This window comes from Artemia franciscana, chromosome 12 (genome assembly GCF_032884065.1).
Source record: "Artemia franciscana chromosome 12, ASM3288406v1, whole genome shotgun sequence".
Classification (NCBI taxonomy): Eukaryota; Metazoa; Arthropoda; class Branchiopoda; order Anostraca; family Artemiidae; genus Artemia; species Artemia franciscana.
In genome coordinates, this window is record NC_088874.1 from 25,819,252 (window position 1) to 25,963,430 (window position 144,179).

A 144,179-nucleotide genomic window follows, 5' to 3' on the forward strand; every position below is an offset into this window, starting at 1 on the left:
ATTTCCTTACCGTTCTTAGTTGGTAAAAAAAATTAAAAGAAAGTTCCCATTGAAAAGAGCCCAAAAGTGAGATTGAATTTATCAAAGCTTGGAGGTTTGCCCCTTCAGTCTGTTGAAAGAAAACAGATTCATAATTGAAGCTTTGTTCATTTCAATCTTAAGAGTGACCTACATTTGTGACAATTCATTAAATGATTGTAAAGGGATACTTTTATTTATTTATTTGTCTTGTTTGAATTTTAAATTATTTTTTTTAATTCTTTAAATTGATATACATTCCTTACAAATTAATTAGTTGCACCACAGTTCCATTTGCAAGTTTTGACCTACTTTGTAACCCTTGGTCTCAAAATTGCATATAAATTTATTGAAGCTAGGGAACATAGAACTCCTGTCTGTTTGAAGAAAATGGATGGATGTAAATTGGTATAACTACTCTAAAGTCATAGGGCCATTGCAATTAAAACAAAACAATAAAGATTAACTATGAAATACTTGACATTACATAAGTATAACAGTCACAAAGAAAAACCATTCACAAAATTTTACTTTTGTGCTCAGTTGCCAACCTGAGCAATTGCCTAAATTTTTAAACCTTGAAAAACCAGCCATCTCTCATGACCCACACTCTTGTCTATACATCAACAATTCATTGAAAAGGAACAACTACCCTACTGACATTTCTTCATTTGTACTTATGTTTAATAAGTTTAAAAGAAAGCTTATATGGCTAAGTCAGAAGCTCAGTAAAGGACCAGGTGGTCCTTTAGCCAGGAAGTGCAATAGCAAGCTAGGGGCCAGCCATACTGTGCTTTTGCATGCCTTCCTGCTTAATGTCCCCAAATTTCTCTAGGTAACCTTTTAAAGTTGGGCCAATTCTAGCTGAGCTAACAGAGTTACATCACTGATCCCTGTCCCAAACCAAATAAACTGGTACTGCCAGGAACTAAACCTGTGCCCTTTGGACAAAGGATTCTCAAGCTAGAGAGCTAGCCACTTAGGAAGGAACACAAATGTGACCACAGAACAAAAATTGTTTGAAAAAAGAAAAAAAAAAAAAAAATTCAAGTCAGAGTTGCTGCCCATAAACAATATGCATTTTATTTAGACAAATTAAATTTAACACAGGTATCAACAAAACTCCATCAGGAATTGTATTTACTTAAGATACAATAAGCAATATGAAAGCTTAGTTTTGTGATATTCTAGTCTTGAAATAATACAAAATAAGAAAAATTCTGTGTTCTATTTGTTTTCCACAAGCTCATTTGAGACTGCAATATGCCCATGGTGCACTTATAATCTCTCTAAAATGCTTTAAACAGAAGGAATTTTAAAGACAATTGTTCTGATCAGCAAGAAAAATATTAACATAATTCTCTAAACTTGGAACTTTTTAAGACAACTTTTTAGCAAAGCAAATGCAAAACAAAAGAATTCAGATAAAAGGTGGTAAAATATAGGACAAATCTAATTGGTCTAAATAATCAAGGCCTATAAACAATACTGCCTTCTAATCTCAATTCTTTGTATTTCTGATTCTTAGCAGCAGCTTTGTAATGGAAAATCTCAGTTCTATTAGCCTACTAGATACGGTCTAGATGGTTCTGGGCGCATTTACATTTTATTTTTTCTAGAGATATATTTAGTGCATAAGTGGATATACACTATGTTACAAATCTAATGATCCCCCAATTTACATGACCACTAGATTTCAAAGGCCAGAGAAAATTCGATCCTTGAATCTAGTGATGACCTTTGATCTTGATTGCCATGATAAAAAAGTCATAGGCCTTACTTATCTTGGGACATAGGCCTACCAAAGACTATAGTAAATGCTAAATATACCCAGTGTCTGACCCAAGCTATCCAAAATCAAAGTCTTGACAATTATGCATGCATTATCTGTAAGAGAAAGAATTGCTCCTCCATCAGACAGAGCAAAAGAATGTCCAGTACTTTAATTTGCAGTAGTAGCAAAGTGATTAGGAGCTACATGGAAGCTGTTTTCAATCTGATGGTTGATTTCTGTTTCTTCCCCTACTACTGAGTTGCTGTTGAGTAGGGATTTGAGCTTCAAAGAACAAATGACAAAAACAGCTTTCGGACTGAGTATTCAGAACTAACCCTGCATCCGGATGCAGCATTCTTTGTGAAATAAGATTTCGGACACGGTCAAGAATTTGGATGTCAAAGAATATAAACTTAAGACCCGCAAGTAGACCCGTCTTTCTTAGAGTTTCGGTTACTATTGAGCCGGGTTGCTCCTTACTTGCAGTTTGCTTCCATGAACCGTTTCATAACCCATCAAAATTTGAACAGAGATCATTGAAACATTGATCGTGGTTTCTGCGTTACCAAAGGCATAAAACTGTACAGTTTCTTGAAATATAATTAAAGGAACAAAAAAGGTGTTTATACTAAAGTGAGGAGCAATTTTAAAACAGAAAAAAAAATAAGTTATTCTGTATATAAGGGGGACTACCCCCTTCTTATCACCTTGCTCATTAAGCAACAGTTTTTTAGCACTTTGAAATTTTTTTCTATTACAAATTTTCTTACAGAATTTGGACAAAAACCAAACTTCAGAGTAGAGAGTAAGAAGCTAGTGTTACTATTTGTATTATGGTTTCTTTCCAAGAGTGATCGTTTCGAGCCAACGGTAGTAGAATATCAAAAAAGGGCTCACCTAAACAGAAATTAAAAAAATTATAATCCCCTTTTTAAGTAACGAAAATACTGGAGGGTAACTTGGCTCCCTTCTAAGCCCATTTTCCCAAAAATTGTCCAATCAAATTTTTGTCAATTTTTGAAAGCCATTTTGTTCAGCATAGTTGAAATGCAGCCACACCTTTGGTGCGAATATGAACCCCAAAATTTCTCGGGAAAGGTTTCTAAAGTATGAAATTTGCCTGTTGTTTAAGCATAGTATTTGTCATTGGGAGGTATATATTTTTTTAAGGGGGGGGGGTTGCATTTTCTAATATAGTTTTTTCACAGGGAGAATTTTTCAAGGGGAAGGAATTTTCCGGGGCTGTACCTTCCAGGAGGAATTTTATACCGGGGGAATTTGCCTGAATTCCTATACCAAATCCTTTTTGGCTGTCTTACTTCCTCTCTGCCGGCGAACTTTACATATGGAGATGTCATGAGAAATTGTCCTGGAGAAATTTTTACCTGGTAAGAATGATCCAAAGGATCATTTTGTGTATGGAGGGGGATTTCCCACAGAAGAAATTTTCCATGGATAAGTTTTCAGCTGGTGGAGCTTTCCACTAGGGTGGGGGATTTCTGGTAAACTTTTCCTGCGGAGGGGGGGAGGTTTTATGGCACGAATTGTGCAAGAATCTGAAGTCTTTTTCTGATAAAAGTGTGCTAAGAAGAATTTTCAGCCACTCGTCTGCAAGAAATTACATGGGGAGAATTTTCCTTGGGCGTTGGCGAGGGGTATTTTACATTGAGGAAGTTTCCATGGAGGGATTTTTCTTGGGATGAGGAAATTTTCCATGTAGAAAGAGCCAAATTTTCCGACATAAGTTAAGATGCTTGTTTTGTGTTATTTATGAGTTTGGCTACATTCCCCCCACCTCCTACGAAAAACCTTCCATAGCACGTATATAATACAATCTAGTCCTTGAATCTATAAATTATTTAAAAGTTGTACTTTTGCAAAATTAAGGGTTCGCCATCTATTGAATATGCATCAAAATCTTGAAACCGAATTTAGCCTTTAACGAAATTTTTGTAAAGAATGTTTGTTTAAAGTTTGGGAATTTCAAACCGCCGAGCAAGCATAAATACGTTTATAAAAAATCTCTTTTTATAATTAAGTGCTTCGAAAAGTTATAAGCCTTACATTAGGATAACTTTTTTGCGACGATTAATCAGACCATAGCACAAAGTCTCTTTTATGAACTCTAACAATTGTTGTATCTGCTTACAAGCCTTCTTTTTGAAACTCTTTGACCGAACAATCAAACATTTCCACAATTTTAGAATGTGTTTTCAAGCATCCTCTAAGGAGAGAGGGAAGACTCCACTGGAGCATCAATTGGGAGGGGAGAGGTGGCAGATGCCTTTTTTGAAAAGATTACATCTTTTAAACTAAAAAATTCCTCAGACCTCAGTTTACCCTTCCCCCCGCTGAAATTTAGTTTTTGAAAAAAATCTTGTCAAAACTAAGTTGAGCCTGCATAATTAAAGTGTCCATAGAAATAGGTCAGTTTTTTAGTAAAATATTTGCCCTTACGGTGATACATATTAAAGATACTCTACATCACATATTCGATTTATATTTCAGAGAGAGACGTTTTCAGGGGGGATTTTATCTGGTGGAGGGGTTGGTGGGAGGGTTTACGTTGTAGAATCTCTACATAGAGGAATTTATGAGGGTAGAAGAGAATTTCCATGAAGGGGGAGGGGGACTGGATTTTCCAAGCATAATTAAAAAAGAAACAATGAAAAAAAAAGTTTTTTTCAACTGAAACTAAGGAGTAAAATCAAAACTTAAAACAACCGGGAATTATTACTTATATGAGGGGGTTCGTCTCCTCCTCAGTGCTTCGCCTGCTGAAGTATGTTTAGTAATTTCAAAGGCTAACACTCAAAATGCCCACTATCACAATGCCCATGACTCAAAATGCCCACGAAAAATGCCAGTAACTCAAAATGCTCACGACTCTAAATACCCACGGCTCAAAATGCCCACGATTGGATAAATTTTAGGTTTCAGTCCCTAATTGGGGGTGAGACAAGGGGCTGCTCACTCCCCAAACCCGTGTACACCGGGTGCCGGTTCTGGGAGGGTGCCATTTCATCCTAGACAGGGTAAAAACTGACAAAAGTAGAAGGTGCCGGGTGGGTGACGGGAGTAACTGGTGAATTTGTAATCTCCTGGTTTCGCTTTCTGCGTTGGCACAATTTTATACGACATTATTTCTTTACATGAACGCAAACAATTCTAAACTGATTAAGAAACACAGAACACAATTGTTTTTCAAACTTTTTCCTTGATTAAGCCTATCACTTATAATCTCATAGTCCGCTGTCCCAGGATGATTTTGGCCTCCCCTGTGGATGGTTTCGGCTGTCGGCATTGTAAACTAGGATGATGTTAATATCCCATGTGACCAGTTTGGACTGTCGGCATCTGGAACTGTCGGCATTTTAAGCCGCCTGAATCGCGGGCATTTCGAGTCGTGGGCATTTTCAGTTAGTGGGCATTTTGAGCCGTGGGCATTTTGAGTCGTGGGCATTCTGAGCACGGGCAGTGTGAGCGTGGGCAAAAAGATCGTGGTGATTTTGGGAACCACCCATTTCAAAAGAGCTATTTATTCTAATTGAACGGTCTCTGTGATTAAGGGGTCATTCTTAAGGAATTGAAGCGGAATACAAGCTGTAGTGTAAAAAGCGAGGCATTGTCGAGGGAACAAACCCCCTCATATAAATATACTGTGATCGTATAAAAATAAAAATATACGAATATAGATGTTTGTTATGCAAGTAATGTATATTTATTACTAAGAATAACGTCCGTAAATAAAATTAAAAATTCCAGTGGCCTTTATCAGTAACCAAGAAATTGGAGGTCAACTAGGCCCCTCTCCACCGCCTCCTTTTCTCAAAATCGACCGATCAAAACATTGAAAAAGCCATTCAGCCAAAAAAAGCGAAAATTAAGATACAAATTTCGTTTTAATGACTCATATACGATGAGCCAAAATCGAAACCTGTATTAGTTTTTTAACTGAAAGGAAGGAGCTATATTACAACTTAAAACGAACATAAATTGTTTCGTATGTGAAAGGAACCATCCCCTCCTCAATGCCCCGCTCTTTACGCTAAAGTTGGACTCTTTGTCACAGTCCTACTTTTTAAAACAATAAAAAAATTTAACGTAAAGAGCAGGGTGTTGAGGAGGGGATAGCCTCTTTCATATAAGAATTAGTTTCTGTTCGTTTTAAGTTTTATATTGCTCCTTACTTTCAGTTAAAAAAATTCTTTTTCTTTTTATTTAATTGATTGCATAAGATGATCTTGAGGGTTGAGTTATCAAATGCTCTTTTTTTCTAGCGTTCTTTACCATAATTTTTTTTAATCTATTCTAGCTTGTCGTGTAAAGATTAGGATTCTAATGTTTTAGCTTTTCATTATTCTTTCGGTAAATATTTACTTTTGTTTCAAGTGCTCTAAAGTGCGTATTACTGCATATAGCAAGATTCTAATTTTCACATTTCGTTTCTTTGTCATTGTTAGAGATGCGCATCCATTTTTTAGCTTTCTAAAACCCCCCTCCAATGAAACTATAAATCCATAAAGTGACCTTGCTTACAGGTAACATTATCTATAGAGCGAAGCGTAATAGTCCATGAGCCCCGCAGGCAGCGGAGTGAGGTCTGTATTTTACATTTATTCAGCAAAGAATGATAAAGCTTTGAAAAAAACCTCAAAAGAGGTTTATTAGATAAATATAGGATACCGACCTCGCCCTGCTGCCCGCGAGTCTCGTCGACTAATGAATACGCAAAGGGTCAAAATCGTTAATGAAGTTTTCCTCAGAATGAATTTCGAGCAGTAATTGAAATTTCGCACGGTCATCAGCACATAACTGTTTTCAATTGAACATAAATCAGAATTTGTAATGAAATAGATTGAACTTGCAAGTAAGGTCGCTTTGCTCTTCATCTACTTTTGAGATTTTTAAACATGTGATTGCCAAATTTCAGACCTTGTACCCAGAGAAAAAAAAATATTAATTATGCATCATGAATGTAAAACGCGTCTCATGTAAATAAGTATAAGAATAACTTAGAGTTTCTATAAATTAACTTGTAATATTGTTATGCTGTAGCGGCAAAACTAAAAAAAAAACTAGTTGACTTATACCCTGATGTCGTGCTCATCCAAGAGCCTTATATCAATAAATCTAGTAAACTTTAATTTGTACCGAATATGTACAATATCTTTTCAAAGACAAAATTTGAGAACAGATTTTTTAGTGCTGCTATACTTGTCCGCAAATCCCTAAAATGTGATATACACTAAGCAATCTCGACCAAAGAATGTTTTAAAGATCTGATCACTTGTATATCAACCTAGTTTAGTTCACTTAGTTTAACCTAGTTTAATAATTTCGGTTTTTATAAGTTTTAATGTCGCTCCTTACTTTCAGTTAAAAAACTTGTTTATTACTTCATCTTTAATACAGCTCGAACGCATGTGATAGCCGCTCTCGCAGGAGTGCTTCCAATAGATTTCAGAGCATTGGAATTAAGTATATTAAAATACGGAAAAATGGTCGACCTCAAAATTGGCCGAGGGTTATGAGTCCTACTTTGAATGGAATTAGCTATTTTGCACATCTTAGCTATTATACCGATTATTCGGACAAAATTATTGCAAATTTTTGGAGTCCTTCCTTTAATGACTTTAGTGCATCTCAGCCCTTTCATAAAGACCGTAAAACTATGAGTTTTTGTGTGCAAAATTGTTTGATGAGTTTAAAAATTCTGTTAGACCATCACCGGCTAACTTTTTCGAAAATAAAGATGACGTTATCTCTGCATCAAAAATCTACCCAAATAGCAGATTAAAAACCTTTTTACAGGGCACAGAAGATTGCTTCATTTTTATGGCACTTGGTATCTACCAAGTTACATATAGCGATCGCAAATTCTGTTGGTCGGTCTGTCTGTCCCGGTTTTGCTAGTTTCGGCACTTCCTGGTAAGCTAGGGCGATGAAATTTGGCAGGCATATCAGAACCCGACAAGATTAAATTAGAAATTGTCGTTTCCCCGATTCAATCCTCTGGGGGGACTGGGGGATTGGGGTGAGTTGGACGGTTAAAAAGGAAAAATTAAAAAAATAAGGTATTTTTAACTTACGAACGGGTGATCTGATCTGAATGAAATTTGGGGTTTGGAAGGATATCGGGTCTCAGAGCTCTCATTTTAAATCCCGACCAGATCCGGTGACAATGGGGGGGGGCCTAAAATCTTGGAAGACGCTTAGAGTGGGGGATTGGGATGAAACTTGGTGAGAAAAATAAGCACAAGTCCTAGATACGTGATTGACATAGCCGGAACGGATACGCTTCTCTTTGGGGGAGTTAGGGGTGAGGGTTATTTCTGAAAAATTAGAAAATGAGTTATTTTTAACTTACGAAGGAGTGATTATATATTAATGAAATTTGATGTTTGGATAGATATCGTGTCTTAGAGCTCTTGTTTTAAATCCCGACTGGATCTGGTGACTTCGGAGGGGAGCTTAAAATCTTGGAAAACGCTTAGAGAGGATGGATCGGGACGAAACTTGGTGGTTGAAATAAGCAAGTCCTAAATACATGATTGATATAGCCAGAACAGATCCGCTCTCTTTGGGGGAGTTGGAGGGGGGCTAATTATGAAAAATTGGAAAAATGAGTTGTTTTTAACTTACGAAGGAGAAATCGGAACCTAATGAAATCTCATTTTTAGAAGGACCTCGTAACAGAGATCTCTTATTTTAAATCCTAACCGGAACCAGTGTCATTGGGGGGGAGCTAAAATCTTGGATAACGCTTAAAGCGGAGAGATCAGGATGATATTTGGTCGGAAGAACAAGCAAAAGTCCTAGATACGAGATTGACATAACCGGACCATATCCACTCTCTTGGGTTGAGTTGGGAGGGGGGGTGTAATTCGGAAAAAACTAGAAAAATGAGGTATTTGTAACTTACGAACGGATGATCAGATCTTAATAAAATCTGATATTTAGAATAATCTTGTGCTTTAGAACTCCTGTTTTAAGTCCTGATCAGATCCGGTGACATTTGGGGAGTTGGAGGAAGAAACCAGTATTCTTGGAAAACGTGAAAAATCGAGGTATCTTACGAATGAGTGATCGGATCTTAGTGAAACTTGATATATAGAAGATGTCTCAAATGCTCCATTTTCGATTCGAGTCGGATCTGGGGACATAGAGGGTCGGAAATCTTGTCAAACAGAAATCTTAAAAAACACTTAGAGTGGAGAGATCGGGATGAAACTTGATGGGAAGAATAACCACAAGTTATAGATACAAGTGATTGACATAATCGGAACAGATTCGTTCTCTTTGAGGGGCCTGGGGGTTTTTAATTTGGAAAATTTAGAAAAAATGAGGTAGTTTTAACGTAATAATGGGTTATCCAATCTTAATGAAATTTGATTTTTAGAAGGATATCGTGTCTCAGAGCTGCTATTTTATATCCCGACCGGATCCAATAACATTAGAGGGAGCTGGAGGGGAAAGCCTAAAATCTTGGAAAACCCTTAGAGTGGAGGGATCGGAATATAACTTGGTGGGTAGAATAAGTAAATGTCGTAGATGCGCGATTGATGTAACCGGAATGGATCATCTCTCTTTGTGGGAGTTAGGGGGTTACAGTGCTGTAGCGAGTTCGGTGCTTCTGGACGTGCTAGGACGATGAAAATTGGTATATCAGGGACCTGCACAAATTGACTTGATAATGTTGTAGAATTTTCCCCGATTCTACAACATGGGGGGGGGCTGAAGAGAGGGGAAAAATTAGAAAAAAAGAGATATTTTTAACTTACGAGTGGGTGATTGGACCTTAATGAATTTTTGATATTTAGAAGGACCTCGTGTCTCAGAGCTCTTATTTTAAATCCCGCCGGCAGTAAGCCTCTGGTTTTCCTTTTAAATCAATCTAATGATTCTTGGAATTTTGCTAGAGCTCATACTATATGGGCTCTTGGTTCTTCCAACTTCGTCACAAGTGCCATATGAGCTCTTAGCTCTTGTTAAAATAAGATTGGGAAATCTAACTCTTCATTGTGCTTCTGCGAGTCTAATGGAAACATATAATCATCTTCTATTTGATTGTCTTGTCTATTTTAGAGCACTTAAAGTAATAGAATTTGAACTAAGTGAATTAAGAGACTTGACTTTTAGTTATAGAGCAAAATCATGGGGGGGGGGTCAATGTGACAGGGGCGCCAAGGAGCAAAATCTTAGGGAAAGCTGAATGTCAAAAAGGTGCCAATAATTGACGAGATTGACAAATTTATTAAGAAAAAGAGTGAAAAAAGAAACAAACAGAGAAAAGGGGGCACGGGAGAAATCTAGGGGGGTTAAGGGTCGCAACCCCTGGATCCACCAGTGTTCTAGTCCTTTATTATAAGTCGAAAGTGATTGGAGACCAACTTGCTAAGGGAAGGAGTATTTTCCAAGGGGAGATTCGCCGGTGATTATTTTCAACAAGGCGTATTTTGCACGGTTTTTTTTTTCGGGCGGGGGTGTATTTGTCGGAGAGGAAAGACTGTGACATATTCTTTGAAAGTGTGGTATATTCTTAGGAAGAGAGCTATTTTCTAAAGGGATGATTTTCCAATGGAAGGGGAGTTTTCGGGGGGGGGTAGACTTTTCAGCAGAAATTTTACACAGGGGCAATTTCGCTGAATTCAAATACAAATTTGCTCATTCACCTCATGAGAAATAATCCATGAAGAACTATCTATTAGAATTATATACGAGAAACTTCTCGATGGAGCGGAGGGATCTTGGAAAAGTTTTCAACATAGAAGTAATTTTCGTAATGAATTAATAAACGATCAGAAATAAAGTAAAAATTAGTATCTTTTTTTAGTAAGAATATGAAGAATAAGCTAAGAAGAATTTTCATCCGGAATAATGAACAATATGTTGTTGTTGTTTTTTTTTTTTTTTGGGGGGGGGGGGCATTTGTAGCGATGACACACTTTTACGATGGCAAATTGACACACTTTTACGATGGCAAATTTACGTGGGGAAACTTCTTTAGGGTAATTACCATGAATGAGGAGGTATTTATCGGAATATTATTCAAAAAAATCAGAAGTTAAATTTTAAGAAAAACTATTTTTTCAGCTGAAAGTGAGAAGAAGCGCTAAAACCTGAGAAGTTTATATGTGGGCTGCCTCCTCCTCGATACCCCACTCTTTACACTAAAGTTAGACCTTCATTCAAAATTCTGAAAGAGAGAATTTTTTTGAAGTGTTTAAAACTTGAGCGTGAAGAGAGATGTATTGAAAAGGAGGCGACATATGTACGGAATAATATCTGTTCTCTTAAAGTTTTAATATTACTTATTATTTTTAATAGTTAAAAATTGTAACTTTTTAAATTTGATTATCATAAAGTTTGATAACTTACAACTTCTTGAAAATACATTTCTAAACTCCTTCCGAAATCCCAAGGCTATAATCAAATTCTCCAATTAATAGTATGTGACATGTAAAAGTATGCTAAACATTCCTGATTTTCAGTGCAAGTTTATTCAAATTTCCAAATAACAACTAAAGTTTAACCCACCCTCTAAATTAAGCAAATACCGTTTGCAAGTAATTTTATGGAGATATAACCTGTTTTGATATTTTATTGATAGAAAGGACAGTAAGTGAAAAATATCCCCACCCGAATTTGCATATATTAGATCTACCGTCCATTGATTTCCACTGCGAAGGACATATATTAAAACCTGGTTATGGGGTAATCTCCAGTACCTGCAACTATTTATCAAGACCTGTTAAAGTTTTGACACATTAATATTAGACTTCAAAATAACACTTAAACATCAGAGATTCATCTCTCATACGCCATCTTCTATTCGAAGTACCTACTACCCGTATATTTGATAGATACGCCTTTATATCCATGCCAAAAGCTAAAACAAGAGACATCCAAGGCTACCACTATATTCTTATTAACAAAACAAGTCTTGTGACGTATTTTCTGATTATCCCATCACCTTCCTATTAGCTTATGAAGCAAAACAAGTTTTGTGATGTCAGGTCTTAAATGTGCCCGGATTCCATATTTGTATATTTTTTAATCAAATTGGCATGGCCGCAAGAAACCTGTTTTGTAGCAAGCCATGAACGGTTCGGCCTGTTTTTGAGTGACCCTGTCAATCATTCCCATTGCTCGATATAGTGCAGACCTACTGGGAGTTGGAAAAACCACTTAGTTGTGACATGGAACAGAATCCTATGCTTGTCAAGCTCTATGAATTTCTGAATTTTAATGAAGTCTCCAGCCCTTTTAGGGCATCTGCTAATGTAATTACAGATATCCTGACATAATTCTTTAATGTGTTCAAATAGCTTCTAACTTGCTGTACTAGCACACAAATGGATTGAATGGCATGTGCACCCAAGGACAAATAGGCACGGTAAATTAAGTGAAAGCTTTGCTTGCACACCATCTTTTCTTCCCACCATGACAGATGAATTGTTTGATGCAAAGCCGATCAGATTCTGCTTTGGCACTGCAATTTCTTTTAACAGAAGGTTCGTTAACACTGTTTGTAGATCTCCAGCTATGCAATACTGTACTTCAATCAGCTTCAAGAATAAGTCTTTCACAACTTTTTTCCATCCACCACTCTGATCTTCCTTCACTTCATCGACATGACAAACTACAACCACTAGGCTTTCGGAATTACTTATTAGTACTCTCGTCAATTATTAGAGAAAAATAATTTTTTCTCATGTGGCAGCACAGGTCATCAATTGCAACTTTCTCCATTATTGAATTGGTCACGTTTGTGGTTTTTGTGCGACCAAACTAAACTTGCTTTGCAAATTTATATCCAGGAAAAGCCCTCGACAAGGTTTCAGGTAGCTCCTTCATGATGTTGATTGGCAAATTATGATGGGCCACAAATCCACTTCAAATTCATTCTGCCCGTCTAATTTTCTGGTTACTCAAAAGTACGTCTTCATTTGCTTCCAGAACATCGCTATTAATCTGGTCTATGGAAACTGTAAAAAGAATCAAACACACTTTTTTCAAATGTGTAGATTGCTCAAATGGCACCTTATATAGAAACTACTTCCTGAGACGTCAATGTTACACAAAATGAAGCGCAGCTTCCCTGTAGGCCCTTTACTAATGTAATGTTTACCCTTGGGTTAAATATTCTAGTTAGATGTCAATGTTGTCTTGTCTAATTTCTTACTTCTGGCACTGTTCTTCGCTACTGAAGCTTTTCAACATTGAGGTTCTGCAACCGACTCTTCAGCAACTAAAGGTTTTATGTCTTGGGAATTGCTGCTATTAGCCTATTTGGAAATATGAAAAGTTGCTGATGTGGTATTAAAAATAATGTATATACTTAGGTGGTTGGGCCTTGTGGGCAGTTCAAGCCATACACAAAAACAAAAGTGGTGTAATGCATCACCAGGTATTTCAGATAATAATAAAGCACAGGTAGAAATTCCATAACAAGAAATCTTGAACAATCAAGTTATGCTTCAAGTGAACAATATCAAGGAAAAATTTAGCGGTGATTATGAGATTTCCAAGTTTCTGAAGGAAAAGACCAAGATTAAAAAATTAGAATTTGAGGTAAATCATGATAGAACAAAAATGACTATGTACCTACAAAATGATGAAGATGCCAAGGAATGTATGCAGATAGATAGAGTTGGAAATATGGCTGTTAGGACAGCAAGAATGCCAAAAAACATGCAGGGCATCATCAAAGGAATTTCTTGAATCCTGACTGATGAACAAATTAAAGAGAGCATTGACTCACCATTCCCGATTATTGAAACGTTGCGCCAAAAGAGATATAATCGGGACGATAGAAAGAAAGAAGTTTTTATATAAAATCTAAGAGTGTTGCAATACTACAAATGCCAACGTTATGGACAATTACAGAAAGACAGTAGAGCGAAAGAACCTACCTGCCTGAGATGCACAGGCAAGCATTTTTCAAAAGAATGCTCATTGAAACACAAAGGAATTAATGATCCAGCAAGGTAGTACTGTTATGCTAATTACAAGGGTGAACATTCAACTACATCCTCAGCATGTGCTATTAGAAGGGGAAACAGGGAAATATTAATGGTAGCAGAAAAGTATCAGATGGGATATAGTTGACCCAGAGTAGCATACAGAAGTTATAAACAGGTAGTGCAAAATGAAGCTTTTAGAACAATAAAACCAGAGCATAAGATTGTCAATAGAACAATGAGTCACTTAAGAGATGAAATTGTCAGGAATACTGCTAAAACAGTTGCAGTAGGACTACTATTATCTAAAGACATGTGAATATTGGATCTCTCCCACTAGATGAAAAAATCAGGAAGCTTCGCAGGTTAGTAAATCCAATGAAAATATGCAAGTTAGACATGAAACGTATTGCTGATGTGTGCCAAGTAGAGATGATGATAGGGTCAGGTGCACCAACACAACTATGAATATGAGAATGCTTTCTTGGAATGCATGTTCAGTTATAAAAGGAAAGAAAGACTTGCTTCTCATGAGTTGCCTAGAAAATGAAATTGATATATTTATTATTCAGGAAACGTTGTTGAAAACCCATATAAAATCAGAATTTCATGGGTAAAATATGATCAGAAAATATAGAATCCATACCAGTAAAGGAAGAGTGTTGATTGGAATCAAAAAGAATTTTTATTTTGCTGGAATTGAATTAGAATTGGATGAAGAAGTGGGGGAAAGGATGGTGGTTAAGGTATTTCTACCAGGATCAAAAGGATTGTATATTATTTATATATATAACCCTTCAGGATCTAATGGAATAATGGGCCAAATAATAGAGGAAGTATATAGAGAAATACCAGATTCAGATGACATTATGATTTTTGGAGATTTTAACGCCCGTAGTCATTAATGGTGCAGATGTAATTTGTTGCAATTTATTACATAAGATATAATAAAATGTATAAAAAAAAACTTAAAACTCTAGAAGAAAAAACAGAAAAACTACAATTCCTTTCGCTCCCTACGTCTTGACGTCCAGTCAAATTACTATATTGTACCACATTTTGTAAAATATACCAGGAAATTTGTGATTGTACCAGAATGTATATTTAGAGGTGAAATATACCAAAATAGTACAATTGTACTGCTGTTGGCAACACTCAGTCTTTCTTTGTGACCCAGAACTGTCTTTATTGTTTATTCAGAGTATTTATCTATTATAGCTACAACACTCCACAAGTGAAGTAGGTTAATCCTATTGAATCATACCTAAGCATGATAAAAATATAATACTTGAGAAACAAATTAGGGTTATATATTTGCACATTAGGAGAAAGGGGTGAAAAATATATTGGGTCTCCATGCAACGTGTTTTAAGTACATTTCTTCTTTATACTATTATTAAGTAGGAATGGTACTTCCTTGATATATGGTGCACACTCATGAAGAGAAGTTAGGTTAGTAAAAGTGAAATATACTAAAATATGGTGAAAATAATATACTTCCTAGTAATAAAATAATAGAAATTACAACAAAGAATTACAGGAGGGCTGGGGGTGCCCAGTCCATATATTATTAAATACAAAACCTAAACTTAACTAACCTAACCAAAATACCAGCAAAATATTTAATAAAAATATATCTACAATGTAGTTTGCAACCAATCCGAAGCTATTTGTCTGGTATACAGAATATGAAAGCCGGTTATTGTCTTATGATCGCGAATACATTCTCAAGTGTGTACTATATGACAAGGAAGTATCATGAGAACATAGTACTTCACACAGTCCAAATAGTCTACCTCAACCTCCCCAATGTACAAATATATAGCCCAAAATATATATTTTCTATCTATTCTTTCACTTGTCTCAAACTTGTTACGCTAAACTAAAAGAAACTAACGAAAGAAATTGGTTCTACAGTATGTCAATGAATGAAGTTTTCTTAAGAAATAAGCCCATATTTGCCATGCTTAGCTCTAGCTATCTAAATTCTGATCGTATTACATTGCTAATCCAGAAAATTTTTAATATTTGACCAGTGAACATCCTAAAATGTCATTTTTTGCTAAAATGTTTCAATCTTCTAACCTTAAAAACTGGAGATAGGTTTTTTGGCAGTTATAGGAAAAAGACGCCTTGTAAACCTCTTTCAAAGCGGACAGTTAAGATCGAATGCAATGAAAACAAAAAAATTCCATATAAATATTCATGCAAAATGACTTAGTTCGATAAGCACGGTACTCATATAAACATGTCATTCCCTTGCTTTGAAGAAACTTCTTTACTTACGACATGACTTTAATGAAAACTTCTTCACTAAAGCAAGACTTTAGTGAAGAACGAAATATTTTTTTTAATCCTCAGTTCGGAAATGTTTTGTTTTCTGTCTAAAATTCAAAAAATTGTTTTGTTTTGCCATCTTATATTTGAAATTTCTAATTTGTTTCACTTCTTTGCCCTTTTATGGGATTGTAACCAGGCACATGGGAATGTATTGTTTTGACTAAGAACTGTCGAGTTGGCAACCCTGCTCTTTTTAAAGGTGGATGAAGTAAGGACCAAAATGGCTGAAAGTTGATAAAGTAAGCTCTGAGATAATCTACCATCATTGTGATCAATGTATCAAGCCGTCTTCTCAAATGTTTTCTATAGAAATGAGGCATTGAGATTTTGATTTGACTTAGAGGTCGGCTGTCAAAACGAAATCGTTTAAATCACCAAATATGATATCTGATCCCTCAATCGACTTCCATCCATCAGGGAAACACAGCTGCATTGTCAAATAAATCATTGATTTCATTCTCCGATATTCTTTCGAAAAATTTCTTCATAGCTTCAAGCATCTCAATTGCATCGATGATGTTGATCTCCTCTTCTTCATGTTTTCTGTGGCTATCCTGATCTTATACACAATATTCTTCATAAACATGAGGTAGGTGATAAAGTCTAAAATACTATGCGAGTTTCAACAGATTTTTAAGGCAAACTGCTAAGCTTAAAGCCTAGTCATAGAAAACTCGGTTTAATTTAAACGACTTTTATTTAGCTAAAATAAATGACTTCACAAAAAGTAGGGGCTTGATCTGAACGACCAGAAAAAACGAAATCACAAACGAGCATAAACCGGTTTTAATGCTCTAGTTGCTACCAGTCCAGTCCTTTTGAACCTGGTTTAATTTAAACGACTCTATCTGAAAAAAAAATATATATGAAAGTAACGATTACACAATAAAAGAAAATGACTCTATTGTTTACATGTGAATTCAGTTTTTGGTATCTACAACTGAAGCTGAGTATTTTTTTACTGGGAAGTTTAAACTCGCAAGTCTGTCAAGGAGAAGGAAAATACAAACCACACTGTCTCTAATATGAGCATCTGGGACCTCAATAAGGTCAAAATAAACGACATTGGTAACTTCACGAAAATTCAGGGGGGAGGCAAATCACCCCTTACTTTAACCCCCACCCACCCTTCGGGCCACCCCTGTCTACACGATGGATTATGGTCAAGGCTTATGAATCCATACATACTATTCAGTTTTGAAAAATGTGTAGTGCTTATTTTCTCAGCAGCTTCATTTAGTTGTATAATCCAACTGAGATTTGAATGTAGCTAATCGATACGTCCATCAAAACGTCTTCAATAAAATCAGCTAGATGTACTTCTTCACCATGGATTTTATTCAGGTTAATAAGAGACGTGTATGCCTTTTTATTATGCATCTTCAAGTCCTATAAAAGAAAACAGTAAGGTATAAAGTAATATAACTGCTAAGCAACAAGAATATTTGACCATCCAACTGCATTAAATTCCTTTGAAACAAGTGCTTGTGGAGTTCAGCACTCCAATACCTTTTTCTTATAAGAATGTAGATAATAAACTAAAAGGACTTTAATATATCGGTCAGAAAGAGAAGGATGAGGTGAGGATTAAATATACAATATAAAAAATGTCACATCAGTTATCACAGAATTCGAAAAAAAGCATTATCTGATGAAGCAGTTTCTTTCTGAAAATAAATTTTCTAATATTTTCTAAGACATTCCAAATGAATTGTGAGTATTTTTCTAGTTAAAGTTGTCGGTTAACAATTTTTGTAAAAACACAAATTACCCTAAACCACACTCCTAGCGATAGGATAGCCCCATCCCTTAGAACGTAGATATGAGTTAATATCTCATATAAAATATGTAGACAATGTTCTGGTAGACCGCAAGCCTTAACCCTTGAAGAATGGGACAAAAGTGCCATGGTTGTGGCATTTACATATGGTGGAATTTACAAAAAACTAATTATATACTAGAAATAGCTTCTGGACGAGCCATCAAGCCTCTTTCTATCATATTTTGGTAAACCACTAGTCTTAGAAAAAAAGCAAAACGAAAAAGAGAGACGAATCAGTGTTACCTATGCAAAAAAGTGATTTTCCTTGGTATTCAAGGAGGGGGATTGTAATTTCCCTCTGCATGGTTTCCGAATTTGCTAATTCTGGTGGTACACTTTTCATTTCGATCCAACTCCATTTTCAAGGGGTTTCTGACTTTTCTTTCGAAATCACAATACATTTCATTTCACATTAAACTTTTACTTTTAAGACGGACCGAAATAATGGTTACTATTCCTGAATCAGTGTCAAATGATATTTTTTCTCAAAAGGCATTTTTTTAACATACCTTTAATTTTCCCTTACTATGGGCTGTGTTATTTTTTTTACTAGGATGTAGCTGCGACCACAATGCTTGGGTGGTAAGATCAAAAACTTTTTCTTAGCTATAAAGAGAATTCGAATTTTATATAATGATAATAAACCATCAGTGGACTTTTTCAACGGTCAGGAACCGGACCTCCCCCCCCTTTTCTTCCACCTCCAATACCTCTGACATCACCCAGATTATAATGCATGCTTACTTTTACATAGGAAAGGCCGTCCGTCTCTATTGAACTTCAAAGAAAAAATACGTCCAGGTAGATGCAAATAACATAACTAGATTTTGTAACTGAAAGCAAGGAACAGCATTAAAACTTAAAACGAACAGAAGTCATTCCATATATAATGGGGATCGCCCCATTCTCAATATCATGCTGTTTACGCTAAATTCTGATGTTTTGTTTAAATTACTTTGTACACTTTGAGTCACGTCTGAACACGAGTCGAAAAGAAACATGAGTTTCTTTTAAGTTCTATAAAAAAATTTAGTATATATACCGTGTTGAGCAGGGAACTGGCCCTTCATATATGTAATGATTCAGTTCAATTTAAATTTTAATGTTGTTCCTTACTATTAGTCATAAAACTTGTTTTTTTATATTTAATTTTCGATGGAAACAAAAAAAATTTGCTACATGTTTTCAATAGAAATTGCCTACAAATAGTTTTGGGGTAAACGGCTGACTGGCCATATTTAAACCAGTAAACTCTACGAAAAGTGTGGTTCAGTCCCGCTTCCTAGGGCTAAAATGAGAAAAAGGTTGATTAGGCTAGAACAGGTTCTGCGAATGAAGGATGACTCATTGTCAAAGATTGTAATCTTTGACCAGCCGGCTAGGACTAAATGAAAAATAGATCGTCCATGGTTGGGGTGTTAGGATGTCATAAAGAAATGTTTAAGGGAATAGGAGCTTCCTGGCGGGTTTAAAAGGGAAGCTTTGGAATAATTAGGGTGAAAGAGGAACGTGCATAACTGTGTTGGCCTCAGGCAGCCTGGTGCTGCAGTTAGTTGTTAGTAGTACCTGTATAAAAAATTTTAAATAACACCAGGAATTATGGCTTCCTCTCCATGGACAAACCCCTTCATTCAAGAAATATTCCTCAATGAAAAAATCCTCCCATGAATCCCCCCCCTACCCCAAAGTTGTATTTACGCTTTCCAATGGTCAATAGAAGCCTTCCCTCTGTGAATTTGGATGTAATTTTTTCATCAAAGACATATTTACAAGATCTTTCAACTATATTCAACAAACTGGCTATCTCAAACTTTTGATCAGACGATTTTGGGGGGAAAGGGGCGTGGGAGAGGGTCTAAATGTCCTCCGGTATGATTGGTCACTTAAAAGGCTCAAAATAACTTTTGATTTCTGATCAAATGAGCCCTCTTTTCATTTTTGGGATCACTGGTTTGATATGATAACCCCTGAGGAAAACAAACAAATAAACACGCATCTATTATCTTTTTTTCTGGCAAAAACTGCAAAACACCGCATTTTTCTGTAGGGCTTTTGGTATAATGAATCTGACGGTGTGATTCTGATTCGACCCACATTATATTTTGGAGGTGTTTCAGCATTTTTTCCAAACACGTGTAAATTTTCTCAGGCGCGTAATTTTTGATGGGTAACATCAATCTTTATGAATTTTAACTATTTTGCATAAGTATCAAAATTTGACCCTTTTGATGCATCTATTTTCATCAAGACTCCATTTTTTAGAATTCCGGTGACTATTGAGCCATATCAGCCCTTACATACTTTCAGTTCGTTACCACGAACTGTTTGATTTAAAGGAAGAAGTATAGTCTTTTTCACAGATATTGATTTAATTCAACTGAACCAAAAAATAACAAAGCCGTAACCAGTTTTCGTCATATTTTGTTTATCTTTTGGTAAAAAAAAAATTCTTTCTGGCAAAACTAACGAAAATCAAACATTGCTTATTTGTTTTTATTTATTTGGCACAAAATAGCTATAGAAAACTGACAATCGGCTAGATCTTGACATAACTGTCATCATTAAGCATTCTCTTTAAATTTTTATGCATAAGCTACATGGCTACATGGGGTATTGGCTTTTTGATGAATTATTTTCTTTTTCTTCCTGTCAATGTGTTCCCTTGTTGGATAGCTAAATATGGGGAAAAATAAGAATTAAAAATAAAAAAATAGGTCCATGAGGAATATAAATTGGGTTTGCTTCTGTGCCTGAGTTTGGTCAGTTCTTAAAATAACATTGCAGATTAGGAATTAACATAAATCTGAAGACAACTCCCGCTCATCTCGGTCCAAATTGCTCCAAACTATTATGAAACCATAAAAAAGTCCAAACACAATATAATAGATTTGATATTCTTATAATGTCTTGCAACTATAAATAAAGGCCATTGACAAAAAATTTTATTGGCAAAACTATTTTAATGTAGAAACAATGGCCAATATGAAAAATAAACTTGAACACAACCCCCGCTGATCTTGGTCCAACATGCTCCGGAATTGAAAAGAATTTTGTTTTCTATCCTTGCTCCTTGCAACATTAGACCTTTGTCTGTCTATTATTGGTATATAAAAAAATTAATAGCTGAACAAAATTCAACATCAGCTGAATCCATCTCGTAGAGGAATAATATTTAGAAAATCCTGCCCTCTATGTAAACCGGTCCTCTGTTAAATTGAATTAAAAAAAATTAACTGAAAGCAAGGACCGACATTAAATATTAAAACGAGCAAAAATATGCCGTATATGAAAGGCACAGTCACCTCCTCCACACCAGTGGTATCATTTAAGGAGACAAGGGAAAAGTTACCCCCCTATAATTTGGAAAAAAAGCTTTAATATACTAAGTAGCTTCAAACTGTTGCTTGTTTTAAGTGTTAAATTTGCTCTTTATTTTGAGCAGATAGTTTTCTTATCTTTTACTGACATATATTAATTAATTTATTTATTTAATTGATGCTTATTTTTAACATAAGTCAAACGAGAGAAATAGCGAGAAAAACTTCAACCTCCCCAGAGTCCTCATGGCAATTCGTTAATTGTTTGCATAGAGATAATGTTATTGAGAAAGGTATGTTTTGAGCTTTACTTTCCAAAAAGACGAAAGGCACTCACGTGCTCGTTTCAGAAAATTTTGAATAGAGTTTTGAACGAAATTAAAACACGTTATCTGTGCATGGATTGTCAAAAGGGCATAGCTCAGGAAAATTTGATCAAAATGGGCAGCCCTCCAGCGTCAGCACCTTCTGCCCAATTCTGCCTCGTTACCCAGGTCAGAGGCCTCGGTTCCCCCCACCTTACTTCAAACGACTCTGTGTAAGGGTTATTTTGCCATTTTTGGTTATTAGAGACTATGTGTATTTTGGGAAATGTGCTTAATTATTGAAAGTCTTAGCAAACAGTAGAACTAAAATTACTAAAAGAAAAAATGTGAATGTTTACTGAAACTTATGTGATGATCTCAATTTCTGGAAATTTCTATATTCTATTTACAAGATTTCCTTGTCTTATAATCTAAAGAAAAATAATCAAAAATGCTTAGTTGCCGGAATCTTGTTGGTAATACTTTATATTCGTTTAATGTCCACGCCTTTTAAAATTTATTTAGTCATCAGCATCAGTATTTTTTGTATTCAAACAAAATTTGCATATTTATTTTTTTGCTAAATGGCTTTCTCATAGTTTTGATCGAATGATTTTGGGAAAAATGGAGAGGGGGAAGAGGCCTAGTAGCCCCCCCCCCCCCCAAATTTTTTGGTTACATAAAAAGGCGACTAGAACATTTAATTTGTTACAAACGTTTTTATTAGTAAAAGATATACATAACTTACGAATTAGCTTACGTAACAAACTTTTGTAGAGGAAAAATATGATCGCATCACTTGATCCCTTTTGCATGCTACTTTCCAATAAAGGGACTAGCTTCATTTGAGTCATTGACAGGGACCACAACAGCTCCTTTTTGGCTGGTTTTCAGGGTAAATTTGTAGCCTTTTCTAGTTCAGACCATAAATTTTATTTTCCTTATTCATTATAGTTAAATGTTAGTATGAAAATAATTTTGCAGAGTTTCTAAAAAGAGCCTGAAGCCCTATGTAGTAAAAGCTTGCAAGGACAATAAAAAAACAGCCAAATTAGTGTCCCGGCTCTATTTGAACAAATATAAAGAACAAAGTAAAAGTATTTTTATTCCCTTCAGTGCCTGTGTCAATAGAGAACTACTACTACTACTAATAACTCACTGCAGCACCAAGCCGCCTGAGGCCAACACAGCTACGCACGCTCCTCCTCCAACCTAATCTATTTAAAGCCTCCCTCTTTACACCCTCCCAGGAAGTTCCCATTTCCTTTAAATCTTTATTTATGACATCCTCCTAACCCAGACAAGGACGACCTGCTTTCCGTGTAGCCCCAGACGGTTGGCCAAAAAGGACAATCTTCGGTAATCTGTCATCCTTCATCCGTAGAACGTGGCCTAGCCATCTCAACCTTTCTTTCATTATAGCCCCAGAAAGCGGGATTGAACCACACTTTTCGTACAACCTACTATTTGAAATACGGTCAGTTAGCCGGGTACCCAGAACAATCCGTAGGCAATTTCTCTGGAAAACATCTAGTAAATTTTCCTCTGCTTTTCGAAGTGCCCATGCTTCAGAGCCATATTTGACCACTGTCATCACTGTAGCTTCCAGTATTCTAATCTTGGTTTGTAGGCTTATCTTTCTATTCTTCCGAACTTTTTTTAACTGTGAAAAAACACCCTGAGGTTTAGCTATTCTACTTTTAACATCTTCACTGCTCCCACCATCTTTACTAACAATACTACCAAGGTAACTGAAGCTCCCAACCTGATCAATCTTTTCGTTACCTAATGTCACCTGATCATCTTCACTTATTCCTAGCCTTAATGACTTAGTCTTCTTAACATTAATTTTCAAGACTATTTTACCACCCAGAACTCGTAAAACCTCTAAAAATTCATTCGTTTTGCTCACACTTTCATCTAATATGCTTAAATCATCAGCATAATCTAAGTCCAGGAGCGTTCTTCCTCCCCATTTGATTCCATGGTCTCCAATTGCCTTTCCTGTGCTCCTTAAGACGAAGTCCATCAAAATGATCCATATAAAGGGGGATAGAACACAACCCTGTTTAACTCCTGATTTAATACAAAACCAGTTGCTAAACTCATTTCCTACCTTAACTGCAGCAGTATTATCCTCATACATAGCGCAGATCACTTTAATGTATTTTTCTGGTATACCATATAACGATAAGACCTTTGTTAACGCTGTTCTATCAACAGAATCGAAAGCTTGCTCATAATCGATAAAACTAAGGACCAAAGGTGTTTGACAACGAAGGGACTTCTCAATTATTAACCTAAGAGTGAAAACATGGTCGACACATCCTCTACCTTTCCTAAAACCGCATTGTTCTTCCCTTAAAACTTTGTCTACAGCATGTCTCAGTCTAAAGAGTATCATATTACTCAGTAATTTGCTATCTACAGAGACCAGACTAATTCCTCGATAATTACGACACCCACTCTTGTCACCTTTCTTATACAGTGGTTTAATTAAGGTTTTCCTAAAATCATTGGGTACTTCCCCTTTTTCAAAAATCATGTTCATAATCTTCAGTAGCTTATTCTTAACCTCAGAGCCACCATATTTAAGGAACTCATTAATCATACTATCAGCACCTGGGGCCTTATTATTTTTTAATCCTTCTAGTACTGTCGCTAATTCTTCTTCACTAAACAAATCTTCCTTCACATCCAAGGTATCACAAACTTTTTCATTTCCATCTATATCTTTTCCTGCAACTGTATCTCGGTTTAGCAAATTCTCAAAATGTTCCACCCATCTCTCTTTAACTCTTTCCTTATTACTAATTGTGGCCCCATTTCTATCTTTAACTGGGACTAGTCCGGATTGGCTATTTCACATCTCCTTAGTTCATATTTTGATGCTTTCTCCACTTTCTTTACATTCCTTTTGTTTTCATACGACCTATCACTCAGATAATTCTTATACAAACCCCTTCTACTCTCTGTTAAACCTAAAGCTTTTCCACTAATATTCCTAGTTGCTGTATTAGCACTCTTCCCTAGGACACCATCAGCAACTTCACAAATTGTTATTCTGAAATTATTCCATCCATCTTCCACATTGTCAAATTTTAAACCCTCAAGTTTAGTACTCAACTGTTCCTGGAATTTTTTCTCAAATTTTCATCCTGAAGTCTACCAACATCATAACTCTCCGGGAGGGAGTTACCCTTCCGAAATTTAAGCTTTAAATTAACCTTAGACACTACTAGATGGTGATCTTTACTTTTAACATCAATAACGGCACTCCTATACACCCTAGTATCTTGTATTGATCCTGCTAGTCTTCTGTTTAAAATAACATAATCAATAAGGTTTGCTGTCTTACCATCACGTGAATACCATGTCAACTTATGGGTCATTTTGTGACCAAACACCGTATTAGTTATAACAAGGTTGTTATACCTACAAAATTGCAAAAATCTATAGCCATTACTGTTTTCTTTTCCTACACCAAATTTACTAAGGCTAGGATACCATCTATCCCTATTTCTACCAACCTGGGCATTAAAATCTCCTTGCAAAAACACCATATTTCTACCTGGTACCCTGTCTATTTGCTCCTGTAACTGTAAGTAAAATTCATCTGAGTCACTAGTATCTCCATCAATTGATTCAATGGGGGCATATACTACTATAACTGATACCCTAAACTTTTTAGTCATAAAATGAGCAATTAGTATTCTATTAATAATACCTTCCCAGCCTAAACAAGACTTAGCAGCTTCTTTATTCATCATGAGCCCTACTCCCTGTCTATGTACCCCATCCTTCTTGCCTGAGTAAACAAATTCTATGTCACCCAATTTCATGCTTCCTACCCCTGGTATATGAGTTTCTGAAACTCCTAATAAATCCAGTTCAAACCGTCTGAATTCGTCAGTCAAAATGTCGATGTGATAGTCATTTTTTAACGTTGTAACATTCCAAGTTCCAATTTTCATGTTGTTTAAATCTTCGAAATTATTTTGGCCTCAAGAAAAGCAGTGATCCCGGATACCAGTGCAGGATGGGGACCAACATATCTTCTCAAGTCTACACCGAAGAGCTTAAGCCGGCTTAGAACCGGACAGCAAGAAGTCCCTGGGACCTCCAGGAAGTTGGAGGCTTTGTGCAATCCTGGGCCCATCTTGGTCACAACATGGTTTTCAGCACTTGGCGATGCTCTTCTATCAACAAGAGTCGAAATCCTGCACAGACAGTCCCAAGCCTATTACCTCCGACTCATTATATATTCATGCCTACAAATATTATGCTACTATGGGGAGGCAGCCCATAATAGATAAATTAGCTAGGAAGAGGTTTTTCAGCCCGAAAACGCCCATTAAAACAAACCAAGCCCAGAAAATTATCCAATAATCAGAATCCCGTACGAGTGCTGTGTTGTTTACTAGGCTATAATTTCCTCGAGGGGCGCCACTCCTCAAGTGGGAAAAATTGACCGCAAGTTTTCCAGCCTTACAGGTACCCCGAAAGGGTCGAGGCAGCCCTTTACAGAGGCCGTTGTCCATAAATCTGGATCTTACGCCCTGTCGCAGTTGTCCTCCTATAGAGGATCCTCCCACGATGGTGTTCTGCTTCACCATGCAATTTAACCCATTACTGAGAGAAGGTTTGTAACTCATCTGACGTGTGAACACGGCAGTTGGCCCTGCTGAGTGTACATTTGAGGAGCCTTCTTCCTCCTCGACCTGTAATCATGACCCCTAGGGGAGGGTTTCCCAGTTTCTATTATGGGCCCCACTGGGACAAGGTCCTACTTGGTCTAAGCCTCCTATGGAGCTACTCTACCTATCTGTAGGGCCTTCCCCTATCTGTTGTCCTCCACAAAAACCTAGCATGATTATCTAATAATTTTACTAACTAATGCAACTAATAAATAGTTGCAGTCAATTGCAACTTTACTTTAATTTAGACTATAAAGTAAAGGACAAAAATAACATATACAAGCTCTGTTGTCCTCTGCTAAAACCTAGCATGCAAACTAATAATTAACTAACTATTGCAACTAACTAATAATTGTAATAAAGTACAACTTTCCTTTTAATTTATAACCTAAAATAAAGAAAACAAAAAAAACTCTATTGTCCTCTACCAAAACCTAGCATGTTAACTAATAATTCACTAATAAATAGCCCATTTGGCCTGATTGCATCACCTCACAAGCCACACCTTACAGAAAATCAACACCTTATCTGATATATATATATTATATGAGAATTTAAATTAAGAAGGAAACTTATTAGAAACCCTGCTAGTACTGCAAAAGTAGACCTAAGTAGCCAATTAAGCCTGTTTGAAACATTTCACAAGCCAACACCCTATAGAAAACACCTTTGATAATTTAAATGAATAAGAAAACTTATTAGAAATTCTGCTGGTACTGCAAAAGTAGACCGAAGTAGCCCATTTAGCCTGCGCGAAACATCTCACAAGCCAACACCCAATAGAAAACACATTTCAGAATTTAAATGAAGAAGAAAACTTATTAAAGACTGCTAATACTGCAAAAGTAGACCTAAGTAGCCAATTTAGCCTGTTTGAAACATCTCACAAGCCAACACCCTATAGATAACACCTTTGAGAATTTAAATGAAGAAGAAAACTTATTAGAGGCTGCTAATACTGCAAAAGTAGACCTAAGTAGCCCATTTAGCCTGTTTGAAACATCTCACAAGCCAACACCCTATAGAAAACACCTTTGAGAATTTAAATGAAGAAGAAAACTTATTAGAGACTGCTAATGCTGCAAAAGTAGACCTAAGTAGCCTATTTAGCCTGTTTGAAACAACTCACAACCCAACACCCTATAGAAAACACCTTTGAGAATTTAAATGAAGAAGAAAACTTATTAAAGACTGCTAATACTGCTAAAGTAGACCTAAGTAGCCAATTTAGCCTGTTTGAAACATCTCACAAGCCAACACCCTATAGAAAACACCTTTGAGAATTTAAATGAAGAAGAAAACTTATTAGAGACTGCTAATGCTGCAAAAGTAGACCTAAGTAGCCTATTTAGCCTGTTTGAAACAACTCACAACCCAACACCCTATAGAAAACACCTTTGAGAATTTAAATGAAGAAAAAAACCTATTAGAGACTGCTAATACTGCAAAAGTAGACCTAAGTAGCCAATTTAGACAGTTTGAAACATCTCACAAGCCAACACCCTATAGAAAACACCTTTGATAATTTGAATGAATAAGAGAACTTATTAGAAATTCTGCTAATACTGCAAAAGTAGACCTAAGTAGCCCATTTAGCCTGTTTGAAGCATCTCACAAGCCAACACGCTATAGAAAACACCTATGAGAATCTAAATGAAGAAGAAAACTTATTAGAGACTGCTAATACTGCAAAAGTAGACCTAAGTAGCCAATTTAGCCTGTTTGAAACATCTCACAAGCCAACCCCCTATAGAAAACACCTTTGAGAATTTAAATGAGGAAGAAAACTTATTAGATACTGCTAATACTGCAAAAGTAGACCTAAGTAGCCTATTTAGCCTGTTTGAAACAACTCACAAGCCAACACCCTATAGAAAACACCTTTGAAAATTTAAATGAAGAAGAAAACTTATTAGAGAATGCTAATACTGCAAAAGTAGACCTAAGTAGCCAATTTAGCCAGTTTGAAACATCTCACAAGCCAACACCCTATAGGAAACACTTTTGAGAATTTAAATGAAGAAGAAAACTTATTAGAGACTGCCAATACTGCAAAAGTAGACCTAAGTAGCCCATTTTGCCTGTTTGAAACATCTCACAAGCCAACACCCTATAGAAAACACCTTTGAAAATTTAAATGAAGAAGAAAACTTATTAGAGACTGCTAATACTGCAAAAGTAGACCTAAGTAGCCAATTTAGCCTGTTTGAAACATCTCACAAGTCAACACCCTATAGAAAACACCTTTGAGAATTTAAATGAAGAAGAAAACTTATTAGAGACTGCTAATACTGCAAAAGTAGACCTAAGTAGCCAATTTAGCCTGTTTGAAACATCTCACAAGCCAATACCCTATAGAAAACACCTTTGAGAATTTAAATGAAGAAGAAAACTTATTAGAGACTGTTCATACTACAAAAGTAGACCAAAGTTGCCAATTTAGCCTGTTTGAAACATCTCACAAGCCAACGCCCTATAGAAAACACCTTTGAGAATTTAAATGAAGAAAAAAACTTATTAGAAACTGCTAATACTGCAAAAGTAAACCTAAGTAGCCCATTTAGCCTGTTTGAAACATCTCACAAGCCAACACCCTATAGAAAACACCTTTGAGAATTTAAATGAAGAAGAAAACTTATTAGGATCCCTGGTTTCCAAAATATGATTGTATTTCTTAAAACTAGAAGTTTTTTGGCGGCAAATTAAATGTTAATATTTAGATGACCTTGTTTTATAACTTAATAGTAATAAAATAAGAAAGAATGTCAAAATTTTTAGTGACCAAAATATATTTTACATATAGCTAAGTGCAGTAGAAAGGAAAGCCACTGGTAAGGACCCCCAAAGAACAATTTAAGGTTGTATTTATAGCCTTAAAATGTAGTAATTCTTATTACTTCACTTGTCCGCTTTCTCCTGGCTGCGTTATTTTCTAATAGTTTTTCTATCGTTACTTTCTTGATGGTCAAGCAATGGAGACTGCCTGAGCTGTTATCCCTGCCTTCATCTTAGTAGTTACTGCCCCCCCCCCTCTATTCGGCTTCTCTACTTAATTGATGAAATTCATAATTCTGCTCTAACAATTAAAGTAACGGGACACCGATGGTATTGATCCTATGAATACTCTGATTCTTATGATGTTCAGTTTGATTCATATAAGATCCCTTCAAATGAGGTTTCTACTGGCATATACCGCCTGCTCTATGTAGATTTCCATATACCAGTGGCTTAGATGGAGTTCGTCCGGAATGATGCAGACAATGTCTGTTGACCACGTACCTCTGGATATGGGGTTTCCCCTAACTAATCGCTCCGATCAGGGTGGCCTCAACCTCATGAGGTGGGTGGAGCCCACCCCAGGATTCTCAGTATCCAGGTAAATCCTGGCTCTAATCAGAATCCAGGCCTAGGGTCGGTTGGGCCTGCAACCCTCCACCTGAAATCGATTGCAATGAATAGCTTAGCAACTGCCTCGGATGACCGATCTTCTTTTATCCCATCACGACCCTTGCTCGCCCCTGGACTGAGAAGTGACCAGCGTTTGAATCTCCTTGACCATGGTGGCCTCCGGATTGCCACCTGGAATGTATTGACATTGAACTTTCCCGGAGCAAAGACGCTTCTGGCGATGGAACTGAAGCGATTCCGCATCTCTATTGCTGGAATAACAGAAACCCACCTAGTCGGGAATGGGACTGATCCCATAGGTGAGGGATACCACCTTCTATGGTCTGGACAGACAACGACTAGGAGAAATGGGGTCGGACTAGTACTTGATAACAAGTCCATAAAGTGTCTACTGTCATTTACTCCCGTCTCGGATAGAATAGCTAATGCTCGACTGAGTCATAAGCAAGGAAAAATGACAGTCCTTGTCTGCTATGCTCCGACAAATGAAGCCGACGACGAAGCAAAAGAAACTTTCTACTCTGCCCTGGCTAATGAACTGTCCAAGATATCCCCCCACGATATTGTCATCCTTTTGGGTGATATGAATGCAACAGTGAGCGACAACCACGACCTATGGCGGCAAGTCATCGGACCAGTTATTCCGGACCCTCTAAATGACAATGGGCTAAGGCTCCTTCAACTGTGCAGCATGCATAACCTTGTCATTACGAACACGCTGTTCGCAAGGAAGGATATCCAAAAATACACATGGTACAGCAACGACGGCCGTACCAAAAAAATGATCGACTATATCATTGTCTCACAGAGATGGAGATCCTCGATTAGTAACTGCAGGACGTACAGGTCAGCCGAGATTGGTAACACTGACCATCACCTCGTTGTAGCTAATATGCGACTGAGGCTCCAAGCCCAGCGCTCGCAACCTAGACCGACCAAGATTGATGTCTCTCGTCTCTCCGATCAAGAGATACGGTCCAAGTATGCCATTGATGTCTCGAACCGCTTCGACGCACTCCTGCCATTTGAAAGTTCTGAGGACGCATGGATCTCGTTTAAGAAGAATGTCCTGGAGTCAGCGACCGCAAATATTGGAAGGGCGAAGCGTGCTAAGAAAGCGTGGGTTCAGTTCGATACGCTTGACGTCATTGAGCAGAGACGCAAGGCAAGGCTTCTGGGCGACATGCCGACCTACAGGCACCTCAATGGTGTCCGCAACAAGCTGATACAGCGAGACAAGAAACTGTTTGTGGAAAGGAAGGCAAACGAGCTGGAGGGCGCAGCCATGAAAGGGGACGTCGGGAGCCTCTACAAGCACCTCCGTGACCTCACAAGCGACAAAGCCCCCTCAGTTGCATCTGTTGTCTCTGCGGACGGCCAGCCACTTAGTGACGAGGCCGCTCAGGTCAGTCGATGGAAAGACCACTTCTCAAGTCTCCTCAATGCCGATGCTGTAGCACAGACTGACCAGGACCACGCACGCCTAGCTGCCAGCACTCAGGAAGTGCCGTCAAACGAACCAGAGACTTCCTTCACGACAGCAGAAATCCACTCTGCTTTGAAACGTCTAAAGAATAACAAAGCGGCAGGCGTATGCGGAGTATCCGCTGAGCTCCTGAAGTATGCTGGACCGGCGATGTTACTTTGGCTGCAAATGCTGTTTTCCGTGGTGTGGCGCACAGAATGGGTCCCGAAGAACTGGCGACTTGGCATAATCCTGCCCCTTTGGAAGAGAAAGGGGAGCAAGAGCATCTGCTCTAATTACAGAGGTATAACCCTTCTCTCAGTCCCTGGAAAGCTCTTTGCCATGACCCTGCTAGACAGATGCACGAGTATCCTCCGAAGAAAAAGGAGAGTTCAGCAGGCCGGATTTATGCCAGGGAGGTCCACTGTCGAACAAATCTTCACTATGCGCCAGTTAATTGAGAAAACTAGAGAATTCAGGAGGAACGCATACGTGGCCTTCGTAGACTTCAAAGCTGCTTTTGACTCCGTCGATCGCAACTCTGTTTGGCTAATACTTAGATCGACGGGTCTACCTGATAAATACTGCAAGCTTTTTGAAAAGCTGTACGAAGAGACCGAGAGTTGCGTCCAAGTCAACGGAAAACGGAGCACGACATTCAATATCAAAATTGACGTTCGCCAAGGGTGTGCCGCCGCCCCGGAATCGTTCAATTGTGTGATAGACTATGTGATGACAAGAACTACAAATCGCCTGCCCTTTGGTCTGCAGTTTGGAGATCGCATTCTGACGGATGCGGACTTCGCAGACGATCTTGCTCTCGTTGCCGACTCAATCGACCAGCTGACCGACGCTCTGGAAGTCCTGAAGGAAGAGGCAGCAAAAGTGGGGCTGAAAATCAACTGGCTCAAAACTAAGATTATGGCAATTGAACCCCCAGGTCCAGTTTCGCACCCTGATACCATAACTGTCTGCGGAACACTTGTTGAAGTCGTTAAAAACTTCACTTACCTCGGCTCTGTGCTGTCCAATGATGGCTTCGTAGACGAAGAGGTATGCAGCCGAATATCGAAAGCCTCTTCCATCGTCGGTAGACTCAACAGTCTATGGAGAATGCCGCACATCTCAAGGCGTACGAAAATGCGAATCTATAACGCATCCGTAAGCTCCGTCCTGCTCTACGCGGCGGAAACCTGGCCCCTCAAATCAACCATCCTTAAAATGATAGACGTCTGTCAGACGAAACAGCTTCGCCGGATCGAGGGATTCCGGTGGGATGATTTTGTAAGCAACGCAAGGTTGCTTACTCTCACCTCCCAGGTGCCATTCTCCGTCCAGATAGCGCAGAGGTCTCTCAGATGGTTCGGACACCTCCTACGAATGCCGACATCAACGCCAGCCCGAATAGTGTACGACTTCGACCCAAAAGCCCATGGCTGGTCTCGCCCGAGGGGCAGACCTCGGACAAGGTGGAAAGACAGCCTCGACAAATTCTTGGTGATGGCCAACATTGCTGTCGACTAGGCTCCTCATTTAGCAGCAGACCGGTCCGCCTGGAGAAGTCAAGTTGCGAAGCTCTCTACGCCGCACCCCATGCGGCAGGAGCCTTAAGTCAAGTAAGTCAAGTTAGAATCAAGCTATCAGTCTAACGATTACTTCAGACGACATTCTACACTCATGGGTTATCCCATCTCTAGGTATCAAGATGGATGCAGTCCCAAGTCGACTTAATTAATCTAGACTTCTAGTAAATATACCCAAAGTATTTTACGGTCAATGTCCAGAAATTCGTGGCTCTGTACATAGTATTATACCTATTGTAATGGAAGCTTTTGCGAAAAGAGACTTTTTAAGGTGACTTGAGTGACAGATCTCACCGGGTGGCTGAAGGTCAAACGGTGGCCTCTTCAGCTCTCTTACGGTAACTACTCCCTATGAAATAGAGACTTAGTTTAATAATAAACATAGGGTTGTCAACTTTAAGAAGCCGAAGAGAGTCTCTTATTCCTCAAATAATACCGGTCCCTTGAGTTGTAATCTTCCTTGTCTCTATAATTCTTCTATGAGCTCTTATGACAACAGTTTTATTCCTTTATCAGCCTCATTCGGCTCCTTCTTCTAAGGGCTCCTCCAGTCAGACTAAGTTGAAAGACTCAGTTTCGATTTAAGTTGAAAATGGTAACAAATCTCTTCTGAGTATTTGATCCGACTTCCTCTTTTTATCCAATTGTTTAAGAATATTAGCTCCGCTAATATTTGTGATCATGTCTTTTTGATTGATCTCCTCGCGGCCTCAGTTTTAGCTAAGAGGATTCTAATAGGGATAAAGCAGGAGATGTCTCTCCTTGTAGGGCCAGCTAGATTTGGTGCTTATATCCTAGTTATCGGCCTTTTCTTATTTATTTCATTTAATTTTCTTATTGGGCTATTTCCCTATTTTTACTGCCACCAGACATTTAGAAGTCACTCTAAGACTTGCAGCCCCTCTCTGGATCTCTTTTATTATGTACGGTTGAGTAAAGGAAACTCTAGGTGCTCTAGTCCATCTTGCGCGGTTAGGGACACTAGTAATTGAAATTATCAGAAATATAATTGGAACTATTACATTCACTGTACGACTTACAGCTAATATGATTGCTGGCCACCTTCTTTTAACTCTTCTAAGAGCCCAGGGTACTCTAGCAAATATTTATATTACTACGGTTGTAATTTTTCACAAATTATTTCATCAATATTATAATTTTCGGTGGCTATTATTGAATCTTACGTCTTTTGTTATTTTAATGACTCTCTAGGCAAGAAAATAATGAAACAATTAATCACCCCTATGACTTGGCTAACTTTAGACCTTGGTCCTTAGCTACTGGTATAGAGGCCTTTGTAATAACTTAAGGACTTGTAAAATCTTTCCACTCTTTTCATTGCATACTGATTGATCACGGGATTGATTACAAACATCTTTATCTCATATCAATAACTACGAGATGTTTCATGAGAAGCTACTTTTCAAGGAATACACTCGACAAAGGTTGGATTTAGATTAAAATGTGGAATTATTCTTTTTATCATTTCTGAAGTTTTCTTCTTTGTCTGTTTCTTTTGAGAATTTTTTCATGAAAGTCTATCGCCGAGTATCGAAGTTGGAGCATTATGACCCCCAATTGGAATAAAGAGATTTAATCCATTCCAGGTCCCCCTACTTAATACAAGTATCCTTCTAGACTCGAAAGTTACAGTAACTTGAGCAGCTCACCATGCATTAATGGAGAATAACTTCAAGCAGTGTATCCAGGGGCTCTTAATTACTGTACTACTCGGCGTGTACTTCTCATTCCTCCAAGGATTGGAATACACAAAAGCTGCTTTTAATATTGCAGATAGAATCTATGGATCTACATCCTTTTTAGTTACAGGTTTTCATGGTTTACATATGCATATAGGCACTATTTTTTATGATCTGTATCTTACGCCATGCTAAGTGTTATTTTTCACCTCAACATCATTTCAGATTTGAAGCTGCAGCTTGGTATTGACACTTTGTTGATGTTGTATGATGATTTCTTTATATCTCTATCTATTGGTGAGGGGAGTAAGATCTTTCTAGTATAAAAATTATTCTTGACTTCCAATCAAAAGATCCTATTAGGGAAAGATAATTATTTTAATTTGATTGACAATTTATATACTTGTTTTTGTAATGCTGGCTCTGGGAGTGCTTGTTAATAAGAAAATATGATCGTGAAAAAGGCTCCTCATTTGAATGCGGGTTGGATCCTTTAAATTTCTCCAGCACCCTCTTTTCCATGCGATTTTTTGTTATCGCTCTAATCTTCCTTATTTTCGAAGTAGAGATCACCCTTCCCCTGCCCATAGTATTTTTAAATATATCCCACCTAAGAACCTGCCTAATTATTTTCTTTTCTTTCATTCTTGTTACAAAGAGAAATATCCTAAGAATATGTAATTCCAGCTCTTAGAATAGAATATTCGTCCCAACGACCATTGAATTAATACGTCCCCCATCTGGTTTCTTAAAATAGTAATTATTCCTCTAAAGGAAGAAATTTAATTTTTGTAAAATATGATTAACAAATAGAAGGCAATTCCGAATCTGTCCCAACCTAGCATTAGTCTTAACTCTTTTGATGATATGATCAACAAAACCATAGATGAGATAAATCCCAATATTATACGTATGAAACGACTTAAAAAATTTTCGTCACTTATATAGTAAGAAGAATAGATTATCAATTGAGAAGAGATGAGAAGAACTAAAACATGAATGACAATCCTAACTAATAGTCATTAACATTAACATAATATTCATTAACATTTATAGGCTTACGGTACAACGAAGACGTGTTTGCAGGAGTTAAGATGAAAATTATCGCTTTGTTCACTATTTTAATAAGGACATTTGCAGTCACGTCGCCAAGGGCTCTTCGAGAGATTTAAATTCCGGATGTGAGAATGAGTCTAAGGAAGAACTTAAAAATACGGAGACGAGTCAGATAGTGGAGCAGAAAACGAGTCCCGAAGACATTAGAACATCACCTGCATTGGATTTTGCGTTTTATAAAGAGTCATGAGACTTGGAATAAAATTCTGAAGATGAATTTGCTGAAAAAGATAACGATGAAGATAATCTTGATGAAAAAAGGACCTGTTGTATATTTGTTTGCTCTTATTATTTATTTAACTTCTATTCGATAAAAAAAGTTCGTGGTAACAAAGAGCGACCCGGCTCAATAGTAACCAAAACTTAAAAAAAAGGAATTTCGATAAAACAAAAAGAGCGAAATTCAGTTAAAACAAAGTACTTCGCCATTTATAGCTGAAAATGAGAATCAGAACGCGCCAAAAACAATTGAATAACAGAGAATTTTGCTGTTAAAGACATGCGACAGTGAGAATCTGAACGAGTCAAAAATGAATGTAAAGAAGAAAGAAAAATTACGGTTCAACAACGCCGTCGCGATCTTTGACACCAACAAACTATGGCACAAAGAGCAAAATCATTGGGACCTTTCAACGTTGTATGTATTCACTGTGAAGTCCTCCGTTTTCTCGAAAAAAGAGTAGCCAACAAAGATAATTCACTAGGAAATTGCAACATTGTTCATATCGAAAAATCGTACAAGAAAACAATAACAAATATTATTTAAACCAAAGAGCTTTCCTGTATCAGAGGAAACCCCGTAATCAGAGATTGCTAAAACATATCATATTCAGGACCAGGTAAGCAAAGGTGTAATCCAAATGAAGAACTTGGTTACATTTTGAAGCAAGTTATAATAATAATTAATCAGGAAAAAAAAAACAAACATAAAAAAAACAGTAGGGAATTTAAAGAATAATTTTACAATTGTTAAATTTTTACCCAGATGAAATAAATCAAAGATGGAGGTAAAGAAGAATATTTTATCAACTTTACCTCAGCGGGGGCAATCCGCCTTTAAACAGCAATAAAATCCAATAACCCTAACGTCATAAGGGAATTGTTAATATTTGGGGCCACCCAAACCTACAGAGAATTATTTAATAATTGTAATAATCAGACCTCTAGCATTTACCAAATTGTTAGCTATTTAATAGAAAAGTATTCTTGTAATCACCACCACAACACTATAATGAGTGGTAGACTAAAAATTCTTCAAAATATTACTGATTATGTATATCAGTAATAATAGGAGCCTTTGTATATCAGTAATAATAGGAGCCTCAGACTTAAACGGAGCGTTGAAAGAATTACCTTTACCTTAAAGCCTCAAAAAATACTTGGCATATTTAAAAACAAATATTTATGAATTTCCAGGAGCCAAAGTCAAAATCCAATTGGAAACAAACATATAATTATATGCATCAAATATTAAGATATAATTTAGATCCAAGATTTTTAATTTCAAAAAATCGTAAAAAAACAATAACAAATAATATTTAAAACCAATGAGCTTTCCTACATCAGAAGAAACCTCAATAAAGAAATCGTTAAAACACATAATATTTAGGACCAGGCACGAAAAAGTTTAATCCGATTGTATCAAACATAACAATCGTGGGAAGGTTATAAAAACGTAGTAAACAAGATCAAAAAACTATAATTCAATAACTTTGACATAAATCAAATATGGCACAATCAATACCCCAGCAGTTTCTTTATAGGAGAATCCCCTCTAAACCTGGCTATAAAAAGAAACAACCCTCATGCGATAAGAGAAATCTTAAGATTTGGAGCCAAATCAGAGCAAGATCTTTTTACAAACTGCTAAATCTTGATTAATTTTTATCACAAAGTATTAAAAATGATTTTACAGCACCCAAGAGTAAAAACATTTTTACAAGATAATCCGGAATGGTTCTAACAATATGAAGAATTTTTTTTGAACAAAATAGTAAGATTACGTACTGGAAAAAAATAAGAATATTAGATAAAAAAAAATCAAAATCAAGAAAGGGATAAAAAATGTAAACACTAAGAAAATCAATGCCTCAAGACACCTACCTAAACTCAGCCCATTTTATAATTCGGAAATTCAATATATATAAACTTAAACCATGAGAAATATATTTTACATGGCATTTGGACCTCTTCAGAATCCTAATGAATCGAAGGGGTGCAACTAAACCGAAACTCAAGATTTGGCAACAACGCGTTAAATGTTATCTTTGGCAAACTTCTATCGAAAAATAATTTCAACAAAACTTATCAATTAAAACTCCACCATTACAATATCCTCAAAGAAATAATAACAAACATGTTCAAATCAAACTATTTTCTCTGCAACATAAATGAGGATTATATCTTAACCTTTGAAGAACTGAGGAACTATTTAATAGCTACCCTAATTCTAACTATAAGACCAGTACCCCTCCAAAACACCAAGAAAAACTAAGCAGAATTGTTCCCAAGCTGAGAATAGGAAATCAATAGGAGCCTCAGACCTAAACAGAACGTTCAAAGAATTAATTTGACTAAGGGATGGCGCTGTGAGCGCTATAAATAGCTGACCCTTTTCATCCTAGTTTTTAGCTTTTTTGTGCTGTTTTTCTCAAGTTTCCTGCAGTGAGGGTGTAAGTGACGAAGACTTATTATTCCTGGCTTTGTTTAGTGATATTTCATACAAATTAAATACTAGATCTATTTATTTGAGCCTGATTCACCTTGCTATGTGGTAACGCCATCTATATACAACATCCGTACATTAACCTAGATGGCGCTCGCGCCGTAGACCATCTGGCCAGTTTAGTTCTATTTTATGTGTGAGATCAAATTAAACACCCTAAGAAATTCATATACTGCTGAATGCAGTTGCTCACAGACTAATAATCGGTGTGATGACCAACCAAGCAGGTATCAGCAGTTTGATGAAAACGCTCATTAAAATTAGACCCTATCCATTTTCACCATTAGCGCCATCCACGTTCATCCGTTTAAACGAACTTAGACTGCTGAAGGCTCCACCAGGACCCGTTACTCTGTACGGACAGAAAAGAAGAAGGCGGCGCGGGAAAAGAGCTGGAATACGAATTAAAACTAGACAAAGAGAGCACAGACTTACCCGTCTAACAGACTTACCCGTAATTGAACGCTTCGACAGTTTGCCCGTTAACGACTATGCCAATGAGCCGCCTCCTATCCTAAGACCTGTTACTTTCAACGCTCGTCGCGGCCTTCCTAACTTCCTCGTTTGCAACACTAGATCGCTGTGCAACAAAACAGAAGATTTTGAAGCTGTTATTCGCCAGAACAACATTGCCATAGCAGCCGTTACTGAAACATGGAACCTCGATGAAAATACAGGTCGTGTGGCTTGATACTCTGTGTTCTTGAAAACTCGCTCTAATCGTGGTCTATCGAGACTTGGGGGCGGTGTTGGTCTGTTTGTAAGAGAAGATATACCCTGTAAACTCCTTTCTGATCTCGCTAATCCGGACCATGAAGTAATCTGGGCTATGTGCAGACCGACTTACTTGCCCCGCTTATACTCGTGCATAATTGTGGCATCAGTATATTACCCAGAAAGTGCAAAGAATCGCCGAGACCTTGTCTCTTACTTGCAAAAGACTGTTGATGTGCTTCAGATCCACTATAGTAATCCTGCTCTTATCATAGCAGGCGACTTCAACCAGACGAAAAAAGGCTGGCTTTCATCCAGTCTATCCCTTAAACAAGTGGTTCACATGCCTACTCACGTCTCAGGCAGCATTCTGGATCTCATTCTTACGAACTGTGAGTCCCACTACTGTAATCCTGTTTCTCTCGGACCAGTGGCCGAGTCCGACCATTTTGCTATTCTGTGGAAAGCCCACAGTTCATTGCCCAAGCCTAAACTAAGCCGCGTGGTTACCCGCCCGCTGACGGACTCTGCCATTCGAGCCTATGGTCAGTGGATAGGCAATTATGATTTCCCAGAAGTTGACGGAGATTCAAGCATCCAGGAAAAGACTAAAAGATTCAGTGACATTCTCTACTCCAAATAGTTATCATTAGTGAGTTTGATAAGCCATGGATTACTCCTGCCATAAAGAAACTCATCCGTGAGAGATGCCGCCTACATTCTATCGGTGATGTAGTAAACGCAAAGAAACTACGAAATTACACCGTCACTGTAATACGGAAGGCCAAACTTCAATATGGCCGTTTATCAGTGTCACCTATGCGCGTCAGTAATCCAAAGAAATGGCATCAGTCTGTTCGAAAAATGTCGGGAAAATCCACTACCTCTAGTGTGAGAATATTGGACGATAGTGGCAATTTTCTCACTGCGACAGATGTGAACTCCTTCTTCACTGAAATCTGCAAAACCCTGACCCCACCCACCGAGTCTCAAAAAGCTGATCTCTTGTACGGCTGCTCAGAAGAAGAAGTTATTGAAGTCACTGAAGAAGACGTCTTCAAAGAATTAATGAAAATTAAGCCCAACAGTGCATCCTATCCTTCGGAACTTCCTGTAAAACTTGTTCGTGAATACGCCCCCTTCATTGCCAAGCCATTATCCGTGTTGATTAACCTGTGTTTCATGCTTGGTACTTTCCCAGATATCTGGAAAAAGGCATATATCCGGGTTATTCCGAAATCAAGCCCCCCTAAAGCATGTGATGAATTGCGTCCTATCTCGATAACCCCCTGCCTGGCTAAAGTTACGGAAGCATTTGTACTCCGTCGATTGGTCAACCAAATCGTTTCTTATATCGATAAGTACCCATATGGTGGACTCCAGGAGTGCAGTACTACAATTTATCTAGTGCGTATGTACGATTGTATACTTACATGGCTGGATAAAGGTAATCGGTTCCTTGATCTAGGTGCAATAGACTTCCGAAAAGCTTTTGATTTCATTAACCACCTGATTGCTGGCCAAAATTTGAAGGTAATGGGTGCGAAAAAGCGCGTGTTATCCGTGATTATGGATTTCTTATCTAATAGGAAACAGCGTGTTTATGCCCTGTTTGAGGGGGATTCTGACTCCGATTGGACAGGTATAACATGTGGAGCTCCGCGGGGCACAAAGTTGGCTGCCATTGTATTTATAGCCGTGATTAACTACCTACCAGTCGAATATGAGGATCATTACAAGTTTATCGACGATATCTCTTTTCTATTGAAATACTTAGTTGAAAACGGGATTGTTAAGAAAGAGTTCAGTGACGATTTCTTCAATACGTTTATTGCCGAGTGCAATGTCTCTAAATTGATCATTAACACGAATAAGTCAAAGGTCTTACGCTTTAATCCGTTGAAGCGCACATTCAGCCAACCGTATGTTCCGTTTCCGATTGTCGACTCAATAAAGATTTTGGGAGTTACTTTTTCAAGTGATTGTTCTTTCGGCTTGCACGTTGAAAATGTTGTTAAAAACGCAAATGCATGTCTGCAGTCTTTGAGTACAATGTGTAGATTTGGCTGTGATGTCCAGTGCCTATTGCTAACTTATCTAACATACGTCCGTCCAGTTCTGGAATATGCAAGCCCACTATGGGGGCTGCAGCACTGCGCACTGTATACCTCATCCAAGAACTTGAGTCGGCGCAAAAGCGAGTCGTTTTCATTATTATTGGCGATCGACAGCTATCTTATGGTGAAGCGCTTGTTAAACTCTACCTCCCCACGTTGGCCTAAAGATACGAGCAGATTATCCTGAGGTTTGGGAAGTTTCTTCTCTCTAAACCCCAGCATCGAGACATCTTACCACCTACTGCACCGCCCCACAACCGTACGCTTCACCAAAATAAACTGGTTCCAGTAGCTTCAAGCACGAACCGCCACGCAAATTCGTGTATACCTTTTTTTTATGGATTTGCTAAACAAAGCCGAGTGATATTTTCTTCTTTTTTTTGTGTTAGTTTGTTATTTAGCATAGTGAAGCAACGCAAATTAGCTGTTAGCTACGATGTTGTTTAAATAAACCTATCTCTCTCTCTTTCTCATTAACTTTATATTCCAATCTCAAAAAATACTCAGCAAATTAAAAAGCAAATATTTATAATTTTCCAAAAGAAATAGTCGAAATCAAATTTGAAACAATCTTAAAAAGCCAATACACCCGTACCCACAATACATACTATTATACGCGTCATCTCACACTTACACGGAAAGTCTCATAAGCCAGACGATATTTGCCGTCCAGAAGGGAACCCATGTATATTTTCAGAATATAGAGCAAGGAATGGAGAATAAATAACGCTAACATCCCCGTAAATGTCAAAAAAGATAGAATTCAGATAGCAATAATCACCATGGGTGCCGCAAGGTATGGTTTAGCACCGGCAGCTGAAAAATTATCAAATGTGATCTATGTGAAGTGGGTGGATTTTAGCAAAAGAGATTCAGGACAGGTGAAAATGAAGAACATTTTAAATTCACATCACCAAGGCCAAATCATCAAGGTGGAATTGGGTAACAAGTATGATAAAATAGTGGAAAAGGCAGTAAAGTGTTTTAAAACTGGTACGCTGACTAAGGCAAATGTATGAATTATGCCAGTTACCCGTTATGTCTACTCCTTCTAAAAAAGTCTTAAGCCCCAGGACATGGTTGTCGATCTATTAAGAACCATCCGGAATTAAGACGACAAGAGAGTAGTCCTCCCAAAGTTTGTAATATATGAGCATGACAAGATACCCATACTCTCAGGGGAGGTTACAGCCACATTGATTCGTCAGGTCAATGAGCTTCATTCAACTGTTGGCGATCTTATTCACCACCTAAACTTTTTCAGATCAGCAAAAAATAAGGCCAGTGTAACGTTGCGTCCAAAACCACAAAATCTCAGAATAAAGCAAAAGCGTCATACTTAAATATTAGGTTTTATTGGGTAAGACCTCCTGATAAGAAATCGACAGTTGCTTCATTTGCCAGATTTATGGGTCAGATTTATGTGCTGAACTAATCGATTAGTCTAGTAGTCTGTATTAACTCGAATAACAAGGTCAAAATGGGAAAAACTCAGCTTCTATGTATTCAAGGGCTTTTACTCTCCCCCTCCGACCACTCGTCTAACTATTGTTGAATACGATCCTTTGTTTGTAATTTATTCCTTTAATATCTTCGTAAGAGCTTTTTTCTTCATTTTGAATATATGGGACATTTACAAAAATTGACAAAGTACGACATGAATTTGTAGGCGAATTAGATAGTGCACAATTAGAAATAATGCAGAAAGGCTCTTTCTGGAAGCTATTCCTTGGTTTGCTATGCACGAGCAATCCCAGACAATCCAGAGAAATCCAGATATTCTTGATAGAAACACTTATATCCGTATTTCTAGCCAAAGTAGAATATATATTTATGGAAACACAGAGGGATAAGGTAAGACATCTAAAACTTATATTTTTTATTAAGTTTTAGGTTTTATTGGGTAAAAACTTCTGATACGAATTTGAAAGTTGCTTCATTTGCTGGATTTATGGGTTATCTTTATTTGCTGAACGAATCGTTTTGTCTAATAGTCTGTATTAAATCGAATAACAAGGTCAAAATGGGAAAAACTCAGTTTCGATTTTTCAGGGGTTCTTACTCCCCCCCCCTCCATCCACTCGTCTAAATATTGTTGAATACGATCCTTTGTTTTTATTTTATTCCTTTAATATCTTCTTAAGAACTTTCTTCTTTATTTTTAAGAAAAGAAACGAGAAAAAACATTACCACTGCGATAACCTATGCGAATTTCCATATGTGAAAACAATCTCTATGTGGGATTTTAGATGGGAACGCTTATTATCAAACAATTACAATTACAAGCAATAATTAAATCACAAAGACAATTTTATATAAAAAAATGGATTTAGCTATGCTACGATAGCTTATAAATGTACGGGTCCCTCTCTCTCTCTCTCTCTCTCTCTATTTCTCTCTCTCTCTCTCTCTCTCTCTCTCTCTCTCTTTCTCTCTCTAGTCAGAACAAGCTTTTTAAATTGCAAAACAAGAATGGTTTAAGGATTTCATCAAGAAATTAAAAAAAGACCTTGAGAGCCTCGATTTTATAGGAAATGATCCTACAGTTCCAGCTTGCCACAAGTCGACAGTTGTTTATCTTAAAGAGCACTTTGTGGATTGGGATGAGGAAAATACGGATTGGAATTATGACGAGCTGTGGTTTGAAATTATACAATATACCGAGGTTTTGATTCGTTATTGGCTGGATCATAGGAGCGATAATGTCGCTCCTTACTTTCAGTTAAAAAAAAACTTGTTTTTTTTTATTTAATTAGCTAATACAATGATGGTCAATTATTGTTAGTTTCTACTACTCGTGTCAGAAAAAATTTATTTATTAAAAAACCCTACCAATTACACACTAGAATAGAATAAAGAGTCTTTCCCCTTAGTAGCAAAGTCACTCCTCTTTGTAGGCACAGAGTCTGAAAGCGATGAACATCGGACGAACAACAGAGAGTATAGGATCAAACTGCTCATGGATTTCTTTGAGGAATTAAGAAACATCAGTCCCAAAATTGTCGAAAATTATCCTTGCACGACGGAGATGGTAGATTTCATTAAAGTTGACAAAATGTCCTTTTGGACATTTTGTCCTTTTGGACAAAATGTACCCATCTTTTCTGCATGTGGATAATGAAAGCCTCTGGTTTTTTATGGTAGACCATACCATGCTTTTCATCCGTAGCTACCTGGATTATTATCATAATAAGATGGTGTGGTTGGCTCGGAAGCCTCGGACGGGAGTGGTAAGACATCTAGACCTTGTACTTTTATGAAATATCGGGTTTCATGGGTAAGACATCCTGATACGAATTTGAAAGTTCCTTCATTTGCCCTTTTAGGCAGTTTTGTGTTATGTTAAGTCCTCTCTGAACTTCACTGAAGTAAGGATACTGGGACTGTTCGAAAAATTTCCATTTTAGTTTTATTGGTCATTTCCTATTGTAAGTTTCTCTTCTTTTATATGTTTATGTTTTTCTTTGGACAACCCTGGGACATAGGGCCACGATATTCATTAAAATTAGATGTCCACTGTCTTACGAAAAGAATTCCCTGTTGTTCTTCTTGTTTTTTATGTTTGTGCTGGAATACTAGCATCGTAGTTTATCTATTGAGAAAAAGCTAATTATTTCTCAGACTCTGGACTCTGGCGGTGGCCAAGTGTGAAATAGTGTCGCTAGCACCAAAAGTGATCTCCACTGGATTATGTTATCGTAGTCCTGCAGTTTCAAGGGGTTTTTTACTCTTTCGCATTGATATTTAAACCAGGAGATATACAAAGTATACTAATTGGGGAGGGAAAATTCCTGCAAAACGATACTGGAGAGAGGTCGAAGAAATCGGCCTCTGTAACTCACGAACACGGTAACATCCTACCGAGTCATAAAAAAGCTATTTACCGTTGAAAGCCCCATTTCCCGAAATTCCTAAATCCCATAGTTCTTCATCACCTGCTTCAAATCTTTAATTTGCCCGACCTCCTTCACCAACGATCACTAACCAAACCACAGGAGTCAAAATAAAGCCCCGGTTAGAGCTACTGGTTCTGTCAGACCATGAAATTGAGTGTATGGGGGGGGTTGGTATAAGAGATATAAGAACCTAGGACTTTTTATGTTACCTATGCGTGGAACTTGAATTTGACTTTGGTTGTTAAGCATATTTCATTTATTTCAGAGCAGAAATATGGGAACATCCTCTAGTTTTCACTGGCTGATATTTTTTAGTTTGTTCCCACCTAGTGATAAACGATATACTCTGAACGCTATGAACCTTTACACTGCCACAGCTATGCTGGCTCTCTCTGTCCATTGAAAATAACATTAAAGTAGGCTCAATTATTATAGCAGTCAAAGAAATTGATCCAGAAAATGAGAAAACTTTGGATAGTGGATCATCTACTTTTCATCAAGAAATTAAAAAAAGACCTTGAGAGCCTCGATTTTATAGGAAATGATCCTACAGTTCCAGCTTGCCACAAGTCGACAGTTGTTTATCTTAAAGAGCACTTTGTGGATTGGGATGAGGAAAATGCGGATTGGAATTATGACGAGCTGTGGTTTGAAATTATACAATATACCGAGGTTTTGATTCGTTATTTGCTAGATCATAGGAGCGATAATGTCGCTCCTTACTTTCAGTTAAAAAAAAACTTGTTTTTTTATTTAATTAGCAAATACAATGATGGTCAATTATTGTTATTTTCTACTAATCGTGTCAGAAAAAATTTATTTATTAAAAAACCCTACCAATTACACACTAGAATAGAATAAAGAGTCTTTCCCCTTAGTAGCAAAGTCACTCCTCTTTGTAGGCACAGAGTCTGAAAGCGATGAACATTGGACGAACAACAGAGAGTATAGGATCGAACTGCTCATGGATTTCTTTGAGGAATTAAGAAACATCAGTCCCAAAATTGTCAAAAATTATCCTTGCACACTGAGATGGTAGATTTCATTAAAGTTGACAAAATGTCCTTTTGGACATTTTGTCCTTTTGGACAAAATGTACCCTTCTTTTCTGCATGTGGATAATGAAAGCCTCTGGTTTTTTATGGTAGACCATACCATGCTTTTCATCCGTAGCTACCTGGATTATTATCATAATAAGATGGTGTGGTTGGCTCGGAAGCCTCGGACGGGAGTGGTAAGACATCTAGACCTTGTACTTTTATGAAATATCGGGTTTCATGGGTAAGACATCCTGATACGAATTTGAAAGTTCCTTCATTTGCCCTTTTAGGCAGTTTTGTGTTATGTTAAGTCCTCGCTGAACTTCACTGAAGTAAGGATACTGGGACTGTTCGAAAAATTTCCATTTTAGTTTTATTGGTCATTTCCTATTGTAAGTTTCTCTTCTTTTATATGTTTATGTTTTTCTTTGGACAACCCTGGGACATAGGGCCACGATATTCATTAAAATTAGATGTCCACTATCTTACGAAAAGAATTCCCTGTTGTTCTTCTTGTTTTTTATGTTTGTGCTGGAATACTAGCATCGTAGTTTATCTATTGAGAAAAAGCTAATTATTTCTCAGACTCTGGGCTCTGGACTCTGGCGGTGGCCAAGTGTGAAATAGTGTCGCTGGCACCAAAAGTGATTTCCACTGGATTATGTTATCGTAGTCCTGCAGTCTCAAGGGGTTTTTTGCTCTTTCGCATTGATATTTAAACCAGGAGATATACAAAGTATGCTAATTGGGGAGGGAAAATTCCTGCAAAACGATACTGGAGAGAGATCGAAGAAATCGGCCTCTGTAACTCACGAACACGGTAACATCCTACCGAGTCATAAAAAAGCTATTTACCGTTGAAAGCCCCATTTCCCGAAACTCCTAAATCGCCAAGTTCTTCATCACCTGCTTCAAATCTTTAATTTGCCCGACCTCCTTCACCAACGATCACTAACCAAACCACAGGAGTCAAAATAGAGCCCCGGTTAGAGCTACTGGTTCTGTCAGACCATGAAATTGAGTGTATGGGGGGGTTGGTATAAGAGATAAGTACCTAGGACTTTTTATGTTACCTATGCGTGGAACTTGAATTTGACTTTGGTTGTTAAGCATATTTCATTTATTTCAGAGCACCAATATGGGAACATCCTCTAGTTTTCACTGGCTGATATTTTTTAGTTTGTTCCCACCTAGTGATAAACGATATACTCTGAACGCTATAAACCTTTACATTGCCAAAGCTATGCTGGCTCTCTCTGTCCATTGAAAATAACATTAAAGTAGGCTCAATTATTATAGCAGTCAAAGAAATTGACCCAGAAAATGAGATAACTTTGGATAGTGGATCATCTACTTTTAAAATTGAAAGACCCGCACATTGTCTTTCAACAAAAACTGAGGCCGGGAAGTACATACAGCCAAGCAATCAAGGCTTCTGGACCGGTAAGTTCTGATATTAAATTATAAGAATATACATAAAATTTTCAATTTATAAAAAGTCTTATAAGATTGTTATTAAGGAGAAGATATCATATTAATCTAGAAACTTTAGATGTAAACAAATAGAGGATATTAATTCACCTAGAATTTTAAATCCGTTGGATGTGAAACATACCCTTCCTAGTAATATGAATTATAAGAATAATCCAATCATAGCATATAAGTTTTGAAGACGATTGGGCAAATGCTTTTAATCGTGAACAATTTTTATCATTTGTAAATCAAACTCCTGGACACATCATAACAGGATATTTGGTAATAATAAAGCAAATCCATAATAACTACCTTAATTCTAAATATAAGGCCAAGACTAACTTAGCGGAATTATGCCGTGCAGACATTAGATCAAACAAGATCAAACAACAATAGTCCAATAGCTTTGACATAAATCAAATAAGGCACAATCAATACCCCAGCGGTTTCTTTATTGAAGAATCCCCTCTAAACCTGGCTATAAAAAGGAACAACCCTCATGCGATAAGAGAACTCTTAAGATTTGGAGCCAAATCAGAGCAAGATCTTTTTACAAACTGCAAAATCTTGATTAATTTTCATCACAAAGTATTAAAAATGATTGTAAAGCTCCTAAGAGTAAAAATTTTTTTACAAGATAATCCGGAATGGTTCAAACAATATGAAGAATTTTTTTGAACAAAATAGTAAGATTACGTACTGAAAAAAAAAACAAGAAAATTAGATAAAAAATCAAAATCAAGAAAGGGATAAAAAATGTAAACACTAAGAAAATCAATGCCTCAAGACACCTACCTAAACTCAGGCCATTTTATAATACAGAAATTCAATATATATAAACTTGAACCATAAGAAATATATTTTTCCATGGCATTTGGACCTCTTAAGAATCCTAATGGATCGAGGGGTGCAACTAAACCGAAACTCAAGATTTGGCGACAACACATCAAATGTTATCTTTGGCAAACTTCAATAGATAAATAATTTCCACAAAACCTGTCAATTAAAACTCCACCATTACAATATCCTTAAAGAAATAATAACAAACATGTTCAAATCAAACTATTTTCTCTGCAACATAAATGACGATTATGCTTTAACTTTTGAGGAACTATTTAATAGCTACGCTAATTCTAACTATAAGACCAGTACCCCTCCAAAACACTAAGAACAACTAAGCAGATTTGCTCCCAAGCTGAGAATAGGGAATCAATACGAACCTCAGACCTAAAGAGAACGTTCAAAGAATTACCTTTACCTTCCAACCTAAAAAAATACTCAGCAAATTAAAAAACAAATATTTATAAATTTCCAGAAGAAATAGTCGAGATAAAATTTGAAACAATCTGAAAAAGCCAATACTACCCCCGCACCCACAATGCATATTATTATACGCGTCATCTCACACTTGCACGGAAAGTCTCGTAAGCCAGACCATATCTGCCGTCCAGAAGGGAACCCATGTATATTTTCAGAATATAGAGCAAGGAATGGAGAAAAAATAACGCCAACATCCCCGTAAATGTGAAAAAGGATAGATTTCAGATAGCATTAATCACCATGGGCGTGGCAAGGTATGGTTTAGCATCGGCAGCTGAAAAATTCAAGAGGTACAATTTTCTACCCCAAAATTTTGAACACTAAGTGAAGCGGGTGGCTTTTAGCGAAAAAAGATTCAGGACAGGTGAAAATGAAGAATATTTTAAATTAACATCAACAAGGCCATGTCATGAAGGCGGATTTTTTGTCAAAACTCATGCTGGAATCTTTCTAATTTTGGAATTTTATATCATTATTATATCTTTTTTTGTGCCAAAGAAAAGAAAAGGAATTGGTAACAAGTATGATAAAATAGTGAAAAAGGCAGTAAGGTATTTTAAAAGTGGTACGAGTAGTCTGTATTAAATCGAATAGTAAGGTCAAAACGGGAAACACTCAGCTTCTATATGTTCAAGAGTTTTCACTCTCCCCCTCCATCCACACGTCTAACAATTGTCCATCTAACTAAAGCAATCCAGAGATTCTGGACAGAAACACTTATATCCGTTATTCAAGCCAAAATGGAATATATATTTATTCATTAATATATTGTATATTAGTATTATTAGTATATTGTATTGGAATATATATTTATATATTGTAAGTTTCTCTTCTTTTATATGTTTATGTTTTTCTTTGGACAACCCTGGGACATAGGGCCACGATATTCATTAAAATTAGATGTCCACTGTCTTACGAAAAGAATTCCCTGTTGTTCTTCTTGTTTTTTATGTTTGTGCTGGAATACTAGCATCGTAGTTCATCTATTGAGAAAAAGCTAATTATTTCTCAGACTCTGGACTCTGGCGGTGGCCAAGTGTGAAATAGTGTCGCTAGCACCAAAAGTGATCTCCACTGGATTATGTTATCGTAGTCCTGAGGTTTCAAGGGGTTTTTTGCTCTTTCGCATTGATATTTAAACCAGGAGATATTCAAAGTATGCTAATTGGGGAGGGAAAATTCCTGCAAAACGATACTGGAGAGAGGTCGAAGAAATCGGCCTCTGTAACTCACGAACACGGTAACATCCTACCGAGTCATAAAAAAGCTATTTACCGTTGAAAGCCCCATTTCCCGAAATTCCTAAATCCCATAGTTCTTCATCACCTGCTTCAAATCTTTAATTTGCCCGACCTCCTTCACCAACGATCACTAACCAAACCACAGGAGTCAAAATAGAGCCCCGGTTAGAGCTAATGGTTCTGTCAGACCATGAAATTGAGTGTATGGGGGGGTTGGTATAAGAGATAAGTACCTAGGACTTTTTATGTTACCTATGCGTGGAACTTGAATTTGACTTTGGTTGTTAAGCATATTTCATTTATTTCAGAGCACCAATATGGGAACATCCTCTAGTTTTCACTGGCTGATATTTTTTAGTTTGTTCCCACCTAGTGATAAACGATATACTCTGAACGCTATGAACCTTTACACTGCCACAGCTATGCTGGCTCTCTCTGTCCATTGAAAATAACATTAAAGTAGGCTCAATTATTATAGCAGTCAAAGAAATTGACCCAGAAAATGAGATAACTTTGGATAGTGGATCATCTACTTTTCATCAAGAAATTAAAAAAAGACCTTGAGAGCCTCGATTTTATAGGAAATGATCCTACAGTTCCAGCTTGCCATAAGTCGACAGTTGTTTATCTTAAAGAGCACTTTGTGGATTGGGATGAGGAAAATGCGGATTGGAATTATGACGAGCTGTGGTTTGAAATTATACAATATACCGAGGTTTTGATTCGTTATTGGCTGGATCATAGGAGCGATAATGTCGCTCCTTACTTTCAGTTTAAAAAAAACTTGTTTTTTTTATTTAATTAGCTAATACAATGATGGTCAATTATTGTTATTTTCTACTAATCGTGTCAGAAAAAATTTATTTATTAAAAAACCCTACCAATTACACACTAGAATAGAATAAAGAGTCTTTCCCCTTAGTAGCAAAGTCACTCCTCTTTGTAGGCACAGAGTCTGAAAGCAATGAACATCGGACGAACAACAGAGAGTATAGAATCAAACTGCTCATGGATTTCTTTGAGGAATTAAGAAACATCAGTCCCAAAATTGTCAAAAATTATCCTTGCACGACTGAGATGGTAGATTTCATTAAAGTTGACAAAATGTCCTTTTGGACATTTTGTCCTTTTGGACAAAATGTACCCTTCTTTTCTGCATGTGGATAATGAAAGCCTCTGGTTTTTTATGGTAGACCATACCATGCTTTTCATCCGTAGCTACCTGGATTATTATCATAATAAGATGGTGTGGTTGGCTCGGAAGCCTCGGACGGGAGTGGTATGACATCTAGACCTTGTACTTTTATGAAATATCGGGTTTCATGGGTAAGACATCCTGATACGAATTTGAAAGTTCCTTCATTTGCCCTTTTAGGCAGTTTTGTGTTATGTTAAGTCCTCGCTGAACTTCACTGAAGTAAGGATACTGGGACTATTCGAAAAATTTCCATTTTAGTTTTATTGGTCGTTTCCTATTGTAAGTTTCTCTTCTTTTATATGTTTATGTTTTTCTTTGGACAACCCTGGGACATAGGGCCACGATATTCATTAAAATTAGATGTCCACTGTCTTACGAAAAGAATTCCCTGTTGTTCTTCTTGTTTTTTATGTTTGTGCTGGAATACTAGCATCGTAGTTTATCTATTGAGAAAAAGCTAATTATTTCTCAGACTCTGGACTCTGGACTCTGGCGGTGGCCAAGTGTGAAATAGTGTCGCTAGCACCACAAGTGATCTCCACTGGATTATGTTATCGTAGTCCTGCAGTTTCAAGGGGTTTTTTGCTCTTTCGCATTGATATTTAAACCAGGAGATATACAAAGTATGCTAATTTGGGAGGGAAAATTCCTGCAAAACGATACTGGAGAGAGGTCGAAGAAATCGGCCTCTGTAACTCACGAACATGGTAACATCCTACCGAGTCATAAAAAAGCTATTTACCGTTGAAAGCCCCATTTCCCGAAACTCCTAAATCCCCAAGTTCTTCATCACCTGCTTCAAATCTTTAATTTGCCCGACCTCCTTCACCAACGATCACTAACCAAACCACAGGAGTCAAAATAGAGCCCCGGTTAGAGCTAATGGTTCTGTCAGACCATGAAATTGAGTGTATGGGGGGGTTGGTATAAGAGATAAGTACCTAGGACTTTTTATGTTACCTATGCGTGGAACTTGAATTTGACTTTGGTTGTTAAGCATATTTCATTTATTTCAGAGCACCAATATGGGAACATCCTCTAGTTTTCACTGGCTGATATTTTTTAGTTTGTTCCCACCTAGTGATAAACGATATACTCTGAACGCTATAAACCTTTACACTGCCAAAGCTATGCTGGCTCTCTCTGTCCATTGAAAATAACATTAAAGTAGGCTCAATTATTATAGCAGTCAAAGAAATTGACCCAGAAAATGAGATAACTTTGGATAGTGGATCATCTACTTTTAAAATTGAAAGACCCGCATATTGTCTTTCAACAAAAACTGAGGCCGGGAAGTACATACAGCCAAGCAATCAAGGCTTCTGGACCGGTAAGTTCTGATATTAAATTATAAGAATATACATAGAATTTTCAATTTATAAAAAGTCTTATAAAATTGTTATTAACGAGAAGATATCATATTAATCTAGAAACTTTAGATGTAAACAAATAGAGGATATTAATTCACCTAGAATTTTAAATCCGTTGGATGTGAAACATACCCTTCCTAGTAATATGAATTATAAGAATAATCCAATCATAGCATATAAGTTTTGAAGACGATTGGGCTAATGCTTTTAATTGTGAACAATTTTTATCATTTGTAAATCAAACTCCTGGACACATCATAACAGGATATTTGGTAATAATAAAGCAAATCCATAATAACTACCTTAATTCTAAATATAAGACCAAGACTAACTTAGCGGAATTATGCCGTGCAGACATTAGATCAAACAAGATCAAACAACAATAGACCAATAGCTTTGACATAAATCAAATAAGGCACAATCAATACCCCAGCGGTTTCTTTATTGAAGAATCCCCTCTAAACCTGGCTATAAAAAGGAACAACCCTCATGCGATAAGAGAACTCTTAAGATTTGGAGCCAAATCAGAGCAAGATCTTTTTACAAACTGCAAAATCTTGATTAATTTTCATCACAAAGTATTAAAAATAATTGTAAAGCTCCTAAGAGTAAAAATTTTTTTACAAGATAATCCGGAATGGTTCAAACAATATGAAGAATTTTTTTGAACAAAATAGTAAGATTACGTAGTGAAAAAAAAACAAGAAAATTAGATAAAAAATCAAAATCAAGAAAGGGATAAAAAATGTAAACACTAAGAAAATAAATGCCTCAAGACACCTACCTAAACTCAGGCCATTTTATAATACAGAAATTTAATATATATAAACTTGAACCATAAGAAATATATTTTTCCATGGCATTTGGACCTCTTAAGAATCCTAATGGATCGAGGGGTGCAACTAAACCGAAACTCAAGATTTGGCGACAACACATCAAATGTTATCTTTGGCAAACTTCAATAGATAAATAATTTCCACAAAACCTGTCAATTAAAACTCCACCATTACAATATCCTTAAAGAAATAATAACAAACATGTTCAAATCAAACTATTTTCTCTGCAACATAAATGACGATTATGCTTTAACTTTTGAGGAAATATTTAATAGCTACGCTAATTCTAACTATAAGACCAGTACCCCTCCAAAACACTAAGAACAACTAAGCAGAGTTGCTCCCAAGCTGAGAATAGGGAATCAATAGGAACCTCAGACCTAAAGAGAACGTTCAAAGAATTACCTTTACCTTCCAACCTAAAAAAATACTCAGCAAATTAAAAAACAAATATTTATAAATTTCCAGAAGAAATAGTCGAGATAAAATTTGAAACAATCTGAAAAAGCCAATACTACCCCCGCACCCACAATGCATATTATTATACGCGTCATCTCACACTTGCACGGAAAGTCTCGTAAGCCAGACCATATCTGCCGTCCAGAAGGGAACCCATGTATATTTTCAGAATATAGAGCAAGGAATGGAGAAAAAATAACGCCAACATCCCCGTAAATGTGAAAAAGGATAGATTTCAGATAGCATTAATCACCATGGGCGTGGCAAGGTATGGTTTAGCATCGGCAGCTGAAAAATTCAAGAGGTACAATTTTCTACCCAAAAATTTTGAACACTAAGTGAAGCGGGTGGCTTTTAGCGAAAAAAGATTCAGGACAGGTGAAAATGAAGAATATTTTAAAATAACATCAACAAGGCCATGTCATGAAGGCGGATTTTTTGTCAAAACTCATGCTGGAATCTTTCTAATTTTGAAATTTTATATCATTATTATATCTTTTTTTGTGCCAAAGAAAAGAAAAGGAATTGGTAACAAGTATGATAAAATAGTGGAAAAGGCAGTAAGGTATTTTAAAAGTGGTACGAGTAGTCTGTATTAAATCGAATAGTAAGGTCAAAACGGGAAAAACTCAGCTTCTATATGTTCAAGAGTTTTCACTCTCCCCCTCCATCCACACGTCTAACTATTGTCCGTGTAACTAGAGCAATCCAGAGATTCTGGACAGAAACACTTATATCCGTTATTCAAGCCAAAATGGAATATATATTTACGGAAACACAGAGGGATAAGGTAAGACATCGAAAACTTGTACTTTTGTTAAATATTAGGTTTTATTGGGTAAGATCTCGTGATACGAATTTGAAAGTTGCTTCATTTGCCAGATTTACGTCTCTAGATGAGAACAAAAAAGTCGGTTTGAGTGAATAGTCCGTGCTACTCACGAGCTGAAGAGATTATTATGACGAGCTGTGGTTTAAATTTATACAACATACCGAGGTTTTGATTCGTTATTGGCTGGATCATAGACGGCAATGGTATACTCCGACACAAATAGTAAGACATCTAGACGTTGTACTTTTATTAAATATAGGGTTTTATGCGTAAGAGTTCCTATTACGAATTTGAAAGTTGCTTCATTTGCCAGATTTACGTCTCCGAATGAGAACAAAAAGTCGATTTGAGTGAATGGTCTATGCGACTCAATCATAGATGATAGTTAGAAAACACAGCCCAATCTGTCTACACATTTTTGGAGAAATTGAAGACTTTAGTAAGAAGTCGGTATTATGCAGAAAAAACTAATTATTATATATATTTTATTGTTAAGTATGCCTCTGATCAAGGGGCTTTAGCCAGGGCTAAGAGGTATGGAAAACATACTTCAGAACGTGAAAGTTAATCATCAGCGCTGCTTTCTATTTACTGTGTATAATAGAAAGCTAATTAAAGACAATATATGATGAAATTAGCAAATCAATTATGAATGTTCTGTCATCAAAATGTTGTGAGCCCATCCTTTAATCAAGGAACTTTGGATTGTGACTTTAAGCATATATTAGTTGACTTATAGCCCTCTTAAAGTTAAAAAATTTGTACATACCGTTTCAAAGTTCAAGAATTTTAGAATTCGAAAATTTATGACTCTGACATCTGAAATACCATCGTATAATTGTTTAGTTGCTCTAACAGATAACAGGAGGCGAACCAAAGAGCAGAGGTCTTTTCATAAAATCTTCTTGAAACTTGAATTAATTGAAATAAATTGCAAACAGCTGATGAATTGATGCTAGAAAATCACTAGTCTGCTTGAAATTGCAACAAACTGATATAAAATCCCAATTCTAAGGAATTAAGGAAAAACGAATTCAGGATATTAATTCTAAGGAAGAACTTCGGAGGAAAATGTCTCGTTAACACTAAACTTTAATGATACCAAAACACATGCTTACAATTAGACTGAAGTCCACTTAAAGTCCAGCTTGAACCAGAACCAGCCCCTCCCAATAGTCAAACTCAGTTACAAAATAAGCTTCTACCCCCAAATGTATGAACTAATCGTTGCGTCAACTCATTTGTGCCTTTCTTCCCATCAATTTTCAATGCTGAGTCGTATTGTGTGATTTTTTTTAATTTATTATTTTATAGAAAAAAATGGATTTAGCTATGATACGATAGCTTTTAAATGTACGGATCCCTCTCTTTCTCTCTCTCTCTCAAGTCAGAATGAGCTTTTTAAATTGCAAAAAAAGAATGGAACTAAAATGTTTAAGGATTTCATCAAGAAATTAAAAAAAGACATTGAGAGCCCCGATTTTATAGGAAATGATCCTACAGTTCCAGCTCGCCACAAGTCGACAATAGTTTTTCTTAAAGAGCACTTTGTGGATTGGGATGAGGAAAATGCGGATTGGAATTATGACGAGCTGTGGTTTGAAATTATACAATATACCGAGGTTTTGATTCGTTATTGGCCGGATCATAGGAGCGATAATGTCACTCCTTACTTTGAGCAAAAAAAACTTGTTTTTCATTTAATTAGCTAAAACAATGATGGTCATTTATTGTTAGTTTCTACTATTCGTGTCAGAAAAATTTTATTTATTAAAAAAAACCTACCGATTACACACTACAATAGAATAAAGAGTCTTTCCCCTTAGTAGCAAAGTCACTCCTTTTTGTAGGAACCGAGTCTCAAAGCGATGAACATCGGACAAACGACAGAGAGTATAGAATCAAACTGCTCATGGATTTCTTTGAGGAATTAAAAAATATCAGTCGCAAAATTGTTGAAAATTATCCTTGAACGAAGGAGATGATAGATTTCATTAAGGTTGATCTTTTGGACAAGATGTACCCATCTCATCTGCATGGTAGACCATACCATGCTTTTCATCCGTGGTTACCTGGATTATTATCATAATAAGATGGTGTGGTTGGCCCGGAAGCCTTGGACGGAAGTGGTAAGACATCTAGACCTGATACTTTTATTAAATATTGGGTTTCATGGGTAAGACTTCCTGATACGTATTAGAAAGTTCCTTTCATTTATATGTTTGTATTTTTTTAGGACATCCCTGGGACGTAGGGCCACAATATTCATAAAAATTAGATGTCCACTGTCATACGAAAAGAATTTTCTGTTGTTCTTCTTGTTTTTGATGTTTGTGGTGGAATACTAGCATCGCAGTTTATTTATTGAGACAAAACTAATTATTTCTCAGACGGTTAACCAGTTTTTCTCAAACAGAGAAAACTTCTTGAGTGTTGCTGGGCTAGCCGGAAAACACCAATAATTCTCAAACGTTGGCTTTCCATGACTGCTTTGGCTTTCCATGCCTTTGAATACCTAAATCATTTTGTTTTGATTGACAACCCGACTTCAATTCCTATGATAAATTTCTTAAAACAACCTTTAAAGGAGGCAACTGAAATTTAAAAATAAATATATGAACACTCAGGTATAAAGGAAATAACGAGAAATTTTTTATCAGCCCTATGTGTTTTTAATATGTTTGAATATATCAATATGTTTCAATATGTTTGAAGACAAACGTTGTGAGATAACCAAGGACTGTTCTTCTGAGAAGGCATGCAAGAATCAAATTTGTATCAGTCCCTGCTCATTTGAGAAATGTGGCCTCAATACCGTCTGTACCACTGTTGACCATGTTACAACCTGTAGCTGCAAATACAGGTATGATGGAAACCCATGTTACTGGTTTAGTAAGTACATACTGTCTCTTTTGCGTTATTGATGGGTAAATTCGCGTATTTTTCCGGCTTACGCAGGAGTAGGCCCATTTTATGATTTGACAAAAATCTTATGTGACAACTAGAAACGACGAGAAGTAAGGTAAAGCTTCTGGAAGGAAAATTGTTATTTTGCATTTTAATAGATTATTAAAATATTCTTTAAAATAGAATTGAAACAAAAAAAAAATTAAAAAATAAGATTTAAACAATAATAGTATTTAAATATTACAAAAATTTTAAAATAATTATTTATTTTACAAATTAGAATAACATAGCAGTGAAACAGTCAATTAATCAAATAATTGCTCAATTGCAAGCAGTAGCATCTTTTCAGTTAAATTATATTTAATTTAGGTTCATTATTAGTCTCCCCCTGAGTAGGTACATGGCACATACAAAAAGATCACGGCTTTATCTCTATCTATGTTGCAAATCTTTTCCCTGTCATTATTAGTATCTCCCCAGACATTTCGAATCAAATTTTGTTTTGAATTCTAAACCGTACAATGTAAAAGATTCAGTAATACTTAGTTCAATAGTCAGTAACATTTATAGGCTTACGGTGCAACGGAAGACGTGTTTACAGGAGTTAAGATGAGAATCATCGCTTTGTTCACTATTCTGATAAGGACACTTGCACTCACGTCGACAAGGGCTCTTTGAGAGATTTAAATTCCGGATGTGAGAGTGAGTCTAAGGAAGAACTTAAGAATACAGAGACAAGTCAGATAGTGGAAAGGAAGACGAGTTTCCCGAAGACATTAGAGCATCACCTGCATTGGATTTTGCGTTTGATAAAGAGTTATATGACTTGGAATAAAATCTGAAGATGAATTTGTTGAAAAAGATAATGTTGATGAAAAAAGGACCTATTGTATATTTGTTTGCTCTCATTATTTATTTAATTTCTGTTCGATAAAAAATAAGTTCGTGGTAACAAGGAGCGACCCGGCTGAATAGTAACCAAAACTTAAAAATTGAATTTTGATAAAACAAAAAAAAGAGCGGAATTCAATTAAAACAGAGTACTTCACAATTTATGTAACATATAACTTAAAACGAGAATCAGAACGCGCCAAAAAATTGAAGAACAAAGAATTTTGTTGTTAAAGACATGCGACAGTGAGAATCTGAACGAGTCAAAAATGAAAGTAAAGAAGAAAGAAAAATTACGGTTCAAGAACGCCGTCGCAATCTTTGACACCAACAAACTATGGCACAAAGAGCAAATATCATTGGGACCTTTCAACTTAGTATGTATTCACTGTGAAGCCCTCCGTTTTCTCGAAAAAAGAGTAGCCAACAAAGATAATTCACTAGGAAATTGCTGCTTGATTGTTCAGATTACATTGCCATCTCCAAAATATTTAGATGAATTGGTTTGGTCTTTTATTGGATGGCACTCCTTGTCTGAAGAGATCAAACAAATCCAGGACTTAAATTCGCATTTTACTTGATCTTCATTCAACGCAAGCGACAATGAAATCATCAATAATCTTCATATCTTAGGACTCAAAGCCGCTTAAAACGTTTATCAGAAAATTAAATTTAGAGGGAAGTCAATCGTAAATCATTGAATATGATTTTTAACCACCTTGACATGGCTAAATGGGCGTTTTACATCCTGGTAAAGCTGCTAAAGACAACATTACTCAATTATTAATTTATTAAATATCTCGTAACCTATGGACCTCTTTGAAGAAAAATTAGAAGACAAAAAACAACTATGCCAAAAGTAGCATGGAAATGTGACAAGTGGGGGATGATGTCAACCAGCCTGCTGTTTCAGTAGCCCAATCTTATGCATAAGACAACCGACAATACGGTTCAATTTCAGCAAGAGCCTAAGGGGCTTAGGCATATCTTTCTTTTTTTGTATATCTTTTTAATAAATTTACTCTATATAATAAATAAAAGCCTGCCATGTTGCTGTGGTAAAGACCACCAGGAAAATAGCTACCCAACCATAAATAGAATCAAAAAGAAATATTCTCAAAACAATTTGGCGCGAAGAATAAATTCCCACAAAAATACAAAACCAATGTAGCTAAACCTGTAAATTAGTTTAGAGGTCAATATTGCTGCGAAATAGTAAATAGCACATCTTCATGGATATGAATTTTCAGTGAAGCCCAAAAAGACGACAAGCATATAAGTAAAAATTTAAACAAGTTATTGTAAGGGACTCTGGTTGTGGCCGTGTGTGGCATAGTGTCACTAGCACGCTATGCCACACACCTAACGAGTGTTTTGTTATGACATCCTAATGAGTCATAACAAAGTTATTTACCGTTGAAAGCCCCATTTCCAGAAACTCCTAAATCCCCAAGTGGGCCCTTCATCACCTGCTTCAAATCTTTATTTTGCCCAACCTCCTTCAGCAACGATCACTAATCAAAACACAGGAGTCAAAATAGAGCCCCGGTTAGAGCTACCGGTTCTGTCAGACCATGAAATTGAGTGTATGGGGGGGGGGGTTAGTAAAAAGAGATAAGTACCTATGACTTTTTATGTTACCTATGAGTGGAACTTGAATTTGACTTTGGTTATTAAGCGTGTCTCATTTATTTCAGAGCACCAATATGGAAACATCCTCTAGTTTTCACTGGCTGATATTTTTAGTTTGTTTCCACCTAGTGATAAACGATATACTCTTAACGGTATACCCCTTTACACTGCCAAAGCTATGCTCGCTCCTTCTGTCCATTGAAAATAACATCAAAGTGGGCTCAATTATTAAAGAACCCAAAGAAATTGACCCAGAAAATGAGATAACTGTGGATATTGGATCATATGCTTTTAAAAGGTCGGGAAGTACATACAGCCTAGCAATCACGGCTTCTTGACCGGTAAGTTCTGATATTAAATTACAAGAATATACATAAAATTTTCAGTTTATAAAAAGTCTTCTAAGATTGTTATTAAGGAGAAGATATCATATTAATCTAGAAACTTTAGATGTAAACAAATAGAGGATATTAATTTACCTGGAATTTTAAACCCGTTGGATGTGAAACATACCCTTCCTAGTAATATCAATTATAAGAATAATCCAATCATAGCATATAAGTTTAAAAGACGATTGGGCTAATGATTTTTAGCAATGATTTAACAAGGATACTAACTGGAGCACCGCTCTTCAAGGTTCTTATAATATAACCAGTATATACAAGATATTAGGTAACTCAAGGCTGAGAGTATAGCTCGAATGCAATTGAGCTACCTTTAAGCAACACTAAATATGCACAAAAATTAAAAATAAATAGTTCTCTTCTTAACCAATCTTGGCAGAAATAAATAAAAAACAAATCTCGTGCCGTGCGATACCATTTCCATCCTCCGCGGACCATTTTGAGACACAATTAAATTTACAACTTAAAACTAAGTGAGTCATAAGATATCTAGAGGCCTCATGGGCGAACCCCATTAAAAAACCCTTAAAAAAACAAAAACATTTTTTCGTATTATTTAGATTTATAACTTTCAATCAGCACTCTTTTCAACTTCCGTCTTATAGCATCTATGCTTACATTAAAATCAATCTCCTTTTTCAATCTTTCTCAATGTAGAGGAATCAAATACCTCAGGCAAAAACGCGACCTCTCTGTAACTACCTTAGGAGTCCGCAGATTATATTTACCACAGGTTTCAACTTGTGAAGATGAAGGAGAACAAAATTAGACCCATCGATGCAAAATATCTGGGGAGCTTTTCTCTTTCAAGCTTAATCTTAAACATAACACTTAAAAATTGGATACTTTGCCGAACAGTAAGAATATTATGAAGTGAAAAAAGGGTCTCTGTTGTGGATTTTAAGGGGAAGTTTGATGGTGATGGCAAAAAGGTTTAAGGATACGAACTGCTTTATTTTGGATAATCTGTAAAGGGTTAACATTACTTTTAAAAGTGTTCAAAAAAATAATAGATGCATAATCAAAATGGGATTGCACAAGGGAAAAGTAAAGGAATTTAAGAGCGCAATATGGAAGAAGGTTTTTCAGTCTGCACATTATACCAACTCCACGGGCAGACTTTGCTCTAGCCTGATTAATTTGCTCTTTCCATGACAAATTCTCATCAAACACAACTCCCAAATATCTTATCGATACAACCTTTTCAATAACAGACTCAGGTTCATTCGCAGAAAGGGAAACTGATTCTATATCTGGAAACCTGTGACCCGTTCTGCTGTAAACAATAAACTTCGTCTCCTTTCTGTTCAGAAGTAGTCTATTATCAGAGAGCCAAGTAGACAATCTATCATATGTGGATGTTAAATTGACCACTAGCTCTTCACGAGATTTACCAGAAACGGTTGCTGCAGTGTCGTCAGCCAACTGAGTGTCTAAAAAAGAAACTCCAGTAGCTGAGCACAAATCATTAATGTAAACTAGGAAAAGCGGAGGTCCTAATACGGATCCCTGGGGACATTAACGTTATCTGACTGCTGTAAAGAATCAGTTCTAACATCATTATATATAAGTATCTGCTGCCTCCCATGAAGATACGATTCAAGTAACCTAAGGCAATTACCACGAATACCAGCATTCGAAAGCCTATACAACAGAATTTGATGAGAAATGGAATCAAAAGCTTTCTGTATTTCTAAAAATATAGCTGCAGACGTTTCGCCACGGTCAAGACAATCACTAATATGTTGGACAATAATAGCCATAGGATGATCAGTGCCGTGCTCTTTTCTAAATCCAAACTGCAGTTTAGAAACGTAATCAAATTTCTCAAAAAAAGAATAAATTCTGTTATACAGTGCTCGCTCTACAGCCTTCGAAAAAGCAGAGAGCATCGATATAGGAAGATAATTAGCAGGAAGCCTCGGGTCATCACCTTTATGTAGGACCACAATTCTTGCTGATTTAAATGTTGAAGGATAGACAACAGTTACAAATATAAGATTAATAATGTGGCATAACACCGGTGATATAACTGGGAATATTTCTTTAACCAAATTAGTCAAAGATCCATCAAGGGCTTCAGATGAACCGCTCTTCATTTTAGATATGCTTTTATCGGAGGGAGGGGGCATGTGATCTTTAAATAAATCATTATTATTATTATTTAGAGAAATATGGGATGCATTAGCTGTTTTTTCACCGATGCTTACAAAATGAGCATTGAGCAAGTTCACTATTTCCGGCTCATCGGAAGAAAAAGTACCATCACCACGTAACATTTCATTCGGAAATGAAGATTTCTGAGACTTCCCAACAGAGAGTTAATACGTCTCCAAGTGTGTTCTTGATCCCGACGAGTTTCTACAAATAATTTTTCAAAATATCTAGCTTTTGCTTTCCGAATTAACTGTGTCAGGACATTTCTATACTTTTTAAACTCTTCTTTATTTTTAGTAGATGGGAATGACATAGATATTTTAAATAGCTTATTGTTTATTGAAATAGAGTGTAGAAGCCCGCGTGAGATCCATAGTTTTTAGGGGGTGTATATTTTTTTATTTTAATGGGCCTCAATGGACATGCTTCATCCAAGCACTCACGGAAATATTATAAAAACAGAGCCGTAGAAATCTCAGGGCATTCACATTCTAGAATTGCAGTCCATTCATTTAAATACAAAAGGTTCCTCGGTTTATCCATTCCTTCTTTATCAATTTTTCGAGTTTGTTTAAATTCCGAAAATTTTGGTCTGTGATTAATTCCAACATCGGCAACTACCACACAATGGTCAGAAACATCTGTAAATATAACATGCGAAAGAGTAACAGGGGTAATAAAAAAAAACATTATCAATGAGAGTAGCCGTATCTTTCGTAACCCGGGTCGCAGACCTGCATGATGGTAAAAGTGATTTTGATAGGTTCATGCACAGAAACTCAAGCGATTTTTCATGCAAATAATTAGAAATTCCCGGTCTATTTGTCTGAGCTAACAATAAATTAATATTAAAATCACCCATTACCAGAACTTGCTCAGAATTCAAATTTGTCACATCTTCAATGAAGCATTCATAAATTCGCAAAAACTCTTGTAACGAAGCCGATGGTCATCCATAAACAACACAGACAAGAACTTTCCTATTATCAATCACACACTCAATGCAAAGACTCTCAAAAGTCATCTATTGGTCATGCTTAGATAGTTGCTCCTTCACAACAAATGGAATATTATCCGGAACAAAAAGTCCAACTCCGCCAACCTGTCTATTTTCACAATTATTAGATATAAATTTAAATCCATCACAATTCATGAATTCTGCATTTTCATTACTTGAAAACGTTTCACATAGGCCTAAGATACTTACCCTTTGGTTACAAAGTAACTGCGAAAGAAACTCGTGGCTACTAGCCAAACCTCTGCAGTTAAAAGTGCTGATCTTAAGTTCCCATCATTTACAGGTGTTCCTAAATCCCCGTCAAATGAAAAATCAGTAGCAGGAAGGCTAGCTAAATGATCTTCGTAAACACCTTTAGCAAAAGGGGGAAAATCATAAAAAATATTTTTTAGATCAAGCTGATCACCGAGGCGGCTCCCCAATCTTCCCACCACTCACGTGTAATATATAAATTTTATCTTTACCTTGTGTCCCAGGCAGGCATGACGGAAAAATGGAAATGGCATCGCACCACTAATCAAACAAATCGGGTAAAAAAGTGGCAGAGACCAAACATGACCTCGAAACCAGATTTTTTTCACTAGACCTACTAAAACTAGAAAACTAAAAAAACATTATACGCAAAAAAAGAGGTTGTAGAACCCAACATGTACACAACACTGTGACAGAAGTGGCAAGAAAATCAATCAAAATACTAATAATAATCACAAAAGGACAGCAAAAACTAGCCCATCACTCTTTCCCAGGGTGACGAGGCCGTGGATTTGGATTCAAGCCAAAGCTTCAAGCCCTTCTGTTTAACACACATAACATTTGCGGAATCTGATTCACATCAATCCTTTGATTTCGCAAGAAGTTCATTTCGAGCGGCGTTTAGCTTAGGGGAAAGATCCCTGCACACACGAATGCCGCTCCCCTTCAATTTACGAACTGAGTTGAGAATCCTCTGAATGTTCTGTTCGTTTACAACCAAGATAAATACAGGTGACGGACGAGGCCTTCGATTAGTAACGTTGACGTGGCCTGACAGACGAGACGGAGCATTGGAACCACCGAGCATGCGGTAGCACTTCGTAATCTGAATGGGATCGCTTATCTCCATTGTCAGATAAAAAAATTTCACATTTTCTTCAACTGTTTGAGACGGTCGCTCAGTAGGCATGCCATGAATTAATAAATTCAATTTGCGGTCCTTGACATCACTTTCCTGTACCTGATTCTCCAGTTGATCACACCTTAATTTTTGATCCTCCAACTCCTTTTCCAGTTGCCCAATTTTTATATCTCGATCGGAGGCATCCTTTTTTAGCGTAGCTTTTTCCCTCGTGAGGGACTGAATGGACCTGTTGATGTCTATTGAGAACGTATTACAGGATCAAGTTTTTCCGTTAAAATCTTCACTGCTTCATCAAAGTTCTTTGTTATACTGACATAATGATTGCAATAAAGCCACTTCCTTATTGATTTAATGCAGCATGTAATCATGCACAGGTAAACCGTAAATCTCCGGGCGAGCCAAAACCAGTTAGCTATTTTACTTTGCAATGCAAACTTGATTGAATAAAATCCAGTCAAACCAGTCCAATTAGTTTTATCCTTTTTAGACTAAATGGTCTTCACACCACGAACACGAATGAAAGACTGATCAATTTTGCATTGTGTACAATTTTTATCATTTGTAAATCAAACTCATGGATACATTACAACAGGATATTTGGTATTAATAAAGCATCTCCATAATAACTACCTTAATTCTAAATATAAGACCAAGACTAACTAAGCGGAATTATGTCGTGCAGACATTAGGAAATCAATAGGAGATTCAGACCTAAACAGAGCGTTGAATATTTATGAATTCTCAGCAAATAGTCAAGATGGAGGTAAACAAGTATATTTTATCAACTTTACCTCAGTGGGGGCAACCTGCCTTTAGACAGCAATAAAAGCCAATAACCCCAACGTCATAAGGGAATTGTTAATTTATGGGGCAACCCAAACCTACAGAGAATTATTTAATAATTGTAATAATCAGACCTCTAACATTTACCAAATTGTTAGCTATTTAATAGAAAAGTGTTCCTGTTATCACCAACACAACACTATAATGAGTGGTAGACTGAAAATTCTTAAAATATTACTGATTATGTATATCAGTAATAATAGGAGTTTCAGACCTAAACGGAACGTTGAAAGAATTACCTTTACCTTAAAGCCTCAAAAAATACTTAGCATATTTAAAAACAAATATTTATGAATTTCCAGGAGACAAAGTCGAAATACAATTAGAAACAAATATAGAAAGCAAAAGCTACCCCCGTAACCGTAATCCATAGAATTATATGCATCAAATATTAAGACATAATTTAGATCCAACATTTTTAATTCCGAAAAATCGTACAAAAAAAACAATAACAAATAATATTTAAAACCGTTGAGCTTTCCTACATCAGAAGAAACCCCGTAAAAAGAAATCATTAAAACACACAATATTTAGGACCAGGCACAAAAAAGTTTAATCCGATTGTATCAAACATAACAATCGTGGGAAGGTTATAAAAACGTAGTAAACAAGATCAAACAACAATAATTCAATAACTTTGACATAAATCAAATAAGGCACAATTAATACCCCAGCGGTTTCTTTATTAGAGAATCCTCTATAAACCTGGCTATCAAAAAGGAACAACCCTCATGCGATAAGAGAACTCTTGAGATTTGGAGCCAAATCAGAGCAAGATCTTTTTACAAACTGCGAAATCTTGATTAATTTTCATCACAAAATATTAGAAATGATTGTACAACACCCACGAGTAAAAACATTTTTACAAGATAATCCAGAATGGTTCAAACAATATGAAGAGTTTTTTTTTAACAAAATAGTAAGATTACGTACTGGAAAAAAAAATAAGAAAATTAGAAAAAAAATAAAATCAAGAAAGGGATAAAAAATCTAAACAAATCAAAACAATGCCTCAAGATACCTATCTAAACGCAGCCAATTCTATAATACGGAAATTCAATATATATAAACTTGAACCATAAGAAATATATTTTCCATGGCATTTGGACCTCTTCAGAATCTTAATGGATCAAGGGGTGCAAATAAACCAAAACTCAAGATTTGGTGACAATGCATTAAATGTTATCTTTTAAATGTTAACTTCTATCGATAAATAATTTCAACAAAACCTATCAATTAAAACTCCACCATTACAATTTCCTTAAGGAAATAATAACAAACATGTTCAAATCAAACTATTTTCTCTGCAACATAAATGACGATTATGTCTTAACTTTTGGGGAACTATTTAATAGCTAAGCTAATTTTAACTATAAGACCAGTACCCCTAAAAAACACCTAGAACAACTCAGCAGATTTGTTCCAAAGCAAAGAATTGGGAATCAATAGGAACCTCAGACCTAAACAGACCGTTCAAAGAACGGTCTGTTCTTTGAATCTAACAAAATATTAAGATTACATACTGAAAAAAAATAAGAATATTACATAAAAAAATCAAAATCAAGAAAGGGATAAAAAATGTAAACACTAAGAAAATTAATGCCTCAAGACACCTACCTAAACTCAGCCCATTTTATAATACGGAAATTCAATATATATAAACTTGAACCATGAGAAATATATTTTCCATGGCATTTGGACCTCTTTAGAATCCTAACGGATCAAGGGGTGCAACTAAACCGAAACTCAAGATTTGGCAACAACGCATTAAATGTTATCTTTGGCAAACTTCTATCGATAAATAATTTCCACAAAACCTATCAATTAAAACTCCACCATTACAATATCATTAAAGAAATAATAACAAACATGTTCAAATCAAACTATTTTCTCAGCAACATAAATGACGATTATGTCTTAACTTTTGAGGAACTGAGGAACTATTTAATAGCTACGCTAATTCTAACTATAAGACCAGTACCCCTCCAAAACACCAAGAACAACAAAGCAGAATTGTTCCCAAGCTGAGAGTAGGAAATCAATAGGAGCCTCAGACCAAAAGAGAACGTTCAAAGAATTACCTTTACCTTCCAACCTAAAAAATACTCAGCAAATTAAAAAACAAATATTTATAATTTTCCAGAAGAAATAGTCGAGATCAAATTTGAAACAATCTTAAAAAGCCAATGCTACCCCCGTACCCAAAATGCATACTATTATAGGCGTCATCTCACACTTGCACAGAAAGTCTCATTAGCCAGACCATATCTGCCGTCCAGAAGGGACCCCATGTATATTTTCAGAATATAGAGCAAGGAATGGAGAATAAATAACGCTAACATCCCCGTAAATGTGAAAAAGGATAGATTTCAGATAGCAATAATCACCATAGGTGCGGCAAGGTATTGTTTAGCACCGGCAGCTGAAAAATTCAAGAGGTACAATTTTCTATCCCAAAATTGTGAACACTATGTGAAGTGGGTGGCTTTTTGCAAAAACAGATTCAGGACAGGAGGAAATGAAAAACACTTTAAATTCACATCACCAAGGCCATGTCATCAAGGCGGATTTTTTTTTGAAAACTCATGCTGGAATCTTTCTAATTTTGAAAATTTATATCATTAATATAATTTTTTTGTGCCAAAGAAAAGAAAAGGAATTGGGTAACAAGTATGATAAAATAGTGGTTAAGGCAGTAAAGTATTTAAAAACTGGTACGCTGACTAAGGCAAATGTATGAATAATGGCAGCTATCCGTTATGTCTACTCGTTCTAAAAAAAAGTCTTAAGCCCCAGGACATGGTTGTCGATCTATTAAGAACCATCCGGAAGTGAGACGAGAAGAGAGTAGTCCTCCCCAAGTTTGTAATCTATGACCATGACGAGATACCCATACTCTCAGGGGAGGTAATAGCCACATTGATTCGTCAGGTCAATAAGCTTCATTCTACTGTTGGCGATCTTATTGACCACCTAAACTTTTTCAGATAAGCAAAAAATAAGGCCAGTGTGACGTTGGGTCCAAAACCAACAAAATCTCAGAATAGAGCAAAACCGCCATACTCTAAATATTAGGTTTTATTGGGTAAGACCTCCTGATAAGAAATTGAAAGTTACTTCATTTGCCCGATTTATGGGTCAGATTTATGTGCTGAAGTAATTGTTTAGTCTAATAGTCTGTATTAAATCGAATAACAAGGTCAAAATGGGAAAATTCAGGTTCTATTTTTTCCAAGGTTCTTACTCTCCCCCTCCATCCACTCGTCTAACTATTGTTGAATACGATCCTTTGTTTTTATTTTATTCCTTTAATATATTCTTAAGAACTTTCTTCTTTATTTTTAAGAAATGAAATGGGAAAAAACACTACCACTGCGATAACATATGCGAATTTCCTATGTGAGAGCAATCTCTGTGTGAGATTTTGGATGGGAACACTTATTATCAAACAATTACAATTACAAGCAATGATAAAATCACAAAGACAAGAGCTTAAATTTCAAGCCAATATAGAAGATGTAACAATGGAAACACAGAGGACAAAGGTAATATATGTAAAACTTGTACTTTTGTTAAACATTGGGTTTTATTGGGTAAAACCTCATGATATGAATTTGAAAGTTGCTTCATTTGCCGGATTTATGGGTCAGATTTACGTGCTGAACTAATCGTTTAGTCTAATAGTCTGTATTAAATCGAATAACAAGGTCAAAATGGGAAAACCTTAGCTTCTATGTATTCAAGGGTTTTGACTCTTCCCCTCCATCCACTCGTCTAACTATTGTCCATCTAACTGGAGCAATCCAGAGATTCTGGATAGAAACACTTATATCCGTTATTCAAGCCAAAATGGAATATATATTTATGGAAACACAGAGGGATCAGGTAAGACATCTAAAACTTGTACTTTTACTAAATATTAGGTTTTATTGGGTAAGACCTCCTGATACGAATTTGAAAGTTGCTTCATTTGCCAGATTTATGTCTCCAGATGAGAACAAAAAAGTCGATTTGAGTGAATAGTCTCTGCGACTCTGTCATAGATGATAGTTAGAAAATACTAGCTGAAGAGAGAATTATGACGAGCTGTGGTTTAAAATTATACAATATACCGAGGTTTTGATTCGTTATTGGCTGGATCGTAGACGGCAATGGTATACTCCGACACAAATAGTAAGACATCTAGACCATGTACTTTTATTAAATATTGGGTTTTATGTGTAAGAGTTCCTAATACGAATTTGAAGTTGCTTCATTTGCCAGATTTCCGTCTCCGAATGAGAACAAAAAGTCGACTTGAGTGAATAGTCTATGCGACTCAATCACAGATGGTAGTTAGAAGACACAGCCCAATTTGTCTGCACATTTCTGGAGAAATTGAAGACTTTAGTAAGAAGTCGGTATTATGCAAAAAACCAAATTATTATATCGTTAGGTATGCCTCTGATCAAGGGGCTTTAGCCAGGGCTAAGAATTATGGAAAACATACTACAGAATGTGAAACTTAATCATCAGCGCTGCTTTCTATTTACTGTACATAATAGAAAGCTATTTAAAGACAGTATATGATGAAATTAGCCAGTCAATTATGAATGTTCTGTCATCAAAATGTTGCGAACCCATCCTTTAATCAAGAAACTTTGGATTCCGACTTTAAGCTTATATTAGTTGACTTATAGCCCTCTTAAAGTTAAAAAATTTGTACATACCGTTTCAAAGTTCAAGCATTTTAGAATTCAAAAATTTATGACTCTGACATCTGAAATGCCATCGTATAATTGTTTAGATGCTCTAACAGATAACAGGAGGCGAACCAAAGAGCAGAGGTCTTTTCATAAAATCTTCTTGAAACTTGAATTAATTGAAATAAATTGCAAAGAGCTAATGAATTGATACTAATACTAGAGAACCACTAGTCTGCTTGAAATTACAACAAACTGATATAAAATCCTAATTCTAAGGAATTGAGGAATTAAGGAAAAAATAATTAAGGATATTAATTCTAAGGAAGAACTTCGGAAGAAAATGCCTCGTTAACACTAAATTTTAATGATACCAAAACACATGCTGACAATTAGACTGAAGTCCACTTAAAGTCAAACTTGAATACCTGATTCTGTAATTCAGAAAATCTGTCCTAGCCAATACGACCCACCGATCACTACTACCCGAACCAGCCCCTCCCAATTGTCAAACTCGGTTACAAAATAAACTTCTACCCCCAAGTGTATGAACTAATCGTTGCGTCAACTCATTTGTGTCTTTCTTCCGATCAATTTTCAATGCTGAGTCGTATTGTGTGATTTTTTTTTTTAAAGTATGATTTTATATAAAATAAAATGGATTTAGCTATGCTACGATAGCCTTTAAATGTACGGATCCCTCTCTCTCTCTCTCTCTTTCTCTCTCTAGTCAGAACGAGCTTTTTAAATTGCAACAGAAGAATGGAATTAAAATGTTGAAGGATTTCATCAACAAATTAAAAAAACAGCTTAAGAGCCCCAATTTTATACGAAATGATCCTATAGTTCCAGCTCGCCACAAGTCGACAATAGTTTTTCTTAAAAAGCACTTTGTGGATATGGATGAAGACAATGTGAATTGGAATTCTGACCAGCTGTGGTTCGAAATTATACAATGTACCGAGGTTTTGATTCGTTATTGGCTGGATCATGGGAGCGATAATGTCACTCCTTACTTTCAGAAAAAAAACTTGTTTTTTTATTTAATTAGCTAACACAATGATGGTAATTTATTGTTAGTTTCTATTATTCGTGTCAGAAAAAATTTATTTATTAAAAAACCCTACTGATTACACACTAGAATAGAATAAAGAGTATTTCCCCTTAGTAGCAAAGTCACTCCTTTTTGTAGAAACCGAGTCTCAAAGCGATGAACATCGGACGAACGACAGAGAGTATAGAATCAAACTGCTCATGGATTTCTTTGAGGAATTAAAAAACATCAGTCCCAAAATTGTTGAAATTGTCCTTACATGACGGAGATAGTAGATTTCATTAAAGTTGAACTTTTGGACAAAATGTACCCATCTCTTCTGCATGTGGATAATGAAAGCCTCTGGTTTTTATGGTAGACCATACCATACTTTTCATCCATGGTTACCTGGATTATTATCATAATAAGATGGTGTGGTTGGCTCGGAAGCCTCGGACGGAAGTGGTAAGACATCTAGACCTTGTACTTTTATTAAATATTGGGTTTCAAGGGTAAGACTTCCTGATACGTATTAGAAAGTTCCTTCATTTGCCCTTTCAGGCAGTTTTGTTTTAGGTTAAGTCCTGGTTGAACTTCACTGAAGTCTCTGACTGTTGGAAAAATTTCCATTTTAGTTTTATTGGTCGTTTCCTATTGTAAGTTACTCTTCTTTTATATGTCTGTATTTTTCTTAGGACATCCCTAGGACGTAGGGCCTCGATTTTCATTGAAATCAGATGTCCACTGTCATACGAAAAGAATTCCCTGTTGTTCTTCTTGTTTTTGATGTTTGTGGTGGAATAATAGCATCGTAGTTTATTTATTGAGACAAAGCTAATTATTTCTCAGACGGTTGACCGGTTTTTCTCAAACAGAGCAAACATCTTGAGTGATGCTGGGCTAGCACAAAAACACCAATAATTCTCTAACGTCTAGAAATAAAAATGAAGATTTTGACTGCTTTGGCTTTCTATGCCTTTGAATACCAATATCATTTTGTTTTGATTGACAAACACGACTTCAATTTCCATGATAAATGGCTTAAAACAACCTTTAAAGGAGGCAACTGAAATTTAAAAATAAGTATATGAACACTCAGGTATAAAGGAGATAACGAGAAATTTTATCAGTCCTGTGTTTTTAATATGTTTGAATATATCAATCTGTTTCAATATGTTTGAAGACAAACGTTGCGAGACAAACAAGGATTGTTCTTCTGAGAAGGCATGCAAAAATCAAATTTGTATCAATCCCTGCTAATTTGAGAAATGTGGCCTCAATATCATCTGTTCAACTGTTGACCATGTTACAACCTGTAGCTGCAAATTTGGGTATGATGGAAACCCATATTATTGGTGTAGTAAGTACATACTGTCTCTTATGCCTTATCGATTGGTAAATTCGTGTGCTTTTCCGGCTTACGCAGGAGAAGGCCCATTTTATGATTTGACAAATCTTATGTGACAACTAGAAACGACGAGAAGTAAGCTAAAGACTCTGGAAGGAAAATTATTATTTTGCATTTTAATAGATTATTAAAACATTCTTTAAAATAGTATTTAAATAAAAAAAAATTAAAAACTAAGATTTAAACAAAACTACTATTTAAATATTACAAATATTCAAAAATAATTATTTATTTTACAAGTTAGAATAACATAGCAGCGAGACAGTCAATTAATCGAATAATTGCTCCATTGCAAGCAGTAGCATCTTTTCAGTTAAGTTATATTTAATTTGTGTTTATTATTAGTCTCCCACTGAGTAGGTACATGGCACGTACAAAAAGATCACGGCTTGATCTCTTTGCGGACAACTAACCCTTCCAAATATTACAGCTTGTTACTATGTTGCAAATCTTTTCCCTGTCATTATTAGTATCTCCCAAGACTGATCATTAGTAGTATAGGCCGTAACATCTCACACGACAAGGATAGGCTTTTCAAGCCCCACCCGCTCCCAACCCCAATCCACCAATCAACTGTCTTCCAGATGCAAGTGACGCAACATTGCGATGTCACAACGGTAGGTATTTACGAACCTGGTGGTTATTACACAATATAGTCTAGAATAGTAAATTTATGAATTTTAATTCTTTTTAAGCTAGAAAAAAAAATATTTCTAAGAGTAGGTCTAGGTTTTTCCTAGCTTCCAATATGGCATAAGTATCTAGGAGGTATAATTCAGCCTTTACTAAATGATCCTCCCTTCTCTACCCCTTTTCCTCCATCCCGCATTACTCTTAATTTTTATTTCTTATTCTTGTATTAATAATTAAAGGCATAGAAAAATTACGTGTGACCCGACACAATATTAATTTAAACTAGATTCTACGCAGATAGTGGTCGATCCAGGCAATGCTTAATTGTTGTTCATGCGTTTGTTTCAACACAGCTAGCGGTGAAATACCGCTAAAAAATTTTATTGTTGATACGTTGGTTTTATTGTGAAATGTGGGTTTACAACACTTTTGGATTAGACTGTGAATACAAACACACACCTATGAATAGATTTTATTCAAAAGAGGTAAGTTTTTTTTTACATTATGTTTTCTAGTATAGGTAAGTTTTAGAAAATTATGCTGTACTTCAACTAGTACCTGTAGTTAAAGACTTACAAAGTCTGAATAGAGAAATCTACCTAGGCTAGATACAGCTTGGACTATATTTTCTAGATTGGAATAGCATATCCAACTCTTCATACCGGACTTGGGTTCGAGCCTCCACTAGAAAAGTACGTAAAAAGTCCAGTTTTCAACCATTTATGTTTATACTTTGTTGTCTCAAATGTCTAACTTTCTATAAATACATTTTTGAGTTTAAAAATTTTTATTGAACAAAGCTGATAGATACAAAAATTTAACAAGAAAGCGATACTTGTTCAGAATGCTCATCAATACAGAACGGAGACAATACTTTAAAATCAACATTAAAGAATTTCACAATAATATTCTCACTTAAAAAATCATTCCACAACGAATTAGGTGTAAAATTTTAACAATACTTTGAAATGAATAACGACGTGACTTTAAAGATGCAATTAGTGACTGTTTACAGAACACAGTGTTATACTATATTGATAAAAAAGAAAGACAACCTCAAGAAGTTAGAGCAATTATTCAAAAGCGGAACAATCTTTTAATCCATTGTTGTGAAGACTGCAAGAACTTTCTAAAGGACATTTACAAACAACACTTTTTTTTCTTCAGAGAACTGGATATAGATAATCTATAAGAGGAGTGGATAATCTTGAAAAGTGACAGTTTAAAGAAGAAAAGCAATCAGTCAACATGTTTAAAACTGAAACACCATTTCGGATGATTATTGCTGGCCCATGGATGTCGGGGAAAAGTGTTTTCATATCTAAATTAATTCAAGAAAACGAAAAACTATTTGAAAAGCCTCCAAGAGAAATTTACTATTGTTATCGAACATGGCAGACAATATATGATAAAATAAAAGAAGAAATGCCATATGTCCATTTTATTCAGAACTTCGAGATTCTTGAGAAACAAGTCAAATACTTTAGTGATTTTTGATGACCTTGCAACGCACATGGAAAAGCACTCTGAAAAGCTGTTGGATTTACGGACAGTCGAAACCCATCATATGAACATTTCAGTGATACTAGCATAGCATAATCTTTTTCAACAAACAAAAAGTATTCGAACGATAAGTTTAAATACAAATATATTTGTATTATTTCGACAAGCACGAGATCAATCCTCTATTACAGCTTTAGGGAAACAAATGTTCCCAGGAAACGCTCGCTATTTATTGGACAGCTATAAAATGGCAACCGATAAACCTTTGGGATACCTATTTATAAATTTGAATAGCAAGGATAGAAATCCTATGCTAAAAAGTAACATTTTCGAAAAAGGAGCAACAGTATATCTACCACACGCATTGAAAAAGTGACTCTAGTCTTGAATATGGAACGAATGAAACAACTTCATCCATTTGTAGAGATTTTAGCTAAAGCTAAACCCAAGCTAAGACGTGCTTTATTACAAAATGTGGACAAGGATATTGTGAAAGCATTTTCAGAACTTTGTTTAAATATCGCCAATTCAAACATTTCGATGCCATTGTGTCAAAAGAAACGGTGCAGTCAACATCGTAAGATTATCCGTGATTTATCAGTTAAAAAGAAGAATATTAAACAGAAGCGCCGGAAATTAGTGCAACAAGGAAGTTGCTTTTTCGGTGTATTATTACCAATTATTGGAAGTTTAATTGGATCTCTACTTACCAGAAATGGCAGCATTTCGACCGTAAAAGCTCATTCCACTGGAGACAGCTATTCAGCCAAGACAGCGTTTTGAATATGAGATAACGATTGAATAACGATTCCATATCTGATCCTGAAAAATTAGTTTTATTTCAATCTACGATGTCTCGCCTTCAAAAGTATCGAAGTGATATGACAAAACCAATTAAAGTGGATATTGTTTCAAAACCTAGCCTACCCTCAGAACCGCAACCCAACGGACCGCTAGTATCACGACTGGACTCAACCGCGGTAAATCAGAATCCGGGCCTGTGCGCTGCGCCGGTAAATCAAAATCACGGTCCGGGCGTGGCGGAACCTTTTTCACCACAGGCGAGCACACAAGAGTATGAAGGTCTTTTTGAGAAGCTCCCTGTATCCTACCGACAGTCTGCACAATTATTATATCATCACTTGCATGAACTGGATGGATTTGAAAATGAACGTGAATTTAACAATATAAAAATTCACGATAAGCTCTATAATGCAACAGATTTATTAACGGACCTGATTTCAAATAGGAAGTCACGATATGCTATTGATTCAAACATTTTAAACTTTTTGGCTGACAGCAATATCCCCCTCAGTCTAATCAGAAATAAAGGCATTTTAAAAGACGTGCAGAATTTAAGAAGAATCAGTTCAGAACAAGTCACTGAAAGTGATGGATCTTTTGCAAGTGTTAACTCTACAGTTCTCGAGTCACCAAGCCAGTCACCAATCAAATCGGGACAACGATTCAAGACTGGTACTTTTAGAAGTCATTATCGACGACCATCAAAAAGCCCAACACAGATTTCGTTACTAAGGAAATGACAAAAACGTAAAAGCAAGTTTAGGAAAATATTGGCAATTTTGGCACTCTTTCCTCTTCACGCCGTCTTGCATTGGCTGCAAATACATCTCAACAAGAAGCTCAAAAGTTTTTGGAAAAGCAAGAGTCCTATACTTTGCATAGGAGAGCTGTTAGACTGAAACATTTTAGAAAAACTATAGAACTCTACCCCTTTGAGATTGCTCAAGCAGATTTAATGAGTTTGGATGAATCTTATGCCAGGCATAATGCACCGTACAAGTTTTTACTGGTCATTATTGATGTTTTGTCACGCAAACTTTTGTAAAGCCATTGAAAAGTAAGCATGGAAGTGAAGTTGCAAAACAATTGGAGCAAGTGTTTTCTGAACAGACATTTAAAAAGATTCACATTGATAGAGGAAAGGAATTTTTGAATCCAAGTGTGAAAAAGACTCTTGAAAAGTATCAAATTGAACTCTATCATACCCATAGTCATCTGAAAGCTACAATAGTTGAAAGAAGCATGCGTGCACTTCGTTCTCAGCTAAGTGCATTTTGTACTCATTTTAATACATTTTCTTTTGTACCAAGACTTGACTTAATTGTTTGTCAGTATAATAATTCACCGCATCGTAGCCTTGGAAATTTAGCACCGAATCAAGTAAACTTGCAAAACACACCTTATATTTCAGATTTTATGTATGGAAAATATGAAAGCAAGCAGAAAAGGCTTAGGAATCAATTACAAGTTGGACAAACTGTTAGAATTTTATGTGGTAAAGGAACCTTTGAGAAAGGACAGTTTAATTTTAGCCAAGGGATTTTTCGAATTGCTAGCGTTCAATCCACAGATCCAGTCACATTTAAATTAGTGGATTTGTCAGATGAGCCTGTTCTTGGATGTTTTTATCAGAGTGAACTACAAAAAGTTCAAGAGCCCGATGAATACGTTATAAAGTACTTAGACGTCGAACATATCGTGGGGTTACACAGTTGCTTGTCCTTTGTCTAGGATACCCCACCTCTTTCAACACTTGGATAAACGCAGATCAAGCTAGAAATGTCAATTGAATCGTTCTATGTTTCATTTAGTACGGACGTCCCAGAGCCTGTTTATGATCAAACAAACAAGATTGCAGATTTCCTGACAAAGCTTAACCCCCCTATTGTGCTTCAAGGATCAGGATGGAAAATGGCCTTAGTATCCCTCCATTTAACCAACTCTTTCGATTCTTTGAGACAAGATCAAGACTATTTTTTCAAATTGTTTCGATTTGTTGGTGATACCCAAGACCCAAGCAAACATCAAGGCACTAAAATAACGCTTCCAAAGAATAAGCGGTACAATACAATTCTGGAATTTATCCAAGACATGGATAATTTGGTTTATACCGGCAAAGACTCGGTTAATTTTCACTACAATAAACTATACGATCGTATCTATATACTAGGACTAAAAGTCGGCGAATCCTGCTATCCTAGTGATGGTTTGCGAGAATTTCTTGGATATAAAGAAAACATTATTGAGCCAGAACCGGATAATAATTTTCACCAGACTTATGGCATTGGCATTGGTTTGTCAAAGCTGCAAAATTCTCTGAAACCAATTCAATACAATGTTGATCGTCTGAGTGATCAGTTTGACCAAATGAAACTCTCAAATCAGCTGGTCCTATTTGGTTTAAAAGAAGACCCTTATCCAGAAGCTTCTGAAAGCAGATTCCTTGGATTTTGCAGTACTAGATTTCCTGGTATTCCTGTGACCCAGAATGATATAGTTTCTGTTAGAAGGATTGGTAAACAAGGCTCAGGTTTGAAACCTCGTCCACTTGTTGTGGTATTTTGCAGTTCTAGAATGCAGCAGCTCATTCTTAGAGAAAAGAAATGTTTGCAAGGTAGTGGTGTCTTTTTTTCTGAGTCGCTCACAAAGTCTAGACTTCAGCTACTTAATTATACTAAATCAAAACTTTGGAAGAGGTCTACATGGTCTAGTGGAGGAGAAATACTCACAAAGCTTTCTGATGGTAAAGTGATTACTGTCAAAGAGGCATCTCAAGTTGATACTCTCTATCAGTTAACTACAGCTCATCCAAGTCCATCCAAGCCCCTCCCAGGACTGAAATAAACCATTTCTTTTTTTTCAGCTCTGTTTTGTAAATTTATTTATGATCTAATAGTTTTTCTTATGTTTGCATAATGTTGCATAATGTTTGCATTTATGTCGTTTTACATTATTCATTTAAGTGGATTTGCATTTTTTTTTTGCCTTTGTCCCTGTACTTGTTTGTTATTATTTTTATTCCCTTTGAACCTAGTGGTTTATTATTGTTCTTTGTTCTTGCAGTTGTTTTCTCCATTGTTGCCTATATGTCTTACCTTTCAATCCACCCTCTCTTACTTCAGCCTGCTTGTATGGATATTGTGTTCATTTGTAAAGTTAATGTATACATTTGTCATGTGTAGCATATATGGATGATTTCTCCTTTCTTTTGAATTCTTCTATTCTTAATTCAGTTATATTTGATCAACCTAGTAGTGCTGGTAGACAAGAGGCACACACTTTTGACCCTCTCCTTGAATCTAAGGTTAGTTCTAGCTGCAATTATCACACCACCATTGATTATTGTGATATCATTATGCCCTCACTCTGTTCAAATAGTTGCTTTAATGTATTTTGTTTGAATGTGCGTGGAATAAGAGATAAGTGGGACAGTCTTAAATCGTATTTGTGGTCTAATAATTCTTGCCCTTTTGATGTCATAGGCTTGACAGAAACATGGTTATCTGATAGTGATAATTTTACAGCTTATGATATGGATGGTTATATTGCTATTCACGTCCCTAGAATGGTAACAAAGTGTTCTGGGGGTATTTCTTTGTTTATAAAATCTAATATTGAATTTTGTAGAAGATCTGACCTTGAATCCTTGTTTACATCAGTGGTGTCTAATAGTAGGACAGTTTATTCTCTTGTCATTGATCTGAAAAGCCAGTTTGCATGTGATACTGTTTGTTTGTTTTATAAGCCCCCTCCTTTTCCAACAAATCTGTTCTGTGATTTGCTTGATCAGCTTTCCGGTGTGGGGACTTTCTCTAAAAAACGAATTTGTGTTTTGGGAGACTTTAATTGCAATATGTTAAATGTTGGATTAAATGATGAATGTGACCATCTTTTTGATGTATTTTCTTCTTCAGGGCTACTTCCTTCAATTTTTTTTCCTTCTCGCGTTGACCCTTCAAGAAATTCTGCCACTTTAATAGATAATATTTTCACTTCTCATTCTCCTAATTTGAAGTTCTCTTCTGGTCTTGTTTTCACTGATCTTTCTGATCACTTTCCTATTTATCTATCACTATCTGTGCCTAAAACTGAGATTACTGTGGATGAGAAAGGTAAGTCTTCTTTTAGAACTTTTACAGATAAAGAAATTTCTAATTTAATACTTGGTCTTCAGAGTAATGATTGGTCTAGTGTTCTTGAAGCTAATGATGCTGATTGTGCAACTAGATTATTTTTGTGTCGTATGGGAACTCTGTTGGATAAGCATTTTCCTCTTAGAAATAAGCCAAGGAATTTTACACCCAAATGCCCATGGATGTCTAGAGGTCTGATCAATGCAACCCATATGAAGGCGTCTTTGTTCAAGGCCGCATGTAAAAGTAAGACACAGGATGATCTTTTGAAGTATAAACATTACAAACATGTGCTCACTTCTTCAGTTCGTTTAGCAAAAAAGCTGTATTTTTCGCGTCGAATTAATGAATGCAAGGGGAATTTGCGCAAGGTTTGGACTGTAATTAACGAAGCTCTCTCTCGCAAGAAACTCAAACATTCCTCCCCATGTCTTTATAGAAATGCTGATGGATCTGTTGTGGACAAAAAATCCTCAGCGAGTGCCTTCAATTCGTATTTCACCACACTTCCTTCAGTTCTAATTCCACCCCCGAGTAGAGTAAGTTTTTTTCCTTTGGCAGAGAAGTCTTTTTTCCTTTCCCCATGTAGTACTACTGAGATTTCTAGTATTATTTCTCAACTTCCTAGCAGTCGTTCAGTTGATAGTTTTGGTTTGAGTAATAATGTCCTTAAAAAAATTAGCCAGTTTGTTTCTCATCCGATTTCACACATAACTAACCTCTCTCTCTCTTCTGGTATTTTCCCTCATTCATTTAAAGTTGCTACTGTTCTACCTTTGCACAAAAAAGGTGATTCGTCTCTAATTTCAAACTACAGACCTATTTCTCTTCTTCCCGTCATCTCAAAGGTTGTTGAAAAAGTAGTGTATCGTCGACTCTCTTCATTTGTATTTAGTACTAATTCGACTGATGGAAATTCTCTCATCACTAACCATCAGTATGGTTTTCGTCCCTCATTCTCTACCTTACATGCACTTACTGATGCTACAGAGTTTGTGCGTGTTAATCTGGACAAGGGCTTGTGTGTTTTGGGTCTATTTCTTGACTTTTCAAAGGCCTTTGATATGGTTGACCACAATGTTCTTCTGTCTAAACTGTCCTTATTTGGTGTGCATGGAGTCCCACTAGAATGGTTTAGGTCCTACCTCTCAGATAGATCTCAGTATATTTTGGTTAACCGTATTGAAAGGTTAGCCTGTATTGAAAGGTGTCCCACAAAGCTCTGTGCTTGGACCACTTTTATTTCTAATCTACATTAATGATCTTGTTGATGGTCTTCTCCCATGTTTACCCTGTTCTTTTTGTTGATGACAGTAACTTTTTCATTGCTGCGGTGGACCTGCCATCTGCCACTTCTATAGCTCAAGGTCTTCTTGATAAAGTAAAGGATTGGTGCTGGTCAAATGGTATGGCTCTTAACAGCCGAAAGAGTGCCATTATCAACTTTAGGACACCTTACCGTATGAGAGACGTACAGGAGCCAATCACTCTGACTTTTGGGAACGATATTATACCACAAGCTACTATGGTGAAATTTCTTGGTGGGTATCTTGACTGTTTTCTTTCTTTTAAACCGCATACAACTCACACCCGTTCCTTAATCCTCCGCCAGTCTTCAATGTTGCACCGAAATAATTCATTTCTTCCTCCTGATATTATGGTTTCTCTTTATTATGTTTTTATTCATCCTTACCTTTCTTATTGCTGCTCTGTCTGGGGCAATACTAATAAATCTCTTCTCTGCTCACTTCAAAAAGCCCAAAATAGGGCAGTGAAGGCTACTTTTCTTCTCCCTCGGCCTTACCCTTCCTCTGATCTTTATAATGATACTGGAATAGCTCCGCCGGATCATATTATAGGTAGAAGTACTCTTTATTTAGCGCATTCTGCTTTTCTAGGTAGTCTTCCGCCGACCCTGCAGCAGTTTTTCTCAAGGACAGGCTCAGGTAGGTACTTTTCTTCTTTGCGTAATTCTTCTCGACGATTTATTTTACCAAAACGATTTTCTACAGCAGCTCAGAGGTCTCCTGTATATCAGTCAATTCTATTATGGAACTCCATCCCTTCGGATGTCCCTCTTTTTCTTTCTGCAATGGCATTATTTCGTCAGGTCTTTCCAGTTCAATGATTTTTGTCTCTCTTTTTAATTCTATCCCAATTTGTATGTCACTTCTCTTCTTTTAAGATCATTTTTAGCTATATGTTAAATCTCCTTCTAAATCTTCTATCTGTTAAATGTCCTTGTCTTGTTCCAATGTTTTTTTTTTGTTTTTTTTCTTGTATATATTTTATAATAGTGTTTTATTCTTGTTCTCTGTGGCCCATTATAAGCAAAGCTTCTTGGGCCTATTAACTGATTTACTTTTGTAATAGTTTTTCTTTTAGTATTAATAAATTGATTGATTGATTGATTGAAGGACCATTAGTCCCAGGGCTTTACTATCAGTGGAATTCAATCTTTGTGTACACGGACATTGTTCAGCGTTCACGTATTGAAAATACATCTGCTCCCATCTTAAGAATTCTCCCGAGAAAAACGACGAACGAGGAAGTGATTAGCTATTCGTTCCAGCCACTTATTTATTTAGATATAAGCAGACAAAACATTGAAATTGTTCATTTTAGTTTTAGAACTGAAAAGAATAACATCATACCCATTTATAGAGGACTAATCTCGCTTACAGTCGAATTTAGAGAAGATGAATAGCCGTAGACAATTTGTTTATCCCTCTGTAGACTGTTTTGTGAAAACAATACAAAATGGAGGTGGAATGGATTACTATCAAGGAAAAGCTACACCAATGGTTGGATATGGTGCCTTTAGCCAATTTTTTGGGAAAATGATGCGATTTGCCATACCTCTTTTAAAAAGATTTGTTGTTCCTGCGGCGTCTGATGTTGTTGGCAATACAATTAATGACTTTGAAAAAGGACAAGATTTGGTTCATCCTTGAAAAAAATATACGAAATAAAGTACGTGACATTACGGAAAGTATGAAACAACGTGGAAGTGGTATAAGTAGACCACGCAAACGAAAATTGATCAGTTTGCAACGATCTAAGGTGAAAGCAAGACCTTTCCGGAAAATTAAGCGCTCAAAAGCAGATTTTTTGGCGAAAAATGAGTTTCCTTCCAACCGAAGACAGTGTGCCCTCAGTTAGTTCAGCCATCAGCTATTTTCAAAGCCCAAATGTTGATGCATCTGTCAAGTCTGCATATTTTGATCCAATCTACCCAGTAGTCCCTTTATCGGATGATTCACCTATTCACTTTCACTTTTCAAGTAACGAAAACTATTATTCTGACATGCGAAACAGTATTTTAGAGTTAAAAGTCAAAGTTTTTGAATCAGATGGAAATCCTGTAACAGATAGCGACAAAGTTTCATACGATGATGGGGGCATAATGAATACTTTATTCCAAAACATTCAAGTATTAGTCAATGATACGCTTGTATCGAGTGGTAATTCGTTAAGTGCCTACACTTCATTCGCATCGTATACATTATTAACGCCAAACAGTACAAAAAAGTCGCGTGGTTCAAACTCTGGTTTCTACACAAAAGAAGATGGTACTTTGGATGCTAAATTGACGGTACTCGCCACAAAAACTTTACACCTTGCTGCGCAACCATCGCACGATTTCTTCCAGTTAAATCAATTTATACCGCCTGCATTAAAAATTGATATAAAGCTTTTCCCATCATTGCCTAGATTCGTTTTTCAAAAACTCGAAAAAGCTGCTCCTGATGTTACACTTACAATAAGTGAAGCAGTTTTAAATATCCGAAATGTAAACATTGTATCCTCGCTAGCATTGGCAGTAGAAAAGGTTAAAGCAAGCGGAAGTAACCTGAAAATTATGATTCCAAAACTGATACCTACAGCAAGAATTATTCCAACTGGAAGTCTCTCTTTTGCTGAAAGTTCATTGACGACATATGGACATCTCCCTTCAAAAGTTATTCTTGGCCTTGTAAAAACATCGAATCAGCTGGGAAGCAACGAATCCAGCCCGTTTAAATTTAAGCTTTTTCAAGTTCGAACCTTGGCTTTAGCGTTAATACAAAAGAAGAAAAAAACTAAAAAAGGTAAGAACTACAAAAAAACTAAAAAGAAAATACAAAAAAAATAAAAATGCTAAAAAACTAAAAAAAATAAGGTAAAAAACTAAAAAGAAAAAATAAAAAAAAATAAAAAAAGGTAAAAACTACAAAAAAAACTAAAAAGATAAAAAAACTAAAAACTAAGAAAAAAACTTAAAAAAACTAAAAACTGAAAAAGAAAAAAGGAAAAAAACTGAAAAATAATGGAGAAAAAGAAAACTAAAAACCGGGACACAGGGAATATAAATGACGACCGGGACACCCAAAGAGAAATTACAGACTGGGACACTGGGACAATAATAACAACCGGGAGATATAAATGACAACCGGGACACTCAAAGATAAATTACAGACCGGGACACCGGGACACAAATGACAACCAGGACACAGGGAATATAAATGACTACCGGGATGCTCAAAGAGAAATTACATACTGGGACACTGGGACACAAATGACGACTGGAATACTGGGAATATAAATGACGACCAGGACACAGGGACACAACTACAAGGGGGCTACCGGGGGCACAATAGCATGCCGGGGGCATGTAAAAGAATAAACACTAAAATATGAATATATATATATATATATATATATATATATATATATATATATATATATATATATATATATATATATATATATATATATATATATATACTCATATACATACTCATATATATATATATATATATATATATATATATATATATATATATATATATATATATATACTCATATACATACTCATATATATATATATATATATATATGTATATATATATATATATATATATATATATATATATATATATATATATATATATATATATATATATATATATATATATATATATTGTATAATAAAATTTTGAAAAAAATCAAATTAATAAAATAATAAATTTTAAGCTTAACCAAATACTAATGAAAATTAAATGGTAAACCCTTCTCTTACTCATCCACAAAAACCAATTAGGCTATATTAAATAAATATATATTTCATAATTTTAATCAAATACCTTTAAATAAAATAATGTGAAAAGGTTACTACTTTTAACTAAATTAAGAAAATTTAAGTAGTATGCCCCTAATGGCATTTACCACTGCCTTACCTCATATTTTCTTCAATTATTTTATTAAACAATAAAATAGTTTTCTCTTAACTGATGTTGCTAATATCAGAAAATTAGACAAAAAAAAGGTAAGTGTGGCATTTTCAATTCGATGGAATAAAGTAAAGAACGCATCTTTTCTTTAGGTAGAAATACATTACATATTTACCTCTGCAGAAAGCAAAGGTTAAATTATGGCGTATAAATTTTGTAGTTAGCGCAAAGCAAAATCTATTTGGCAGAGTTTCTTAATGCAATTACCTAGCCTGTTGAAGCCGTGCCTTATAAAGACGGTATCTTCGATAATATATTCTGGGAGTGTTTGTCTTTAGATATAATATGTAAATTGTTTAAAATTATTTTAGTTTTTCTTTCGTAAATAGTAATCTTACACAATAATTCCCTTTTAACTTTTCAAATAAAATAATCTTAAGATTTATCATTAGAATATTTATTTCAATAGATAGAAGTGAACGAAAAAGTCGCTTTTTTGAACTATTTATTATACTGTTAATATTATAATGTATGGCGTTGTAAGTTAATGTCTCCTTTTTTCGTTCGAATAGTATGGCTATTCGTGAATTTAATCTTCAGGCTTGGACCTTTTTGAATTTCGGCGTATTCTTTTAAGTTCTTTTCATTCTTTGTCTGGTTGTTAAAAGGACTGCAAGTACTGTATTTTCCTTACGAGTTAAGCATTAACTTAAAACAACACATTTGATCAATTTCTCCCGAAGAATGGAGAGGAATATTTTCAGCGATTTTCAGCCTGTAATAAAGTGGACAAAACCAGCAATGAATATTAAATTTTCGTTGTAATTTTCTTATCAATAATTGATAACAAGATCTTGTTAAAATTTTTCCTTTTTTATTTTTATTTGAGATTATTACTTCACCACAAGCAAGTTGATATTTTAGGGTATTTGCTAATTTTAAGCCAAATCTATATGTATGAGGTTGCGCAAAATTTAGATTGTAAACTTAGTCGCGCACTGCTCTGTGGATACTGTTAACATGATGCAGATCTGAGCGCATATGCACATATGGAAGCAGCGAAAAAATGATCTCTTCATTACTTTGGGAGCAAAGTCAAAAGAACTTAATGAGCTCATTTATGCAAATGTCCCTGAATGACAGGCGTTATTCGGGGATCATTACTCACGGTTTTGAAAAACCCCATCATGCACAACAAAGAGCTTTCCTTCCATGTGTAGAAGGAAAAGATGTTAAATTTGAAGCCAAATCTGGCAGTGGAAGAATCACTGCAGCTTCACTTTATGCATTAAACCAAATTGAGATACTTGATGGATAATGTCAAGTTGTGGTCATGACGCCTTCTTATCAAAGAGCAAAGCAAATAAGACGCCTTATCTCAGGTTTTGTCCTCTATATTAAAGCAAAGTATCTCGTTAAACGTCCCGAAAATGAAACCAAAAAATTAAAGGCTTCCAAAGAGTCCAGCCTGCATATCTTTGTAGGAACTCCAGATAGTATTTCCTGCATGATTGGACAGGGTGCTCTGGATACCGAGAACTTTAAACTGGTTGTACTTGATAAAGCGGGTGAGATGTTGTCTCGGCCTCGGGATTTTTGCAATCCAATCAAGGAAATATTTCGTAGCCTGACTAGTAACAATAAGCAAGTTTTCCTATTGACGTCTACTATGTCCGATGACGTCGAAGAAGTCACCAACCCGTTTATGCAAAATCCCATCCATATTTCTGTGACGGAGGAGAAGTTGTTTTTTAATAGTATCCCCCCTCCCTATATCTGGGCAGTGAACGACGAAGGAAGATTGCAGACTCTTGTTGAACTCTACATGAAATCTACTAAAACCTGTTCCCGTCTTGTAATCTTCACAAGAGATACTCCCGGCGTTGAATTACTATGAAAAAGTCTTACTGCCAGGCGTTTTGCTTTTTCATCCATGGATGACAGTGTGGACAAAAAAAGCGCAAGAAAAATATGAAAAAATTTAATTCTGGAAAATGTCGTTTGCTAATCACAACGGACTGTTCGGATTGCCAACTTAAAAGGTTAAATATGACGCATTTGATCAATTTCTCCCGAAGAACGGAAAGGAATATTTTGAGCGATTTTCAGCCTATAACAAAGTGGACGAAACCAGTAGTGAATATTAAATTTTTGTTGTAATTTTCTTGTCAATAATTGAAGACTTGTTAAATTTTTTCCTTTTTTGTTTTTGTTTGAGTACTTGATTTTTACTTCACCCCTAGCGGATTGATATTTTGGGGTATTTGCTAATTCTAGGCCAAATCTATATGTATCAGGTTGGGCAAAACTTTATTGTAAACTAATTAGTAAACTTAGTTGCGAATGATCTGTGGTTACTGTTAGTAAGATGCACAAGGTGGAACAATTGATGCAAGTGTGAGCACATATGCGCATATAGAATGAGCAAAACAAATGATCTCTTCATTACTTCGGGAGCAAAATAAAAAAAACTTAATGAGCTCATTTATGCAAATATCCCTGAATGACAGGCTTTATTCGGGGATCATTACTCACGGTTTCGAAAAACCCCATTATGCACAACAAAGAGCTTTGTTTCCATGTGTAGAAGAAAAAGATGTTAAATCTGAAGCCAAGTCTGCAGTGGAAGAATCACTGCAGCTTCAATTTATGCATTAAACCATATTGAGATACAGGATGGATCATGTCAAGTTGTAGTCATGACGCCATCTTGTCAAAGAGCAAAGCAAATAAGACGCCTTATCCCAGGTTTTGGCTTCTATATGCAAGCTCTAGTTCGTCATTGTAAAGGGACACGTTTGCATGGAGAATAAATGGGAGACAGTAACAACGGCCATCAAAGGGATAAAATTAACCTGGAAAATCTGTCTTGGCTTTTTTCTACAATTGGCCATGACTTCCGTTGAAAAATCAAAGGGACACGTTTGCATGGAGCATAATGGGAGACAGTAACAACGGCCATCAAAGGGATAAAATTAACCTGGACAATCTGTCTTGGCTTTTTTCTACAATTGGCCATGACTTCCGTTGTTCCCCAGCGAGAACCTCCAACCGGTACGACTCTAGTTCGTCATTGTAAAGGGACACGTTTGCATGGAGCATAAATGGGAGACAGTAACAACGGCCATCAAAGGGGTAAAATTAACCTGGACAATCTGTCTTGGCTTTTTTCTACAATTGGCCATGACTTCCGTTGAAAAGGGACATTGTAAAGGGACACGTTTGCATGGAGCATAAATGGGAGACAGTAACAACGGCCATCAAAGGGATAAAATTAGCCTGGACAATCTGTCTTGGCTTTTTTCTACAATTGGCCATGACTTCCGTTGAAAAATCAACGGACCGAGATCCGTTGATTTTTCAACGGAAGTCATGGCCAATTGTAGAAAAAAGCCAAGACAGATTGTCCAGGTTAATTTTACCCCTTTGATGGCCGTTGTTACTGTCTCCCATTTATGCTCCATGCAAACGTGTCCCTTTACAATGACGAACTAGAGTCGTACCGGTTGGAGGTTCTCGCTGGGGAACAATCGCAGGTTGACTACAAGTTGACTTGGATGAAAATTTTCCTCTCATGCATATCACTCCACAATGCTGAACTAGAGTCCATCCTCTCATGCTAATTCACGGTGGGTTGGGTTCAAACCTGTTAAGGGTTTAACGTGTTAATTCACGGCGGGTGAGACAATATATTGTAAAATTTGACAATGAATATAAATGGAAATAAGAGTCCAATTCAAAGCCTGTAAGCGTCTCGTTACACGTCTTGAAAATGAAACCAAAAAATTAAAGACTTACAAAGAGTCCAGCCCGCATATCGTTGTAGGAACTCCAGATAGTATTTTCTGCAGAATTGGACAGGGCGCCCTGGATAACGAGAACATTAAACTGTTGTCTCGAACTCGGGATTTTCGCAATCCAATAAAACGAAGTATTTCGTAACCTGTCTAGTAACAATAACCAGGTTTTCCTATTGACGTCTACTATGTCAGATGACGTCGAAGAAGTCGCCAACGCGTTAATGCAAAATCCCATCCATATTTCCGTAACGGAAGAGAAGTTGGTTTTTAATAGTATCCCTCATCACTATATCTGGGCAGTGTACGACTAAGGAAGATTTCAGACTCTTGTTGGACTCAACATCAGATGTTAAAACCTGTTCCCGTCTTGTAACCTTCATAAAAGATACTCACGGCGTTGAATTACTAAGAAAAAGTCTTACTGTTAGGCGTTTCGCTTTTTCGTCCATGAATGATAGTATGGACCAGAAATAGTCCAAGAAAAATATGAAAAAATTTAATTCTGGAAAAAGTCGTTTGCTAATCAGCAAGGACTGTTCGGATTGCCAACTTAAAAGGTTAAATATGACGCATATGATCGATTTCTCCCGAAGAATGGAGAGGAATATTTTCAGCGATTTTCAGCCTGCAACAAAGTGGACAACTTCGGCGTCATAAACTTTGTTACAGGAGGTGACGCACCTGTAATTCTTGACATCCAGAATCGTTTCAATGCCATGGTGGAAATTACCGCTCTATACGACGCTGTGTGATGAATCTAGATTACTCTATTGTGATAAGTGTTAGGGAAAGCCTCGATAAATAATTGAAATTTAGATCATCCATTGTTTGTGTTTTATTTGTGTTGTCGACCAATTAGTGCTAATTATTTTACAATACCGTATTCTATAAAGTAATTTCTTTCATTGTCTTTATTACTGGTCTTAAATGTTAAATATGCAAAAGTGCAGATACTCGGAAGTGTCAAGCAGTGAAGGAATGTCTCTTGAACAAAGTGATTGATGTATTCAAGTTTTGTTCATAAATTGTTGTATATAACTTCATGATAGGTAGGTTAATTTTATTTATATTAAACGATTCCGTTGTTTATAAAATATTGAACTATCTCTGAAAAGAAAGAGAAAAAACGGAAGGCTAAATTACTCCTCCTTTGGCTTACGCAGTTCACAATTTTATAAGGGGGGTGGGTGTTGGCCTATATGTTACAGAAGGACAATGATGAATGAGTTAAAGAGAATAGTTCAAGATTTCGACAAAAAGACATAATTGACCAAGTAAAAAAAATTCTATGTCACAAATTCTACTTCCGGAAGAAATGGAAAAATAACTTTGGAACTGCAATCTCAAGAAGATGAACAAATGCAGTAACAGTTTTCAGTGAAAAATCAGATTTGACAAATTATATACCTAAACACTCTACCGAAAAAAAAAAAATCTAGAATGATTGTTAAAAACATCCCTAGGTCAAATGAAAAAGAACACCTACGAGAATCCCTTTTGAATCACAATTTATATGTGTCAAGACTAGCAGTTAAAGGAGAAGCATTCAAAATAGTGACGATTATTCACAAAGGAGAAAATAAAACCCATGCTGTTGTTGAAGTCTCTCCAAAGATGCGTAAATGTATAAAAGACCACCGTATCTGAAATTAGGGTTCATGTTGCACGAATGTGAAGATTATATCTACCTATTAAGGCTAATGGTCTTAATTTGTGTCCAATGCTATTTCTCCTATGATAGAAAATCATGAATAACTTCTGCGATTTTGGTGATTTTGAACTGATTTTTTTTTTGATGACTCTCGAGTTAAAAAGGAAAAAAATGTTGGTTTCACTTTTTCTGTATATGCTTTACCTATTGTGCAAAAAAAAGAAATCAAGTTATTTTAGTTTGGTGAATACAAATTTAGTGGATGGGAAATGACAGTAGATTTTTTTTTTAGTTCATCCTGCCAATATTTAAAAAAAAATGTTGGTTGCAGAATTGTTATATTTTTGTTTTAACGGTGCAAAAAATTATTTTTAATTTTCAACATTTTTCTTGCTAGAAGGTATGAAGTTGGCTCCAGAGGGTAGAATTTTGGATCATATGTAGATTTTATAATCTACAACCATTACAGAAAATTTCTGATGTCTATCATAAATAGTTTGAAAGCAAAATCAGAAAAATACAATTTCAAAATGTGCTTACTTTTTACTTATTTTACCCCTGTTTCCGGCTTAATAGCGTTGTTCATCAGCCAATAGAAAAAAAGGCGGGATTCTTATCCAATTTTAGGCATTACGCCTCCAAGGCATTGTGTCTCTGATTAGTTGACTTGTCAACTGAAGTCAATAAGACATTTGAGATATGAGGAAGAAAATTATCAACAAAAGGTGGCTGAATTTAAAATACCGGTAAGTAAAAATTACATATACAAGTTTCATTCCCTCTTGTCCATTAAATAAAAAAAAACAAGTTTTTTTTAACTGCATTTAAGGAGCGACATTAAAACGAACAAAAATTATTCCGTTTATGAAAGGGGGTAGTTCCTCAATATCCCGCTCTCTACGCTAAAGTTTGACTCTTTCTCACAACTATACTTTTTAAAACAATAAGAAACTTTAGCGTAAAGAGCGAGGCGTTGAGGAGGGGACTACCCCTTTCATATACGGAATAATTTCTGTTCGTTTTAAGTTTTAATGACGCTCCTTACTTGAAGTTAAAAAAAACTGTTTTTTTTATGTAATTTCTGAACGTTTTTAAATTAATGCATGTTTTGATTTGGCTAACCGCACAACGAAATTTGCATATCTTTTTTTGTCTAAATGGCTTTCTCATATTTTCGTTCTGACGATTTTGAAGAAAATGGGGTGGGGGAGGAGGTCTAGTTGCCCTCCAATTTTTGGTAACTTATAAAAGCACCTAGAACTTTGTATATTTGTATTACATATATGAGGGGGTTTGCCCTTTCGTCAATACCTCGCTCTTTACACTAAAGCTTAAATTTTCTCCCGGTTCTTTAAGAATGACCCTAGAATCACCAAGTCCGTAGAATATATAGTTGAAATTACTTTAACGGAAAGAGCGAGGTATTTAGGAGGAGATGAACCCCTCATATGCGTAATAATTTCTGTTCGTTTTATGTTTTAATGCTGCTCCTTACTTTCAGTTGAAAAACTTCTTCATTATTATTTTTTCAGTGTTTTTTTTAATAATGCTAGAAAATCCTATGCCCCTTCATTGAATTTCTTTTCCACCGTGACAAATTCCTCTAAGTAAAGATCCTTCAACGTAGCTCCCTCCCCTTTACCCCCCCCCTCAACCAAAACCCCTCAACCGTTGACTTTTAATTAAAAGGAATAGTTGTGGGAAAAGTCAAGTCATGGCCAATTGTAGAAAAAGCCAAGACAGATTGTCCAATTAAGTGGGCATCAGGTCAAGGTAAACACTGATCAAAGTTTATAACTTGTAGCCCCTCCCCCGGGAACTATGGGGGAGTAAGTCGTCCCCAAAGACATCTTATTATGTTTTTTGACTATGCTTAAGAAAATGGCTATCTCAAAATTTTGATCTGTTGACTTTGAGAAAAAAAATGAAAGTGGGAGGGGGCCTAGGTGCCCTCCAATTTTTGGTCGCTTAAAAAGGGCACTGGAACTTTTCATTTTCATTAAAATGAGCCCTCTTGCGACACCCTAGGACCAATGGGTCGATACAATCACCCCTGGGAAAAAGAAAACAAAAAACAAATAAACACGCACCCTTGATCAGTCTTCTGGCAAAACAATTCTATGACTTTTAGGGCGTGTTTCCCCCTTTTTTCCAAAATAAGACAAATTTTCTCAGGCTCTTATCTTTTGATGGGTAGGACTAAATTTAATTAAAATCCGATTCTTTTGACGTATTTATTAGTATCAAAATTTCGTTTTTTAGACTTTCGTTTACTATTGAGCCGGGTCGCTGTTTTGTTTTTCTATGGTTCTTTTCATTTTTTTTTAGAAAGGTGCTGCATGGAGAACAAGATAAAGATAATTTGTCAAATGGATCGAAAATTTCAGAAGAATTTTCAGCAAATCCTCTCATAGACGATTCAAATAAATTGGGAAACGGTAGTGGTTCTTACGGTGTTGATTGCCCCGATACGAATACTGAGATAGACTTATCTGGAATTCCAGATGGAAACTGCATTGTGAATCTAAGGTATTTCCTTGCTGAAGTAATTTCAGCATTCAGACACAAAATCAGTTGCGATCACGGAAAATTGATTATAAAGCAATTAGAAAAGAAAGGCCTGAAAACTGAACTGAAAGTTAAGTGTAATAAGTGTAACTGGGAAAAGAGGATTAAAGGTGAACCAGAATGTCCAGCAACAAGCGTAAAAGAATATCTTTCAAGTTTTACGGACCAGACACAGGTTGCTTTTTCCGAAAAAAAATCAAGTCTTAAAGGCTGCTTGAATTCGAAGGCTGTTTGGGGAGCCATGGGTAGTGGAGGAGGGTATTCTACACTGTGTGAATTCTTCGGGGTGCTTGGAGTGAAACCAATGTCACGAATAGTTTATTCCCGTATTGAAAGGCAGCTTGGTAATGCTTGGATGAATAGTTTATCGGAAATTTTGCTAGAAAATGGACGAGAGGCCTTAAAATCAGCCATTCATGATGATAGGTATAAGGAGGACTCATACTGGACAAAAGTGATATGTGATGGAGGCTGGAATAAGCGTAGCAAAGGACACGATTATTCGGCCAAAGGATGTGTTGCAGTTATCATAGATGCATTTACGAAAAAACTGTTATATGTTGGCATAAAAAATAAATACTGTTATATATGTTTTTCTTCTGCAAACGCCAAAGTAATTCCCAAAGATCATTTCTGCTTTCTGAATTATAACGGAAATTCAAGGAGCATGGAAACAGATATTCTAGTTGAAGGCTTTCGTTCCAGTGAGGAGATGCACGGATTACAGTTTTTAGAGTTTATCGGTGACGGTGATTCCAGTGTTTTTTATAAGCTAAAACAAAGTGTTTCCTACGGTTCCAACATACGGAAACATGAATGTGCAAATCACGTCACAAAAAACTATACAGCCCATCTATATAATTTGTGCAAAAATAAAAAAGGTTTGTACACAAAATGTCTTCCCCGAGGAATTATCCAGCAACTGACAAAAAATTTAAGGGGTGCGATAAAAATAAATTCTGAAAATAATGGAACAGCAGAAGAATTGAAAATCTTGTTAAAAAGAGGTCCGTACCATGTTTTCGGAAACCACACAAAATGTGATTCTGGATGTCCTAAGATTGCTGAATTGACCGTGAATAGTAAAATAGAAGATCGGTGGAATAATTTTCCCCTGCACGTGTTTGAAGATGTTATGACAGAGGTCGATATTGTGTGTCGAAAAGCAGAGCAGCTTCGAAATGACGCAACTACAAACTTAGCTGAAAGCTACATGTCAGTTGTTGCTAAATTCATCGGAGGAAAGCAAATAAGCCGGTCTAAACGAGGTTCATATCATGCAAGAGTTCATGGAGCAAGTCTTGCTTATAATTCAGGTCCAAAATGGCATCAATTAGCTTGGAAAAATATTTTTGGGCTTAGTCCTTCTAGCGTAACAAAAAAATATTGTAATAAAACGGCTAAACTCCGTGTAATATCTAAACGTAATTTGACCAGTTATTATAGTGCTCTTGGAGGAAAACACGTTGCTAAGTTAAAAAATAGAAACTATAACTTTGGTAATCGTGACTATGGACCAAATTGCAATAAGCCAGACATGACTTCTGATGAAATGAATTTGGCCATACAAAAATATACTGACGAGAATTTAAAATTGGATTTTGCCAGTATAAGCTGTTTGTTCAACAGTACCAAGGGCCAATCCAAAAATGACACTTGGGTTGAAGAAAGATCTAAGAGAATAACTAGTAGTTACTTCCACAGAATTGCAACCAGAAAAAACAGCACCAGAGTTGCCCCAATTGTTAAGCAAATTCGAAACTTGGGACCTAGATTCTGCTCTGCCCTAATGAAAAAGGGCTTAGATTTAGAAGTAGTGGCACTAGAAGCATATGAAAACAAATTCAACTTAAAAGTCGTAAAGGGAGATCAAATAGGACTCAGTGTGCATCCACAGTATCAGTATCTTGCTGCATCTGTAGATGGGCTGCTCCCTAATGGCACACCTATAGAGATAAAAACGGTGCATAATATACCAGAGTTCAAAACCATTTATGATGTGGCCCAGTCAAAAAATTTAGTTAAAGCATTTTTTCTTGAATTATCCAGTGAAGGTCTTCAGCTAAAAAAAAATCACAGGTATTTCGCCCAGATACAAGGCCAACTCGAGATACTGGATAAAATGGTATGCCACTTAATAGTTTATAACTCTATTGAGGATTGGGAAATAATTACAGTTCACCGATCGAAAGACTACTGGGAAAAAATATTTCCGAAGCTTGAAGCCTTCTGGAATGAATCCTTACTTCCTGAAATTTTAGACTCAAGGGTTGCAAGGAATATGGAAATCAGAGAACCTGTGTCTGTAAAATGTACAACAGCCCACCAACCGAAGGACTCAAGCTTGTCTCAAGAAATAAAAAGAGGAAAAAAAAGAAGGTTGAGTCGAGTTGAAGTGAACAGCAAGAAAAAAAACGCACAGAAGGGATCGGGGGAGAACAGTGAATTTACCAGGAACTCAATGCATGAAAACAGTGATTTTGAAGAAATAATTTGGTCTGATTTGGAATAGATAAATCTTCGTGTTTGATAAAAAAAAATGTGTTAAAAAATATTGGCAAGGAAAATTATTTTTTCCTCCATAAATTTCTGTCTCATTCTTCGTCAATGTCCAAAAATAATGAAGTTTCTTATCTGGTCTGAAGTATATTAAATACATTTAATACAAACAATTTTAGTTTTTTTCTTATAAATTTCTTGTATGTTACTTGGGCTTAGTATTTGTGATTTTTATAGTTTTTCCTACAATTATTACGTTTTCTGTACAATTCGTTCATTTTTGGTATTTAATTAAAGCGTCTTTAAGTTTCTTTCCGAAATCTTGTGCATCTCGCCCTAACACAAAATAACGTTAATGCCCTAATCTTATTACAAGGAAAATAGCTTTCATCTTATTAATTCCAAAATACTGACAAAAAAAAACCACTATAAAAATCAAGGTGACTGGAAAGATATTGAAAATGAACTGAATGTGTAATGTATAATTATTTAGTGTTTAATATACTAATTACAGGAAACATCAACAATTAAGGTTTACAGATTCTATTTAGCGACAATTTTTTATTTTGGTTTACGGTTAGAACGGAACTCTAGTCGAACTCCTATGGGCAGTAATTTGTGTCCTTTTTGGTTTAACTTTAGCACTCATTTTAATTTTTAATCGTTTAGGATTTAATTATTTGTATATAGCAGTACCCATTTCTTTTATGTTTGGTATAATTATTTATTTTTATTTCTCTTCATTTTCAGTCAATTATGCATAGACAGTAATGTTTGGCCGTTTCACATTTAGATCATTGAAGGATTTTATTTTCTGTCCGTCTGTTTCAAATGGCTCTTTAATTTTCAATTACTTAACTCACTAGCCTAATTGTATAATGTACATTCCCAGATTGCTATGAAATCACGATCTTGTATCAGACTTAGCAGACATCTGCCATGCTTGGGATACTTATGTCATGCTTGGCACAGATCATTCACTCTTAGTACTGTTCTCACAGTTCCGCTATGCTTGGCACACTTCTGCCATGCTTGGTACTAGCCACCTGAGGTATATGATTTCTGAGAGTGAAAAACCTCTCAAACATTCATCCTTTTTCTTTGGGTAGTTTACTTTTGCATGTGCGGACTGTTTGTTTTCGTTGTTGTATTTTAATGGGGGCAGATACGATGGACAAGGGTTTTTAAATTCCTTTTGGGAAATCCCAAACTTTTTACTGTTATCGCTTTTCTTCTATTTCAATAAAAATTCTTTTTTATGTGCTTGAACCCGTATGCGCCTGAGAGGCTATATTTCTTCCAAAATAAGTTCATTAGTACGGGTATGCATTGAGTGTTTCGTTTTACACAAACTTTTCCTCTTGTTATCTTCCCAATAAATTAGTTTTATTTCCATCAATTCTGTTTATGTGCTACTTTTTCATAGTAAATTTATGATGGAATGGCGGATTAGTCTTCTTAGTTATTTAGCAGGATGAGATTGAGGAGCACAAAAACACAAACGTACGCAAACACAGGAACAAGTCTACACACACACATCAAATTACCAATTACGCACTTATTGTTTGATGCAAGCTGTGCTAGAGTTTTGTTCGCAGGAATTCTTCAATTCAATTCAATCATATATATTTAAATAAAAACACTTAATTACATGTACATAATCTGCCAGGAAAGCACAAAAGTGCTTGACTAGGGCAGAAACTTAACTAAAGAATAATTAAACAATCAACTAACAGAAACAACGAATCAACTGGATTTATCAAAAAAGAAAAAAAAGAGAAAAAAGGGGAGTGACGAAGAGAAAGAAAAGAAAAAAAAGAAAAGAAAAGATCGAAAAGAGGAGGACCGCATGATATTCAAATCTAAACAGTATTTCTGGAACGACCCTTCACTGCTCGCTTGAAGGTAGTAAGGTTATTTGAGTTCCGGATTTCCAAGGGGATTGAATTCCAGATAGCTGGTGCATATCCGTAGAAAGTCCTTTGCGAAAGCCAAGTTGGGTATCGCACAGAAGATTCTACTCCTGGAGGTAATCATACATTCTTTCATGGACTACTTTCTCATAAATCTTCGAAAAAAAGGTAAAATAGAAATGGATCGGTAATTACTCGGTTCATTTTTTGACTTCCCTTTGTGAAGGGGTAGCACTCAGGCTAATTTAAGTCTTTCTGGAAAAGTTCCCTCTTCAAGTGATAAATTAATCAGATGAGTCAAAATAGAAATAACAATTGTTTTTGTTGCTTTAACGATACTTCATCTACTCCACAGGATTGTTATTTCATACACATAATTATTTCATTTATTTCATTTTCATCACAATTTGTAAAAAGGAATTCAGAAGTAACATGACGAGGTTTAAGTTTGGGGACTGGTGGACTTCGAGAACTGAAGATTAAAAGAAAATAGCCAGGTGGGTGTTTCACCCACCTGGCTAACTGCTTGCAATTCTCAATACCCAAGGGTTCTCCCAATAGCCAAACAATTTTCATTTCCAAACGGACTCGGTCTCGGTTGAGGTTTGGGAGGGTTCACGCTTTACATTTCAAAACAGACACCCATCTCGAAAATAAAAGATTTGTCTACTTTTCGTACAAGTTCTACCATTTGCATTCAATGCACATCGAATCAAAATCTCTGAGCGAAAAAATATAGGATTACCCTTTAAATTGATGTGCAAAAGAAAACACTATTTTTAGCTCAGCAGTGGGTATATTTTCTTTTACATAACCTGTTCATTTAAATTAATCTCCGTAGAATCTAACGTGCTTTTGCTAAACAAACATCTTTTGTTTTTTTCTCCCACTTGTTTATGTTTTTGTCAAGTCTCATAAACGAGTTTGCTATCGAATAGATACTAGCAGTGGCGTTATTAAGATTCTTAGAATCTGTTTCAGAAATTGGGCGGGAACAAAAAAGACCATTAGCCTTAAGATGCAACAAATGCTGTTTGTATGGACACGAAAGCAGCAATTGCAAAGGAGTTACCCTTTGTCCGTATTGCTCTGGAGAAAAAGAATATATGTCATGCTCATCTTCTCGACCCTCCTGCCGACCAAGTCAGTCAAAAGGACTTACAGGAGCCAGAAATACCTCGCACAACATAAAAAAATGCCCTACCGCAAGAAAAATAAATGATTTAATACAAAATAGTATTGAATATTCTTGTGAATAGCTTTGATTCAAAGAGTGGTTTAAAGTTCCTTCAAGTCAACTTGCCACATTCTTATAGTGCAATGGTAACATTAGAAAAGACCCTAGATGATTAGAAACCTGATTTAGTACTTCTACAAGAACCCTATGCGAGTAAATCCGGAAATATTTCGTGCATACCATCAAATCACAATAGCTTTTTTAAAATTTGATCCTGGTAAGAGGTTTAATAGTGCAGCAATATCAGTTAAGAGTGGAATGAAAGCTGATATTCATTATGAAGATTCTAAAAATGAGTTGGTTTTGTGTCTCTATACCTCAAGAGTAGAACAATTACAGTGTCCTCTTTATATTGCCCTCCATCAGTGAATTCCTAAACTTACCAGTTTAATACCCTAGACAGTGTGAAACTTATTTAAACTTATCGTTCGAATACTTTTTGTTTGTTGAAAAAGATTATGCAATACTAATATCACTGAAATGTTCATATGATGGGATTCCAGACTGTCCATAAATCCAACAGCTTTTCAGAGTGCTTTTCCATGTGCTTTGCAAGGTCATCAAAAACCACTAAAGAATTTGACTTTAGGTTGTCAAGAATCCCGAAGTTCTGAATAAAATGGACATATGGCATTTCTTCTTTTATTTTATCATATATTGTCTGCCATGTTCGATAACAAAAGTAAATTCCTCTTGGATGCTTTTCAAATAGTTTTTCGTTTTCTTGAATTAATTTAGATATGAAAACACTTTTCCCCGACATCGATGGGCCAGCAATAATCATCCGAAATGGTGTTTCAATTTTAAACATGTTGACTGATTGCTTTTCTTCTTTAAACTGTCACTTTTCAAGATTATCCCCTCCTCTTACAGATTATCTATATCCAGTTCTCTGAAGAAAAAAAAAGTGTTGTTTGTAAATGTCCTAAAGAAAGTTCTTGCAGTCTTCACAACAATGGATTAAGAGATTGTTCCGTTTTTAAATAATTGCTCTAACCTCTTGAGGTTGTCTTTCTTTTTTAGCAATATAGTATAACACTATGTTCTGTAAACAGTCACTAATTGCATCTTCAAAGTCACATATCCCACTATGGCTACTATAGCCTGCTAATTTTGCATCCAACGTTAAAACGTCCAAAATTGTTGATTTGTTGCATTTACATACTCTTCCGTTTTCTAAGAGCCTTATCTGTAGCTCAGGTAAAGAATTGCATGAAAGACACACTCGATTATTTAAAATGTTCCAATTGTTGTAGTCCATAAATGTTTTACACTTGCATTTATATCTCACTATAAGTTTCTGACATAGGATTTTAAACACTCACAAAGAAAACTAACTGTAGTATACATATTTTCACTAGCACTTTCTATACAATACTAAATTTGTTTTTGAAAATGTCAATCATATTTGATATCACTTCATTTCTTCAATTTTGTAATGTCCAAGAGGAAGGGTAGTGATCCCATCATCAAAAATATATACTTTGTCCGAAACACCAGAGATGGCAGTACGGACAACTTCCATTGTATATAATTTCAACTTGAGAGATCTTATGGCGTTTGTTGTAGTTCTAATGACCATTCCTTCAAAAACAACTTCTTTAAATCTTTCCGCCGTTAGATATTTCTTCATCGGATGTTTTGATGTTCCTTTGGCAGCCTTCTTTAATTTCTTGTTCTGCGTTATGACACAGTAGCATTTAGGCGAAGCGGCGATTAATTCTTTGAACGTATCGCTTCATAGTTCGTTTTTAAGCCTGCCAAATTTATTCTTCTTCTGGCTATTTACCAGATGGGGATATTTGATGGGGTCCCAATTGGAAGTCCATGATGGGTCAGAGGGTTGGGAATGTCGAATCGCCGATTAAATCCTTTGTAAATATCTTAACAAAGACTGAGTCAGTATCAGAATAAGCTAAATAAATTTTACCAGAAAGAGGCCCACCATAATATGGAACTAGATTGTCCCAAAATGTCTCACCCATAATTTTCTTGGAAATAGATAGGATGGCTGCACCAGCTGCAATATTTTTATTCAGGAGGGCATGTCTCTTTTTTCTGAATATCAGCCCAAGATTCTCATTAACTATTGAGAAAGAAGATATATTACAGTCTCCAACCAGACGTCTTGTAGTTTTCAGATCTGTTGTAACTATACACAACGTCCTTTTTCGTACTTGCTCTACAGATTTCAAAAAATAGTGTTATTAAATAGCTTATAGAGCTCACTCTTCGTTTTAGATTTTGTTTTTGATCTTCTTTCCATAAAATGGTCAATGTACGGTTTCATAAAAAAATTCCTGTTTGAATTGAATTACACTATGGATCTTATCTAGACGAAAATGATGATTGAGTATGAATATCAAGTATGTATGGTGTAGGGTAATTTCCTTTTTGTAGCCAAAAGATGCGAGCAATCTATTTGTTGACGTCCATGGGATCTTGTCTTCCTTTATGCGTTTTTGGTTGTATGGGGACAAATCTTCAAAGCAGATTTTCTACCTGGAAACAGGGTGTGGCATCATTTGATAATAGTCGTGGAATTTCTCCGCTAACTGTCACAAAATAGCCATACTCTCCATTCTCTTTTATAGTAGAAAAGTCGGGTTAATCATGAGATTCTAAAATTTTATAGTCACCAATGCGCATTTTATACTTTGACATGCAGTTTCCATATAGTCCATTATGATCTAAACTCAAACCGTAGCTCAGATTATCAGGATGAGTAGGGTCAAATTGAATGTACGAATAGTTATGGAATACCAGACCACCATATATAGCTTTTTCAATCTTAAGATGAATTTCTAAATCTTCAATTAAGTGGATTTTATGTGGAGCTGCAAATTTCAGCATTAGTTGGTATAGAGATGGTATTGAAAAATTTGGGTCTAAACTATAAAGATCTAGTACATCTTCAACAAAGGTCATAAAAAAATCCGCTAGAGTTAACACGTCTGATGCGAGATAAACTCCGCAATAATGCCACAAATTTTGCACTCGAAGACATCCCAAACTTCTTGCGCAAGATCGTCTTCTTCTGTACTTATATCCTTTTGGTTGAGATCATCATAAAATGATGCTTGAGATGGTAAACTTGGTTCTTCAAACCGTGTAAATTCATCCATATAACTATACGGGAAAACACCCTTTTGCGTAAGTAGATTGTATTGATGATCATTTGAAAATTTCTGTCGTAGGATTTGGAAAGACTGTGGATCTTCAGCCTTTTGTACAGCAATCAAATTTTCCAAGGATTTTGGCAGGAATGCAAAAGTGTCAAAGAAGAGAATTGAATAGCGGCGTTTTTGGTTATTTTCAAGGCTCCGGGACCAGCTAATTTTTAAGGTGAGAAATTTTTCGCTTGATTTAGCCAATGGTTCGTACTGTGGATTAAAACCTTCAATTTATGAAAGGGATTCCAAAACATGTTTTATGTCATAACTTAAATTATGGAACCCAACTGGAATATACCGCTTATGTCTTAAAACGCTGTTACATGTCGAGTGAGCCAAACATTCAAAATTCGGTCCTTTTATATAATGGCAGTGGTGTCTGACTGTTCTATCTCCTACTTTTTTCGGTTTTTCGATCAGGGGTTTTTCACATATACCAAAATTAGTCTCTTGAAATTTATGACTATCTTTTTCAGTAATTATCATCTCGTGACAAGTATCATATATTTCGTCTAAGCAGTTTTGTGCGTCTTGAATAAGTAACATCATGCCGTCAATATGGCAAGTTGGTCCATAGGTTTCTCGGTATTGCTCAAGATTTTTACCGTATTTGACGACGGTATGAGCATACGCTACTGGCCGGTGCTCTGAAATTATTCCTTTTCGAATAGGTTCGTCAACTTTTTTGATGGGGACTCGAAATCTGCGAAAATTCTATTTTGAAATGGCATTTTATTATAGAAATCCTTAAATTCAATTATTGCTTTTTCGCCCTTTGGCATAGATACTGTTTGCAAACCGTGAGGAGAGCAGGCTTCGATATGGTGTTTTAATTTATCCTCAGTCCTAGATGGTGACAGGCAGTATGGACAATAGAATCGCGCTGTTTTTCCTGAAGGTAGTAAACGGCTTAGATTTACGATAGGCCAAAAATGAGCGTAGTCTGCATCATCCGACTCTTCGTACAGTAAATAGGCATAATATTTTACATTAGAATTGGATGGAGCACGAATTGGACAAATTGCTTTCTCTAGTTCATTATAATGTAATACGCATATCCCCACTGAGGCGGAGGCGTTTTCTTGCTCCCATTTTGAGATATCGTTGATTTCGATTGGCCATTTTCCTCAAAACAGTTGAATGTAACGGTTGGAAAAATACCGGGTTCTCCATGAATTCCTTCTATCCCATTCCTATTTAACTCTAGTAAATTAGAATGACTAGAATTGTCTTAAACTTGATGTCCCGCTGCCAAGACCGACCATTTGAAACATTGTAATCCTTGGTTGAACCGTACCTGTAAAATTCCTCTTTTGCTAGCAAGGGCTTGCTGAACTGGAGGACCGTTCCGGCCGACGGGAATGGGAAAATCCCCATCAAATTTCGCAATATGAATGTCGAGCCTCTGGATTCCTGTAAGTGAATATCCATTCCCTTTTCTGCATACTTCTCCACCGATTCATTGATTTTTGTGATGCATTTGTCAATTTCTGTATCTATATCCCCACCTCTATTAAAACGTTACATGTACGAAAGCAAAGGGACAGTCATATCGTCTTCATCTTCCCGGCTAAAAATTGCATTAACTGCAAGTTGAGCTCTTACGCTAGTAAGTTCTTCTTCTTGAATTTGTCGTACTATTCCACCGATAGTTTGGCGCAAAGCATTGACTAGTTCGCCAGATCTTTGGGTCTTAAAGGCGACATTGGATTTAAAGCTATATGATCTTAAGTAATTGTTATTTAAGAATTAACGACGCTTCTTGACTACTATGGTCCCTGCGTCAGCCCTGCAGTGTATTCCTGCGGCGTGATTCGATCTCTGGGTCCCGTATTACCAAGCTAAGGTCAAATCCACTGCGCCACCACAGGACTCTTAAGTAATTGTTAAAGGCATGATCTTTCAATTCAAATTGAGCTCCTCCAAACTGATTAGAAGGACTCGGTTGATCTAAATCTACTTGTGAGAAGATATCAACAGTTATCGTTGAGCATTCATGCAGTCTGGTTATCCGCTGTGCAAAGTGAATTTGCAATAGCCACGCCCCTATGATACAGTGTTATCGTTGAGCATTCATGCAGTCTGGTTATCCGCTGTGCAAAGTGAATTTGCAATAGCCACGCCCCTATGATACAGTGTTTTTTTTCACTGAGAACAAGCTCGATTGAATAGGATTTTAGATTTGCATTTGATGAAAGCGGGCTCTAGTAATAACTGGTTTTATTACAAAACAGGGCCCTTGCGAGTAAGTTTCACTCGATGATATTTTAGTATATTAGATAGGCAAAGCGGCATTATCGTCAGAAATTAGTAATGGTAGTGACAAAAGAGCATTTTGACCGGCGGATGGACGAAATGCTACAGTTAATTCCGCAGTTACAGACTGAAAATAAACTACTCAGAGCAGAAAATAAATTGCTCAAGACTGAGCTCGTCCAAGTGAAGACTTCTACTTTACGAACAGAACTATATACAAGAAAAAATAATATCATTATAAACGGAATTGAAGCGTCGCAAGGCTCAGAAAATCTTGGGCAGACTGTATCCTCATTTTTTGAGGCTAAGCTTGGAATATCCAACGCTAACCAAATACGTATAAGTGCCATTTATCGTATTTCAAAGAAATCTAGTCGACCAGAACCAGAGAGTGTTCTGAGCCTCCGAAGTGGGACACAGCGAAAAAAGGTTGTAGAGCCTATTTTTGTAAGCCTAGGTGGCTTTGACCGGTCGATGATCATTAAGGAGTGTGGAAAACTTAAAAAGACTTTAAAAGTCTTGTCCAACGAGGCGTCAGAATGTGGTTGGATGTTAAAAAGTCTAAAAATTCACAGTGGGCGAAATATCTAGATGAATGCTTTGACCCAGTTAAAGTGCCAACTATCCAACCTGAGGAATTAGACTCAGAGTCATAATTGTGTGTGTTCCTTTCATTCATAAGTTTGTCAGTATAAGTTGATTGCCAATTGATTAGATTTCTATGTTGATTTTGCCCCATCCTTGCCAGCGGTCGGATGTTGATAAGGTTCTTGAACATCCCTTAATTTTTAGATATATTTTATATTTTTCTCCTTCATATGTAGTTTTCATTACAAGTTGATTGCCGCTTGCTTACATTTTTCTGTCTAAAATGTGTATTTCAGTGCTTTTTTTATCCATGTTATTCCATTACCTTTGTTTTGTTTTTCTCTTTCAGAGTTCAAAAAAAAGTTCCTACGGGTGTGTGTATTTCTCATGGCTTTTGCTTCACTTCAAGATATGGCCTTGTCCCCTGGAAACTATTAGGTAAGTAATGATTTCCTATTCTTAATCCCGGGGGCTAATCACTTCTTCATTACCAAAAAATTATAACCGGTTAAAACAATTAGAGAATTTTTTTTGGATTTAGAGAAAATTTTTCATGAAAAAATAAGTAATGAAGTAATGACAACATTATGTCCGGCGAAGGTATTAGTCATCACAAGTGACACATCTGATCATTTTCCTATACACACTGTCTTCAACACAACGAGGATGCCAACTCCACTCGTAAGAACTAACAAGGGTCTACAAGTAATTAATCTTAAAGAGGAGAATGTTAAACTGTTAAATGATAAGTTTAAAAAAGTTTCTTGGGACAGTGTCCTAGCAAGTGAAGATGTGAACGAAGGTTTTGAAATTTTCCACAATGCGACTGTAGCTGCATATAAAAAATGCTGTTTTAAAGAGAAACCAAGAAACCATGGAAGAAAAAATACACCAATATGTCCATGGGTTACAGAAAGCTTACTTATATGCATAAATAAGAAAAATAAGTTATGGGCAAATTACAGAAACCACCCAAACCGAGAAAACCTAGAGATATGAGACGTATAAGAAATGCCTTCATTCAGTTCTGAGGAAAGCAAAAAGAATTTATGTGAATAATAAAATATCGGAAAGTGGGAAGGATGGACGAAAAGTCTGGAAGGTCATTAATTCGATTTTGCGACCAAATGATAAGAGAGCAGAATTGCCTTCCAGACTTTTTGTCAACGGGGAGGCTGTTACGGAACCCACTCGGGTTGCAAAAGAACTCTTTTTCGCAAGGATAGGAGGAATTATATCTAATTCTAAGAAAAGTCCCCACAAACCCTACAGGCATTACCTTGGCTCAGCATACACCAAATCAATGGCAATAATTCTTTTGACATCAACTGAAGTAGAACTAATTGTGAAGACCTTGAAAGGCACATCAGCATCTGGATTTGACCGGATACACACGAAAGCCCTGAAAGCAGTCCTCCCTTCTATTCTAGAGCCATTAACTTATTTAATAAACCTGTCTCTAAGAAGTGGTGTTTTTCCCTCGATACTAAAAAAAAGCAAGAATAAACCCTTTGCATAAAGGTGGCCCTCAAGACGATCCATCAAATTTCCGACCCATATCCATATTATCTGTTTTTTCAAAAGTTTTTGAAAAACCCTTACAAAGACTACTTTACCAGTTTCTCGAAAAAAAGTATTTTTTTAATAGTCGTCAATTCGGCTTCAGACCTGATCATTCAACAGAAAACGCTCTGGCATCCTTAAGCTTATTCATCAACAGAACACTTGACTCAGGTCTTCTGCCAGCTGCTATATTGATTGACATAAAGAAAGCATTTGACAGTATGGATCATACAATCTTGTTGGGAAAGCTGCAACATATTGGAGTAAGAGGGATAGCCCTTCAATGGTTTGAATCTTACCTACAAAATAGGTGCATCTACATTGGTGACGACCCAAGCAACGACACTACTTTAAATTTGGTGTGCCCCAAGGATCAATCCTCGGTCCTCTTTTGTTTTTAGTCCATGTAAATGACCTAACTCGTATCCTTAATCCGAATCATGACGACAAAAAATGCTGTAACCTATGCTTTGATCAAACATCTGAGGACATTACTAACAAGCAGGATGAACTTATAGCATTCGCTGACGACACTAAAATGACCTACTGCCAACAAACTTGTCATCAATGTAGAAAAATCTTGCATTCTACTATTTTCTAGGGTAGGAACCATTCACCCAGAAATAACAGGAATTATGACGTCTCGTGGAAAGGTTCAACGACCAGTAAATGGATGTGCAAAATATTTAGGAGTAATAGTAGATAAAACCTTTCTTTCCTTCCTCACATCCATGCTGTAGAATTAAAGCTTTCAAGGAATCTGGGTATCATGAAAAACTGAAGCAAACATTTCCACGTAAAACCCTTACCCTTCTCTACAATGCACTCATTAGACCCCACTTACAGTATTGCGCAATGGTATGGCAGTCGACGTTCAAATCCCATATGAAAAAACTGGATTCCATCCACAAGAATGCCTTGAGGATCATCAAACACACAGAAGTTTATCTCTCGCTAAAATCGCTGTTTGAGCTTTCCTGCTTGGTTTTTGCTTTCAGATTCCTCTCCGGCTTGCTTCCACCGCCTTTTAGGAATCTAATCCGTTTGGTATCCGAATAGCGTCTTCCAATTACAAGACTATCTGCACAGATACATATTCAACATACGCCAACAGTGAGGTCGGATTTTTCGACTGACATCGTCTGTGCTAAGGCTTACAATACTCTACCGCTTGAACTGAGAGGTAGGAGCTCCCTTGGTTCTTTCAAAAAGAGAATAAAAAATTATCTTGTTTTAAATTAGTTTAATTAAATATAGAATCTAATTAGAATAGTGATTCTAGTTGTTATTGAGTTTTTTAAGGGGGGGGGTTGGAGTGGTTTGCTCCTGGATGAAGAGGTGGGGACTTGTAAGGATGTTTTTTGGTAGGGGCCATGGTTGTATCGAGAAGTGGAGGGAGAGCCATAGTGCGTATTTATTTTTGAGGTGATATGGGACTCAGCATGCAGTTTTTGCATAGAGATGAGGGATTATGTATGTTATGACTGTTATAATTTTTTTTAATAAACCCGAATGAACTAAAAAAAAAAAAAAAAACACTGGTTTGTGTGTCGCTACCATTCAATTCAAATTGAGCCCCTCCAAACTGATTAGAAGGATCCGGTTTATCTAAATCTACTTGTAAGAAGAGAACATCTAAGTTAGAATCCAAAAACTTTTGGACTAGCGAGTCAACACTGTTTTGTGTGTCGCTACCATTAATTGAAACTCTTATCTTTTTCGCTGGTGGTTCTGAAAATCCAGAACCCTGACTACTTCCACTGTTTAAATTTTCACTTTCCATAATAAATCACTGAATACTTTCTTATCGTAAGCAAAACTGTAACTGATGCTATAATCTTTAACCCTCGCCTTTTATATCTTTTGCTCAAGATTATGCAATATTGTGAAATTTGTGCAATATTGGGAAATCCCCCCTTTTCACAATTCTGATTGGAAAATCCAATGACCTATTGGAATACTGAAATGTCAACAATTGCAAAACATGCCTAGCCCTGTTTTCAATAACACCTTTGTTTACCGACCATCGAGATGTAGTTACCAAGATTGCCAAATAGAATTTAACCCCCTTTTTCCGCCATACCTCTCTTAATTTCATTTGGATTTGTACAAATCGGTAATATTCTTTTTCTTTACAGGGTTCTCCTCCAACACTCCTGAATTTCTCACAAGAAAACTATATTTATGTATATATTTTATTTAATTTGTATATTTTTTATTCAGTACAGTAAATTTTAATATGTCTACTTCTTACTCCAAACTACTTATGCCATATTGGAAGCTAGGAAAAACCTAGACCTACTCTTAGAAATATTTTTAAAAGAATTAAAATTCATAAATTTATTAGCCTAGACTATATTGTGTAATAACCACCAGGTTCGTAAATACCTACCTTTGCGACATCGCAATGTTGCGTCACTTGCATCTGGAAGACAGTTGATTGGTGGATTCGGGTGGGGAGGGTCGGGGCTTGAAAAGCCTATCCTTGTCGTGTGAGCTGTTACGGCCTATATCATTATTGGTCAGTCTGGTGATCATCATTGATCACATTATTGGTGATTAAAGAAATTGACCCATAAAATGAGATAGCAAAATAGCAAAATTGGATAATGGATCATTTACTTTTAAAATTGAGAGACCTTCATATTGTCTTTCAACAGAAACTGAGGCCGAGAAGTACATACAGCCTAGCAATCACGGCTTCTGGACCGGTAAGTTCTGATATTAAATTATAGGAATATACATAAAATTTTCAATTTATAAAAAGTCTTATAAGATTGTTATTAAGGAGAAGATATCATATTAATCTACAAACTTTAGATGTAAACAAATAGAGGATATTAATTTACCTGGGATTTTAAACCCGTTGGATGTGAAACATACCCTTCCTAGTAATATGACTTATAAGAATAATCCAATCATAGCATATAAGTTTTAAAGCCGATTGGGCTAATGATTTTTAACTATAATTTAACAAGGATACTAATTGGAGCCCCGCTTTTAATTGTGAACAATTTTTATCATTTGTAAATCAAACTCCTGGACACATTATAACAGGATATTTGGTAATAATAAAGCAACTCCATAATAACTACCTTAATTCTAAATATAAGACCAAGACTAACTTAGCGGCATTATGCTGTACGGACATTAGGAAATCAATAGGAGCCTCAGACCTAAACAGAGCGTTGAAACAGTTACCTCTACCTAACAGCTTAAAAAAACATATTTATAAAAAAAATATTTATGACTTCCCAGCAAATAGTCAGAACAAAATTTCAAACATACATAAAAAGCCAAACCTACCACAGTACCCATAATCCATACTATTATATGCATCAAGATTAGGAAGTCATTCACAACCAACATTTTTCATTTCGAAAAATGGTACAAAAAAAAAAACAATAACAAATATTATTTAAACCAAAGAGCTTTCCTGTATCAGAAGAAACACTGTAATCAGAGATCGCTAGAACATATAATATTCAGGACCAGGTAAGAAAAGGTTTAATCCAATTGAAGAACTTGGTTACATTTTGAAGCAAGTTATAATAATAACTGATCAGGGAAAAGCGAACAAACATAAAAAAAAACAGTAGGGAGTTTAAAGAACAATTTTACAATTATTAAATTTTTACCCAGACGATATAAATCAAAGATGGAGGTAAACAAGTATATTTTATCAACTTTACCTCAGCGGGGGCAATCCGCGTTTAGACAGCAATAAAAGCCAACAATCCCAACGTCATAAGGGAATTGTTAATTTTTGAGGCAACCCAAACCTACAGAGAATTATTTAATAATTGTAATAATCAGACCTCTAGCATTTACCAAATTGTTAGCTATTTAATAGAAAAGTTTTCCAATTATCACCACCACAACACAATAATGAGTGTTAGACTAAAAATTCTTAGAATATTACTGATTATGTATATCAGTAATAATAGGACCCTCATACCTAAACGGAGCGTTGCAAGAATTACCTTTACCATAAATCCTCAAAAAATAATTAGCATATTTAAAAAGAAATATTTATTAATTTCCAGGAAACAAAGTCGTAATCCAATTGGAAACAGACATAGAAAGCCAAAGCTACCCCCGTACCCGCAATCCATAGAATTATATGCCCCAAATATTAAGATATAATTTAGATCCAACATCTTTAATTTCGAAAAATCGTACAAAGAAAACAATAACAAATAATATTTAAAACCTTTGAGCTTTCCTACATCAGAGGAAACCCCGTAAAAAGAAATCGTTATAACACACAATATTTAGGACCAGGCACGAAAAAGTTTAATCCGATTGTATCAGACATAACAAACATAACAAGTGGGAAGGTTATAAAAACGTAGGAAACAAGATCAAACAATAATTCAATAACTTTGACATAAATCAATCAGCGGTTTCTTTATTAGAGAATCCTCTCTAAACCTGGCTATAAAAAGGGACAATCCTCATGCGATAAGAGAACTCTTACGATTTGGAGTCAAATCAGAGCAAGATCTTTTTACAAACTGCGAAATCTTGATTAATTTTCATCACAAAGTATTAAAAATGATTGTACAGCACCCAAGAGTAAAAACATTTTTACAAGATAATCCGGAATGGTTCAAACAATATGAAGAATTTTTTTTGAACAAAATAGTAAGATTACGTACTGGAAAAAAAATAAGAAAATTAGATATAAAAAAATCAAAATCAAGAAAGGGATAAAAAATGTAAACACTAATAAAATCAATCCCTCAAGACACCTACCAAAACGCAGCCCATTTTGTAATATGGAAATTCAATATATATAAACTTGAACCATAAGAAATATATTTTCCATGGTATTTGGACCTCTTCAGAATCCTAATGGATCAAGGGGTGAAACTAAACCGAAAATCAAGATTTGGCGACAACGCATTAAATGTTATCTTTGGCAAACTTCTATCGATAAATAATTTCCACAAAACCTATCAATTAAAACTCCACCATTACAATATCCTTAAAGAAATAATAACAAACATATTCAAATCAAACTATTTTCTGTGCAACATAAATGACGATTATGTTTTAGCTTTTGAGGAACTGAGGAACTATTTAATAGCTACGCTAATTCTAACTATAAGACCATAACCCCTCAGAAACACCAAGAACAACTAAGCGGAATTGTTCCCAAGCTGAGAATAGGGAATCAATAGGAACCTCAGACCTAAACAGAACGTTCAAAGAATTACCTTTACCTTCCTATCTCAAAAAATACTCGGCAAATTAAAAAACAAATATTTATAAATTTCCAGAAGAAATAGTCGAGATCAAATTTAAAACAATCTTAAAAAGCCAATACTACCCCCGTACCCACAATGCACACTATCATACGCGTCATCTCACACTTGCACGGAGAGTCTCATAAGCCAGACCATATCTGCCGCCCAGACGGGAACCCATTTATATTTCCAGAATATAGAGAAAGGAATGGAGAATAAATAACGCCAACATCCCCGTAAATGTGAAAAAGGATAGATTTCAGATAGCAATAATCACCATGGGTGCGGCAAGGTATGGTTTAGCACCGCCAGCTGAAAAATTCTTGAGGTACAATTTTCTATCCCAAAATTGTGAACACTATGTGCAGTGGGTGGCTTTTAGCAAAAAGATTCAGGACAGGTGAAAATGAAGAACATTTTAAATTCACACCACCAAGGCCATGTCATCAAGGCGAATTTTTTGTGAAAACTCATGCTGGAATCTTTCTAATTTTGAAATTTTATATCATTATTACAATTTTTTGTGCCAAAGAAAAGAAAAGGAATTGGGTAACAAATATGATAAAATAGTGGTTAAGGCAGTAAAGTATTTTAAAACTGGTACGCTGACTAAGGCACATGTATGAATTATGGCAGTTACCCGTTATATCTACTCGTTCTAAAAGTCTTAAGCCCCAGGAAATGGTTGTCGATCTGTTAAGAACCATCCGGAATTGAGACGAGAAGAGAGAAGTCCTCCCAAAGTTTGTAATCTATGAGCATGACGAGATACCCATACTCTCAGGGGAGGTTAAAGCCATATTGATTCATCAGGTCAATGAGCTTCATTCTACTGTTGGCAACCTTATTGACCACCTAAATTTTTTCAGATCAGCAAAAAATAAGGCCAGTGTGACGTTGGGTCAAAAACCAACAAAATCTCAGAATAGAGCAAAACCATCATACTATAAATATTAGGTTTTATTGGGTAAGACCTCCTGATAAGAATTTGAAAGTTGCTTCATTTGCATGATTTATGGGTAAGATTTATGTGCTGAGCTAATCGTTTAGTCTAATAGTCTGTATTAACTCGAATAACAAAGTCAAAATGGTAAAACCTCAGCTTCTATATGTTCAAGGGTTTTTATTCCCCCCCTCCGTCCACTAGTCTAACTATTGTTGAATACGATCCTTTGTTTGCAATTTATTCCTTTAATATCTTCCTAAGAGCTTTTTTCTTTATTTTTAAGATATCGGACATTTACAAAAATTGACAAAGTACGACATGAATTTGTAGGCGAATTAGATAGTGCTTAATTAGAAGAAATACGGAAAGGCTCTTTCTGGAAGCTATTCCTTGGTTTGCTATGCGAGAGCAATCCCAGACAATCCAGAGGAATCCAGATATTCTTGCTAGAAACACTTATATCCGTATTTCGAGCCAATAATATTTAAATATTAAAAACATTTTAAAATAATTATTTATTTTACAAATTAGAATAACAAAGCAGTGAGACAGTCAATTAATCAAATAATTGCTCAATTGCAAGCAGTAGCATCTTTTTAGTTAAATTATATTTAATTTGTGTTCATTATTAGTCTCCCACTAAGTAGGTACATGGCACGTGCAAAAAGATAACGGCTTTATCTCTTTGCGGACAACTAACCCTTCAGAATATTACAGCATGTTAATATGTTGCAAATCTTTTCCCTGTGATTATTAGTATCTCCCCAGACATTTCGAATAAAATTTTGTTTTGGATTCTAAGCCGTACAATGTAAAAGATTCAGTAATTCTTAGTTCAACAGTCATTAACATTTATAGGCTTACGGTGCAACGGAAGACGTGTTTACAGGAGTTAAGATGAGAATAATCGCTTTGTTAACTATTCTGATAAGGACATTTGCACTCACGTCCCCAATGGCTCTTCGAGAGATTTAAATTCCAAATGTGAGAATTAGTCTGAGGAAGAACTTAAGAACACGGAGACGAGTCAGATAGTGGAGAGGAAGACGAGTTTCCCGAAGACATTAGAACATCACCTGTATTGGATTTTGCGTTTGACAAAGAGTCACATGACTTGGAATAAAATTCTGAAGATGAATTTGTTGAAAAAGATAACGATAAAGATATTTTTGATGAAAAAAAGGACCTGCTGTATATTTGTTTACTTTTATTATTTATTTAATTTTTATTCGATAAAAAAAAGTTCGTGGTAACAAGGAGCGACCCGGCTCAATAATAACCAAAACTTAAAAAAACGAAATTTTGATCAAACAAAATGAGCGAAATTCAATTACAACAAAGTACTTCGCCATTTATGTAACATATAACTGAAAACGAGAATCCGAACGCGCCAAAAAAATTGAATAACAAAGAACTTTGCTGTTAAAGACATGTGACAGTGAGAATCTGAACGAGTCAAAAATGAAAGTAAAGAAGAAAGAAAAATTACGGTTCAACAACGCCGTCGCAATCTTTAACACCAACAAACTATGGCACAAAGAGCAAACATCATTGGGACCTTTCAACTTTGTATGTATTCACTGTGAAGTCCTCCGTTTTCTCGAAAAAAGAGTAGCCAACAAAGATATTTCACTAGGAAATTGCAACATTTTTCATTTCGAAAAATCGTACAAAAAAAAACAATAACAAATATTATTTAAACCAAAGAGCTTTCCTGTATCAGAGGAAACCCCGTAATCAGAGATTGCTGAAACATATAATATTCAGGACCAGGTAAGAAAAGGTTTAATCCAATTGAAGAACTTGGTTACATTTTGAAGCAAGTTATAATAATAATTAATCAGGGAAAACGAACAAACATAAAAAAAAACAGTAGAGAATTTAAAGAACAATTTTACAATTATTAAATTTTTACCCAGACGAAATAAATCAAAGGTAAAGAAGTCTATTTTATCAACTTTACCTCAGCGGGGGCAATCTGCCTTTAGACAGCAATAAAAGCCAATAACCCCAACGTCATAAGGGAATTGTTAATTTTTGGGGCAACCCAAACCTACAGAGAATTATTTTATAATTGTAATAATCATACCTCTAGCATTTACCAAATTGTTAGCTATTTAATAAAAAAGTGTTCTTGTAATCACCACCACAACACTATAATGAGTGGTAGACAAAAATTGTTGGAATAAAACCAATGAGCTTTTATACATCAGAAGAAACCCCGTAAAAACAAATCGTTAAAACACACAATATTTAGGAACAGGCGCGAAAAAGTTCAATCCGATTGTATCAAACTTAACAATCGTGGGAAGCTTATAAAAACGTGGTAAACAAGATCAAAAAACAATAATTCAATAACTGACATAAATCAAATAAGGCACAATCAATACCCCAGCGGTTCTTTACTGGAGAATCCCCTCTAAACCTTGCTGTAAAAAGGAACAACCCTCATGCGATAAGAGAACTCTTAAGATTTGGAGCCAAATCAGAACAAGATCTTTTTACAAACTGCGAGATCTTGATTAATTTTTATCACAAAGTATTAAAAATGATTGTACAGCACCCAAGAGTAAAAACATTTTTACAAGATAATCTGGAATGGTTCAAACAATATGAAAAAATTTTTTGAACAAAATAGTAAGATTACGTACTGGAAAAAAAGAAAGAAAATTAGATAAAAAACCAAAATCAAGAAAGGGATAAAAAATTTAAACACTAATAAAATCAATGCCTCAAAACACCTACCTAAACGCAGCCCATTTTATAATATGGAAATTCAATATATATAAACTTGAACCATAAGAAATATATTTTCCATGGTATTTGGACCTCTTCAGAATCCTAATGGATCAAGGGGTGAAACTAAACCGAAAATCAAGATTTGGCGACAACGCATTAAATGTTATCTCATAAAATGTTATATTTAAAATACAGAAATTCAATATATACATATATATATATATATATATATATATATATATATATATATATATATATATATATATATATATATATATATGTATATATATATATATATATATATATATATATATATATATATATATATATAAACTTCAACCATAAGAAATATATTTTCCATGGCATGGAACGTTCAAAGAATTACCTTTACCTTCCAACCTCATAAAATACTCAGCATAATAAAAAATAAATATTTATAAATTTGCAGAAGAAATAGTCGAGATCAAATTTGAAACAATCATAAAAAGTCAATACTACCCCCGCACCCACAATGCATACTATTATACGTGTCATCTCACAATTGCACGGAAAGTCTCATAAGCCAGACCATATCTGCCGTCCAGAAGGGAAGCCATGTATATTTTCAGAATATAGAGCAAGGAATTGAGAATAAAAACGCCAGCACCACCGTAAATGTGAAAAGGGATAGATTTCAGATAGCAATAATCAACATAGGTGCGGCAAGGCATGATTTAGCACCGGCAGCTGAAAAATTCAAGAGGTACAATTTTCTATCCCAAAATTGTGAACATTGTGTGAAGTGGGTGGCTTTTAGCAAAAAAAGTTTCAGGACAGGTGAAAATGAAGAACATTTTAAATTTACATCACCAAGGTCATGTCATCAAGGCGGATTTTTTGTGGAAACTCATGCTGGAATCTTTCTCATTTTGAAATTTTATTATCATTATTATACTTTTTGGGCCAAAGAAAAGAAAAGGAATTGGGTAACAAGTATGATAAAATAGTGGAAAATGCAGTAAAGTATTTTAAAACTGGTACGCTGACTAAGGCAAATGTATGAATTATGACAGTTACCCGTTATGTCTACTCATTCTAAAGAAAGTCTTAAGCCCCAGGACATGGTTGTCGATCTATTAACCAGCCGGAATTGAGAAGAGAATAGACCTCCCCAAGTTTGTAATCTATGAGCATGACAAGATACCCACACTCTCAGGGAAGGTTACAGCCACATTGATTCGTCAGGTCAATGAGCTTCATTGTACTGTTGGCGATCTTATTGACCACCTAAACTTTTTCAGATCAGCAAAAAATGAGGCCAGTGTGACGTTGGGTCCAAAATCAACAAAATCTCAGAATAGAGCCAAACCGTCATACTCTAAATATAGGTTTTATTGGGTAAGACCTCCTGATAAGAAATTGAAAGTTGCTTCACTTGCCCGATATATGGGTCAGATTTATGTGCTGAACTAATCGTTTAGTCTAATAGTCTGTATTAAATCGAATAACAAGGTCAAAATCGAAAAAACTCAGCTTCTATTTTGTCAAGGGTTCTTACTCTCCCCCTCCATCCAATCGTCTAACTATTGTTGAATACGATCCTTTGTTTTTATTTTATTCCTTTAATATCTTCTTAAGAACTTTCTTCTTTATTTTTAAGAAATGAAATGGGAAAAAACACTACCACTGCGATTACCTATGCGAATTTCCTATGTGAGAGCAATCTCTATGTGAGATGTTGGATGGGAACACTTATTATCAAACAATTACAATTACAAGCAATGATAAAATCACAAAGACAAGAGCTTAAATTTCAAGCCAGTTTAGAAGATGTAACGATGGAAACACAGAGGACAAAGGTAATATATATAAAACTTGTACTTTTGTTAAATATTGGGTTTTATTGGGTAAGACCTCATGACATGAATTTGAAAGTTGCTTCATTTGCCTGATTTATGGGTCAGATTTACGTACTGAACTAATCGTTTAGTCTAATAGTCTGTATTAAATCGAATAGCAAGGTCAAAATGGGAAAAACTCAGCTTCTATGTGTTCAACGATTTTTACTCTCCCCCTCCATCCACTCGTCTAACTATTGTCCGTCTAACTGGAGCAATCCCGAGATTCTGGATAGAAACACCTATATCCTTTATTCAAGCCAAAATGGAATATGTATTTATTGAAACACAGAGGGATAAGGTAAGACATCTAAAACTTGTACTTTTATTAAATATTAAGTTTTATTGGGTAAGACCTCCTGAGACGAATTTGAAAGTTGCTTCATTTTCCAGATTTACGTCTCCAGATGAGAACAAAAGTCGATTTGAGTGAATAGTCTGTGCGACTCTTTCATAGATGATAGTTAGAAAATACGAGCTGAAGAGAGAATTATGACGAGCTATGGCTTAAAATTATACAATATACCGAGGTTTTGATTCGTTATTGGCTGGATCATAGACGGCAATGGTATACTCCGACACAAATAGTAAGACATCTAGACCTTGTACTTTTATTAAATATTGGGTTTTATGTGTAAAAGTTCCTAATACGAATTTGAAAGTTGCTTCATTTACCCGATTTACGTCTCCGGATGAGAACAAAAAGTCGAATTGAGTGAATAGTCTATGCGACTCAATCACAGATGATAGTTAGAAAACACAGCCCAATCTGTCTGCACATTTTTGGAGAAATTGAAGACTCTAGTAAGAAGTCGGTATTATGCAGAAAAAAACCAAATTATTATATATTTTATCGTTAGGTATGCCTCTGATCAAGGGGCTTTAGCCAGGGCTAAGAGGTATGGAAAACATATTACAGAATGTGAAACTTAATCATCAGTGCTGCTTTCTATTTACTTTGCATAATAGAAAGCTAATTAAAGACAGTATATGATGAAATTAGTAAATCAATTATGAATGTTCTGTCATCAAAATGTTGCGAACCCATCCTTTAATGAAGGAACTTCGGATTGTGACTTTAAGCATACATTAGTTGACTTATAGCCCTCTTAAAGTTACAAAATTTGTACATACCGTTTCAATGTTCAAGAATTGTAGAATCCGAAAATTTATGACTCTGACATCTAAAATGTCATCGTATAATTGTTTAGTTGCTCTAACAGAAAACAGGAGACGAACCAAAGAGCAGAGGTCTTTTCATAAAATCTTCTTGAAACTTGAATAATAGCTAATGAATTGATACTAGAGAACCACTAGACTGCTTGAAATTGCAACAAATTGATATAAAATCCTAATTCTAAGGAATTAAGGAAACAGCAATTAAGGATATTAATTCTAAGGAAGAACTTCGGAAGAAAATGCCTCGTTAACACTAAACCTTAATGATACCAAAACACATGCTGACAATTAGACTGATGTCCACTGAAAGTCCAGCTTAAGTACCTGATTCTGTAATTCAGAAAAGCTGCCCTGGCCAATACGACTCACCGATCACTACTACCCGAACCAGCCCCTCCCAATAGTCAAACTCGGTTACAAAATAAACTTCTACCCCCAAATGTATGAACTAACCGTTGCGTCAACTCATTTGTGCCTTTCTTCCCATCAATTTTCAATGCTCAGTCGTATTGTGTGATTTTTTTTTAATGTATGATTTTATATGAAAAAAAATGGATTTAGCTACGCTACAATAGCTTTTAAACGTACGGATCCCTCTCTCTCTCTCTCTCTTTTTCTCTCTAGTCAGAACAAACTTTTTAAATTGCAACAAAAGAATGGAACTAAAATGTTTAAGGATTTCATCAAGAAATTAAAAAAAAACGCGAGAGCCCCGATTTTATAGGAAATGATCCTACAGTTCCCGCTTGCCACAAGTCGACAGTAGTTTTTCTTAAAGAGCACTTTGTGGATTGGGATGAGTACAATGCGGATTGCAATTATGACGAGCTGTGGTTTGAAATCATACAATATACCGAGGTTTTGATTCGTTATTGGCTGGATCGAAGGAGCAATAATGTCGCTCCTTACTTTCAGTTAAAAAACTTGTTTTTTTATTTAATTAGCTAATACAATGATGGTCATTTATTGTTAATTTCTACTATTCATGTCAGAAAAAATTTATTTGTAAAAAAACGTACCGATTACACACTAGAATAGAATAAAGAGTCTTTCTCCTTAGTAGCAAAGTCACTTCTTTTTGTAGGAACCGAATCTCAAAGCGATGAACATCGGACGAACGACAGAGATTATAGAATCAAACTGCTCATGGATTTCTTCGAGAAATTAAAAAACATCAGTCCCAAAATTGTTGAAAATTATCCATGCACGACGGAAATGGTAGATTTCATTATAGTTGATCTTTTGGACAAAATGTAGCCATCTCTTCTGCATGTGGATAATGAAAGCCTCTGGTTTTTTATGGTAGACCATACCATGCTTTTCATTCGTGGTTACCAGGATTATTATCATAATAAGATGGTGTGGTTAGCACGGAAGCCTTGGACGGAAGTGGTAAATCTAGACCTTGTACATTTATTAAATATTGGGTTTCATGGGTAAGACTCAGGTATAAAGGAGATAAAGAGAAATTTTTTATCAGCCCTATGTGTTTTTAATATGTTTGAATATATCAATATGTTTCAATATTTTTGAAGACAACCGTTGTGAAAAAAACAAGGATTGTTCTTCTGAAAAGGCATGCAAGAATCAAATTTGTATCAATCCCTGCTCATTTGAGAAATGTGGCCTCAATACCATCTCTACAACTGTTGACCGTGTTAAAACCTGTAGCTGCAAATATGGGTATGATGGAAACTTATATTACTGGTGTAGTAAGTACATACTGTCTCTTTTTACGTTATTGATGGGTAAATATGTGTACTTTTCCGGCTAACGCAGGAGTAGGCCCATTTTATGATTTGACAAATCTTACGTGACAACTCGAAACAACGAGAAGTAAGCTAAAGACTCTGGAAGGAAATTGTTATTTTGCATTTTAATAGATTATTAAAATATTCTTTAAAATAGTATTTAAACAAAAAAAAATTAAAAATTAGATTTAAACAATAATAATATTTAAATATTACAAACATTTTAAAATAATTATTTATTATACAAGTTAGAATAACATAGCAGCGAAACAGTCAATTAATAAATTAATTGCTCAATTGCAAGCAGTAGTATCTTTTCAGTTAAATTATATTTAATTTAGGTTCATTATTAGTCTCCCACTGAGTAGTTACATGGCACGTACAAAAAGATCCCGGCTTAATCTCCTTGCGGACAACTAACCCTTCCAAATATTACAGCTTGTTATTCGGTTTCAAATCTTTTCCCTGGCATTATTAGTATCTCCCCAGACATTTCGAATCAAATTTCGTTTTGAATTCTAAACCGTACAATGTAAAAGATTCAGTAATTATTAGTTCAATAGTCATTAACATTTATAGGCTTATGGTACAACAGAAGACGTGTTTACAGGAGTTAAGATGAGAATCATCGCTTTGTTCACTATTCTGATAAGGACATTTGCACTCACGTTGCCAAGGGCTCTTCGAGAGATTTAAATTCCGGATGTGAGAATGAGTCTGAGGAAATACTTAAGAACACGTGGAAGATTCAGATAGTGGAGAGGACGACAAGTTTCCCAGACATTAGAGCATCACCTGCACTTGATTTTGCGCATGATAAAGAGCCATATGACTTGGAATAAAATTCTGAAGATGAATTTGTTGAAAATGATAACGATGAAGATAATATTGATGAAAAAGGACCTGTTGTATATTTGTTTGCTCTTATTATTTATTTAATTTCTGTTCGATAAGAAAAAATTCGTGGTAACAAGGAGCGACCCGGCTCAATAGTAACCGAAACTTAAAAAATGGAATTTTGATAGAACAAAAAAGAGCGAAATTCAATTAAAAAAAAGTACTTCGCAATTTATGTAACATATAACTGAAAACGAGAATCAGAACGCGCCAAAAAAAATTGAATAACAAAGAATTTTGTTGTTAAAAACATGCGACAGTGAGAATCTGAACGAGTCGAAAATGAAAATAAAGAAGAAAGAAAAACTACGGTTCAACAACGCTGTCGCAATAGTTAGACGAGTGAATGGAGGGGGAGAGTAAAAACCCTTGAACACATAGAAGCTGAGTTTGTCCCATTTTGACCTTGTTATTCGAGTTAATACAGACTATTAGACTAAACGATTAGTTCAGCACATAAATATGACCCATAAATCGGGCAAATGAAGCAACTTTCAATTTCTTATCAGGAGGTCTTACCCAATAAAACCTGATATTTAGAGTATGACGGTTTTGCTCTATTCTGAGATTTTTTTTTTGGTTTTGGACCCAACGTCATTCTGGCACCTTGCTTGAAAGCGACTATTTTGTTAAATCTGCCATATTTCTCAGTTTTAAAAATGATTTAATCTATTTTAAAACTACAAACAAAACTATAAGAAACCTGGATGTTTGTCTACTGTTCAGCTCTTTAGCTTGAAGAGGGGGCTATCACTTCAAAAGCTCGAAATAGAATACAGTCGAAATGTGCTTGAAACTGATTCATCTACACGAACGAAAATTAATTTTCAATAGCTCAATTTTACATCTGAATTTCATACCAGCTTGTTTTCCTTAATACCTCATATTTCAGGCTCTACAAATTGCTAAGTTACAGAAGAGCATAATGAATCTGATGCGTATGATCAAGAAGAATCTGATGTGTATGATCGGATAGAAGATCCTTATAGAAAATTTTGCAACGACTATTTTGAGAAATTCGGGGTACATATTCTGTGCCATGACTGACATCTGAAATATCATCGTGTAAAAATTGTCTAGTTGCTCAAACAGATGTCACAAAGCGTCCCAAATATAAGACGTCTTTTCATAAAATCTTCTTGAAACTTGAATTAATCGAAATAAATTGCAAAGAACAAATGAATTGACACTAGAGAGCCACTAGAGTCTGCTTGAAACTGCCTCATATTGATATAAAATCCATTTAAAACCACCTTATCTTTTAATTACTAAAATTAATAGACGATGGTAAGAAAATTAAAACACTGGATTTAGCATATGAGGACCAGATCTTGACAGATAAAATCTGAGTGCCGTATAAAAAGAACGCTTGTGGTAGAATTTTTAAATTATTAAGCATCAAGAGATGTTTGTGGGGTTTCCTATCATCAAAAAGAAAAACCTTTTTTATACCATTTTTTTAGTTCATTAATTGATATATCCGTCAGTCCATATATCCATTTTGGGCGTGCAGTCTCCTTAATTTATGTGAAATTATTTTAGAATACTATAAGTCTTGATCTTTCAACCCACAACAACCCTCCCCCGCTAGCTTTTGCGGTGTATTTATTCAAGTGTTCTTATTTCCTCCCCCCGTCAACTCGTTTATTCCTTTGTCTGTATTTTGTTCCCTTGATATCTTATTATTAACTTTTTCACTTTATTTTTAAGGATTAATGTTGAACAACAAGAAGAATCTTATGTGTATTATTGGATAGACAATTACGGGACCGAGCAAAAATTCTGCAGCAACTATTTTGTTAAATCTGACATATTTCTCAGTTTAAAAAATGATTTAATCTATTTTGAAACTACAAATAAAACTATAAGAAACCTGGATGTTTGTCGACTGTTCAGCTCTTTAGCTTGAAGACGGGGCTATCTCTTACAAAGCTCGGAATAGGACACAGTCGAAATGTTCTTGAAACTGAGTTTCATAACAATTTCACACCAAGTTTTCCTTAATAGCTCAGATTTCGGGCGCTGCAAATTGCTACGTAACAGAAAAGCATAATGAATCTGATGTGTATGATCAAGAAGAATCTTATGTGTATGATCGGATAGAAGATTCTTATAGAAAAATCTGCAACGACTATTTTGAGTAATTTGGGGTAAATATTCTGTGCGATGACTGACATCTGAAATGTCATCGTGTAATAATTGTTTAGTTGCTCTAAAAGATGTCAAGAAGCCTACCAAATGTACGACGTCTTTTCATAAAATCTTCTCGAAACTGGAAATAATCGAAATAAATTGCAAAGAACTAATGTATTGACACTAGAGAGCCACTAGAGTCTGCTTGACACTACCACACATTGATATAAATTCCCTTTGAAACCACCTTATCTTTTAATTACTAAAATTAATAGACGATAGTAAGAAAATTAAAAGACTGGATTTAGCACATGGTGACCAGATCTTGACATTTAAAATCTGAGTGCCGTATAAGAAGAACGCTGGCAGTAGAGTTTTTGGATTATTAAGCATCAAGAGGTGTTTGTGGGGTTTCGTATCAGCAAAAAGAAAAACCTTTTTCATACCATTTTTTAAGTTCATTAATTGATATATCCGTCCATCCATATATCCATTTTGAGCAAGCGGTCTCTTAAACTTATGTGAAATTATTTTAGAATATTAAACGTCTTGATCTTTCGACCCATAACAACCCTCACCCGCTAGCTTTTGCGGTGTATGTATTCAAGTGTTCTTACTCCCTCCCCCCGTTAACTCGTCTAATCCTTTGTCTGAATTTTATTCTTTTAGTATCTTATTATTTACTTTTTCACTTTCTTTTTAAGGATTAATGTTGAACAAGAAGAACAATCTGATATGTATTATCGGATAGAAGATTTCGGGACTAAGCAAAAATTCTGCAGCAACTATTTTGTTACATTTGCCATATTTCTAAGTTTTAAAAATCATTTAATCTATTTTAAAACTACACATAAAACAACAAGAATCCTGGATGTTTGTCGACTGTTCAGCTCTTTAGCGTGAAAAGGGTGCTATCACATAGAAAGCTCGGAATAGCACACAGTCGAAATGTGCTTGAAACTGAGTAATCTGCACAAATGAAAATTAGTTTTCAATAGCTCAATTTTACATCTCAATTTCATACCAACTTGTTTTTCTCAATACCTCATATTTCAGACTCTGCATATTGCTACGTTACAGATAAGCAAAATGAATCTGATGTGAATTGAATAAATGATCAAGAAGAATCTGATGTGTATGATCTGATAGAAGATCCTTATAGAAAATTCTGCAACGGTTATTTTGAGAAATTTGGGGTAAATATTCTGTGCGATGACTGACATCTGAAATGTCATCGTGTAATAATTGTCTAGTGGCTCAATGTTAGTGGCTAAAATCTTCTTGGCACTTGAATTAATCGAAATAAATTAAAAAGAACTAATTAATTGGCACTAGCAAACCACTAGAGTCTGCTTGAAACTGCCACAAATTGATATCAAATCCCTTTAAAAACACCTTAACTTTTAATTACTAAACGTAATAGACGATGGTATGAAAATTAAAAGACTGGTTTTAGCACATGTGGACCAGATCTTGAAGGATAAAATCAGAGTGCCGTATAAGAAAAACGCTTGCAGTAGAGTCTTTAGATTATTAAGCATCAAGAGGTGTTTGTGGGGTTTCGCATCAGCAAAGTGAAGAACCTATTTCATCCTATTTTTGAAATTCATCAATTAATATATCCGTCTATCCATATATCCATTTTGGGCATGCGGTCTTTTTAACCTATGTGAAATTATTTTAGAATACTATACGTCTTGATCTTTCGACCCTCAACCAACCTCATCTGCTAGCTTTTGTGGTGTATTTATTCAAGGGTTCTTCCCCGTCAACTCGTCTAATCATTTGTCGGTATTTCATTCCTTTAATATCTTATTATTAACGTTTTTCACTTTATTTTTAAGGATTTATGTTGAACAACAAGAAGAATCTGATGTGTATTATCGGATAGAAGATTTCGGGACCCAGCGAAAATTCTGCAGCGACTATTTTGTTCAATTCGCCATATTTCTCAGTTTTAAAAACGATTTAATTTTTCTTTTAAACAACACATAAAACTATAGGAAACCAGGATGTTTTTCGACTGTTCAGCTCTTTAGCTTGAGGAGAGTGCTATCACTAAGAAATCGCGGAATAGGACAAAGTCGAAATGTGCTTGAAACTGAGTCGTCTACTCAAACGAAAATTAGTTTTCAACAGCTCAATTTTACATCTCAATTTCATACCAAATTGTTATCCTCAATAGCTCATATTTCAGGCTATGCAAATTGACACATTACAGATAAGCATAATGAATCTGATGTGTATGATCAAGAAGAATCTGATTTGAATTTTGGGTAAATATTTTGGGAGAAATTTGGGGTAAATATTCTGTGCGATGACTGACATCTGAAATGTCATCATGTAATAATTGTCTAGTTGCTCTAACAGATGTCACAAAGGGTATCAAATATAAGACGTCTTTTCATAAAATCTTCTTGAAACTTGAATTAATCGAAATAAATTGCAAAGAACTAATGAATTGACACTAGAGAACCGCTAGAGTCTGCTTGAAACTGCCACACATTGATATAAAATCCCTTTAAAACTACCTTATCTTTTAATTATTAAACTTAATAGACGATATTAAGAAAATTAAAAGACTGGATATAGCACATAAGGACCAGATCTTAATGGATAGAATCTGAGTGCCGTATCAGAAGAACACTTGCAGTGGAGTTTTTTTATTATTAAGCATCAAGAGGTGTCTATGGGGTTTCGTATCAGCAAAATGAAAAACCTTTTTAATTCCACTTTTTAAATTCATGAATTGATATATCCGTCCATCCATATATCCATTTTGGGCATGCGGTGTCTTTAACTTATGTAAAATTATTGTAGAATACTATAGGTCTTGATCTTTTGACCCACAACAACCATCATACGCTAGCTTAAAATATATATAAATCAATATATATATAATATATAATTTATATTTATATAAATTCCTTTAAGTGATTCAGCTGTTAAGCCATGTGAAAGCATTACCTACCTTGGTTTAACAATCGGTCGAAGCCTCTACTCGACAGGATCGTTGCTTGTACAACACGTAGAGGCGAAAATCCGGATTGTTTACGGAGCAGTCATTGGTAACAGACATCAATTCTGCCGTAGATTTCTTGTGCCGCTGCATAATGCCATTGCCCTCCCATATGTACTGTATATAGCACCTTTTTGGAATTATTAGTCGTCCGCCCAGTGTACAAAAGTAATTTCTGTTTTTCCGATTCACGAAGTTCCTTCTGAGACTTCCCCCGTGGACGAGGAACTCGTATATCATGCGTAATTACGGAGTGTCCGATCAAACTGTTTGCGCTATCCGGGTCGTAGAGAATTTCCTTGAAAAGAATAAGGGAAGGACGAACCCATGGCTAACTATCATGTGTCAGTAGTTTTGTTAGTGTACATAGTGTGTGTTTACTTATGGTTATGTTCGTAGTGTGATTTTCTTTTTCTTTTTCCATTCGTACTCCGATGTAATCTCAGTGAATTTTTGGGTAAAAAAAGTACTTACTTACTTACTGACTGACTGGTAACACAGAATGCATGGATGAATGTGAAAATTGTCCGAATAAGTGGTTCCCATTATCAACATTATCAACAAACTTGCGTTCACCCTATTCGGTTTGTCAACCGACGAAGAGTTACCAAGAGAAAATCTGAAAACTAATTACAGCCATGAATACCACGCTATATGTACAATAAATACAAGCAAGTATAGCCAACTATCAAAAAGACAAAAATGAAACGATTCCCCCCCCCAAAAAAAAAAAATTTCAAAACTGTCAACACAGTCAATTATTTAAAAAATCAAGTAGATTGAGTAATATATGATTCAAGTTGGACGATATTTTCATTTTATATATTGACAATGTCATTATTAAATCTGACTAATGATGTTAGTAAATTCTAGTTCGCACTGTTTGCCCTAACGGGTGAAACCTTGTCATAAGACTTAGTAGACCCCATATGCTTGAAAAATATTCTTAATGAAGTAAAAACCCACTTAACAGTTGGTCTCCATTTGCCAGTAGAACCAAAAGAAGCAAACTTATTTATACATTACACCAAACTGAAGGTACATATAACAAAATGAATGAACAACTTTTCGCAGTAGTAAAGATTCTATTAATCAATCAACAGTCCATATAAGATTTATATAAAATATATACCTTTCCCGTTAACATTAAGGAAACTAACTCCTTCATGAGCATCGTGCAAGAAGCAGAATACTTGCTCATCGATCAAGACAGAAAAAAATATGCGCTAACAAACGTCCAGGAATTAAAAAAAAATTCGTCATATTAAAAAGTTAATCTGTCAACTAACGTTACCCATCCATAACGTATGAACATGATCGTTCATGTTGGCTCTTTTTAGAAAGAATCACAACAACAAAATGTTCCTAACTCATGTGAAGCTCAAATAGGAAGCACGAAAAAAGAAATAAATTATCAATCTACGAAATGATGGTTATTTACCGTGCCCAAAGAGAAAGTAGGAACCCAATCCTGTTACAATAATACCAAGAAAATACACCCAAGTTATCGAACTGAACTACTCTTACAGGAGTTTGGAATAATAATTATTAAACAATGTTTTTGACTTGTAGCCACAGAGACAACCGTACAAACACCCTTAATCACAACAAAACGAATATCATAAGCCCAAAAGTAACTAACTTTCAAGGAGTAAATCTGTCATTCACAATCCCAAATCTAAACAATGAGAAAACGAAGTCCTCCATCTAGCCAGAAATCGAGAGGATTTAAGGTCAACGTAATTGACAAAGACAAAGGAGGCATTAGACTTACAAATACCAGTCTTCACTAATGATGACCAAAGATTAAAATGTGTGGAAAGAATATGGAACATTTTCACCAAATTCCTGGTACAATATTACAATAACAATATTTTTGGTGTTTTCTGGCATTTCACTAGCAATAAAACCACTGCTAATGCTGAACTATGAAAAGCTCTTGAACTACGAAAAACAAACACCAAACATGAGATAATTGAGGGACAAGAGATGCATCAATTAAACCCCAGTGCTCCGGATGATATCTGAGCCATCAAAATTAGGAGGATATCGCAGTACAAAAGATTTAAGAGGTCGTCTTTTGTATATACCACTATCCAGTCCCAATTGTAAAAAAAATATTGTTAATGTATGGTTGAACAGCTATGACGCAATGAATTGTGTTTCTTGCTTTATGTTTGACGCAGACATTAATCAGTAATATAAAAGAAGCGGTAGAAAAATATACGTAAAATCAGGCCTCTAATACTTACCAAATAGTTTGCTATTTTATAGAAGTGTTCTTGCATTTACCACCGAAACAATGTAATTAGTAGTAAACTAATAATCCTTAAAATATTACTGATTATGTATTATTTCCAATTTTGTCATAAGGATTTTTCCTATTTTGTTTGCTATTTTGCTTATTGAGAATGTGATTGTGCCAAGAAATTGTTATTACAGAAAACTGGCATATAATGGCAACCGACCGCCCATAATGGTAAACAATCAGAAAACGAGCAGCATGTATGGTCATGCTTTATCAACCACCGAAGAATGCCCGAAAAACGCCACAACTGAATTTCCCATTCCAGAAAGATCAACGATGACGATAATCGTCCACCTCGATAATCCCAGTCATAAAGAAGAAAATTTCAACTATGATTATTTAATTAATCACCTTCAATCCACATTCTTAATACAAAGACACCAAGACCAAGTCAACCTAAGAAGAAAAAAGTATCTAATATCAGGTAAAAATTAAAGCGGCATTTCAAAAAAACAAGATATCTACCACAAATATACGGAACTCTACATCCAAAGACAAAAACACTAGCAATTCAATCCATTAAGAAGCGTCTCTCGAAAACAGACCGAGCCGTTCATGGCATGCTACAAAACAGGTTTCTTGCGGCCATGCCAATTTGATTAAAAAAGATACAAATAAGGAATCCGGGCACATTTAAGACCTGACATCACAAAACTTGTTTTGCTTCATAAGCTAATAGGAAGGTAATGGGATGATCAGAAAATACGTCACAAGACTTGTTTTGTTAATAAGAATAAAGTGGTAGCCTTGGATGTCTCATGTTTTAGCTTTTGGCATGGTACTTCGAATAGAGGAAACTTTAACAGGTCTTGATAAATAGTTGCAGGTACTGGAGATTACCCCATATACCAGGTTTTAATATATGTCCTTCGCAGTGGAACTCAATGGACGGTAGATCTAATATATGATAATTCGGGTGGGGAATATTTTTCACTTACTGTCCTTTTTATCAATAAAATACCAAAACAGGTTATATCTCCATAAAATTACTTGCAAACGGTATTTGTTTAATCTAGAGGATGGGTTAAACTGTAGTTCTTATTTGGAAATTTGAATAAACTTGCACTGAAAATCAGGAATGTTTGGCATACTTTTACATGTCACATACTATTAATTGGAGAAATTAATTATAGCCTTGGGATTTCGGAAGGAGTTTAGAAATGTATTTTCAAGAAGTTGTAAGTTATCAATCTTTATGATAATTAAATTTAAAAAGTTACAATTTTGTCTATTAAAAGTAAGAAGTAATATTAAAACTTTAAGAGAACAGATATTATTCCGTATATATGCCACCTCCTTTTCAATACATCTCTCTTCACGCTCAAGTTTTAAACACTTCAAAAAAAGTCTCTCTTTAAGAATTTTGAATGAAGATCTAACTTTAGTGTAAAGAGTGGGGTATCGAGGAGGACGCAGCCCACATATAAACTTCTCAGGTTGTACCGCTTCTCCTCACTTTCAGCTTTTTCAAATTTGTTCAAATTTTTTTCAAATAATATTCCGATAAATACCTCTTCATCCATGGTAATTACCCTAAGGAAGTTTCCCCCCGTAAAATTCTTCCCCCATGAATTTGACAAAGTAAAAGTGTGTCACCGCTAGAAATACCCCCCCCCCCCAAAAAAAAAAGTTCACTATTCCGGATGAAAAATTCTTCTTAGCTTATTCTTCGTGTACTTACTAAAAAAGATACAAATTTTTACTTTATTTCTGATCGTTTATTAATTCATTCCGAAAATTACTTCTATGTTGAAAACTTTTCCAAGATCCCACCCCTCCATCGAGAAGTTTCTCGTAGATAATTCTAATTGATAGTTTTCATGGATTATTTCTCATGAGGTGAATGAGCAAATTTGTATTTGAATTCAGCCAAATTTCCCCCGTGTAAAATTTCTGCTGAAAAGTCTACCCCCCCCGGAAACTTCCCTTCCAATGGAAAATCATCCCTGTAGAAAATAACTCTCTTCCTAAGAATATACCACACTTTCAAAGAATCTGTCACAGTCTTTCCTCTCCGACAAATACACCCCCCCCCCCCCCAAAAAAAAAACCGTGCAAAATACGCCTTGTTGAAAATAATCACCGGCGAATCTCCCCTTGGAAAATACCCCCTCCCTTAGCAAGTTGGTCTCCAATCACTTTCGACTTATAATAAAGGACTAGAACACTGATGGATCCAGGGGGCGGGACCCTTAACCCCCCGAGATTTCTCCCGTGCCCCCTTTTCTCTGTTTGTTTCTTTTTTTCACTCTTTTTCTTAATAAATTTGTCAATTTCGTCAATTATTGGCACATATGTGACATTCAGCTTTCCCTAAGATTTTGTTCCTTGGCGCCCCTGTCACATTGACCCCCCCCCCCCCATGATTTCGCTCTATAACTAAAAGTCAAGTCTCTTAATTCACTTATTTCAAATTCCATTACTTTACGTGCTCTAAAATTGACAAGGCAATCAAATATAAGATGATTACATGTTTCCATTAGACTCGCAGAAGCACAATGAAGAGTCAGCTATCCCAATCCTATTTTAACAAGAGCTAAGAGCTCATATGGCACTTGTGACGAAGTTGGAAGAGCCAAGAGCCCATATAGTATGAGCTCTAGCAAAATTCTAAGAATCAATAGATTGATTTAAAAGGAAAATCGGAGGCTTAATGCCGGTCGGGATTTAAAATAAGAGCTCTGAGACACGAGGTCTTTCTAAATATCAAAAATTCATTAAGGTCCAATCACCCATTCGTAAGTTAAAAATATCTCATTTTATCTAATTTTTCCCCTCTCTTCAGCCCCCCCCCCCATGTTGTAGAATCGGGGAACATTCTACAACATTATCAAGTCAATTTGTGCAGGTCCCTGACATACCAGTTTTCGTCGTCCTAGCAAGTCCAGAAGCACCGAACTCGCTAAGGCACTGCAACCCCCTAACTCCCCCAAAGAGAGCTGATCCATTCTGGTTACATCAATCACGCATCTACGACATTTACTTATTCTACCCACCATGTTACATTCCGATCCCTCCACTCTAAGGGTTTTCCAAGATTTTAGGCTTTCCCCTCCAGCTCCCTCTAATATTACTGGATCTGGTTGGGATATAAAATAAGAGCTCTGAGACACGATATCCTTCTAAAAATCAAATTTCATTAAGATCGGATTACCCATTATTAAGTTAAAACTACCTCATTTTTTCTAATTTTTCCAAATTAAAAACCCCCAGGTCCCTCAAAGAGAACTTGTGCTTATTCTTCCCATCAAGTTTCATCCCGATCTCTCCACTCTAAGTGTTTTTCAAGATTTCTGTTTGACAAGATTTCCGACCCTCTATGTCCCCAGATCCGACTCGAATTGAAAATGGAGCATTTGAAACATAAGATTCTTTTATATATCAGGTTTCATAAAGGAGGAATTTCCTTCTGGGACGTTATATCACAGGGAGACATATCCCTGGAGAGGGAAGTTTTCGGGGGGGGGACTTTTCTGAGGAAATTTACACTGGGTGAATTTGCAAGTATTCAAGTATTCAATTTGCAAGTATCTTGAAAAATAGTATGTGCGTAGTTTGGCATATTTGTGTATGGTCAAAAAAAAAATACTACTAATAGGAATTGGGCTAATGTCCCTTTCTCTTTTCCAATACTGGAAAAGTCTAAAGCCTGTTATGTCCTTCCCGTTTTATTGAGAACTATTAAATAAAAACACTAGTTTTTTTAACTGAAAGTAAGGAGCGACATTAAAACTTAAAACGAAAAGAAATTTCTCCGCATATGAAAGGGGCGATTCCCTTCTCAACACCCGGATCTTTACGCTAAACTTTGAATCTTTCTCTCAATTCTACTTTATTAAACAGTAAAAACTTTAGGCGTAAAGAGCGGGGTGTTGAGAACGAAACAGCCTCTTTCAACTGCGGGATAATTTCTGTTCGTTTTAAGTCTTAATGTCGCTCCTTACTTTCAGATAAAAAACCTAGTTCTTTTTTTATTTAATTTCTGAACATTTTTGAATTAATGCATGTTTGATTTTGGCTCTCCGCACACAAATTATAGAAATGAAATTTGCGTATTAATTCTTTTTTTGGGTAAATGGCTGTCTCTTAGTTTTTATCAGACGATTTTGATAAGAAAAAGGGGTGGGGGAGGACCCCTGGTCGCCCTTCAATTTTTCAGTTACTTAAAAAGGCAACTAGAGCTTTTAAGTTTTAGCGAACATATTTAATTAGTAAAAAGTATACGTAACTTGAGAATTAACTTACGTAACGAGCTTCTATATTCTTATATTTTTATTATGTATAGGAGGTGGTTTGTCCCCTTGTTAATATCTCGCTCTTTACACTTCAATTAAATTTTAATTTAAAATTTAGCTTAAATTTCGCTCTTTAAGCTTAAATTTTGTATCAATTCTTTAAGAATGATCCCTGAATCAGAAAGGCCGTAGAATAAATGGTTGAAATTGCTAAAAATACTTAGGCGTAAAGAGCGAGGCATTTAGGAGAAGAATTCCTCATATGCGTAATAATCTCTGTTCGTTTTAAGTCTTAATGCTGCTCCTTACTTTCAGTAGAAAAACTTTTTCATATTTATTTTTTCTTTTTTATAATAATGCTAAGAAATCCTGCGCCCCCTTCATTGAATTTCTCTTCCCCCATGACATATTCCTCGAAGGAAAGGTCCTCCCATATAGCCCTCTCCCTCAACCCCCCCCCCCCCCCTAACCAAAAATCCCCTGAAAACGTCTGTACACTTCACATTTAACCATTACTGTATGTACACATTGGTCGAAGTTTTCTGTTTTACAAAATATCAACGACAAATAAAAATAAAATCTCTATAATAATCAGCATAACTGGGAGGAACTATTGAAAATAATGAACATTAATTCCGAGAAGCTCAGTTTTTATTTTACTGTAATTTTTATTTTAAATGCTGTAAATATAAAAAATTCTCGAAACATATTTCGTCTTCAGTAAAGTACAAATGACACAACAGGCTTTTGACTTTTACGCTCAATTTTTTTGATTTTATGTCTTCGATACCCGAAGTATGACTTAGAAGAACCTAAAAATATAAACTTGGACCTCAAAATAATTTTTTTACGTCTTAGATACTCATCCCCTCATAAAAGATTTTGCCGGCTTCCAAACTAGTAGCTCGTAAATGACTACAATGCTCCATAAGAGCTAATTTTCCTTTAATGGACTTTCTATCATAGCGGTTTATTTGAAATTAATTTTGATTTGATGAAATTAAGGTGAAATTTACAAGCTTTCCGGGAAGTTTCTTGGGGAATATATGTGTAATTTTCAGTAAATTAAAATACTGGAAAAAGCATCAAATTTTTATTCTTACAATTTAGCTGATTTACTACTTTGCAACTCAAAAATATTGCGAGATAATAAAACATCGGAGTAATTTTAATAAATATTTAGCGCTTGTTTTTCTGAGGAAAAATTTAATGCTTTTGCTGCTCCCTCGGGCATTGCAAACCAACGGACCCTTTTGATGTGAGTCACTATCTCTTTTTTAAAGGAAAATGAAGCATTAGTAGATTTTCCTCTGAACCAAGTTTCCAATAACATTTGTTAAATTTCATTGTATTTATCCTGATACACAGAGTCGTCAGGGGCTTGTCGATTTTAGATCTCCATCAACGTGGTCTTACACCAGAGGTATTTCTGACTCAAACTAATGTTAGATTGAAAGAGCTGAGTCTCAAATAGAAAAAGTTATCTTGTTCTCTGACAGCGGCTCAAATAGATATTTCAACATTTTGGGGAAAATTCTTGCTTAAGTTCTTAGTCCAAGATTTATACCACTTGGAATGCAGAAATTATTTCAACTTCGACTTTGATGCAATTTCTAATTATTTTTCCAAACTTAAAGCGAACAAACAATGCTGCTTCGTACATAATACAATATTATTTCGAAAAATAATTCAAAATAGGCTAACTCTATATCTTTTTCGGACAATTTTTGCACATATCATACGTAAGCTTTTAGGTGCCTTATAGCACTTGACGATTGTTTTACGAATTCAAATTTACAATGACATTAGGTCCTATTGGTAAGCTGTGAGATATATGTAAGGAGACTTTAGTAAGCCATTGAAAGAGAAGCTGTTTTAGCCCCCCCCTTTTTTTTAGCGGGATTTGACATCCAAGTAATTTCCAGTAATGGTTTACTCATTTAAATTTGGATCCCCTTTAAAAGAATTGTGGATATGGTTTCCGACACAATCAAATATCTTTCTTTTTAGTTTCACTTATAAGTTTTCATTCGATGACGGGTAAAAAACGAGGAAAAGAGGCTCGTGGCAAAAAGTTCGTTAACAAATACAAAGAAATACAAGAAAAAATCAAAGTTCAAAGAAGTAACCAGGAGTATTCGAGAGAATATGAGTACGAAATGGTAAGTACTATTTGCGAATCCACTGAAGAAGGTGGACAACAGGGAGATGAAATCAACGAGGATGGTTTCCAAACGCACTTTGAAGCAAAGGTGTTAGAAAAGATTAATATCGAAGGGAATTTTGAAAATGATAAGCTGGGCATGAAGTTCAAAGAGTGCATGGAAATTAAGGAGTGCAAGGATATGGAAAAGGTTGACCTCCAAGAGAGTATGCTGGAATATTTTGAGCTGGAAGAAGAAAATGAGTTCCAGGTTAATGACGTCTAGAATGAAAACGATGATAAAATGACCCCACAACAAAGAAGTAACGTTAACAAAACGGTATACGCAGCCAATGAATTATGTAAAGACAAAGACCTGGACTCTTACGAAGGACAGATTTATAGTACACAGTCTGAAAAAAATTAATCGGCTCTTAATAAGTCTTTTTTGAATGTTTCTTTTTTGTCCAAAAAAGAAGAAGATTTTCAAAAGGATCGACCAAGTGTTATTCAGGTAAATCATTGCACATCACTTCGTAATCCAGTGGACCCACATCTTAACGAAACCAAGAAATATAGCAGTTTGTCCAAAAAAGTACAAAATTTTCAAAAGGATCGACCAAGTATTATTCAGGAAACACGTGGCACATCACTTTGTAATCCAGTGGATCTAAATGTTTACGAAACCAAGAAATCGGCACTTAAATCTACTGAGGCTGCCATAATCTTGAAGACCGCTCACGAAACTGCTATATCAAGGTTTAAATTGTGCAAAAACACTATTTCGTCCTATCCTGCTGCAGGTAGTATTTTTTTAGTATATTCAGATAATATTGAACGCATACAAGACTACAAGGCCGATGGTTACTGTTATAGCAGTACTAGTGGGGAACACTCGGTAACTGTACCCTCTGTTCATCCAAACTTCAGAAAGAGAGTTAATCAACGGCTGATTGAAGGCAAAACGGTTGATTTAAAGAGATATATCTTTCGATATGAGCCATGTGTATTCAACTGTCCACTTGAGCACTGCCTATATACGGTTATTCATTATGTTGGTACTTGTGACAGAAAATCAATTTCTGACCCCCATGGAAACCAAAAAAAGAAAGAAGGAGTAAAAACCACCCCTTTTGTGCCTTCTGAGAATTCTGTATTAATAAGAGCAAAAAAAAGCAAAGACCACAATAATGACGACCCGAGAACATTTTCATGGGGAGTTTAGTAAGACAGTGAATGAGCTGCAGACAAATCTTCAAAGAAGTCAGAGGCAGGTAAACGACACATTTTCTTTCGCCAGAAGAAGCATGATATCCAAAGACGCATGTAACATGATACGATATCTTATGATAGAAACTGATTTTGTTGTGACAAAAAACATTTTGGGCAAGGAGAAGCAGCTGTCACCTGTGTATCAGATTTTGCAATCTTAGAAGTTATATATTTCGTAAAACATGGTATCCCCATAGTGTTCTATTATGATACAAAATATAACATTGGAAATTACTGGGTTTCAGCACTGACATTCCGACATCCTGACTTCGACCATAAAGGAACAACACCTATCATTCCAATTGCATTTTTACTTCACACAAATAGATCAGCTGATTCGCACGAAGAGCTGTTTATGGTTCTTATGAAGAAAGCACCAAGCATCAATTCACCCCAAAATGCTTTTGTGAGTGATAGAGAAAAGGGTATAGAGGCTGCGAGAAATAAAATATTTCCTCTTATTCAGCCTGCTCATTGCTGGCTACACTACCGAATCAATGATAAACATGCACTTCAAAAAAAGGGTGCACCTAAAGGAGACATCAAGGTAGTTCAAGACGATATTCTTCAGTTGCTAAGATCAAAAAACATAGATGAGTACAACCAGATAAGAACTGAAAGGCTCGTGAAATGGTCCATCCCAGCACTTAACTATTTTCAAGTTAATTTGGAATCGGACATGTTGAAGTATGACTGTGCCTTCATCGTTTCCCAGATCCCTGATTTAATCCAGTCTCCGGGATAACCAACAATACCGCAGAGTCATTTAACGCTGTGATGAAAAGAGTTATACAACAACAGCAAGACGTACCAATGGAAAGATGTATCTTGGGCCTCCTTTGTTTAGACGATGAATATTATACACACGTATCTCCTGGATACAAGTGAATAGAAGATTATAGACTCCTTGAGAAGAAACATAAGGAATATATAGTTCATATAAAGAAGGGGGAAGATCCAGTTAAATCCAGGAAGGAAATGTTTCTGCGTATGGTCCAAGAAGTAGATGGATCAGATTCCTTTTGCGAAAAAATTACGACAAAACAAGACCACCGGCCAAGTGGTATAGTTGACATAGCAGAAGCACTATGGAGAAAGGGACATGTTACATTTTACAACGAAAATCAAGTTTATCTTGTTTCAAATCTGATTAGAAAGAAGGTTAATGTTGTGAAACCACGCACAGAAACTATCACTGTCAGAGGAAATAAAATTGTTACAAAGGGTACTAAGAGGAAGAGCTTGGTTGAAGTTTATGATTATTCTTGTGATTTTGGAATTTCTACATGCCCTTGCAAACTAGCAGTTTTAAGATCTCGAGGACATGATCTAGTAACCGAAAAATCCAATATACAGCTGGAAACTCTCAAGAACGTCAAAGTAAGATCTAAAAAGTATGTGAGGCCTGGAATAAAAAGCTTATTAACCATTCAGAACGGTTACAATATTAAACCTGCAGCAGATTCTGTAGCAGCCCACAAATTGTCGTTTACTTCTGATAGTGATAATCAGGATGAGGGAAGTTTTACATCTCCGATAAATGAAACATCAAGAGCTATTTTAAAAACAAGCGGGGAACAGAATACATTAGGAACAGGTATCAGAAATCAAAACAAAGAAATTACTGAAGTAGCTTCACTTAAAAAGACTTCCAAGTACCAATCGAAAAGCTCTGACGGGGATCATAATTCAAAAGTTGCAAAGCAAACAGAAGATATACAGTTTGTGAAGACTGTAAAAAAAAAGGAAGCATTGCCCCACTCAACCGATGAAACCCAAAAAAATGGCAAGGAGACGGAATATTCATTTTGAAGCTACCCCGTCTACAATTCCAACATCAATTTGTCATGGTTATGGGTTTACAGGTCCCATAAATGATTTGTATGACGAGGCAAAAGAAGTTATCAAGCTTTTAAAAAGGCTTTTTGGAAGTGGTCGAATCTACCCATTCTGCTGTCGTAGAAAACGCAGCGAAACTAGTTTGGTGGAGAGCTACTAATTTTCCCTTAAGGGACACAGACGTGTTTACGTTTTTCTTTGAATACCTTGAATCACTGCTGAGGCCTGAAACTCGGCTCAAAACTGAAATGGTGTCCTACCTCGTGAATCTAGTTACTTCTAGTTGTGTGTCAGCAAGAACTATCGATATTTATTCTACTTTCAATTTGACAAATATTGATGCTTTGAAGTCGTACCCAGAAAAGCCCAGAGAAAGATTTAGTGATGTTTCACATGATTGCAGTGTTCTGTTTGTTCCATTGTGTGTCAATATGCGTGATGTATCAGGTAGGGAGCGCAAGAATCATTTCATTTTGGGAATATGTGATTTCTCCAGGAGAACTTTCCATCTTCTTGATAGTTTGAAGCCATTAAACCGTAGTCAAGGTAGGCAAGTTCTTTCCAAACTAACATATCTCATGGATAGGGTTGATAAACGCTACACAGAACTTGAACTTGGTTCGTGTGGAATTGCTCCACAGGTAGATTCGTCAAGCTGCGGGCTTTTTGTTGTCAAATATGCCCAAGACTACGCAAATGGGATAACCTATTTGGGAAGTGCACTGTCAGTTGATCTTCCATCACCTTCTAAGTATAAGCGGTCAAAGGGAAGATCCACAGTATCCGATCAGAAAGTCATAGAATTATATAACGATGATACTGAAATGGCAAATATGAAATCTGTGGAACTAATGAATAAATATAGAAACGAATTGGCTATCCAGGTACTTGAATCTCTTTTAATAAAGAACAGAATGGCCAGTTGTTATAACTGTCGAGAAAACATACCGGAAAACATGCAGCTCATATGTAAAAACTGTAAAGCAGTTGCCTGTAGTGAGTGCGAAGCAGAATCCAGCAGAAACTTCTGTCAACTCTGCTGTGTCTAAGGAGAACTACACTCTAGACTAGACAACAAGATCTGAGCTAACAAGAAACAACAACAGGACTAAACTAATTCTTCCGAAATTTTTTCTCTTTGAAACACCAACAAAGCTGACAAAGACAAACTAAACTACGAAAGAGCGCAACTGAACATCCTAAATCATTCTTTATAATCGAAAAACTTTCAAAGAACACTTAAAAATACCAACTAAGCTAACACTGACAAGATAAACCAGGATACATTGGAACTAAACAGCGTCTTCCAAATAATCTTTCAAACACCAACAAAGCTGACACAGACAAGTTAAATTACGAAAATGCCCAACCAAACATCCTATATCACACTTTTAAAACGAAAAACTTCCAAAACAAAATTGGAAACATCCTTTTTCTGTTGTCGATTGTCAAGTCGTCAGAAGAAAAGCCATTGGGATATGTTAGTTAAGTTTAAACAATCGATTCTAGTGTACACGGTTATTTTATAGGACTAAGTCTCAAAATAATAACAACAAACCCATGTGGCTGCATAAATTTGACCCCTGGATAAATATATAACAAGCTGAGACAAAACTGTTTTTTCCTTATTATTTGCATTATTCCTAATCTTGTGGTACCCCAAGTGTTAATTTAAGCGACCTACCACAGATTTTGAACTTTACATATTCTGAATTCTAGGTCAATTAATCCATTTTCAATTCTCTTGGGAGTTGTGCATCTTCTTGTTCTTCACTTTAATTTTAAAGTGTTGCCAGTGTCCTATTGCAAAGTATTTGTTTTTTTTCCAAAAATCCACAGATTACGTAAACTGAGTCGTTCATCTTCTTCATTTGGAGAAACCTGTGCAGAAGAGAGCAATAACGAACACGAAGGGCCTCAGTGGTACCGGATGGACATCTGTCCTTAAACTGCTGGGGATAGGCGATTCGGGTATCTGCATTTCCCACGGGTCCAATCCAGTAACCATTCAAAGACGGCGATTAATTTTTAATTTTGCGCTGCGTTTTCATTCACCCTGCGTTTTCATTCGTGCTGCGTTTTCATTCCCGCTGCGATCCTTTTTACGCCGGCCACAGAATAAGAAATAAAGAAAATACCGACAAGTGCATGAATCCGAAAAGTTGTGCGAACAAGCATGGGTCCTAAACGAGACCGCTAACAGAAATTATCCAGTCCAAAAAATCTCTAGATTTCTGCACAGGCTGCAAACAATGTCTTGAGCCAGAATCTAAGGCTGTATTACGCGATGGATGTGAAAAATGGTTAGTGTATAGAGTGCATAAACATATGCATCCCAGGGTATGAACTCTTTACAAAGATGTCAACCGTAGGAGATATACAGAGGTACTGGCCGGTTTGCAAGCAATCTGGTACATCAGCAGACCCCCTTTCATTAGTAGAAATCTCGAGCCTTATAACATCCAATGTCCCAAGTGCTTCGGCTATCACGGACATAGTAAAAGGAGCGGTAGAGGAGCTTAAACGTGATATCATCGAAAGGATAGATGAAGTCAAAGCGTGTCGATAACCTTGAGAAAAACATGGTTTTTCTCAAGAACCAGTCCTGAGAGTAACCTAGCGGTACTTCAAACGTATGATGATTAAGTGCAAAGAAACAAAGTTAATTAAATTTCTGTTCAGAGAAAGTTGAAAATTGCTCTTATTGTTATTTCTTCGTCCTACGTTGCTAAATACTTTGATTTTACACACAGCTAGAAGTAACAAGATTCACGAGGTAGGACACCATTTCAGTTTTGAGCCAAGTTTCAGGCCTCAGCAGTGATTCAAGGTCTTCAAAGAAAAACGTAAACACGTCTGTGTCCCTTAAGGGAAAATTAGTAGCTCTCCATCAAACTAGTTTCGCTGCGTTTTCTACGACAGCAGAATGGGTAGATTCGACCACTTCCAAAAAGCCTTTTTAAAAGCTTGATCACTTCTTTTGCCTCGTCATACAAATCATTTATGGGACCTGTAAACCCATAACCATGACAAATTGATGTTGGAATTGTAGACGGGGTAGCTTCAAAATGAATATTCCGTCTCCTTGCCAGAAATTATTTCAACTTCGACTTTGATGCAATTTCTAATTATTTTTCCAAACTTAAAGCGAACAAACAATGCTGCTTCTACATAATACAATATTTTTAATGTTTTAATATTTTTTAATGTTAGAAAAAAGAGGAAGCCATGGAAGCAAAATATATCTATTGTGTGTAGACCAAACTGGCGGGCTGCTCTTCGTTGTATTTCCTAAAACATTTGATTTTGCAATCTGGTACATCAGCAGACCCCCTTTCATTAGTAGAAATCTCGAGCCTTATAACATCCCATGTCCCAAGTGCTTCGGCTATCACGGACATAGTAAAAGGAGCGGTAGAGGAGCTTAAACGTGATATCATCGAAAGGATAGATGAAGTCAAAGAGTGTGTCGATAACCTTGAGAAAAACATGGTTTTTCTCAAGAACCAGTCCTGAGAGTATAACCTAGCGGTACTTCAAACGTATGATGATTAAGTGCAAAGAAACAAAGTTAATTAAATTTGTTTAAAAGTATAATTAAATGCAAACTACCAGAAAGACTCTTGTTATTCTTGTTATTATTATTTATTTTTTTTACAATGGCTTGAATAAAAGGAAGAAGGGCAGAAAAACATTACTTTTAACTTGCAATTAATTGATTAAAAATGCTTGAAAAAGAGACCTTAAAGTACATACGAATTCTTGTGCTATACAGATCTACAGTAAGAAGTGTGTTAGTTCGTCTTCTGTTCAGAGAAAGTTGAAAATTGCTCTTATTGTTATTTCTTCGTCCTACATTGCTAAATACTTTGATTTTACAACCGTTTTAGTCATAGTGATTTTGCAATTTTTCCATACTGAATACACAATCCGGGTACGGTGCTCTCAAGCTGGAAATCCTGCCTGGATTTTCTGTGATTTGCCCGTTTTAATCTGTTCCCTATGAATTAATTATTCGACAAAAAAAATTTGAAACGATGGAGACACCTGATCACTGTAATAAATCGCTTCACTAATACGTTTTATTTCTCCTGTATTTAGTTTTCTTCCAGGTTCCGGGCAAACAGAAAAAGACGAAGGTCTGAGCTGGATTCACTATTCCTTGTTCTCCCTAAACTGACCATTCCAATACCGTGACTCAGACATTTCTTTGTAGTTTAATTTAAATATATATCCCCCACCTCTATTTGTTTTTACATTTTCAAATGGAACCAAAGCCGCTTGGCATTAAGCCTTTGATTTTACTTTTAAATCAATCTATTGATTCTTAGAAATTTAGATATAATATGCTGCAACCCAAGATAAAAGGACCGATTTCAAGTGGTTCATACAAATAATGAAATTTTAGACGACTATAAAGATCTTGTTTTCGTTACAGATGACCACTCCCTTAAAACGTAAGCTAGAAGAGATCAGGCGGTCAACAGCAAAAAGGACGGTGAAGTCTGTGGCAGCGGACAAAATACCAGACAAAGCTTATGATGTTGAGGCAGTCATGTTAGAAAAAAGAGGAAGCCATGGAAGCAAAATATATCTATTGTGTGTAGACCAAACTGGCGGGCTGCTCTTCGTTGTATTTCCTAAAACATTTGATTTTGGCATCCTGCGCTTAGAATAAAAGCAAAATATAAAAACCAAAAACGCAACTTTTCAACCCGGGATGACGATGAGTGGGATCCCGGAATTCGTAATAACGAGCAAATCAACGGTGGAGACACGAAATGAAGGTAAATATACATAACAAATATCCATACATTGGCTTTAAATGCAAATTAAACATAAAAAAATTCCATTTTGAATTAAAATGAAATAGTTGTGGGCATCAAGTCATGACTAATTGTAGAAAAAGCCCATATATATAGTCCAATTGAGTGGGTTTTTTTCAAATGCAAGTAAGGATCGACATTAAAACTTAAAACGAACAGAAATATTCCGTATATGAAAGGGGTTGTCCCCTCCTCGACGCCTGGCTCTTTACGCTAAAGTTTGACTCTTTCTCACAACTCTACTTTTTAAAACAATAGAAAACTAATCATAATTTTGAGTAAGAAACCCCTTAAGTTCAACCTTTTCATGTGTGTTTAGCTGAAGCGACGAAGAAAACTGATAACTTTGTCTTTGACCGAGTTGCCATCCCAGAAAAAGAATTGACTAGGGAGTAGAATGCTTGGACTTCAGCTAGGCCTTAACGTTATCTTTTTCTATTTTGGACGATACTAATGATTATCTGGTACAGCTTCTGTTTTCGATGTCTTTAGTTTTGATTGATTTTCCCACTTGCTTAAATTTTACATTGAACGACACTGTTTAGTCTTTGTGAATATCTGGAACCGTTAATGCCGCGCACTGAAAAAAATGTTATAGTTCTGATTTTAACAAATTAATACGAAAATGATATTGTAAATGTTGCAAATTTCAGAAATCTTTAGTTCTATCTAAATAGCAGTAATGTAATTTTGCTGAGTAATTATCGCGGCACGATTATGATTTCCCCCTCCCCCTCTAAACCCCAACCAATGCCAATATTCCCTAGATATCAACGTTGTCCAACCAACCCTCCTCCGCCCCAAACGGTATATTTTAAGCTTTAATAAGATTCCTAAAATTGGTTTACATCTGCGTTTGAACATTTTAATGGTGCCAATACTTCGGGCTTATCAATCAGGAGCTTTTGGTGACCGACGAGGGGTGTATGATCTCAGTTTATCGGTTAGGGGGGAGGGGTCAAGTATATCCGCAATTATCGTATTTGTAACTTCCTATTTCCCCAGTCTCAGAGAGTCTACCAGTACTGCAATTTCCAAATCTGCACGATCTACAATACGCATCCAACGCCGAAAATGCCAACAAACTTATTAGTTTCGTTGGTTTACTATTGAAGATCGAAAGGTTGCAACCAACAGCCAGCAACCGGCCGACAACAAAACTAACAATAGCCAGTGACGACCTGACAACAGTGGCACAAATGATGGTTTGGGAGAAACCAGATAAAAAATATGACGTTTCAATCCTTGAAAGATATGCAATCGTCAACGCCAATATCAATATCTTCAGGAATAGCACAAACCTGGTTCCATCACTTATCGTTCCGACAAAATTAATCAGCCTGGGACGCCACCCCGCCCTGCCTCAACGTCAAGTTATAAGGATTCCGAATCCAACCATAGTCCG

General features: G+C 35.8%; 3 protein-coding genes and 1 long non-coding RNA gene across 4 annotated transcripts in view; 3 read left to right on the forward strand and 1 right to left on the reverse strand.

The window, feature by feature from the left end:
* Window positions 1-16,776: 16,776 nt before the first annotated feature.
* LOC136033923 (uncharacterized) lies at window positions 16,777-75,898 on the reverse strand. Its single transcript, XR_010619060.1, has 2 exons — window positions 75,671-75,898; window positions 16,777-17,487 (listed from the first exon to the last, which is right to left on the reverse strand). It is a non-coding gene; the product is annotated as an uncharacterized LOC136033923 (long non-coding RNA).
* Window positions 75,899-77,006: 1,108 nt separating this feature from the next.
* Window positions 77,007-77,495, forward strand: LOC136033486 (uncharacterized). The gene has a single exon (XM_065714232.1). The coding sequence runs from the start codon at window positions 77,007-77,009 to the stop codon at window positions 77,493-77,495; it is 489 nt and encodes a 162-aa protein (XP_065570304.1).
* An 8,948-nt stretch (window positions 77,496-86,443) lies between these two features.
* LOC136033487 (eukaryotic initiation factor 4A-like) lies at window positions 86,444-87,007 on the forward strand. The gene has a single exon (XM_065714233.1). The coding sequence runs from the start codon at window positions 86,444-86,446 to the stop codon at window positions 87,005-87,007; it is 564 nt and encodes a 187-aa protein (XP_065570305.1).
* Window positions 87,008-141,746: 54,739 nt separating this feature from the next.
* LOC136034161 (uncharacterized) overlaps window positions 141,747-144,179 on the forward strand; it is an 11,017-nt gene continuing 8,584 nt past the window's right edge. Inside the window, exon 1 of the mRNA XM_065715343.1 lies at window positions 141,747-142,735. Within this exon, the coding sequence (XP_065571415.1) occupies window positions 142,730-142,735 (6 nt within the window). The 5' untranslated portion in view covers window positions 141,747-142,729. The remainder of the gene's footprint in view (window positions 142,736-144,179) is intronic.

Bases quoted from the DNA above. Each gene is read 5' to 3' on its own strand.
- LOC136033486 (XM_065714232.1), top strand. From the start codon at position 77,007: ATGCGTGCACTTCGTTCTCAGCTAAGTGCATTTTGTACTCATTTTAAT.
- LOC136033487 (XM_065714233.1), top strand. From the start codon at position 86,444: ATGACGCCTTCTTATCAAAGAGCAAAGCAAATAAGACGCCTTATCTCA.